Source organism: Hibiscus syriacus, unplaced genomic scaffold, assembly GCF_006381635.1.
Source record: "Hibiscus syriacus cultivar Baekdansim isolate YM2019G1 unplaced genomic scaffold, ASM638163v2 tig00004041_pilon, whole genome shotgun sequence".
In the NCBI taxonomy this organism is placed as follows: Eukaryota; Viridiplantae; Streptophyta; class Magnoliopsida; order Malvales; family Malvaceae; genus Hibiscus; species Hibiscus syriacus.
Genome location: NW_024061995.1, coordinates 274,521 through 418,699, shown reverse-complemented (window position 1 = coordinate 418,699; position 144,179 = coordinate 274,521). Strand labels below are relative to the sequence as shown.

At 34.8% G+C, this 144,179-nt stretch overlaps 10 protein-coding genes and 3 pseudogenes across 12 annotated transcripts; 9 read left to right on the top strand and 4 right to left on the bottom strand.

Annotated features, from left to right (window-relative positions):
* The first annotated feature begins 15,469 nt into the window (after window positions 1–15,469).
* LOC120187847 (transcription factor GTE8-like) lies at window positions 15,470–20,098 on the top strand. 2 transcript variants are annotated; one of them, XM_039191457.1, is made up of 11 exons: window positions 15,470–15,655; window positions 16,365–17,606; window positions 17,747–17,795; window positions 17,886–18,014; window positions 18,449–18,504; window positions 18,674–18,746; window positions 18,907–18,984; window positions 19,061–19,179; window positions 19,252–19,318; window positions 19,468–19,598; window positions 19,682–20,098. In XM_039191457.1, exons 2-11 carry the CDS (start codon window positions 16,542–16,544, stop codon window positions 19,946–19,948), a joined length of 2,034 nt encoding a protein of 677 aa, XP_039047388.1. In that variant the 5' UTR covers window positions 15,470–15,655; window positions 16,365–16,541; the 3' UTR covers window positions 19,949–20,098. The 2 variants fall into 2 exon arrangements, with proteins under 2 accessions (XP_039047388.1, XP_039047383.1); XM_039191452.1 differs by lacking the exons at window positions 15,470–15,655; window positions 18,907–18,984 and having other exon boundaries at window positions 16,567–17,606.
* A 228-nt stretch (window positions 20,099–20,326) lies between these two features.
* On the bottom strand, window positions 20,327–22,268 carry LOC120187871 (annotated as a pseudogene).
* Window positions 22,269–23,523: 1,255 nt separating this feature from the next.
* Window positions 23,524–26,617, bottom strand: LOC120187860 (lysine histidine transporter 1-like). Its single transcript, XM_039191468.1, has 9 exons — window positions 26,464–26,617; window positions 25,340–25,490; window positions 24,875–25,258; window positions 24,392–24,785; window positions 24,207–24,312; window positions 24,039–24,130; window positions 23,886–23,954; window positions 23,668–23,799; window positions 23,524–23,636 (listed from the first exon to the last, which is right to left on the bottom strand). Exons 1-8 carry the CDS (start codon window positions 26,522–26,524, stop codon window positions 23,701–23,703), a joined length of 1,356 nt encoding a protein of 451 aa, XP_039047399.1. The 5' UTR covers window positions 26,525–26,617; the 3' UTR covers window positions 23,524–23,636; window positions 23,668–23,700.
* Window positions 26,618–44,571: 17,954 nt separating this feature from the next.
* Window positions 44,572–45,010, bottom strand: LOC120187555 (arabinogalactan protein 23-like). The gene has a single exon (XM_039191260.1). The coding sequence runs from the start codon at window positions 44,856–44,858 to the stop codon at window positions 44,619–44,621; it is 240 nt and encodes a 79-aa protein (XP_039047191.1). The 5' UTR covers window positions 44,859–45,010; the 3' UTR covers window positions 44,572–44,618.
* Window positions 45,011–55,547: 10,537 nt separating this feature from the next.
* On the top strand, window positions 55,548–57,950 carry LOC120187839 (galactan beta-1,4-galactosyltransferase GALS1-like). The gene is made up of 2 exons (XM_039191440.1): window positions 55,548–56,862; window positions 57,146–57,950. The coding sequence occupies exons 1-2, from the start codon at window positions 55,682–55,684 to the stop codon at window positions 57,543–57,545; spliced, it is 1,581 nt and encodes a 526-aa protein (XP_039047371.1). The 5' UTR covers window positions 55,548–55,681; the 3' UTR covers window positions 57,546–57,950.
* A 12,594-nt stretch (window positions 57,951–70,544) lies between these two features.
* LOC120187791 (GTPase Der-like) lies at window positions 70,545–75,701 on the top strand. The gene is given in 13 exon segments (XM_039191424.1): window positions 70,545–70,895; window positions 71,735–71,942; window positions 71,945–71,969; window positions 72,080–72,304; window positions 72,582–72,800; window positions 72,802–72,839; window positions 73,439–73,477; window positions 73,480–73,667; window positions 74,079–74,204; window positions 74,496–74,681; window positions 74,931–75,068; window positions 75,186–75,331; window positions 75,333–75,701. Coding segments are annotated over 13 exon segments (1,833 nt in total). The 5' UTR covers window positions 70,545–70,754; the 3' UTR covers window positions 75,487–75,701.
* Window positions 75,702–77,287: 1,586 nt separating this feature from the next.
* On the top strand, window positions 77,288–88,657 carry LOC120187829 (villin-2-like). The gene is made up of 18 exons (XM_039191438.1): window positions 77,288–77,413; window positions 77,660–77,759; window positions 77,927–77,995; window positions 78,095–78,328; window positions 78,475–78,652; window positions 78,808–78,940; window positions 84,656–84,815; window positions 84,894–85,047; window positions 85,122–85,222; window positions 85,313–85,483; window positions 86,133–86,189; window positions 86,260–86,328; window positions 86,435–86,572; window positions 87,290–87,418; window positions 87,885–88,036; window positions 88,068–88,078; window positions 88,272–88,408; window positions 88,486–88,657. Exons 1-18 carry the CDS (start codon window positions 77,355–77,357, stop codon window positions 88,627–88,629), a joined length of 2,196 nt encoding a protein of 731 aa, XP_039047369.1. The 5' UTR covers window positions 77,288–77,354; the 3' UTR covers window positions 88,630–88,657.
* On the bottom strand, window positions 85,960–111,586 carry LOC120187471 (annotated as a pseudogene).
* LOC120187483 (villin-2-like) lies at window positions 88,780–91,109 on the top strand (the record flags this gene model as incomplete). The annotated part of the gene is made up of 5 exons (XM_039191190.1): window positions 88,780–88,857; window positions 89,729–89,830; window positions 90,330–90,420; window positions 90,517–90,780; window positions 90,900–91,109. Coding segments are annotated over 5 exons (675 nt in total), but the record flags the coding sequence as incomplete, so codon positions are not given.
* LOC120187820 lies at window positions 93,319–95,698 on the top strand (annotated as a pseudogene).
* An 11,494-nt stretch (window positions 111,587–123,080) lies between the features above and the next one.
* LOC120187805 (eukaryotic translation initiation factor 3 subunit E) lies at window positions 123,081–125,857 on the top strand. Of its 2 annotated transcripts, XM_039191429.1 has the most exons (7): window positions 123,082–123,485; window positions 123,581–123,808; window positions 123,917–124,038; window positions 124,470–124,689; window positions 124,861–125,003; window positions 125,287–125,424; window positions 125,512–125,857. In XM_039191429.1, the coding sequence occupies exons 1-7, from the start codon at window positions 123,123–123,125 to the stop codon at window positions 125,609–125,611; spliced, it is 1,314 nt and encodes a 437-aa protein (XP_039047360.1). In that variant the 5' UTR covers window positions 123,082–123,122; the 3' UTR covers window positions 125,612–125,857. The 2 variants fall into 2 exon arrangements, with proteins under 2 accessions (XP_039047364.1, XP_039047360.1); XM_039191433.1 differs by lacking the exon at window positions 125,512–125,857 and having other exon boundaries at window positions 123,081–123,485; window positions 124,861–125,007; window positions 125,287–125,409.
* A 7,527-nt stretch (window positions 125,858–133,384) lies between these two features.
* Window positions 133,385–134,844, top strand: LOC120187780 (uncharacterized protein At5g39865-like). Its single transcript, XM_039191419.1, has one exon. The coding sequence runs from the start codon at window positions 133,556–133,558 to the stop codon at window positions 134,663–134,665; it is 1,110 nt and encodes a 369-aa protein (XP_039047350.1). The 5' UTR covers window positions 133,385–133,555; the 3' UTR covers window positions 134,666–134,844.
* A 4,875-nt stretch (window positions 134,845–139,719) lies between these two features.
* LOC120187462 (UPF0481 protein At3g47200-like) lies at window positions 139,720–141,950 on the top strand. The gene is made up of 2 exons (XM_039191171.1): window positions 139,720–140,641; window positions 141,321–141,950. Exons 1-2 carry the CDS (start codon window positions 139,733–139,735, stop codon window positions 141,948–141,950), a joined length of 1,539 nt encoding a protein of 512 aa, XP_039047102.1. The 5' UTR covers window positions 139,720–139,732.
* Window positions 141,951–144,179: the final 2,229 nt, after the last annotated feature.

Genomic DNA, 144,179 nt, shown 5'->3' with positions numbered 1-144,179 from the left:
CAATCTATATTTCATTTATTTCATCTTAAACCTCAAAATCCTATCTTCCATATGTAATTCAAGAATCATACCAAATTTTCTATATGTTCTAAATCCAATTATATCACTCCAAATCTCTTAATTTAACTATTGACAAGTCAAATTTAACTTCAAATTCTACTTATCAATTCCTTTCCAAAATTTCATATAAAAACTCCAAATCTTTAATCTCTCTTAACCCCTCCATCCTTTGTTTTTAAGATGATTTAAGCTTTCCTTAAGCTTAGTTATCATCTAATAATCAAAACCCAACCTTAAAATCAACAATTCATTTATAAACAAAGAAACTTACCTTTGGCTTGCTCTCCCACGTATGAAAAAGAAGAAAGGAGAAGAGCACTCTGGAGAGTTCTCTCCCTTTTCACGTGTATATAATTCCTTGAATGATCAAATGACCATTTAACCCTTAATTTCCTTTAATAATTACTAAATAACCTTCAATATATATATTCAAATAATCATTGAATTATTTCATTCTTCTACTTTAGTCATCAAATTCTGAAACTTTACAATTTGATCACTAACCCGGTATTGAGGATGTTACAAATAGCACTAGTATTGTCACACTTGATAGGAATAGTACCTACTTCAATTCCATAATCAAAAAAGTTATTGTTTCATCCATAAAACTTGTGCACAACAACTACCGGCTGAAATATATTCTGCTTCAGTGGTAGATAATGCAACACAATTTTGTTTCTTTGAAAACCAAGAAATCATCATATTTCCAAGGAATTGGCAAGTACCGGAGGTGCTTTTCCTATTTAATTTACATCCTCCATAATCCGCATCAGAAAAAGCATGCAAGCTAAAGCTAGAGTCTCTAGGATACCAAAGTCCTAAACTAGGAGTGTCCTTAAGGTATCTAAAGATTCTCTTAACAACTAGTAAATGTGATTCCTTAGGGCATGATTGAAATCTAGCACATAAGAAAACACTAAACATAATGTCTGGTCTACTTGCAGTTAGATAAAGTAGAGATCCAATCATTGACCTATATAATTTAACATCTATACATTTACCTCCTTCATCTAAGTCAAGCTTTGTTGAAGAGCTCATTGGAGTGTCATGAGGTTTCCCATTTTCCAGTCCAAACTTCTTGAGCATATCTTTGACGTACTTAGCTTGATTAATGAAGATGCCATCTTTTCTTTGCTTGATTTGGAGTCCCAAGAAAAATGAGAGCTCCCTCATCATGCTCATCTCAAACTCACTTTGCATTAGCTTAGAAAATTCTTGGCAAAGAACATCATTAGTAGAACCAAATATTATATCATCAACATAAATTTGAACTACTAATAAATCTTTACCTTTATGCTTAAAAACAATGTGTCAACCTTTCCTTTTGAAAAACCTTTTTCAATTAAAAAATTTGACAATCTTTCATACCAAGCTCTAGGAGCTTGTTTTAAACCATAAAGAGCTTTTGTCAATTTAAGAACATGATCTGGAAATTTTGAATCTTCAAATCCTGGAGGTTTTTCCACATACACTTCTTCTTTTATATAACCATTTAAAAATGCACTTTTAACATCCATTTGATATAATTTAAATTCATGAAAACATGCAAATGCTAATAACATTCTAATTGCTTCCATCCTAGCTACGGGAGCATATGTTTCATCATAGTCTATACCCTCGTCTTGAGTATACCCTTGAGCAACAAGTCTAGCCTTGTTTCTCACTATATTACCACTCTCATCAAGCTTATTCCTAAATACCCATCTAGTACCTACAGTAGATTTATTACTAGGCCTTTCAACTAATGTCCATACTTTACTTCTCTCAAATTGATTTAATTCTTCTTGCATAGCCATAATCCAATGTTCATCATTTAATGCTTCTTTAATATTCTTAGGCTCTATGCATGAAATAAATGCAACATAATTACAAATATTTCTAAGAGAAGATTGAGTTGTTACCCCTTTGGATGGATCACCTATAATCTCACCACCCTTGACATAGTTGTACTCTCTTGGATAAGATACTTCCATTTCTTCAATGGTTGGATTCTCAAGAGGATCATGAGTTTCCTCATTTTTCGTTTCTTCCTTTGATGATGGTTCTCCAACTTCATGTCTAACGTCATTTGTATTTATAACACCTACATCATCATTCACACAAGAATCCTTCCTTAGAAGGGGATTATCATCGAAAACAACATGTATAGACTCTTCTACAACTAAAGTTCTTTTATTAAATACTCGATAAGCTTTAGAATTTAAGGAGTAACCCAGAAAAATTCCTTCATCGCTTTTAGCATCAAATTTGCCAAGGTTTTCTTTACCGTTGTTTAAAACAAAACATTTACATCCAAAAGGATGAAAATAGCTAATGTTAGGCTTTTATTTTTGAAAATTTCATATGGAGTTTTCTTTAAAATTGGCCTAATCATTACTCGATTAATAACATAACAAGCAGTATTTGTGGCTTCCGCCCAAAAATATTTTGGCAAATTATTTTCACAAAGCATGGTTCTAGCCATTTCTTCTAAAGTTCGATTTTTTCTCTCAACAACTCCATTTTGTTGAGGGGTTCTAGGTGCTGAAAAATTATGACTAATACCATTAGAATTACAAAATTCAATAAATCCAAGATTTTCAAATTCAGTGCCTTGATCACTCCTAACACTAGTTATAGAGTAACCCTTTTCATTTTGGATTATTTTTGAAAATATGATGAACTGTTCTAATGCTTCATCTTTAGTACTTAAAAATAGAACCCAAGTATATCTAGAATAGTCATCTACCAAGACAAATGCATATTGTTTTCCACCCAAGCTAGTAGTCCTAGTTGGCCCAAAAAGATCTACATGGGTCAATTGTAATACTCTACTAGTTAATACGTCATTAATGGATTTAAAAGAAACACGCTTTTGTTTTCCTTTAGCACAAGCATCACAGATTTTATCATTATCAAATTTAAGCTTAGGCAACCCTCGAACTAAATCACCTTGAATTAGCCGTTGCAAAACACTCATACTAGCATGTCCTAGTCTCCTATGCCATAACCAACTATCATGTTCATCCTTAGCAACTAGGCATAAATTAGTCATATCAAAAGAATCTAAATGCACCATGTAAATATTCTCTATTCTATGACCAATAAGCATAATCCGATTAGATGCAATGTCAATGACTTTACAACCATTAATTTCAAATAAGACATTGAATCCTTTATCGCATAATTGACTAATACTCAATAGATTATGCTTTAATCCATTCACATATAAAACATTCTTAATTTGTATGGAAGAGGTATTACCTATTGTACCAATACCTTCAATGTGACCTTTTGAATTGTCTCCAAAAGTCACTTCTCCTCCATTTTTGGCATTAAGCTCAATGAACCGGCTTTTGTCTCCGGTCATGTGTCTTGAGCATCCACTATCAAGGTACCATGAATTTGAATTTGTTTCCCGTGCCTTGTAGTAATGCTCCTTTCCCTACAAACATAGATTAATTTTTGATTTTTGGTACCCAAATTATTTTGGGTCCATATTCATTAGTTTCCAAAATCCTAGTCCCCTTAGGTATCCATTTGTGTAGGATATTTTTATCTTTAGTAGTAATGGGTTCTTTAGGAAACCCACATACTTCTAACGATTTTTCCATTAGAGGTTCTTTGGGGACCTCTATGATTGTAGTTTCTAAAACTTTTTCTAACAAAGTTGGATTTTGAATTTCCACCTTTTTCAAAATGTTTTGTTCCAACTTTATCAAAAGAAGTTTTAAGATCATCAATTTTCTTTTGATGATCATCATTGATCTTTGAAAGTAAATTTTGCAAATCTAAATTTTTCTTTTCAAACTCTTCTAGTTTGATTTGCAAATCTTTGATTTTACTTTCAAGATCGTTGTTGGTTTTGGATATGAGTTTGTTTTCATTTTTCAATTTTGAAACATCGTTTTTATATTTTAAAAATAATTTCTCATAATCCGAAGCCAACCCATTATATTCCTCTAATAACTCATCATAGGATAAATCATCAAAAATCGGATGAGTTAGAAGTTACCTTAGAATCTTCCCCAAATGCCATCAAGCACAAGTTAGCTACTTCTTGTTCCTCTTCATCGGAACTTTCTTCATCTCTCCATATAGCCACATGAGCCTTGTGCTTATTCTTTGATTGACCATTTTTCTTCAATTGTGGGCAATCATATTTAACATGCCGTGGCTTTTTACATTCGTAGCAAATGATTGGGTCCTTCTCTTTCGGTTCATTTTTGAGGCCTTCATTTCGTTTGAATTTTCTTCCTCGATAAGGTCTCATCATTTTTCTGAACCGTTTGGAAAACAATGCCATTTCCTCGTCATCGTCATCATTATTCGAATCACTCTCATCTTTTGTGGATTTGAGAGAAACTCCAATGTTTTTCTTCTTCTCCTTCTCCTTTGGTGTCTCGTCAATTTTGTCGAGGTCCACCTCATCTTCGAGCATCATTTCATGAGTGAGGAGTGACCCAATTAGCTCTTCAAGAGTTAAGGACGTTAAGTCCTTAGACTCGATGATTGTCGTCTTCTTTGATTGCCATGATTTTGGGAGGGAGTAGACTAACTTCCTCACAAGCTTTTCATTTGAAATGATCTCTCCATATGATTTGACACCATTGACAATCGTTGAAAATCTATCCGTCATAGCTTTGATATCTTCATTTGGTTTCATCCTGAAATTTTCATAGCTATGCGTTAGAATACTAATTTTAGATTTCTTTACCTCATCGGTACCTTCATGAGTGACTTGAAGTTTGTCTCATATTTCTTTGGTGGTTGTACACGATGAAACTCTTCCGTATTCATCTGTTCCAAGAGCACAAAAAATGATATGGATGGCTTTGGAGTTGAGCTGGAACATTCTTGTCTCTCCTTCACTCCACAACCTTGGATGAGTGAGAGGTTTGATGTATCCTTCTTCTACAGCATTCCATGCTCCCATGTCACTTGCTTGAATGAAGTACATCATTCTATTCTTCCAATAAGCATAGTTAGCTCCATTGAAGAAAGGAGGCTTGTTGACGGGCATCGAATCGAGACCGGAGTCGAAGTTTGAAGCGGAGGCCATTGATGACTTTGATAATTGATATAACTCTTCCCGAATCGACTCAAGAGGCGATTAAACCTTCAAATGAGTTAGGCTCTGATGCCAATTGTTGAGTTAATCAATTGACGGATTTGGCCAAGAGGGGGTGAATTGGTAATTAAAAATTTGGTGGAAGCTTTTGCAGAAAATTGAAAGTAATTGCACAGCGATTTAGAGTGATTCGACTTTCTCAATCAAAGTCTACGTCCACTACCTTATCTATCCACACTAAGGATTTCCCAACAAATTCACTAATTTGTTCTTTCTTTTGAGGCCAAAGAGATAACCTTACAACACCCTCAAGAATATACCCCAATTCTTGAGAACACTCTTTCTCAAAGAGAATATTACAAATTTGCAAACTTACAAGGAAAACCTCACAAGGTAAGATGTTTACACAATTCTAGAATAAGAAAAGAACACTCAAAGATAATTACAAATGAGCACAAATGGTGTTCTTGAAAGCAAAATGAATATTGAAAGGAAAATTGGCTTGATTTGCACAAACTTGGTGTTTGATGCTTTCTCTCTTGTTTCTCTATGATTTCTTGTTGATCAAGGGCTTCAGAACTTGTTTAAATACACCTTGAATCACTTCTGAACGTTGGGGATAATTAATGAAGATAATATAGACGTTTAAGTGTGAAAACATTTAATAAAAATGCTTGGAGCGTGGGGGGAATCGGTTCCCCCTCATAGGGGATCAGTTCCCTAAGTGTAAAATTCAAATATTTCGACCGTTGAACAGGGGGGAATCGGTACCCCCTATGGGGGAATCGGTTCCCTCCGAGCATTCTGGAAATCTCGGAGCCAAACCATTCAGGGGGGGATCGGTACCCCCTTGGGGGGGAATCGGTTCCCTCTGAGCAATCTAGAATTTTTAGCTTTGAAATGGTTCGAAATACTTTGAAAGATTATTTTGAAATTGTTTTAAGATTAAAACTTAATTTTACACTTAAGTAAGGATTAAAAATGATTTTTGAAATATTTGGAGTAATGTTTTGATATTCGAATAATTATATCGAATATACTTAGAAAATCATTTTGGAAAATCTTAAAATTCATTTAACTTAATTTGTTATATCGAAATATCAAAATGTTTTCAACAATTTCACCCTTTGTTGCCAAATTATGTAATTCTCCAATTGCTTTGTAAATGCCACCTACAAGCTTTTGTTGTCAATCTTTGATACTTGTTTGCTACTTCCATATAGTTTTGCCGACATATAAATATGATAATATCTACTAATTCATCTTCGGTTCGACAGTAAATTAATTCCACATTTTTGTTCTTCACATGCTCTCGTATAAAATGATACTTTATATCAATGTGCTTGCTTCGGCTATGAGAGATGAGATTTTTTGCAAGAGAAATTGTAGACTTGTTGTCGACATAAATTGTAGTTGGTTCTTCTTGTGCCAAGTTTAGTTTGTTTAAAATATTCTTCAACCATATTGCTTGGCAAGTGCATGTTTTGCGGCTATGTATTCGACTTCACATGTCGAGAGTGCTACCGTTTGTTGCTTCTTTGAAGACCATGAAATATTGCAGAGACAATGTGAAATAGATATCCTTAAGTACTCTTTCGATCATCTAAGTCTCCCCCATAATCACTATCAGAATAACCAACCAACTTCGAATTTTCTGAATGTGTGTAGACCATGATCCATCGTGCATTTGACATATCTTAAAATTCTTTTGGCTGCAATCCAATGATCTTGTTTCGACTTCTTAATGAATCTACTTACGAATCCCACATCATATGTAATATCTGATCTTGTGATAGTCAGATATCTTAGACTTTCATCGAGACTTTTAAACAAGGTTTGATTCATCAGTTCTCTTATTGATTCAACACTTAATTTCATGCCTGGTTCTGCTGGAGTGGCTATCGACTTGCAATCTTCAATTCTGAATTTGCTCAAAAATTTCTCGGCGTACTTCTTTTATGAAATAAATTTTCCATCTTGCATTTGTTTCACTTCGACTCCAAGAAAGTATGACATTTCACCAATATCTGTCATTTCAAATTCTTTAATCATAGTTTTCTTGAAAGCTTTAAACATACCTAGATTGTTTCCGGTGAAAATCATGTCATCCACATATAAGAGCAATACTTGACATGATAAGGAGCATGATAAAATGTAAGCATCTACCGATAAATTTATAGGTCGAAGCTGTTCGATGTGCAATCTACCTGTTGAATCGATGTCCAACTAAAAGTGTGTTGTACATGACTCCAAATGAAGCATAGAACAGTAATAAATCAGGAGTTTGACAACTCAAAATTTTTGGGTGCATCGCATATACACATGTTTCTGAGAAGACAAGAAAAAAGCTCGATAATAGAGAAGAGAAGTGTATTTTCATCGGCTATGATGAAAGAAGCAAAACTTATAGACTCTATAATCTTCTTACTAAGAAGATAATAATTTCAAGAGATATTGTGTTTGACGAGACAAAATACTGGAGATGGAGCAAAGAAGACAAAAAAGTTGAAAGACTAGTTTTTGATGAAAATGACGATCTTATTAATCAAGATGAACAAAATGATGATGAAGGTCCTCAACAAAACTCAACTACATCACCATCAACAAGCAGTAGTAGTGGTAGCAACAGCAAAGAAAATCCTGAAATACCTCCCACAAAAGTTCGAAGATCTATAGGGAGAAATTTTTTTTTTGAAAGATACAACGATTAAGAATTAAATAATGTTTCACTTTTTTGCTTACTTTCAAACAATGATCCAATAACATATGAAGAAGCAATTGAAGATGATAAGTGGAAGAATGATATGGATGAAGAAATTGCATAGATAGAAAGAAATGATACATGGGAGCTAACAAATTGACTTGAAGGTCACAACCCAATTGGAGTGAAATGCGTGTATAAGATGAAGACCAACAAGGAAGGAAAATGGAGAAATACAAAGCAAAATTAGTTGTTAAATGCTACAAACAAAGACAATGGATAAACTACGATGAAGTATTTGCTCCAGTAGCAAGGACGGAGACCATTAGACTTTTCACAGCAGTAGTAGCTAAAAATAAATGAAAAATTTATCAGATGAATGTGAAGTTAGCATTTCTGAATGACTACCTAGAAGAAGAAGTTTATATTGAGTAACTACATTGATACACTAAAAAATGGCACGAAGACAAAGTCTTTCAATTGAAGAAAGCCTTGTATGGATTGAAGAAAGCTCCAAGAGCGTATTGAGGTAGTTTAGCATACTATAAATATATATGATTGTAGTTCATGAAATGAACATGTATAAGTGAAGGAAACAAGTAATAGAAAACCAATAGATTGAGAGAGCTTACCAACGTTTTGGTTAAGTGTGGTGTTTGTAAACTAGTTGCAACTAGTTTCATATTTATTATTCGTAATTGTATCATATTTTGGTTCGTATCAATATTATTGTATGAGTTATAAGTTTATCAAGTTTTCATCAACGTTTTCAAGAAGTGGTATCAGAGCTTTATCTATCATCATTTTCTTTATTGAGTAAGCAATGTTTTATTCTCCAATTAAGAATTGTTTTTCTCTGTTGGCGATCCAATAACCTCGACAACACCTCCCTCTGTGATAAAGACAATGTCATTCGCATTCACATCAATGCTCTCAATAAGCAATGAAGTTAGTGTATCAAACATCTCTGAATTGTTGTTTGGAGGATCAATTTTTCTGCTACCAATATAAGCTTCAACTGTAATCATCTGAATCAATGTTGAGGTACCAATCTTGTCACTACAAATTATTTTCGCAGAACCCATGGTCTGGCAAGTAGAAAGATTGATCCTTTAGACATCAGTTCAGAGATGCCTGATACACTAACTTCATTGCTTATTGAGAGCATTGTTGTGAATGTGAATAACAGTGTCATACCGCAGAGGGAGTTGCTGTCGAGGTTTCTGGATCGCTAACAGAAAAAACTAATTCTTAATTGGGGAATAAAACTTTGTTTACTCAATGAAAAAAATGATGACATATAAAGCTCCGATATCACTTGTTGGAAATATTGATGGCACTCTATAAATTTATAACTCGTACGATAATATTAATACGAACCAAAATACGATACAATCACGAACATCAAATATGATACTAGCTACGACTAGTATACTACTACTCGCTTCCTTCACTCATACATACTCATTTCATGAACTACAATCACATATATTTATAGTATACTAAACCGTCTCAATTTATTGCTAACCATTACTTGTCGAAGTGGAGTTCTACTGCATATTTATTAATTTGCTTATATATTTGCTCTATAATTTTGCCATTTCATTATTCTTCTCCTACTGCCTCACCATCTAAGTTGCATATGAATTTTTTTTGTTACCACTTGTCACGTTTCAATTCTAATAACTTCTACATAATTCATTTCAAAACTACCGCTTCATTCTTATTTTGCCTCCATACCTTAAAATCACGTTTGAATTCTAACACAGTCTGTTGATGTCAAGTTTGTTACACTTGTTCTTTCCATGGTCGAATTTGAAGGCAACATATTTTCCCCCATCAACTTTCGTACCGTCAATAGTGGCAATCGATCCGTTCTGCAATCCAGTAGAAATTACTATATTACCAAGCTTAATTTAATTAATCTAAGAAAGATTGAGACTTCATCTTAAACTGACCATAAGGCGATGCCCCAAATCAACAACATAGTGATCCAAGGGCAGATAATGAGATATTGGATCATAAAGCAAATAACTGAGCTTCACCTCTTTATTTCGAGGAAGGGAACTAACATAATAACATTAGATTCCAAAGTCGAAGAAGAAACATTCAAAGATGAGTGTGAGGAAACATCATCATCGGTGAATGAGACAACCTTAGCTTCCTCAGCATGTTCTTCATCCGTGAGAGAAGTAATAGGCTCACTTATTCTCCTATCCTCTGGTAGCTCCTTCAGCAAGCTGCCTCTTGAGTATTGATGAAGAGAAGTTTTGACCTTAAGGAATTCTATCAAGTTCAATGAACAAGATTGGTTGAGTAGCGTTACTACTATAGCTCCTTTTGTTGTTCATCGAAACAATAACGTCTACCGTCTCTTTGATAACACCATATTCCGCCAAATCCACAATGTTGAATTATAAGAAAATCTTATGGAACACATCAGCATCTCAACCTTTCACAGATATATCCTTTACTAGATACAAGTACAATTTAAATAACTCGTTAAACTCAATTTTTCCCTCATCGATAATGGAGCCAAATATGGGTGAAGCAGTTTTGGTAGACCCCGAATTTCTTCACCGTTTTCCCACTGAATCAAAACGGAACGAAGTGATCTAAGTGACTGCGATGGGGGCCAAGGTTTACGTAATCGACACGAACCGTTAGCCTTCTCCGGTCCTTTGCATTCAAACCAAGAACCATTGTTGCTGAAACACTAGTATTTTAATAGTATGTACAAAATGCCAAAATCCCACATCAAAACCATGTATTTTAGTCTCTCTTTTCATATGTTCTTATGTATTGATCAAGAGAATCTTGAACGTTTGTGGAAAATGAAATCGCTCATGCGCCTTTCGAATTAAGCAGGGGGAATATGCAGAGACAAAGAGGCATATGTAGGGTGAGGGACCGAAGCAGGCTGGAATCTTCATATTTGGATATGACAATTGCCATCTAACTCAGTCGGGCTATTCCTTTTTATTTGTTCATATTTTAAATATCCATTTATCGATGTAATTGAACGCAAAGTGAATTTTCTCTCTTTCAAGTCTTGGGAGGGATGGTTAGTATTGTCGGAACCGTCTTTTGGGTTGGGCCCGGAATTAGGTTTCGATTTGAAATGAGTGGATTAGAGTCACCACCGATCACTTTAAAAAACATGTAGGTGGATCGGACACCATCTTACCTGATCTGTATTATACCAGAAACGTATTGGGTTCGAGAGTCGGTTACGATCAAGGAAGGATTAGCACCCTTGAGCCGCCCTTTCAGTACCAATTAATTTATCGGTTGTCTTTAATTGCGAAAATTGAAAATTTAAATCAAAATTTAAAATATTCGATTCGAATTATTTACCTTGGATCGATTAAGATTATTACTGAAAAAGGCAAAAAAAACATTAGATAAAAAAGGGCAAAAAACATAAAATAAAAAATATATAAAATAGTAATAAAAAAGGAATAAAAGGAAAGAAAAGGAAATAAAGACTAAAAAAAGTAAATAAATAAAAGTAAATCAATGAAATGAAATAAAATAAAAATAAAAAAGGAAATAAAATAAATAATATAAAAAAATAAATCAAAAAAAATTATTTCAAAAGTAATAAAATAGAAATGATATGAAGTAAAAATAAACAATGCTAGTAATAATTAAAAACATGATAATAATAAATAAAATAAGAATTTGGGGGTCAGATTGTAAAAAATGTGAAATATAAAATGGGACCGAATTGAAACAATTGAAAATCCAGTGGCCAAATTACAACTGGTGACTGAACTGCAAAGCGGATCAAGGTACGAGGGATGACGGAGAGGATTTAAAAATCCTCTATTTGCACAATGGTCCCTCGTATATAAATAGGTCAAAACACTCTATCACCTTCATTTCTCACATTTCCACTGAAAATCCTTCTCCCCTCTAATGAGAGAAGTTCTCAAATTCTCTCAGCCAACCCTTCCCGGCCACCGATTGCCGCCGCTTCCGGCCGCCATTGGCGGCGGCTGACAAAATATAAACACCCACAATGCTCTCCTTAATCCCATTGTCCCAGATCTGAGCCCCAAACCTCACAAAAAGACCCCAAGCAACGTAAATCTGCGCCCGGAGATCCGACTTTTTACCTTCGCCGATGGTGACTCCTCGGTTCTCTGGTTTCCGACGCGGTGTCTTGACTTTGCTTTGTTTTTTATATTTTGCTTGGATTTTTGCGGGGCTTCGGCCTTTGGTATTTTCTGTGGTTTCGGTTTTGTGATATTGCCTTTGGTTGTGTTTTCTGTTAATATCTCTGTTGTTGTTTGGTGTACTCGTTGGTTCCGTTGGTTTACTGCTTGGTTTGTGGATGACCTGTGTGTACCGTTTTCTCTCGATGATGGTCCCCCGTCACCGTGACTCTGTTTGGTATTTATAAGCCTTCATCGGCCGTTTGTCTGTTTCGAAATACGGGGATCTCGTGGCCGTTAAGGCCGGTCATCCCGGGATGGGTCAATCCCGAGATTTTCGCCGGCCGTTTTGCACCAGACCCTTTGATTCCCTCCTTGCGCGACGCTGACTGTGTGATTCCCCTAAGTAAGAAAGCCTAATCTGCTGTTGGGCTGGTTCAGATCCGTTATTTGGATTGGACTTGGACTCTAGACTGAAAACAACAATAAAAAATAAAAATAAGAAATGAATAAAAGGGAAATAAATAATAATAATAATATAAATAATAATAACAATATGTTATAAAAATATTTTCAAAAATATATAATATATAAATTTCAAAACTATATATTATACGTGTTTTCAAAATGATTTTTTTTAAAAACTATACAATATACATTTTCAAAAATGTTTTAAAAAAACTATATATTATATATATCTTCAAAATATTTTTAAAAACCATATAATATATAAATGTTTTCAAAACGTTTTCAAAACTATATATTATATAAATTTTCAAAATGATTTTTAAAAATCTATATAATATATAAATGTTTTCAAAATGCTTTTAAAAAATATATAATATATATTTTAAACTATAAATGTTTTCGATTTAAATTTTAAACTTTCGTAATTAAAGACAACCGATAAATTAATTGGTACCGAAAGGGCGGCTCAAGAGTGCTAATCCTTCCTTGACCGTAACCGACTCCCGAACCCGATACGTTTCTGGTACAATGCAGATCAAGTAAGATGGTGTCCGATCCACCTACATGTTTTTTAAAGTAATCGGTGGCGACTCTAATCCACTCATTTCAAGTTGAATCCCAATTTCGGACCCAACCCAAAAGACGATTCCGACAATATTATATTACTATATATATATATATATATATATATATAATATAAAAAATAAAAAATAAAATAATTCCAGACGAAAATGAGTGTCTACAAGTATGTTAAACAAATGATTAGCGGAAACAGAAAGAGTTAATCAGTAAGATTCCATGTCTCATTCTATGACATTCAGACAAAGATCGTCAATAATTAGATAAGCAGGCTGTCTTATTTTTAGGCGTAGAGCCATAAAGGCAGCTTAATCGATCAAGATTCACTTCCATCCTCTGTTTTGAAAACTGGATCGGACTGGCCGGTTCAATCAGAAATCGTTGTTTAGTCCGGTTCAATTTAAATCGATTAAACCGTTATTAGTAAACCGGTCAGAACCGCTGAACCATTCGAATCGGACCAGCTGAAAACCGGAAAAACCGAGAAAACCCAGGATTTTTGTTTTTTTTTAAAAAAATTAAATCAAACAACGTCGTTTGTTAAACGAGCCAAGTCGAACTCGAGTATTGCTGAGCTCGACTCGAACTTGAAAATTTAAAAGTAAGCTCAACTCAACTCAAACTTACAAGCTAAAAATTATCAAGTTCAACTCAAACTCGAAATATAATATTGAAATTTGAACTCAAAAAGGCTTGAACTAAAAAAAAATTAGAAGCTCGGTTGAAGCCTAAAATTCGAGCTTGATTGAAGTGAAAGAATAGTTCACTCAATGCTCACCAAAAGGCTCTATGATTTTGAATGCTAAATTACCTATATTATTTATAGAAGTTAGTTGTGATGCTCTTTTATGTTTCTTAGCAATGTGAGATTGTTTTGTTCTCATATTTTTACTCTTTAGACTTTTGGGATGCTCTTTTATATTTCTTAGCCATGTGAGATTGTTTTAAAAAAAATTAAACCAAACAATATCATTTTGTTATGATTTTTAACCCCAAATTTATTTTTTAATTATAGTTATATAATTATATTTATTATTTAATATGTTTTACCTTAAATATTATGTTGTAGTTAATTTGAATCATTTTGTTTCACTTGATTTTATGGTTTTTAACTTATATATGTTATGACTTGCTTTGAATATGACTTGTGATATAAAAAATTATTTTTTATTAAATATTTTTGGTATTTTTATTTAATTTTTTAAATAATTATGACGTTGTCTGGTTCTTCCGACCGGTCAAACCGATTCGACCAGTTGAATCAATAAACCGATAACATGACCGGTTCGTTAACCGGTCCGGTTCTAAAAACCATACTTCCATCTTTACTTGAAATTAAATGCGAGTGTTTCTTAATAATATAATACAAATATTAATATAACTTTATTTTTATCACATTTATAATATGAGTAATAGAAAATATATTTACCCATATTTATTTAATAAACTAATTTCCCCAATAATTATTGATTAAATATTTTAAATAAATTAATATTTAACTTATGATGTTGTATATGAAGAAAATTAAATTTAAAAAATTATTGCCATAACATAAGAATTTCTATAACATTTAATCTGAATTAATAATATAATAATCAAATACATATAATTATAAAAATAAATACATTTATAATTGAAGTTAAGTTAAAATATTATAATTATTAAAAAGTAACAAGTTGTACCAAAATAAAATACGAAGAATTCAACAACCATTAAGGCTTTGAATTTTGGTTACTATACTGTTGGGTCATGGAAGATATTTTTATTTTTGTTACTAAAATTAAAATATTTTATTTTTGTTGAGAAAAGAATATTTTGAATCTTTGATCATCAAAATATTATATTATTAACAATAATAATGATAGCTAAAATAATATATTTATATATATATATATATTTAATAAAATAGTATTAATAAAAAATTAATGATTAGAGAGAATATTATTATCTTATATTCTATAAGGTGTGTTTACATTGTTAATGATTAAAAAATTATTAAAAAATTTATATTATAATCACTATAAACTATTAAAAATAATAATATATATTTATATAAATTTATTTATTTTTTTCTGAAATACTTCACCCAATTAGCATATAAAAAACCTAAGACTATATGTATGTCCCTTGTTCCCATATGTAATGAGGTAAGGAGAGGTAAGATAGTAGGCTGCCCCCAACATCAGGTTGAGAGCAGCTTCCGTAGAAGACCTCCGAATTATAAAATGCCTTCCGTGGGACTCGATCCCACGACTTCAAGGTCAAGAACCTTTTGCTCTACATATATCTTACTGAAGATTTAAACCAACGGATGAGATTGCAGGTAATTCTGACCGTCCGATCACTTCATCTTGAATCTAAAGGTCAAAGTACCTCTAAAGTCAGCAAAGTCAATTTGCTTTGGGTGTCCCAGAAGAAGAAGATACCCTTTTCGTCCCTCTCCCAACCCAAGCTTTCACTAATAGTGTTTAGCGATACAAATTTTCAAAATTTCCGATAAAATAGTAATTATTTTATCAAAAATCAATCGTTAATAGCTTTCTGTTTACCCCCCTTCAATTCTTTGCCGAAAAGATTAGGGAATTTCCGCTAGGGCTTTCGAAATTCGAGGAACCGTGAAGGAGCAACGGAAGATTGGTAAGTTTCATGGGGTTGTTATTGAGTTTTTAGAATTTGTTGTTTTTGGTTGGGCTGACGGGAATATGGTACTGGGTTAGGGTTTTGTTGTACCGATGTAAGGATTGGAGCTTTGAACTAGTAAATTAAACTGTAAATTTTTCAAATACGAATCAGACCAATTAGCTTCTCTTTATGTTGCAATTAATTTATCATGCATGATTGAAAATGTTAAATGTGTCTATCGTGTTCTCTTTTTTGTGTTTCTTTTTAGGGTTAAACCTTAGAATTTTTTTAAATGGATTTTTTAAAATGATAAACAATTTGGTTAAAGAAGTTTGGGATTTGGGTAAATGCTTGTAAGAACTGATTTAATTAAACTCTTAATAAATTCAATTAAATATCATGCATTTCCTTTTTGCTTTTGGTAAATTATAAATCTGGGTTATTCACGGCGGAATGGAAGACTGTCAATTCTTTATTGATATTCTCTAGGGTTTAATATGGTGAATTTGGGTCTTTCAAAAGATGATTTTGTTCATGAAAGTATACAAAATGGTAAGTTTTCAGTATTAGGGTAAATGCGAATAAGAGTTCATCTAATTTGCTCAAAACTACTATCAAACTTTACTTAAATAGTTGTATCTAAGGGTGGTGTATAAAGTTAGTCTAGAAATCCGATGGGATAATTTGTCTCCCATGGTTGATGTATGTTTTGTGATTAAATCAGTGGCAATTAAACGAAGGGAAGTAAATTTGGCTAAGATTTTGGAAAAGAGTGATAGGTTTGCAGGAGGTACTATTTGAACCATATGAGCCTCTCGGTGAATCCAAGGGTTCTGGTAGCTCAGGACGAAGTTGATATGTAAGTTACTGCTTCAGAAGATTCAAGTGCCCCAACAAGGAAATGTATCAGTTTGACTCTGATAAACATGACACTTTTAAAAATGACACTTTTGGTGTTCCTATACAAGTGCTTACCCTTTCAAACATGTCACATTCTAAAAGAAAGGATTTGGTACATTGTTTGAGGCATGAACTGGAGCAGATACAGATGCTTCAGAAGAAAGTTGAGTTGATAAGGACCGATGGGGTTGCTGTGTCATCCTCCAGTGATATTCTTAGTTGCAGCAATGGGCAATGCTTACCTTTTGTTAAGGATATTCAGAAACTGCCCATGATGGCTTCTGAACCGGGGAAGAAGAATCGGGGTTCTTCAGGAAAAGTTAAGACTGCAAAGCAGGTTTTAGAAGCAAACACAACAAGTATTTTCTTGATGAAGCAATGTGAGGGTTTGCTGAAACGGTTGATGGGACATCAATATGGGTGGGTTTTCAATGAACCTGTAGATGTAGTGAAGTTGAATATTCCTGATTACTTCAATGTTATAAAGCACCCAATGGATCTAGGAAAAATTAAAAAGAAGATAGATTCAGGCGGATATGCAAGCCCCTGGGAGTTTTATGATGATGTGAGGCTTACTTTCAGCAATGCAATGACCTATAACCCCCCTGGAAATGATGTCCATGTTATGGCTGATGCCCTTAACAAATTTTTTGAAGTCAGGTGGAAAAATATTGAGAAGAAGTTGCCTGCTGTTGCTACCCAGTTGATTCAAAGTAAAGCTCCTGCTGAGGATGTAGAAACTTCTAAGACAATACTTCCTGCTAAAAAGAGGAAGACGATCTCTGTCACCCAACATGTTATACCTGACCCTGTGAAGAGAATGACGGATGAGGAAAAACACAAGCTACGCGTGGAGTTGGAATCTTTACTCACAGAAATGCCTATGCATATAATTGATTTCTTGAGGGAGCATAGTTCAAATGGAAGGGATTCAGAAGAGGAAGAAATTGAGATTGATATTGATGACCTCAGTGATAATACCTTGTTCATATTGCAGAAGCTTTTAGATGACTATTTGCAAGAGAAACAAAATTGCAAATCAAGAGCTGAACCTTGTGAAATTCAGGTACATAGCCATATAAAGGCTGAAAAATCAGTATGCTTACTATTGATGCTTCGAAGTAGTATATATTTATGAACTGGTTACCTACATCTAAACTCTTATTTATTTTTCTTTGCTTTCTGGGAAATGGTTTTCTGATACAGCTAATGAACAAATCTGGACTGCACAGTTCACCCATGCAACAAGGCAGAGGTAATCTTTCAAACCCTTGGCTTGATATCCCAACCTCTGAGCTATGTTCTAAGACTTCTGACTTCCTCTGTTTATCTTCTGCATTTGCAGGGGATGATCAGGCTGATGTTGTTGTTGATGCTGGGGGAAATGAGCCTCCTGTGTCAAGCTATCCACGTAAGGAGATAGAGGAGGCAGACCTTAGAAGCATCAAGTCTGCTGGGTCTGGCAGCTCCAGAGGTAATTGTATTTTCTCTTTATTTTTATTTTTGGTCCTCATCTTGTCAAATAATGAATCCTGAGTCTGCTACATTCTTTTGGATCCATTTTATCAGTTTTCTGTGCTGTCATTTACCTAGCAGCCTGCATATGGTAGGCATGCTTCTTCTTCTTCATTTTTTTTAAATATAGAAACTCTTTGACAAAGAATGGTTTTTGCATTCAAACAATTTTAGGATAATAACAATTTCTTGACCCCCCATGTGGTAAATTACAACCTTCTGTATTAACTTCTCTTTTTCTTTATCACTTTGAATATTGCTAATATTTTTCAAGTTGATTTCTTTAGTTTCTCCTATTTTTTACTAAAATTTCCCCAAATTATGTTCAGTGCAAGTTTTTCTTATGTGACCAAATACCTTTTCCATGACCGGTTTCTTTTGTATTCTTTGCAGATTCAGAATCTGGCAGTTCTGACGATGAAGCTGTTGCTACTAAAGCTTCTAGTCCGGTGGGTACACATAAGGTTTTGTGCTGGTTACACTTGGTTTTAAATAATAATACTAAGTTCTTTAACCTCATATTGGTGTGTTTGATCCACATTACAGTTATCTATTCCCAGGGGTTCAAGTGGGCCAGACTACTTTCTAACTAGCATCTTACTCTGCATTATCCTTCAGGTACTGGGTGCTGTAGATTCCGGAACCCAATTTGATGAAAAAACGAGTGTTAACAACCCTCTTGATAGGAATCGTGAGTGTCTAAATTTATAATATTTGTAATTAGTCTCAAGAAATATTGTACTTCTGTTCTTAGTTTACTTGAATGACGAAAAGCCATGAAATTATATATATATATATATATATATATATTTTTTTGCATATAAGCATTGTTAATCCATTGGCTCTTGTAGAAGATGTTCATTTCAATCAGCTTGAGCAGACTTCTCAGGCAAAGTCAAGTTCTGTCGAGTCAGATTGTCACCAAGATAGTAAAATCATCAAAGATCGTCAAAGGTTTATTTATTTAAAGCTGTGTCTCACTGTTTATCCAATTAAAAATTATAGGGGAGAGTGCTCCAGTTGAGAGACAGGTGTCCCCTGAGAAACTCTACCGGGCTGCTATATTGAAGAATCAATTTGCTGATACCATTCTAAAAGCTCGAGAGAAGACGCATACTGCACAGGTTAGTTCTAACTTGGTTTTGTCAAACTATTGTATGCCTATTCCTTTTTCAAGCTTTTTTACTTTGTATCAGGGTGAGAATGTGGATCCTGAACAACTGCGCCGTGAGAGAGAAGAACTTGAGCATCAAAGTAAGAAAGGTTTGAACTCCAAGTCCAATCTAGTGTTTCTGGCTTTTTGAAATGCAATTTTGCTCAAGTTACTATATGTGTGTTTGCTTGTCTTTGAGGACAAGTTTGTGTATTTATATCTAGTATTTCAAAGCGACAAATATGTTATTGTCGGCTAGATGAGGCACAGTTGCTAGCCGAAGCCAAGGCTGCTGAAGATGCTCAAGGACGAGCCGAAACCCAAGCTGCAGCTGAGGCCAGACGGAAAAGGGAGCTTGAGAGGGATGCCGCACGGCAGGCATTGTTGAAGGTACAGGAATGCGTCATATTAACAATTTCATAATTTAGCTGCCTTGTTTTATTATGGACTTAATATTCCACATTTTTTTGTAGATGGAAAAGACTGTTGAAATCAATGAGAATTCCAGGTTTCTCAAAGACTTAGAAGTGCTTAGAGCTGCCCCTGCTGAGAATCTGCATGGCTCAGTCGACGAAACAAGCCCAGAACATTCTCAGGGTGGCTTGGGTAGTTTTAAGCTCGGGAGCAACAACCCATTGGAACAACTTGGTTTGTACATGAAGAAGGATGAAGAGGAAGAAGGTGAACCGCCTACCGTTCCAAAGCCCGTAAATAATCCGGAGGATGGAGAAATAGACTGAAAAATGCATCTTTTATTAGACTAGGTGAGGAGAAATGAAGTAGAGAACATATATCGACTGAACAAATTTCTGTACCCGATCTCATAAATACTTGTAGAATTCTGTGCAAAACCATATTCAATAAAAAGTCGTAAGCAATCCTTTAAACCCTACTGAAATACCTACTATCAAAAATTAGGTTGAGTTGAAAACAGTTTCAGTTTTACAGATGCAACAGTAGTGAATCAGGCATTGCTGGTATCTTTCAAAGCTAAACTGCATACAGAAACCAGCATCCAAAACCACACTAATGGCTGACTGGCAGATAATCAATACAACGAAAGCTTAAACAACAGTTGTGAGCCTTCCCCATTGCCAACCAATGGATACAACCATACAAATCTTATTATATGACATTCCCAGAAACGATTTAATTGTAGAAATGATAATCTTTGGCATTAATAATGATATTCCTCAAACCTCCAATGGGTGATAGAATCATTAGCAGAAGCCCCAGTATGATACATATCTGAATATTTAAAAAACAAATATCAGATTTAATGTCTAGAAAACAGATGACAATACGAGGAAGAAACCTCATCTATGTTACTTAGACTTCAATACTCGGAAATGAAGAGTTCGAGTAACACAGAACTTTAGGATGTTTTAAGTTAAAAATATACCCAGTTTGTACGCCAAGATAAAATGAACCTCTTTGGTTTGTATATAGCAAGCCACATGATGCATGGAAGCTGAAATTACAGAAAATATATATATCAGATGGACATATTTTTTCAGAGTTAACCAGTAGAATTCCAATTGAATAAAGATTCGAAGAATAAAAATGGTTTGGGTACTTACAAAATAGGTTGTTGGTGCAAAGCAAATCCTCCAAAGAATCCAAGAAGACCACCAAAGAAGGGAAACGTAATTGCAACATACATTGTTGCAGCTGAAACAATGAACATATAACATTTCATTCATTTCGGGGCACATAGGAGACCGTTCAAGAGCCAAGATTGCAGATATCATGACTTCAAACTCAGATTTTCGTAAACTTTGGACAGGGAAATTGCTTTACTTACCGACATAGAAGTTGCGGACGAAGAATCAAAGTGTTTGAGTCGGTCTAAAGTGCCATTTCTTTACCATCACCGTTTCGATTATGTCAAAAACAGGCATGGCATATAGCTGCATTTGGCAAACAAAGAAAAACACCAGTGTGAAAACTGTGTACTTGTTCAGCCAACAGAACATCAAGCTGAAGCAGACCAAACATGTTTCCAAACCTGATAGCTTCCGATGACATGGATTACGACAAACATGTTAGCCGCGACTATAAGCCACCTTGGTTTCTCCAATGTAATGAGGATGTTGTCGTCGACTTTGTTGCCAAACATGTAGTATCCAACGAGTGCAACGGGGAAATAACACAATGCCACAACAATTTATGCAATGAGCACACCTCTCCACATTGGACCTTTTGAAGGGATTGTTGCTTGAATCTCCAACACAACATTGTGTCCGGCATATGCAAACGCCACATCTCCTAACGCCGTAAAGAAATTTAAGACGGTTCCACTGGGGGTGTGGGCTTTGTAGCCGTATTGCACGTCAGGTTGGACGCCCTTTTGGACTGAAGCAGTGCAGGCTATGGTAGAGTAACTGCATGAAACAAATTAAAACATCAGTCCAATATGTGGATTTTGTTAAAATGTTTAAAGCTGATGGAAATACATACGTGAGAAACATGACTGCAGCAGCCAAAGAGACCCCAGAAATGGAGTTGAAATTCGGGAGGTGGGCAAGTACGAAATGAACCGAGGAGAAAATCATGATAAAATATGTCGTTTTGATGTCCTTGCATGGCTTGTCGCAGACCAAATGACAGATTTTCTCCAGCGATTTGCCTCCGGTAACCATGTAAACTATGTCAACACCAACTTCAACGATCAGTTGTTGAGGCACCACTATGTAAAGTCCAAGCTTTTCACCAAAGGCATGCTGACCGAGTTCATGGTACCGATCGAACCTTTTCCCAGGAACCATCTCATGCATCTTAACCATTTGCCACAGTGTATAGTGTGACGACCCATAACAGGATCAAAATCACAACACCAGGACCCCTTCATATATACATAGTCAAATATTAATCTTTCTTCATATCATATGCATGAAAACCTATTAGTCTCGAACTACAGTCCACAAAGATCGATTGCAAAAAAAAAAGGATCGATCCCTGAAAGAAACGGAATAAGTAAATCAAGACATACCATCCGAGATGTGACATGGCATAAGGAAGACTGAGGACGCCTGCACCAACCATAGCCGTGACGTTGTGGAATGCAGCATACCACCATTTTGCGTCTCTTGAAGAAGTGATTGGAAGCCAGTCATCAATCTCCTTCTGCTTCTTTACTTTATCTTCATCCACCTGGAAGTTCATAACAAAAACTCATTCATCTTTCTCTCAAATTGAATTCTACAAAACACATTCCCGTCCATCGTTGTTCGATGTTCAAAATGGAACTTACCTTGTTCGTAGGATCGAGCTTTTGATGAGGAGGAGATTCAGTCCCCATTGTTGAAACATGAGCTTACACAGTGCCAGAAACTATGTTGGAAGAAGATGATGATGATGATGATCAACAAATAACTATGAAGCATTCAACAAAGAAATATATATTTGATTGGTAGTTTCAAAGAAGGTGAATCAAGCAAACGACAACAAATGTAAAGCAAACTCCGCCAAGACAAATTCGTAAAAAATATTACGACATACTACTTTTGATTCTGATATTTGTTTTCATCCATTTCCAAATGTCATTGTTCTGCAATGACAAAAAAATCCAATGCATGTTAAATATCTTTTCATATGTTTAGAATATTAAAACTTTACGAAGTAATATGCATCATCAGACAGTTTTTTCCAGTTATTGTTGTATGATTCGAAGCGTATGAGAAATTATTGCCGAATAGAGCATTTGCATTAATTAGAATAATACAACTTGGTAATTCAAAGTAGGTCCACAGATAATAACATTTGAGTCTTGCAGTTTCCTTCTTCGATTTGATGAATATATTACCTCATTTATTGACATTTTTGCATCTCTATTTTCTGATAACGACTTACTATGAAAGGGAATGGATGGTTGATTCTCCTTGTATTGTTGCAGGCTAGGCACATAATAGCCTCCATACATTTTGTCATATGCGTATACAAATAAAAAAAAATTAGCTGACCCTTATTGCCATATGTAATGGGGTAAGGGAAGGTAAGATAGTAGGCTGCCCCCAACGCCAGGTTGAGAACAGCTTCCGTAGGAGACCTCCATATTATGAAATGCCCTCCGTGGAACTCCATCCCACGACCTCAAGATTAAGAACCTTGTGCTCTGCCAACTGAGCTGGATGGTCATTTTATACGTATACAAATAAGATCCTATGAATGCATGAGCATACTCATTCAACACTCGGATTCGAGGCCGGCCTTAAAACAGCATAAACCTCGCAATTTGTATTTTATTGATGTTGATATAATTTGTACCCACAATGCTTTCAGATAAGTACTTGAAAAAACTGACTGATTTCTCAAATGCAAAATTCATGGCATAAAACTACTCTTCTGCTGCAGACTCCTTCAAACAGATATTTAATCTTAATTACCCTAATAATTGGTTTATATTCTGCAAACTTCTAGCATAAAACCCTATGAATTGATTGATAATAGGCCTATATGCCTATAAATTTCTTCACTGTCTGAAGACAACAATTCAAGAGTAAAATTTGTAGTCTTTGGCTTGAATTATGATTTGCCTCAATCCTCCAATAGGTGATAGGACCATCAATAAAACACCAATTACAATGCAGATCTGAGGGGGAAAAGAAAAAGGAAACCCAAATAAGATCAACTAAATAAGGAAATAAGGTTAATAAGCTTTGAATCAAGTTTTCTTACCCAGTTAGTCCACCAAGATAAGCCGAATTTTTTCGGTTTGTAGATGACAAGCCACATGATACAGGGGAGCTGAAGAACAAGAAAGAAATGAGTTCTTGATGTGAAAATTCTTCAAAGAGAATTGTTAGTTTTTGTGATGATGATGTGGCTTACGAAGTATGTTGTTGGTGCAAACGCGAGTCCTCCGAAGAAACCAAGAAGACCACCGAAGAACGGGAAAGTAATCCCGAAGAACATCGTTATTGCTGCAATGAAAATGTGTGATGCATGAACTTACATTCAAGTAGGTTGAAAGAAACAAAGAGTTTTGGTTTCACTTACCAACATAAGAATTGCGAACAATGAATCGGAGCATTTGGGAAGGCGGGAAGTCTAGTTTCTTTACTAGCAGAGTTTCGATCATGTCAAACACCGGCATTGCATAGATCTATAGAGACAACATAAACCGACGCCTAATTGATTAAATCTGAACCAAAAAGATAATAAAAACACCACCTGATACGAACCTGGTAGCTTCCGATAACATGAATAACAACAAACATGTTGGCCATTGCAATGAGCCATGCTGGTTTCTCCAATGAGAGAAGGATGTTGTCTCGGACAGAATTGCCAAACATCCAGTATCCGATTAAGGCAACTGGGAAGTAGCACAAGGCAATGACTATGTATGCGACAACGACACCTTTCCACATCGGTCCCTTTGATGGCCTCTCGGGAGTAGATTCGATCGTAGCTTGGATCTCCAACACCACATTGTGTCCAGAGTAAGCAAAAGCTATATCTCCCAAGCCACTGAGGAAGCCAAACACAGTTCCGGGCGTAGTCGACGCTTTGTAGCCATATTGCACATCATCCTGAACACCCTTAGATAGTGAAGCTGCCCAAGCGATGGTCGAGTAACTGTGTGAGAAAAACCAATCACCAAATCTTGAGTTAACATTTATCAATAAGGCACAACAGAGGATGTGAATTGTGAATTTGTTATATACCTCAAGGACATGACAGCAGCAGCTAAGGAAACACCAGAAATCGAGTCGAAATTAGGAAGGTGAGACAGCACAAATTCGACAGAGGCAAAAATCATGATGAAATAGGTCAGCTTAATTTGTTTGCAGCTAGGACAGACAGTGTCGTGGAACTTCTTCAACGATTGGCCACCGGTAACCATGTAAACAATGCAGAGACTAACTTCAACAACAAGTTGCTGTGGAACCACAATGTAGAGACCGAGTTTTTCGCCAAAGGCATATTGTCCCAGTTCATGGTACCGATCGAAACGTTTCCCGGGAACAAGCTCATGCATCTCGACCATTTGCCATAGAGTATACAAGGTAATGATCCACGAGAAGACCATGATAAACACACCAGGACCCCTGAAAACATAACGAAAACGAGAGATAAGTCTATCAAATTCAATTTCGATATTCCTTTCATGGTGAAGTATCGTAACATACCATCCGAGCTCGGCCATGGCATAAGGAAGACTGAGCACACCAGCTCCAACCATAGCAGTGACATTGTGGAAAGCTGAAAACCACCATTTTCTACTTCTTGATGAGTTAATAGGTAGCCAATCATCAATTGCTTTCTGCTTCTCTGATTTTTCTTGCACCTGTGATTCACAAATGGTACACAATTCTCCTTTAAGCTTGACAGCAACAAATTCATACATACATGCATGCATGCATACATACTTACATACATACATAGAGTTGTCTAGGAAGAGGAAAAAAAAACTTGTCTGGTCTGAAAGAATTATATTACAAAACCGACCATGTGCTTACATGTGAACAGTTCTATAGAACATATATAGGTATATAATTTTAAACAGTTAGGCTTGACTTTAGAGAACAATATTTCTAACAAGTTGGTTGGGTTCGACAAAGCTTTTGATTGAAACAATAATAAAAAAACAAACGTAATTGACTTATAGACTTATTGACTAACAGCAGCAGCCAATGAAAAAGGATCACTCTAAAAAAATATCTGCAGTTTCCATATAAAACAATAGTTTCAGTTCAGTCCACAATATGGTGTATTTTTCAATAGTCATCGTTGAAAATAAGGTTTGGTGTTTCGTCAGTTGAACGTACGGAACATTAGCCATATACATCAAGCCACATATGTTGACTAAAAATACAAGAAGAAAAGTCCATTGAACCAGGAGCACATGATTTTACTTCCATTTTTCGAGTTATTATTGTAAGTAAATGCTAATATATTTTCTGTCTACGACTTTCATGGCCCGGATTATATCCGGAATTGAACCGGGTTGAACTTTAAACCGGGCTAGAACTCTCCCATCGCTGTTTTTTCCATCCAAAAACTATGCTTTGATCAAAGTTAAAGATTTTTTAAGCTATATACAGAAAACTAAATCATACAGATACTAGATAATAAAACTGAACCTGCTGTTAAAAACGAAACGTCTGGAAAATTCATTTCCGTTTAAAAAAAAAAACTAAATGGTCTTCAAGAACAAATTTTGGATCGAAACTAAAGAACAGACAAATATATCGTACAGGAACAAGACAAAGATGCACTTTTGCATGCACAAATGTAATGTAATAAAAAGAACTTACGGTGTTGTTGGGGGCATAATCACCATTGGAAGGAGGAGGAGGTTGATGAGTTCCCATGATGTCTGAAACTGATCAAAATGAGCAGAGAGGAACGAAAGGTTGTAATCAAAAGTTAGAAAACGGAAGTTGAGGAGTAGGAAGACAGATCAAAACTGTGTTGGGTTGGTGCTTATAAAGGCTGAAGGGATCCTACAATAAAGGAAATGAGAAAAAGAAAAGGGCCTCACCCGTTGTCGATGCTGACGGGTTTCATGTTTTTTTGTTTGACTTTATGTTTTTAAACCATTTCTGATGAACAAAAAAAAGGGGGGCTAAAGTCGACGAACCAAACAGTACTTAATAATTATATTTCATTAATAATTTTATTATATCGTGAAATCAATACTTTTACACAGATAGTCCAGATAAAAATTATATTAATTATCATTTTTAGGATTAACATAAATTATTTAATATCTGTTGAGCATAATATAAAATAAGTCTTTTTAAAGTAATATAAAGAGATTATAAAATTATTAGTTAAAAGATTTTTATTTTTAGAGTAATTACTTTTGATAGTCCCTGAACTTTTAACACACTCTTAATTTGTTCACTAAACTTTTAAAACTTACATTACAATCTCTAAATTTTTTATTCATTCTCATTAAGGTAACTTATGTTAAGAAAAGCTGATTTGATATGTTAAAATCTTCTTTTTTTAAAAAAAATTAATTTTTCAAATTGACTGTTAGCAAAGGCTAATTATTTTATGAATGGAGCGGTTGCCAGTCACTCCTAACGATAGGAATGGTATGTTTGATCAGACAATTATCATAGTTTAGTTTCAAGTTGATCTGACGGTTAATAATAGTGGATCGAAAGGCTTTAGCTTTTAGTTTCTATTGAATTGTCACCTCATTTTGTCATCGTTTTTGTCTTCGTTCAATGGTTTCTTCAATCGAAAAGATCATCAAACTACTCATTATTTTCTTCTATTTCTTTCACTCGATTCATTCTCTTCTGAAAATCTCTCAATCTACTCAAATCTAATTGAAACTAACAACTAAACTTTTTGATCCACCATTTTTAACTATTAGATTAACTTGAAACTAAACTATGTTAATCTTCTTATCAAACGAACCATTCTCATCCTTAAAATTGATTGACAATTACTCATTTCATCGGAAACTTAACATTTTCGACGACTGTTAATTGGAAACCTTATGATATTATTTGAGAAGAAGACTTTAACGTGACACATTAGGTTTTTGTAATGACGGTAACTGCAATGAAAGCAAATTTAAAATTTAGCGATTGTAATGTAAGTTTTAAAAGTTCAGTGATCAAAGTGAAAGTACTCTAAAAGTTTAAGACTACCAATATAGTTTACTCTTTGTAATTAGAAATATGTCGTCTAATTTTTTTATTTTAAATTAAAGAGTTTTATTTCTTTATTTGATTACCTTTTTAGTGTAGGGAAATGTTGTTGTGGATTAAACCAGAGTCTACATATTTAGTTTATGGTTGAGACATTCACGCTGTTTATTTCTTCATCATTCGTGTTTTATTATATTACAGTATATGAAAAAGGCGTGATATTTTTTTAAGTAGGATTGTTGTTAGCCACAAATTAATTAAATATAATATAAGAAAATACAAATTATATTTGAGAAAATAACCTCAGTGACCAAAAATCTCATATAATATACGATTTTAACCAACTTTTTCCGGATTTGCCAAAATGACCAACAAAATCGCAATGCGATCGCTAATTCGCAACGCGATCTCCATTATCGCAAATTCGCGTTGCATTTTCGCAATGCGATAGTTGAAAATCATGTTGCGATGGTCTACAGTATCGTTGCGATTTTCCCAATTCGCAATGCGAATAAGTAAATCGCAACGCGAATTGGGAAATTCGCAATGCGAATAAGTAAATCGCAACGCGAATTGGGAAAATCGCAATGCGATACTGACTATCGCAATGCGATAATAAAAAATCGCAACGAGATACTTACTTTCGCAACGCGATACTGACTTTCGCAACGCGATTTACTTAGCGCCATTCGTATTAACGCATATTTTTTTTTTCAAATTCCAAACACGTATTTTTTCTTAATAAATCGGAAAATGAACCGTCCACAGTAATCGCACGCAACTCATAACCTCAAACCCAAAAACACAACACTCAGTCCCATCTCCATCTCTCACTCTCTACGGCGAAATCCGTCCCCATCTCCGAAGATTTCCGTCCCCATCGCCGGCGAAATCCCTCACAACCATTCACAGTCAAAAATCCCTCACAATCATTCAGAAATGGAAAATCAACCTCCGAGGGTTAGTTTTTTTATTTTATTTTGAAATTTTTGTATTATTTTAGGTTTTTCATATTGAGATTGATGATAAGTTTACTGGTAATTTCAATAATAGATTAACCATTTCACTTAGATTTCTTATTAAATTCATTCGATTGCTGCCAATACTGCTAAACTGTTTAGCCTGTGAAGTTAGTATTTGTCTTTGCTTTGTCTTTGGTTGAAGTAATTCAGAAGAAGAATAGTTTCGAGAATGAGAATCGCAACGCGGAAATGACTATCGCAACGCGAAATAAAAATCGCAACGCGAAACCAAAATCGCATTGCGATTTCATTTCGCATTGCGATTTCATTTCGCGTTGCGATTTTCATTTCGCGTTGCGATTTTAATTTCGCGGTTGCGATTTTCATTTCGCGTTGCGATTGTCTAGTCGCGATAGTCATTTCGCGTTGCGATTCTCTCGTTGCGATAGTCATTTCCGCGTTGCGATTCTCATTATCTCGTTGCGATTTTCATTTCAACCAAAAGACAGAAACAGTGTTGCAAATTTTAGTTTCAAGAATAAACTACTATTTATGTTTATTGTTTTGTTTTGGTATATCTTGACAGTGTAATTTTTGGTATATCTAACTTGGTATGTTTATTTTTTTTTGTAGAAATTTTTTTCGGCTTCATTGGCATTAAGGAATAAAGTTAGCCTAGCCACTACAATTGCTTCGAAGCTTTCACCTGCACAAAGAAAATTGTTTGAAGAAACCTGCTTCGGGCCATGGCTGAGAGTACAGCATCCGGGTGGAGATGCTAGTTGACCCATTTGTGGCTTCAGACCATGACTAGCGATCTACCTGACAGTATACAACGTGGTGAGGAAGAGATATGGTTTCATTTTCCACCGGCGTATACTTGTTTTGGGCGGAAGGAGTTCTGCTTAATCACTGGTCTACGATTCGGACACGATGATGTAGGCCGGTACACTCGTCATATCACCCGCCCATCATGGTTATCCAGGGTTTTTCCTGATGAGTCAATAGAGAAGCCGAACTTACACGTCGACGACATGAAGAAATTGTTTAATAAGAAAGATGGTTTTACTCGGATGAATGACGTCGATGTTGTCCGAGTATGCCTTCTACTACTTTTGTATGCCGGCTTTCTAGGCAGAGAGGCCAGACATCCTATTCCTCAGGAGCTAATATTATTGGTAGAGGACCTAAATGCATGGAATCTGTTTCCGTGGGGTTCGTATATATGGAAAGCTACCTGGACTAAGTTGTCGTCTGCCTTTGATGACCGCAAAAGTTTGCGGGGCGATGGGTCGAAATACACTTTGTCAGGCTTTGTTTGGGCCTTTAAGGTAAGAATTTCTATATAATGTTTTCAAAATTATAATTAATTATTTAACAATTACTAATGTTTGTTATTATATTGTTTGTAGATTTGGATATTCGAGGCTTTCCCCAGCATGCAGACATATGCATTAAAATCCTCAGATGATATTCCTAGGGCTATTTCCTGGAAGAGGAAACGTATGTTGGATTGGGAAGACTTAATACCATATGCGACAATAAATAATGTAAGTTAACACAAATACTATCATATATAAACAAGTTATTAATAGTAGACGTTTAACTTTGTTTTAGTTTTTATATTATTAGGAGGTCAACACTCCATTAATGAGACTGACACCCACGGAGGCTGAGCTTGCCACTGATTGGTGGCAAGCTAGTCAGCGTTTTTTTGATGGCACGAATGATGAGCAGCCTCCACTTCCTCCACTTCGAGAGCCATCACCTCACCCAGAGCCATCACCTGATCGACCCGACTATACACCTCTACAACGAGAGCCATCACCTATCCCGTCACATCATCGAGTCTCTTCTCCACCATCACCTCATGATAGGCGACCGACAAAGATGCCACGACTTCTATCTCCCTGTTCTCCACCTCCACGGGATGAGTCAAGGGAGTTACGTGATGAGGTCAATGCCTTGCGTGAGGAGATCGGTACTCTACGCGATAACGATGGTGCATGGCGTGTGGAGGTGTCTACTTTACGTGGTGAGGTTGCCGCTCTACGTGAGATGGTAGTATCGTTGCAGAATGAGGTTCATACTCTACGCAACGAGGTAAGTTTAAGATTTTCCATATTTAACTTGATGATAAATTTACTCGTAATTTCACTTAAATTAACCATTTCACTTAGATTGCTTGGTAAATTTATTCGGTTGCTGCCAAAACTGCTAAACTTTTTACTTTAACACTGTGAAGTTAGTATTTGTCTTTGTTTTGTCTTTTGGTTGAAAGTTTGAAATATATTTATCTTTGTTTTCACTGTTTAAATATCATGTCTGTTTATTTACTGATATTTGTATTTTTATTTAGCGGACCGATAAGGTGGATGCTTTACGTCGGGTTTTTCTTGCACGACAGAGTTCACGCATCAGACGGCGTGCACGTGCTATTAAGTCTCCGTATACCCCAATAGTGCGAAGACACCGCAAGAAGAAGCCGACTCGCCTATCATCCCTCAAGAGTCCACTCCTATCGTTGAAGAGGCCCCTATCATTCCTCGAGAGTCCCCTCCCACCGTTCAAGAGGCCACTGTCATCGTTGAAGAGGTCCCTCCCACCATTCAAGAGCCCGATTCACATGGCGTCATATGTAGGATTCTTGAGAAACCCTCTGACGTGCCGGACATGATGGATTCAAGTTGGCTCTCGTATGAGTTACCGGCCAGTACCATACCGGTATCTGAAGAGGAGAGGAAACAACTACCGGACACAATTCTGGATAACACCCTTTGGGCTAAGACCGCAGTTGATTTTTATCTACACGAGCGAAGCCAGGGGTGTTTCACTGACATATGCAAGCTCAATGATGATATCTATTTGTTGCTTGATCGGTCTTGGTGGGGTGTATTATTAGGGGTCGAAGACAATGGCTATTTCGATGGAGGGGTAAGTCTTATATTTTTCTTATATTTTCATTTGATTAATTTGTTTAAAAATTAATGTAATTCACTAATATATGTATTTTTTTGTAAAACAGCATATCGATGCGTGGGTGTCACGTCTACTAATAATTAGGAAACTTAAGGAAAATAAAAGAAATACACGGTATACAATAATGCCGACGGCTTTTAACGCAGTTCACTTGAAGAATCAACGAGATGAATCATTTGCGTTGGGCAATGGACAAGCTAAACTTTATCCTGCATGGTGGGAGGTCGATAAGGTTAGTGTTTATTTTAGATTGAGTTTAAAGGTATTCATAAATAAGTGCGCAAATGAATGAATTATTACTTATGATTGCAGGTGTTTATCCCTGTTTTGGAACCTAACCATTGGCTTCTCGTCGAGCTTCAGATCCCATCCCTTAAGGCAATAGTATATGACAGCATGATAAATTACATATCATTGGCTGATTTAAGAGATATTATTAAGGGATGGAGCTCTTATTTGGCTAAATACTTGGATGCGATAAATTATTGGACTCGTTCTGGAAACAAGAAGCCAAAGAAGCTCAATATTACAGTTAGCAGAGACGAGACCGCACCACAACAACGAAAGGACCCAGAGGGGATTGTGGTCCTCTCGTATGATTGGCGTTGGACCGTTTGATCACAGGAAGTATAAAGTATCTACCTCCCACCGATATAGATAGAGCTGCAGTAGGCTTGTGGTTTCGACATTATATGGCTAGATCGATATATACGAGACGCTGCCTACCTGCATCCGCGTTATAAAAATGTCCATAAACAATTGGTATGTTTATAGGCTTGTGGTTTGAAAATGTTTGGTTAAGTACCTAGAATTCAATAATTTGCTGTTTGTAGGTTTTAGATGTGTAGAAAGTGTTGTTTGAGCAAATGTTTGGTTTATGCAGGTTAATCTCAGAAGTGAGCTGTGTGAAAATGATGTATGGCTGCAAAAGTTGATTCAATAGTAGAAGTGTTATTTTCTCTAATAATTATTGCTTATTTTTTGATTGTTTAATTGATTTGTAAAAGGTGATTTGTAAAAGTTGATTTGTTTAATTGATGTTAACATAATTTATTTGTGCTTGTTTAATTGATTGAAATGTAATGGTTGATTTTGTTGATTTCAATATGCATTATGTTGAAGGCAAAAAGTACTATCGCAATGCGAAATGAAAATCGCAACGAGGGAATCGCAACGCGAAATTAAATTCGCGTTGCGATTTTCATTTCGCATTGCGATTCCCTCGTTGCGATTTTCATTTCGCATTGCGATTCTCTCGTTGCGATTTTCATTTCGCATTGCGATTTTGTCGTTTCCGCGTTGCGATGGACATTAAGATGATTGCCTATTAAGTGATAACAACTGGAACAGATCATAGCAATTTTCAAACTCAAGTTACTAATACATGCCTAACTGAAAATGTTAACAGTTCACACAAAATCTACATAATACAACGTTTGCATTTAAAAATCACCTAAGTTAACAGACCCAAAAGGTGAAGCCAGTTGTGATTGGGATTTTAAAGATGATTGCGATTTTGATTGCCTTTTTCTTGACACCATATGAGCTTTGGATTTTGATGATGATCCATATTTGGTAGAGGAAAAGATGATTGTGATGGCACTGGTGATCCACATGTCAACCTTGTATGACCACTTTCCTTGCACCGACTACATGTCGATCTCTTTTCTCTTCACCCTTAGACGGTATACGATCGTGACTTTTTGGTCGGCCAGGTAGCCTTCTGTCCATGGTTGGTGGCAAAACTGTTTGTAAGTCATCTGGTATGTCCCACTCAGAAGGATGTGAAATAGGGTAGACAATCTCGGCATAAGTCTGTCGATATACTTCTGTAGTGTAGCAATCCATAGCGTATGTGCTTGAATCATCTTGGTTTAGATGAAGAGCAACTTTTATAACATGGCCACATGGATAACCAGATGTTTGCCATTTCATACAGCTACACGTCCTTGCATTTAGATCGACAAGCCCATTTAAGTTATTATCCAGTACTTCAAACAAAGTGTTTGAACATGGTTCAACTCTCCATGACGTTGACTTCACAACACGTTTCGTTATCTTTTTTTCAGTCCATGGTGTAACACGATGTTCCAATGTTCCTGTAAATTTAAATAAATAATACTTAGTAAAATATATCCCAATGTTCCTGTAAATTCAAAGAAATAATACCTGCATGGTTTCTTTTCTTGTAGTACCACTGTTGAATAGAGGCTCGAAAAAACTCCATTAACATAGTAATGGGTAATTTCCGGGAATGACGACTCAGAGCGTTAATTGATTCTGCACTATTAGACGTCATGAAACCATATCTTGCTCCAAGTTGATGTACTCTTGACCATCTTTCAAACCCGACATCTTCTAGTGTTTGAGCACACTGAGGCAAAACACGTCTTAAACAGTTTATATGCTTATTGAAATCCACTTCCCGATAAGCCTTTACAGCCTTCCAGTATGTCCATTTGTGCTTTTTTATACCAGCAGACCTTGATTTTAGATTCTATACAATGAACACCACAAAGTCCATGAAAAGCATCTGGGAAACACCTTCTAACAGCGTTGTCAATTGAGTTTGCCCTATCGGATATGATGTCAGATTGCTAATAGGACCTATGCAATCCCTAAGATGCCCCATAAACCATGTCCATGAATCAGAGGTTTCAGATTTGCCAACCCCGTAAGCTATTGGCAATATCCCATTGTTAGCATCCATGGCTACTGCTAATAAGTTTACTCCAAGGTATCGACCTTTCAAATGTGCTCCGTCAACTATAATAACTGGGCGCATGCAAGTAATAACGAACGAATCTACAAAATAATATACACAAGAAATATAATCATTTAAATTTTAAATGCATGTAACTAACAGAAATGAGTCAACAGAATTATATTGATTTACTAACCGCAGCACAAATGGCGATAAACAGCAACTCAAAGCGTCCATCTCTATCTGTTTTGATATGAGTTACCGACCCAGGATTTTTCAGCATTAAATTATGACAATAAGCCGGCAGTTGGGCAAACGATGCTTCTGGCGACCCCCTCAACAATTCCAAGGCATAACATTTGGCTCTCCAAGCTTGAGAATATGATATACTAATCTTGAACCGAGCATTCATGTCAGTCATAATTTCATGTCCCCGATATACCCTGCCATTCAAAAACATTAACTCAGCCAGAAAACCACCCAACACTTTTTTGTTTGCCTGTCTATGGTGAGGAAAAACTTGGGTTCTTGAACATGTATGTTTATCAATAAAGGTCCTAACTTGAAACATTGCGCAATCTTTTATCCTCTTTGCAATCATACGCCACGTACAGTTTTTTCAATCGTACACCTTGTTTCGAAACGATCTTTGATTTGTTAACTTTTAGTTGATAGCCATCTTCCACACATTTCGTATACAAAGCTATCTTCAAGTCTTCCTTTGTATCAAAACAATCATCTTTCTTGATACGAATAACTTTTGTGTAACAATCAACTGCTTTCTTTGCCAACTCTTCTTCCGGTAACTGAAGTAATTCTGGCATATTCCAGTTATACTCCCGTGGCATTTTCTTTTCTTCGGGGACTTTTTCTTCTTCTTTTTCTTCTTCAGGATTATATGAATTACAGAATGGATGTTTAACATGTTCATTCACAGTCGTAACTTCCTCCTCATTATCATCAACAACATCTTCCTCGACAACGGGTGTTTCATCATCAAAATTTGGGTATTGACCAATATCAAAATCATTACACGCAGGGTCTGTTTCTTCTTCTGAAACATCATCAAAATTCGTGTATTGACCAATATCAAAGTCGGGTATTGACCAAGATCAAATTTCGAATACTGACTAGTACTCACAATTTTTTCTCTTGGCTCATCATCGTCTAATTGGTCAATACGAAAACCGGAATTTGGTGCTGAAAGTTGATTTGGATTTGGATTAGAGAAAGGCTGTGGGTTTGAGACCCACTTAGTTGATTACTACCCGCTACTGACCCAACAATACTACTTCTAGGTTCAACAACATACAATGTAACATCATCACTTGAAACATTAATGTAAGCAATGAATCGTTCAACATCTTCATTGTCGGTTAACAAATAAACTTTACCATTTCTCTGATAGATAGCCTAAATCCACTTAGGGGCTCTAAATTCAATTTTTTTGAAACACTAACATTAGGGTTTCATAAGTTAACTTCTTTAATGACAGTTTTAGTTGAAGATTCATGGGTAAAGGCATATATTGTAAAACACCATGAACATTCTCCCATGACCCTCCAAAACATAAATCTATCCAAACATGATCAACATTAGATGATTTCATGGTTGTAACTAACAAACGAGATGCGAAACTAAGACCTGTTGCCGGATGGGGAAGGATGTCGTTGGATATTGGAACGGATGTCGCCGGAGAGAGTGATAGATGGAGATGGAATGAGTTGCGATTTAGGGATTTAGGTTATGAGTTGTTGCTTCTGCGTATATACATACACAAAAAATTTGGCTTGCGAAACTAAAACCTGTTGCGAACTTTGAAACTCGCATTGCGATTCTGTATTATCTCGTTGCGAAAGTCAGAATCGCGTTGCGAAAGGATCATTGACCATCGCAATGCGAACTGCAAATCGCAACGATAGAATCGCAATGCGAAATGAAAAAGGCAACGAGGATTAACATGCATAAACTTTAACAATTATTATTGAATTCTAGGTACTTAACCAAATATTTCAAAACAAAAGGAGTATATATGTTAACAAAACTTGCATTATGTGTATTTTATGTGCACTTTTAACATTTTAGTTAGGCATGTATTAGTAACTTGAGTTTAAACATTGCTATGATCTGTTCAGTTGTCATCATTATTAGACATTCATTTGACTATCGCAATGCGAAAATGGCTATCGCAACGAGGAAAATCGCAATGCGAAACGAAAATCGCATTGCGATTTTCTCGTGCGATAGCCATTTCGCGTTGCGATAGTCTGTTTTGCCTTCAACATAAAGCAGATTGAAAATCAACAAATCAACTATTACATTTCAACACAAATTATGTACACATCAATTAAACAAATCAACATTTACAAATCATCTTTTACAAATCAATTAAACAATCAAAAAATAATAATAATTCTTATTTCTTCATCAATTATTGAATCAATGAATCAACAACTTTGTGATCCCGTACATCCATTTCACACAGCTCACTTAAGGATTACCTGCAGAAACCAAACATTTGCTCAAATAAGACTTCCTACACATCTAAAACCTACAAACAGCAAATTATTGAATTCTAGGTACTTAACCAAACATTTTCAAACCAAAAGGAGTATATATGTTAACAAAACTTGCATTATGTGTATTTTATGTGTGCACTTTTAACATTTTCAGTTAGGCATGTATTAGTAACTTGAGTTTGAACATTGCTATGATCTGTTCAGTTGTCATCACTTATTGGACATCTTTGACTATCGCAATGCGAAATGGTTATCGCAACGAGAAAATCGCAATGCGAAACGAAAATCGCATTGCGATTTTCTCGTTGCGATAGCCATTTCGCGTTGCGATAGTCTGTTTTGCCTTCAACATAAAGCAGATTGAAAATCAACAAATCAACTATTACATTTCAACACAAATTATGTACACATCAATTAAACAAATCAACATTTACAAATCATCTTTTACAAATCAATTAAACAATCAAAAATAATAATAATTCTTATTTCTTCATCAATTATGAATCAATGAATCAACAACTTTGTGACCCCGTACATCCATTTCACACAGCTCACTTAAGGATAACCTGCAGAAACCAACATTTGCTCAAACAAGACTTCCTACACATCTAAAACCTACAAACAGCAAATTATTGAATTCTAGGTACTTAACCAAACATTTCAAACCAAAAGGAGTATATATGTTAACAAAACTTGCATTATGTGTATTTTTGTGTGCACTTTTAACATTTTCAGTTAGCAGTATAGTAACTTGAGTTGAACATTGCTATGATCTGTTCAGTTGTCATCACTTATTAGACATTCATTTTGACTATCGCAATGCGAAAATGGTTATCGCAACGCGAAAATCGCAATGCAAACGAAAATCGCATTGCGATTTTCTCGTTGCGATAGCCATTTCGCGTTGCGATAGTTGTTTTGCCTTCAACAAAGCAGATTGAAAATCAACAAATCAACTATTACATTTCAACACAAATTATGTACACATCAATTAAACAAATCAACATTTACAAATCATCTTTTACAAATCAATTAAACAATCAAAAAATAATAATTTTATTTCTTCATCAATTATTGAATCAATGAATCAACAACTTTGTGACCCCGTACATCCATTTCACACAGCTCACTTAAGGATTAACCTGCAGAAACCAAACATTTGCTCAAACAAGACTCCTACACATCTAAAACCTACTACAAACAGCAAATTATTGAATTCTAGGTACTTAACCAAACATTTTCAAACCAAAAGGAGTATATGTTAACAAAACTTGCATTATGTGTATTTATGTGTGCACTTTTAACATTTTCAGTTAGGCATGTATTAGTAACTTGAGTTTGAACATTGCTATGATCTGTTCAGTTGTCATCACTTATTAGCCATTCATTTGACTATCGCATGCGAAAATGGTTATCGCAACGAGAAAATCGCAATGCGAAACGAAAATCGCATTGCGATTTTCTCGTTGCGATAGCCATTTCGCGTTGCGATAGTCTGTTTGCCTTCAACATAAAGCAGATTGAAAATCAACAAATCAACTATTACATTTCAACACAAATTATGTACACATCAATTAAACAAATCAACATTTACAAATCATCTTTTACAAATCAATTAAACAATCAAAAAATATAATAATTCTTATTTCTTCATCAATTATTGAATCAATGAATCAACAACTTTGTGACCCCGTACATCCATTTCACACAACTCACTTAAGGATTAACCTGCAGAAACCAAACATTTGCTCAACAAGACTTCCTACACATCTAAAACCTACAAACAGCAAATTTATTGAATTCTAGGTACTTAACCAAACATTTTCAAACCAAAAGGAGTATATATGTTAACAAAACTTGCATTATGTGTATTTTATGTGTGCACTTTTAACATTTCAGTTAGGCATGTATTAGTAACTTGAGTTTGAACATTGCTATGATCTGTTCAGTTGTCATCACTTATTAGACATTCATTTGACTATCGCAATGCGAAAATGGTTATCGCAACGAGAAAATCGCAATGCGAATGAAAATCGCATTGCGATTTTCTCGTTGCGATTTTCATTTCGCATTGCGATTTCATTTCGCATTGCGATTTTCTCGTTGCGATAGCCATTTCGCGTTGCGATAGTCTGTTTTGCCTTCAACATAAAGCAGATTGAAAATCAACAAATCAACTATTACATTTCAACACAAATTATGTACATCAATTAAAAAATCAACATTACAAATCATCTTTTACAAATCAATTAAACAATCAAAAAATAATAATAATCTTATTTCTTCATCAATTATTGAATCAAGAATCAACAACTTTGTGACCCCGTACATCCATTTCACGCAGCTCACTTAAGGATTAACCTGCAGAAACCAAACATTTGCTCAAACAGACTTCCTACACATCTAAAACCTACAAACAGCAAATTATTGAATTCTAGGTACTTAACCAAACTTTTCAACCAAAAGGAGTATATATGTTACAAAACTTGCATTTGACTTACCAATTAAACAATGGACACTTTCATAACGCGGATGCAGGTAGGCAGCGTCTCGAATATATTGCTCTAGCCATATAATGCCGAAACCACAAGCCTACTGCAGCTCTATCTCTATCGGTGGGAGGTAAAAACTCTGTGCTTCCCGTCGTCAACGCGCCAAGCAAAGGCATACGAGGACACAATCCCCTCTGGCTCCCGGCGATTGCTGTGGCGCTGTCTAGTCTTTGACAACTGTGACATTGAACTTCTTTGGCTTTTGTTTCCAGAATGACTCCAATACTTAATCCCATCCAAGAATTTAGCCAAATGAGAGCTCCATCCCTTGAAAATATCTCTCAAATCAGACAGTGATATGTAATTGATCATGCTGTCATACACTATTATCTTCAGGGATGGGAGCTGAAGTTGGACGAGAAGCCAGTGACGACGTTCAAAACAGGGATAAACACCTGCGATAAGTAATAATTCATTTATTTGCGCACTTATATTTATTAACACCTTTAAAAAATTTAAAAATAAACACTAACCGTATCGACCTCCCACCATGCAGGTAAAGTTTAGCTTGTCCATGCCCAACAAAAATGATTCATCTCGTTGATTCTTCAAGTGAACTGCGTGAAAAGCCGTCGGCATTATTGTATATAGCGAATTTTTTTTATTTTCCTAAGCTTCCTTATTATTAGTAGACGTACACCATGCATCGATATGCTGTTTTACAAAAAATACATATTAGTGAATTACATTATTTTTAAACAATAATCAAAATCATATAAGACAATATAGTCTTACCTCCCCATCCAAATAGCCACTGTCTTCAACCCCTAATAGCACACCCCACCAAGACCGATCAAGCAACAAAACATTTCATCGTGAGTTGTTGATGTCAGTGTAACACCCTTGGCTCCGCTCATGTAGATAAAAATCAACTGCGGTCTTAGCCCAAAGGGTATTATCCACAATTGTTTCCGGTAGTTGTCTCCTCTCCACTTCAGATACCGGAAGGGTACTAGCCGGTAACTCATACGAGAGCCAACTCTCATCCATCATGTCCGGAACCGGTGGGGGTTCTCAATACTTCGATATATTACCCCATGTGAATCGGGCTCTGGAATGGTGGGAGGGAACTCTTCAACGATGACAGTGGCCTCTTGAACGGTGGGGGGGAATCTTGAGGGAGAATAGGGGCCTCTTGAACGATTGGAGGGGACTCTTGAGGATGAAGGTGAGTCGGGCTTCTCTTGCGGGTCTTCGCACCATTGGGGTGAACGGAGACGTAATAGCACGTCCACGCCGTCTGATGCGTGAACTCCGTCGTGTAAGGAAAACCCGACGTAAAGCATCCACCTTATCGGGCCGCTAAAAAAAATTAATACATAAATCAGTAAATAAACAGACATGATATTAACCAAAGACAAATATGTTTCAAACTAGCATTGTATTCACCTAAATCATTATTCTATCATAGTTCACAAAATGCTCAGATAACATTCCAGAAGTAAGCTTATATAAACATTTAAAATGACAACATATATAAACATTCCAGAAGAAGAATAGTTTACTTTCGCAACACGAACTTAAAATCGCAACGCGAATGACTATCGCAACGCGGAAATGGCTATCGCAATGCGAAATGAAAATCGCAACGACAAAATCGCAACGCGAAATGAAATCGCAACGACAAAATCGCAACGCGAAATGAAATCGCAACGACAAAATCGCAACGCGAAACACAAATCGCAACGATAAAATCGCAACGCGAAACACAAATCGCATTGCGATTTCATTTCGTGTTGCGATTTTGTCGTTGCGATTTCATTTCGCGTTGCGATTTTGTCGTTGCGATTTTCATTTCGCATTGCGATAGCCATTTCCGCGTTGCGATAGTCATTTTCGTGTTGCGAAAGTAAACTATTATTCTTCTGCAAATTGAAACTTGAATGGATTGCATTACTTCAACCAAAAGACAAAAACAAAACCAAAAACAAATACTAACAAAAACAGATTGGCAGCAACCGAATGAATTACGAGTATGAAAAATCTTAAACTTACCTCGTTGCGTAGAGTATGAACCTCATTCTGCAACGATGCTACCATCTCACGTAGAGCGGCTACCTCACCGCGTAATGTAGACACCTCAACACGCCATGCACCATGTCTTTGCGTAAGTACCGACCTCCTCACGCAAGGCATTGACCTCATCACGTAACTCCCCTAACTCATCCCGTTGAGGTGGAGGTGGAGAACAGGGAGATAAACGTCGTGACATCTTTGCCGGTCGCCTATCTTGCGGTGATGGTGGAGAAGAGGCTCGATGATGTGAAAGAATAGGTGATTGCTGCGTTGTGGAGGTGTATAGCCGGGTCGATCAGATGATGGCTCTAGGTGAGGTGATAGCTCTGGGCGAGGTGATGGCTCCCGAAGTGGATGCTGCTCATCAACCGTTCCATCAAAAAACGCTTACTAGCTTGCCACCAATCAGTGGCAAGCTCAGCTTCCGTGGGTGTCAGCCTCTGTAGAGGATGTTGGCCTCCTAACAATATAAAAGCTTAACAAAGTTAAATGTGTACTAGTAATAACTTGTTTATAAACATATGGTAGTATTTATGTTAACTTACATTATTTATTGTCGTATACCGTAGTAAATTTCCCATTGCAAGTTCGTTTCCTCTTCCAGGAAATAGCCCTGGGAATATTATTTGAAGTTTTTATTGCATATGTCTTCATGGCGGGAAAGGCCTCAAATATCCAAATCTACAAACAATATAATAACAAACATTAGTAATGTAAATAATTACTTTAATTTGGAACATTATATAAAAATTCTTACCTTAAAGGCCCAAATAAAGCCTGTCAAAGTGTATTTGGAACCATCGCCATGCAAACTTTTTCGATCATCCAAGGCAGACGATAACTTATTCCATGTAGCTTTCCATAAATACGAGCCCCACGGAAACAGGTTCCACGCATTTAGGTCTTCTACCAATTTGATTAGACATTTGGAATAGGTTGTCTGGTCTCTCTGCCTAAAAAGCCGGCATGCAAAGAATTAGAAGGCATACTCGGACAACGTCGACGTCATCCATCCGAGTAAAACCATCTTATTATTCAAAAATCTTGTCAGGTCTTCTACGTGTAGACTCGGCCTCTCCAGCTCAGGAAAAACCCGGGATAGCCATGATGGGCGGGTAATGTGTCTAGTGTACCGACCTACATCATCGGTCCGAAGCGTAGACCGGTGATTAAGCAAAACTCCCCCGCCAAAACACGTATACGCCGGTGGAAAATCAAACCATATCTCTTCATCACGACGTGTATAGTCTCTGGTAGATCTCTAGTCATGGTTTGAAGAAACAGGTGTGTCAACATCGCATCTCCACCGGGATGTTGTACTTTCAGCCATGGCCGAAGCATGTATCCTCAAACATTTTCTTTGTGCAGGTGAAAGCTTCGACGCAATTGTTTGGCCAGGCTGACTTTATTTCTCAAGGTCAATTGAGCCGAATAAAAGTTCTACAAAACAATAAACATACTAAATTAGATATACCAAAAACTACACTGTGAAGATATACCAAAAACAATAATAAACATAAATAGTAGTAGTTTATTCTTCAAACTTAAATATGCAACACTGTGAATTTCGTATTTGTCTTTGTTTTTTGGTTGAAGTAATGCAATTCATTCAAGTTTCAATTTGCAGAGAAGAAGAATAGTTTCTGAAAATGAAAATCGCAACACGAAAATGACTATCGCAACGAGAGAATCGCAACGCGAAACTAAAATCGCGTTGCGATTTGCATTTCGCGTTGCGATTCTTGGTTGATTTAATAAGCAATCTAAGTGAAATGGTTAATCTATTATTGAAATTACCAATAAACCTATCATCAATTTCAATATGAAAAACCTAATAATAATGCAAAAATTTCAAAAAGAAAATAATTAAAAAAACTAACCCTCGTTGGTTGATTTGGTTGATTTCCATTTCTGATTGTTAGGGTGGCTCTGAGAGATTTAGATAGAGGATTTCGCCGGAGATGGGGACGGATTTCGTCGGAGATGGGTGAGAGAGTGAGAGATGGAGATGGGACTGAGTTGTGATTTTAGGTTTTAGGTTATGAGTTACGATTACGGGATATACTGTGGACAGTTCAGTGTTCCAATATATTTATATTCATGTTTGGAATTTAAAAATAAAATACTTGGCCAGGATACTAATGGCGCTTTGAAAATCGCATTGCGATTATGTATTATCGCGTTGCGAAAGTCAGTATCGCGTTGCGAAAGTAAGTATCTCGTTGCGATTTTTTATTATCGCATTGCGATAGTCAGTATCGCATTGCGATTTTCTCAATTCGCGTTGCGATTTACTTATTCGCATTGCGAATTTCCCAATTCGCGTTGCGATTTACTTATTCGCATTGCGAATTGGGAAAATCGCAACGATACTGTAGACCATCGCAACGCGATTTTCAACTATCGCATTGCGAAAATGCAACGCGTATTTGCGATAATGGAGATCGCGTTGCGAATTAGCGATCGCATTGCGATTTTGTTGGTCATTTTGGCAAATCCGAAAAAAGTTGGTTAAAATCGTATATTATATGGGATTTTTGGTCACTGAGGTTATTTTCTCTTTTTAATTTTCCTAGTTGAAATTCAACCTCTATTTTACTTAGATTCAAAAGATAAATCATTCACAAGTCGGGTTAATTCACGTGATAATTAATTTGATATAATTTAAGTAAGATCTCAAGATCAATTCTTAGTATATGCAGAAAGTTTTCATTAGAATAATCACCCATCAAAATCAAATATACGATCGAAATCGATTCAAATTAATTAAAACGAAACCTTAAAACCAGAGCCATCCAAAAAAAAAAAAAAACTCATTCCATCTATTCATTATATCATAAAATATATAATATCATACTTGTTGAATATATATTTTATGATTCTATTTTGCAACTCAAATGAAGAAATTGTTCAAAACTCATTTAAATATAATATCATAAACATAAATTCTTCAACAATCGAGCACCAAGTGACAATATAAATGTAATAAAAAGTTTATATTATAAATCAGAGCTCCATTATCTCCTTCAACATCCGCTCGTTCATTTTCATGCATTGAAAAGCTTACTGCAGGACGTATGAGAGAAAAGAAACGATCGAGGCCCCAACAAGAGATCCAAGCACCGGCAAGGTGGCGGCAGCGCCGGATTCACTGCCGGGTGCAGGTGCCATGGATGAGGCGGAGGCGTTTGGAGCTAGGCCATCTGCCAAAGGGGTAGGAGCCGGGGCGGCGCCGGAGGCCATGACGGCGCTCATTGAGGCTGCGGCGACGATGATGGCGCAGGAAACCTTCTTCATGTCCATGGCGTGCAGGAAAAGAAGGTTTGCTTGAAAGAAAAAACTCACCGAAAAAAGAAGAGAGAGACCTGCCTTTTTATCGGTGACGGATTTTCGTCGGTGTTCCTTTTTGTTATTTGCTTTGTGGTTGCAGGTCTGAGGAGAACGGTGGTGTGGTAGGTGGTTTTATAAGTTATATCTGTGGCTATTTTTAGTGACGAAACTGCTTGCCGATTTCGTCGGCAAAAAAGTTTACACGTTTCGTCGGCTAAACTTTTGAATACATTTTTATCGATTTTACCGAGTCCCCCCCTAAATAAGGGGTTTTAAATCTTACATAGGTTGTACTTTAAAAAATTACAATGAAGACATTCAACTCATAAAATAAATTTAATGTAGTATTTTGACCAATATTTTTCGTAATTGATAGTTACGGTGTTGAAGTAGCAATTCACAGTGTTGAAGTGATAGTTCACAGTGCTGATATGACAGTCTACAATACTGACATGGCGATCCACAATGCTGACGTGACAATCTACTGTAGTTGATAACTTGACGGATAACATGGAAGAGGGTTAAATTGGTAACTCAAACTAGGCAGATGGACTGTCACGTTAACACGGTGAACTGTCACATTAGCATTGTGATGGTTAACGACAAAAAACCTTGATCAAATGGTCACATTAATCTTATTTTCTAAGTTATAATATCACATTAGAGAAAAAAAATAATACGAAGGCGGGTTGATTTCTTTTCAAAAGTAAAAAACTTCGTGCTTTTTTCTAGTGACTGACTTAAAAAATTCATCCTCTGATGTTGTTGAGAGTTACTGCACTGCATATGTATGCAACAGTCCCAGGAGTGCTTCCATGCATGCTCATGCATGATATGATTGAGATGATTCTAGAATTAATAAGAGTCTAGAAGCTAGTTGGTTAACGTAATATATTGCTGTTATGAAATTTTGTTAAGCAGTTTAAGCTTAGTAAAGCTGGTATATAAGGTGCAGGGATTGTAAGGCTTGTAATCATCTTTTATTGGTTGAATAAAAGTGTGTACTGATTTTTAGAGCTTGCTTGATTACTCAACAGATGTTTTTTTACCTGAATTATATTTGAATCTTCTAATAAATTTATGAATTTTTTTAATAGAAAGAGTATCGGCTGATTACACCATTCTTGTAACTAAAGAGTATTCAATATCTCTTATAACGAGATTTTGAACAGGCGGAGGTGGAGGGTCTAAAACAAGAGCAGCATGATCGTGGGAGGGAACAAGTTCAAAGAAAGGGCACCTTTCTTATTGGCACATGTATTAATAACGAAAAATTTTCGTATGGGATATGCACAAATAAAATTTCAGGATGAGCACCTTTAGTAAAATGAACGACTAACAAAAAGAAATTTGGATTTCAGAGTGAACACAAATAAAATTTTAATAGTCAGTTTTAATAAAATGAACAATTAACATAAATAAATCCGGATTCCAGGATGGACATGTTCAACATACATCCGCCAATAGATTCGTTGCGGGACTTGGAGGATCCAAACATTCTTCCAATACTTATTATAGTTTGATCAAGTATTAGACATTAAGAGTCACAGGCAGATGAAACACTAAAGAGATGTTTCGGGCTCGTCTCCATATATATTTAGCGGCGTTTAGATCAAGAAAAATATTATTATCAATTGGAATAAACTTTTAACATTGCTATGTTTGATTTAAAAGCATTCCCACGAGGAGATAATGAAACGCTACATACAGTGTTTTTTTTACCTTGCATTACCAGGAATCCCGAATTTTATTAGGTATTAGATAATCTCCTCCCCTTTGGATAATAATGCCCCTTAAATAATATAACTAGTTCAAAATGATCATTCTTTTTTATATAATTACACAAGTATAAATCTATTTTATTTATTTATTAATGATTTAAGAACTTTTTAATACTTATTGTAAAATAATATGATGCATAAAAAATAAAAATATGTCAAATTTTTATTTTATTTTGATTATTTTTACGTATGTGTTCAATTCAAATTTTATATTTTGTATATGTTTTATTAAGTGCATTATTTAGGATTAATTTTCATAAAAGGATTTTTTATTATATAATTTTAGTATTTTCTATTAATTTTATCATATAATTTGATATGACCCATACTTGTAGCATAAATAAAAAAAGTATAACAATTAACACATATTTATACTGGTGTAAGTATGCACATCTTCCAACTTAAAAATAAACACACATTTACACCGGTGTAAGTATGTAAATCTCTCAACCTAAAAATAAACACATACTTATATCATTGTAAGTATGTACATCTCCCATAAAATATATATATTAAGTTATTTGTGTAGAGATTTTATTAAAAATATTAAAATTAAAAATAAAAAAATATTTTCTACGAGCTTTCATGTAAATATTTTAACTTTAATAATGAGAATTCAATTTGTTAAAGAAAAATATATCTCAGGATAATTTAGTAAATTACATATTTTTTTCAACCAAACATTGTAATCTTATATTCATGTCAAATAAATCAAACAAAGTAATATAACATTACCAATAATATTTTAAATAATATAATATTTTGATAATATTATTTCAAAAAATAATATTATATTTCAAAAAATAATATTATATTTCGTGAATCAAATACTTATCATTTCATTCACCTTCCATTGGGGGCATTTCATTTAACGGACATTGTCATTTAACGGAGACGACAAAGTTGCAAATAATAATATAAATTTATGAATGTTTTGGGAACGTTTAATTTACTAGCCGTTAGATGAACCAATTTGTATTAGCCGTTATGTGCACGTTATGACGACAAAGTTGCAAATAATAATATAAATTTATGAATGTTTTGGGAACGTTTAATTTACTAGCCGTTAGATGAACCAATTTGTATTAGCCGTTATGTGAACGTTGAATACTTTCCTTCTAAATTACCCAGCTGTCAGTAGGCCCAACGCGCTGCTCCCTTCCTATAAATACTCTACTTTCCTTGCCCAAACGCCAAACAAACAAAATTTTCTCGCAATTTCCAGAAGAAAAGATATACAATCTCCTCAGCTTCTCTCTTATTCAGAAATGGCTCGAGTTAGCATCTTGAAGGCTTTTTTGGTTGCTCTAGTTATGGCAATCTTAACCGCCGCCGCATCGGCGCAAGTTAGTGAGGCTCCATCCCCTTCTCCGGCACCAGACGCCGGTGCTGGATTCTACGTGACCGTTTCTGGCGCTGCTGTTTGTTTTTCGTTGATCGTCTCTCTTGCTTTCTTGAAGAATTGAATTTCATTTCTTTTTTGGTGTTGATTTTGAGTGTTTGTGTGAGGTTTCATTCTTTGTTACTTCATTCCTCCATTGCAATGAAGTTGATTCTTTGATTGTAATATATCTATTTTCTTATTATATTATAGACTTTTTGCATTGTCCTTATTAAGCTTAACTGATTAAGTTTTAATCAATGAACCAACTTATGTAATTAGCTAAATTGACACTTGAATTTTGAAGGGTAAATTACAAATTTACCTTATTGAATTTTGAAGGGTAAATTACAAATTTCATCACTAAACTTTACAATTTTCCTTATTGAACTTTAATCTCACTCCGTTGTTAAATTTTAATCAAAACGACGTCGCTTTACAACTATATTTAAAATATTTAAAATACAATGACTAAAAAACCCAACGTACTGAGAAAATTGAAAATATTTAAAATACAATGAGTGAAATAGAAGAGAGATTAAAGTTCAGTTATCAAATTTGTAATTTATCCAATTTTGAATTTAGTGATTTTTTTTTATTTTTTTATCAAATTGATACTCAAATTTTGTTAATATGCAATATACTCAAATTTTGTTAATATGCAAATTGATTGGAAGAAAATATTTATAAATTGAATAAAATAATCAACAGATTAATTGTAAAAAGAAAAAAATTTGTTGTAAAAATGAATTGAAATTTTACGTACAAGGAACAAGTTTATAAATAAATTTAAAACGAATGAAAATTTGAAAAATCAAAAAAATTATGTTTCAAATCAAATTAATATCAAAGATAGTTCGATCTGATTACAAAGTAATATCAGTTTATTCGGAAAAATAATATTATTATCTTTAATCAATTTTTGATTAATAAATTCGGAAAAAAAGATAATATACTTGAATCAGTGTTAGTGGCGATGAATTTATGAAAGTTGTAGCCAGATTATATGTTCCGTCATCATAGGGCATATAATTTTCAGAATCAATTTCTTCGCTGATTACAATGTTATCACAATTTGATTCTTGGGTACATTATGAATTTAGTATCAAAACTATCAATTTTAATTCGTTTTAGTATATAAACTTTTAAATTTTTAAAATTATATCTAAAGTTTAGTTTTTGCTTCATTTTAGTACAAACGTTCAAAATTTAATGTTAATTTTTTTAAAAAAAATTGATAGATCAGGTACTACAGACCAAAATTAATAGTTTAGGTACTAAACGTGTTAAGTTTTTAACCGTGGGATACTAAAATAAACAAAAAACTAAAAAATATGTATGATTATGAAAAATTGAAAGTTAGGTACTAAAACATACTTAAACTATCAGTTTATGTACTAAATTCATAGTTTACCCTTGATTCTTTCGCAGTAAACCCCACTAAATACAAGGGTAAATTATGTATTTAGTACCTAAACTATCAGTTTTAATCTGTTTTAATAACTAACTTTCAATTTTTTAAAAAATTACACCAAAATTTTTGTTTTTTTTTTTTCATGTTAGTACCCACCTTCAAAAATTAAAATTAAGTTTTGATTTTTTTAAAGTTTAGGTGCTAAAATGGACCAAGACTGATAGCTTAAGTACTAACGCGTTAAGTTTTTAACGATGAATACTAAAATAAAACAAAAACTAAACTTTAGGTGTGATTTTGAAAAAAATTAAAAATTTAAGTATTAAAAAGAGAAAAATTAACAGTTTAGGTACTAAATATGTAATTTATTTTAAATACAATTGGAATGAAAATAAATGAGAATATGATCTTCGTAATTAGTAGTTCCATTTTATTTAGTAAAGTCAATTGTTAGTAAAGTCAATTGATATTAAATTTATGAAACTCGAGTTGAGTTTAATTGAATCGAATGTATTTATTTAAAATTTTATTTAAATTTAAATTAATTATATATAGTGTTATATAACTCATTAGTTTTAAATAAAATGAATCTTTTTAATCATATATAAATGTATATGTCATTTCATATTATTTTTTAGACGTGTAAGTAACGTTTGTAATATCATTTCATAATCAAATATGATTAAATTATATAATATATTTATAATGTTATTTTTTAAATAACAGATTTTGAGGACAAAGTATTGACTGAAGTATAAAAGAATCACGAAATTAATTAAAAGAAAGGATTTGCAGAGAGATGCAATCAAATGATGGAATTGAAAAAAATATATATAAATTTGAGAGACTAAATTTAAAAGGAGAAAAATTATTGTTCAAAAAATAATTGAAGTTTCAAATGTATTATATATTGATTGAGGAAGATGAGTTTTGAATATGATAAAAATATACTTAAAACGAAAGATGATTTGAAGAAATAAAAAAAATCGAGACTAAACATAAAAAAATTCAAATTATATTATTGCTTTTGTGTTTTAGTTACCTAATTTTTTTAAAAAAATTCATACCTAATGTTAATTTTTGTTTTGGTCACCCGTTACCGTAGACTTAATGCAAAGGGTGATGTGATATTGGTATAATGATAGTTTTAGTCCCTAGAACATACACATTATATCAGATTGATCATAATTCGAGACAATTCCAAAAGAAATTATCAATATTGAAAATCCTATCAATTTGATTCTTATTTAAATTTGAAATAATTTATGAATTTAATAATTTAGTGGCATACTTTTAAAAGAAATTATATTTAGAGACTTGTCGTGTGAATTTTTTTAATTGTAATTTCATCTTTGACGAGGATTCTTGCGTTTTGAATCGGGTATTATAAATGTTTATTTATGGACAACACTAGAATCGGGTATTATAAGTGTTTATTATGGACAATTTAATATAGTTTATTCCATTCATAATACAACCTAGTTTATTCCATTCACAATACTAAAATTGTTTATAGAGAAAATAACCTCATTGATCAAAAATGTTTTATAATATACGATTTTAATTAACTTTTTTTGGATTTGCCAAAATGATCAACTAAATCGCAATGCGATCGATAATTTGCAATGCGATATCCGGTATCGCAAATCAGTTTCCAGATTCGCAACGCGAACTTCGACTATCGCAATGCGAACTTAGACTATCGCAATGCGAATATGTAAATCGCAATGCGATAGTCGACTATAGCAATGCGAATATGTAAGTCCAAGTTCGCGTTGCGATTTATTCCAAATTCGTTGCGATAGTCCAAAATCGCAACGAAAATCGCAACGACTTGTGGTATTGCATTTGTTTCTTAAGAATTTTCTCTAAAAAGATAGTATTCGCGCGGACGTGTCGAAGACACGTATGACCACGACCACGACCCGATCCGAGACGGACGGCGGCGGCGGCGCGCGCGAGAGTCCCCCTTGTTCTCTATCACTCAACAAGGAAGTGGGAAAGCCAAACCTTAAATATCATTCCCAACACTTGTTTCCAATACAATGTGATTATTCAGGAAACAATTAACAATCATACACCTTAAAACAACTGAATCAACAACCAATTGCATTAGTATTATACGATTAAATTTGTCATAATTAAAAGTCAATCTACAATCAATCGCGATTATTACAATTTTAAGCAAAACATTCAAAAATAATATCACTATTTAAGGCTCAATCTCACATAGTATTGGGAACAAGTGTTGGTAATGCTCAATACCACATAGTATTGGAAATACTATTGGGAATGGTATTTAAGGCTTGGTTTTCCCACTTCCTTGTTGAGTGATAGAGAACAAGGGGGACTATCGCGCGCCGTCGCCGCCGCCGTCTCGTCTCGGGTCGGGTCGGGTCGGGGTAATACGTGTCTTCGACACGTCCGCGCGAATACTATCTTTTTAGAGAAAATTCTTAAGAAACAAATGCAATACCACCAGTCGTTGCGATTTTGGACTATCGCAACGAATTTGGAATAAATCGCAACGCGAATTTCGACTATCGCCTTGCGAACTTGGACTATCGCAATGCGAATATGTAAATCGCAATGCGATAGTCGACTATCGCAATGCGAATATGTAAATCGTGTTGCGATAGTCCAAGTTCGCATTGCGATTTACATATTCGCATTGCAATAGTCGAAGTTCGCATTGCGATAGTCGAAGTTCTCGTTGCGAATCTGGAAACTGATTTGCGATACCGGAGATCGCGTTGCGAATTATCGATCGCATTGCGATTTAGTTGGTCATTTTGGCAAATCCAAAAAAAGTTGGTTAAAATCGTATATTATAAGGCATTTTTTGTCATTGAGGTTATTTTCTCTTGTTTATATATAGTTTATTCCAGTTTTGAATCGATTATTATAAATGTTTATTTATGGATAATTTGGTATAGTTTATTCCATTCACAAAATCTGAAATTTGAACCGTTAATTTTACTTAAAGAATCTAGTACTTCATTCTATTAAACTACGAATGGCCCTCGATTATAGGGTACTACTTTATTAAGTTATTCGACTATTAAAAGTTACAAAATAGACCTCTGACTATAGAATATTACTTTGTTAGGTCCCAACTAAAAGTTACAAAATGATCAATTGACTATTTATTGTGTTATAAAATCGTCATTTTTCATTAAAAATTGGTAGTTGTTTAAGTTGGACATTAACATTAATAACTGAGATATGATAGTCGTTTGAGATTCTGATATCAAATTTTATCATATCACAATCAATATGTTCACATTCAACTCAAAATACCATCAATTTTTAACTAAAAATGACGAGTTTAGAACCTAATGAATAGTTATGAGAGCTAATTCAATTATTGTAATTAAGTAGTAAAACCTTTCTAAAGTTTCCGGTATAGGAACAGGCCAAATGGATAAGTGTCCCCACATATAATATTGGTTTTGATACATATTTTTTTAAAATACATTTGAGTTCGAATTTATAATTTTTTAATTATTAAATTCGTTTGGTCTGTATAAATTTAAATTTAATCAAACTTTAATATTTACATTAAAACGTTTCAAATTCCAATACTAAAATCAATACAAAATATAAAGTAACTTACCCTCGTTATTAACGAATATCTTTGATTTTATCATTTGTAACCACCGACACCTCATTAATCACTTTTCATTACCAAAATTAAAAGACATTAGAATCTAATTATTAGATTTGACTCCTAATTTCAACCTTTTTCATACAAATTAACCACGTAAGAAAATAAAATATTTTATATAAAAATATATTTATTAAAATTATTCTTTTTGTTATTCTCTCGATTCTTTGGGTTTCAACCAGATTAATTCGAACTGATCAGTATCGTGCATTTGATTTCTGTGTGTGGGTCGGTGAAAATTTTATGCATATATAAAACTTCAAACTCAAGACCTCTTTGATGATATCAAATTGCTTACCACTTGAACTAGTAATCTTAAGTGGAGAAATAAATAATCTTATTATATCATTAAATAAATTTTTTTAAGTTTTTAATTAAATTAATATCCAATTACTTAAATTAAAAATGTAATTTAAATATAAATTACTAATTAACACCATAATTAACAAAAAAAATATTAATGTCAAATTAAAAAGGTGACAATAATTAAAAGTAATTATTGTCATAAATTTGGGATGTCTTGGCATGCACAAGTTTATGCTTCATTATATTAATCTTTTATAATATATTTTTGTGTTGATATTAATATTATTTTATAATAATGTCCACGAGGTATATATATAATATGAAAGCATACTATATTTATTATAATGAGTATGCGAAATTTTTTATTTTTCTTATTCATTTAATATATTGAATTATATTTAATATCTAATCTAAAATAATGAGTACGCATTTGGCCCCTATGAAGCTATATGCCTATATGCGTCTACTCTTAATTATGATTAAATTATAGATATAGTCCTCACATTCTAATTCATTAAATTTTAATCTCTGTACTTTTTTTAATTTTAAAAGTCTAGTGTGACATAATTATAAGGGTGTAAAATGATCTTATTTAATAATATGAACTAAATCTACAGTTTACTTGTAATTAGAAATTAAGAGATAGACATGGCAGTAGGTTTCGACCCGACTCAATATCATCGTTTTTTAATTCGAGTTTATATCAATTTTTAATGATAATATTAAATTCAAATTTAGGGTGAAAATGTATGACCCGACCCAAATAAGAGTCTAATTATCTTTTATATATTTATGAATAGATTTTTTTATCCAAAAATGGGATCGAGCATCAGATCAGGTATAGTCTAAACTTGAGTCAATATCACTGTTTTTTAATTCGAGTTTATATAAAATTCTTTAACGATAATATTAAATTCAGATTTAGGGTGAAAATTTACGACTCAATTTATACATATCTATACATGTAATGCAAGGATTAAATTTTCTCAATGATACCGTCATCAATATTCCCAATTAATTTTTATAACCCAAAATCTTGTTCAATACGATTTTATGTGATATAATTTAATATAATATAAAGACAGCGTATTTTGACTACAAATAAAATAAAATATTCCACTTAGTCTCTCCCTATTGAAACTTCGTAGAAAAAGAAAACCTAAAAAGGATAAAAAGTGTTGAATGAAAGCAGCCTAAGACCCAACCACCTCATGCATAATATCAATTATCTCGAGTAAAATAAAATATTAGATCTTTTAAATAATTTTAATTATCTTGATTTTGATTTTATAAATAAAATAAATTGAATTAGGAGAGTTGTTCACGTAATAAATCTTTATAGTATCGAATAGAGATAACAATTTTCTTTAATTTCGACTTGTTCTTACTCAATTCGACCTATTTGAGGTAAGGGTTTATTTTTAAATCAAAATTAAGATGAGTATGTATTAGTACTTTATTAAAAAAAATTAAAGTCGAGTCGGGATTAAATGGATCAATTTTTTTGTTATAATTTTTTGATTGATTGAAGATTAAATTTAAGATTACGATTAAATTGAACTAAATTATGAAATTGAGACGAGAATAAAAAAAATTAAGTTTTAAGTCAATGTCGGATGGCTAAAAATCGAATGTATTTTACACGTTTATTAATTTTAATGTCAATCTAAATTAATCGATTAATAAATAGAATATTTAAAGTTATAAAAAAAAGTTAAACAACACATTTAGTACTGAAGTTATCAGTTTTAATTCGTTTTAATATTTAAACTTTTACTTTTTTTCAAAAACACCCCTAGTGTTTAGTTTTGTAACATTTTAGTATCCACCGATAAAAACTTAATGCTTTTAGTACGTAAACCATCAGTTTTTATCCATTTTAGTACATAATATTTCTATTTTTCAAAACTTAACATTAAATTTTGAATATGAGTACTAAAATAAAACAAAATTTAAATTTTTTGTATGGTTGTGAAAAAAATAAAAAAAATAGATATTAAAAAAAATAAAAATGATAGTTTAGGTGCTAAATGTATAATTTACTCAAAAATCATGGATGATTACAAAATATATAAAGTCTTGATGCCAATTGAAAGTTGTAAGCTCACCACCACCAGTGAAGAACAAAATAAAATACATAAAAATAGTGTCGGTACGATCTTCTCTTGACCCTTGCTTTTTCCTTTGTTTTTTTGTTAATTTCACCACCTCAGCAACCGCCGTTCCCCGCCGCTACCGACACCCAAGATGAGGAAGGAACCACCGCCCTCATCGCTCTCTTCCACCGCCGCCGCCACCACAACCTTCGGGAAACTATTTGTTTGCGTCGAAACAAAACTATTAGTCGCGACATTGTTATCGTTTACTTTAGTTATGTTCCTCTGGCATCTCCCTCCTTACTACCAGAACTTCGTCTCCACCGCCCGTCCTTGCACCGCTCCTCTCACCACCTCCGTCGTTGTCTCCGCCGTTGCCAACACCACCGCTACGAGTTTGCTGTCCCCTAATGTTTCACTTCCTTACACGGCTAACCCGATAGCTAAAAAGTACAACTCCGTTCCTAAACCCAAACCCAGGGACCCGAACAAGCGGGTCTTCGAAGCTTACGGTAACGTGGCGGCTCTGTTTGTTCAGATGGGCGCTTACAGAGGCGGACCGACGACGTTCGCAGTGGTCGGATTGGCTTCGAAGCCAATTCACGTCTTCGGCAAGCCGTGGTTCAAATGCGAGTGGATCTCGAACAACGGATCTTCCTACCGATCCAAAGCTTACAAAATGCTACCCGACTGGGGATACGGTCGAGTCTACACCGTCGTGGTGGTGAACTGCACCTTCCCGTTCAACCCGAACCAAGACAACGCCGGTGGGAAGCTGATGGTGAATGCTTACTACGGCGAATCCCAGAGAAAGTATGAGAAATTCACGGCTCTAGAAGAATCGCCCGGATCTTACAACGAATCGAAATTCCAACCGCCGTATCAATACGAGTATTTGTACTGTGGTTCCTCTTTATACGGGAATCTCAGCGCCGATCGGATCCGTGAATGGATGGCTTACCATGCCTGGTTCTTCGGACCCAGCTCCCATTTCGTGTTCCACGACGCCGGCGGGGCGTCGCCGGAGGTTATGGCGGTTCTCGAGCCGTGGGTCCGAGCCGGGAGAGCCATGGTTCAGGATATAAGGGGCCAATCCAAGTACGATGGGTACTATTACAACCAGTTCTTGGTGGTGAACGATTGTTTGCACAGATATCGACACGCAGCTAACTGGACTTTCTTCTTCGACGTCGATGAATATATCTATTTGCCCGACGGGGACTCTTTAGAATCGGTGTTGAATGAGTTCTCGGGATACACCCAGTTCACGATTCAGCAGAATCCCATGTCCAGTATGCTCTGTTTGAATGATTCTTCCCAAGAATATTCCAGGTAATTTTCTCATCGTTTTTTGCTATTAATTTCTGGATTTGGATTATCCTTGATTAGATCCATAAAGGGATATTCGCATTTTGATTCACTGGAGAATAAATTGAAATGATCTGTACATTTGATTGGGATTGAATTGCATACTCCGTTCTTAGTTGCAGAGATTATAAAAAATTGGGTTAATCTCACTTAAAATCCCCCAATTTATCCTCGGATACCAAATTAGTCCTGAGCTTCAAATCATACTAGTATGATATTGATTCATATGATTCGTATGATTTGCCAGGCAATGGGGATTTGAGAAGCTACTCTTCAGAGATTCGAGAACCAAGATTCGGCGTGATCGGAAATACTCGATCCAGGCGAAAAACGCATACTCGGCCGGTGTACACATGTCGGAGAACGTGATCGGGAAGACATTACACAATACGAAGGCGAAGATCAGTTATTACCACTACCACAACACAATCACACTCCACGAAGAGCTGTGCCGGGAGTACCTACCGGCCGCCGCGAAGAACAATGTCAATTGGTTCAACAAGCTGCCTTACGTCTACGATGACAACATGAAGAAACTAGCCAACACCGTCAAAGAATTCGAGCTAAAGACCATCGGGAAGAAACCCGAAGCCTTAACCCACAACGACCGAATCGGTACGATCCAGATCGATTCGGCCCAAAACTAATCCGATCCGGCCGAGCGTTTTCGGGGATCAACTCACGTGCTTATTTGTCATCACTATTGAATTGAGAGTTGCTTGAGCTTTACTCCTCCATTGCAGCCATGGATTTTTGGAGTTTCGACCCCACAAGTACTAAAAACAAATGGGGAAAAAGCTGGAAAGAAAGGGACCCCGATGTATTGGCTGTGAAGGTGAGTGTTTTACTTGTATCATATTTGCGCATAGGGTCCTCTTCTTTTATAATAATTAATTTTTAATCCTTCTATCTATGGTGGGAATACTTGTAACCTTTAGTTTCTTTACATTTTTTAATTTCTTCCTTTTTATGTTTTTGCTTTATGGATTCATATCAGTGATATAAATTTATAGTTTCTGATTCTTTTAATAATAAATATAAATTATTTATATGATTAATTGTGCTCTATCAATTATGTTTAAGAGTTTTAGTAGATAATAGTTGAATCATTTTTGTTAAAAATTGGGTTATAGGTAAATTAATCAGATCATCAATTTTCGATTTCTTCAATTCAAACATTTGATTCAATAATAGTTGAATATAGAGGAATTCCATAGTAATTTAACATGATCTAGATTTAGAGAAGTTATACATAATTTCACTCTAAATTAAAATAAAAACTAAATTAAACTTAAAATTTTAATAAAAATTAATCTTATTAAATCAAATTGAAACTTATTATTAATTAGATTATTTCAAATAGTATGTAATTTGATATTATTTTATCAGACTTTGAGTCTAACGTATTGTATATACAAAAAAATTTCGTTGAAAAATTTACCCATTAAAAATAAATATATGGCACGAATTAATAGTCATTTGACTATAGGATATTATTGTATTAAGTTTTTTGATTATTAAAAAGTTATAAAATGATCATTTAATTATATAATGTTGTTTTGTTAAAATCACTTTACTATTAAAAGTTATAAAATGATCATCTGAATATTCATTATGTTTTAAACTCATCATTTTTCGTTAAAAAATTAATTGTTGTCTAAGTTGAGTGTTAATATGATGATTAGTATATAATAATCGTTTAAGATTATGAAATCATTTTTTATCATATCACATAAGTAAATTAAATAAAATAATATCTTATAATAAAAAATTATTTATATACTTTACCTAAAAATTAATACTTATATACACGAGTGAATAATCATAAATCACACGATCTCAATAGTTAAAAAATTTATTGTTATATTTTGTGGTATTAAATTCGAGAAATGTCTAAATAAATACGGACTAATTATTTACCTTGAAATTAAAGAAACAATAATACAAGTCTAATGTACGTGCTTGGATGAGCTGTACAATTTACTCCCGAAAGTTTCTACATAGCTCCCACGTGGCTTCGTCCCACTCGGTTTAGTGTAGACCACGACTGGGTCTGTAACCTATCGACACGACAGGTTGACGGCGTCGCCGTCGTCGTGGAACGCAAATTTGTCGTCAGCCACGTGGCTGTTTTTATGACGGGGAGCATGGGTCGTACGTGGCAGTGGTATGATTTGCGGGCTGGCGGACACGTGTAGGGATTCCAATGAAGCTGTCACATGCAAATATTTATTAAATATTATCTTGTTATATTCTCTAGGTTCACTTAAAGTTATGTTCTTGTTTGATTAAATCTGAAGGTAGATTGTAATAAATAGTCACTAATCAATCCTTTTTGTCGTTAATTTATGTTTATTTAGTTTAATGATAACTGCTTTTAATAAAATAATAATAAAGTAAAAGCAATTCATCTCGATCTAAGCAATGATGTGTGAGATCTTAGAGGCTTAAAATGTTTGTAAAAGTGAAAGCATGTTTATCACATAATATTATTCTTCAACACTCGGCGACTAGCTACAAAAATTATTAACGATCAACACCGATAAATTAATATATAAAATATTAAAATTATAAATTATTCAACGTATAATTATAATTTAGTTAAAAATTTAAAGGTAAATTATATCATCAATCACTCAACTATTTAGTTATTTTTACTTTTATACTTCATCTTTTAATTTTGTCAATCAGACTACTTAACTATTTTATTATATTCAATTAAGTAACATGTCGTTAATATTAAAAAAATATTGACGTGACAATTTATAAAATTATTATAATTATATATTTAATCATCAATACTTATATATTCTATTATTTTTGTCTTAATTTTAATTTAATTCAATAAATTTAATCTTCTAATCAAATTATGACATTGCCAACATCTGGTTGGATGGAAAAACAAGTAGAAAAGCACAAGTAATGTTGACACGACCTAAAACGAGTTTTTAATTCATTTTAAAATAGGTTTTTAAAGAGATATTTTGTGAAAAAAATTCAAGAAGTTCAGCTCATCTTCTCCATTCTCCCGTGACTCCATATCCAAAGGTGAGTAAGTTTTTATTTTTCATTTTTAATCCAATTTAGTGAGTTTTGGGAATAAATCGTTAAATAAGAAATTCACCTACACTATTTTCTCTACAAGATGGTGTAATTAATTCTTGGTTTCATGCTTGAATGGTGGTAGTGGGTGATTTATGTGGATGAAGGGGAGACTTGAATTCAAAGAAATTTATTGAATTAAAGTTAGAAATGAGTGTTAGGAGTGTTGTAGGACAATATATCAATATGAATTTGGGTTGAAAGTTTTTAGAAATAATAGTGAAGTGTTCGGCCATAAGCTTGGGGAGTGAGAAATTGGTTGAATTTGGTTTTGGAATTTATGGAAATTAATTGGAAATGGTATGTTGATGACTATATTGTGATTGGATTAAATAGAAGACCATTAGGTTAGGAATTTCAAAGTATTTGGCCATGGTTGAGTTTTAAAGTTTAGATTGCTAATTGCAAAGTTGGAATATATATATATATATATATATATATATATATATATATTGCACGATTGACATGTTAGTTTTTTTCAATTCAAAATTTGGAGTTGTTGGGCGTGAATTGGTACTGGACGCCTGTCTAGTGGAGCACCAATTTCTGTGTAAGGTTGGTGATGATTGAAATGGATTAAAGTAATGTTAAGGGACTAGTTTGAGCAATTTAGAAAATGATGGGTTTGATATTAAAGAAAAAGTAGAATGGTGGTTAAAGGTGAAGTTTTGAAATGTTAGGTGAATTCTTGTGATAATTGATAATTAAGGGATTTGAAAGGTTATATTTTTAGAGTTAAAGTTAGTTTCAATTGATGAAGAAAAATTAGTATCAAAATTGCGATGATGACAATTGTTTTAGAATTTTATTCGAACTCGAGTTTATTATTAGCAGTTAAAAATATTAATTCGTGTTCGAAATTTTTATGTTGGGATAATTGATATTCATGTAGATTGCAATCGTTCACAAGTTCAAAGCGAGATAAATGGAAATGATAAAGTTTGAGAGTAAATCGATAGTATCAATAAAGCGTAGTGAGTGCAACTTATTTATACACGAATGGAGGACGGCTTACGATGAGTCAACCTCGAATGTTTTTGAATAAAATGATTTGAATTATGTTATGAAATATATATTTTTATATTGATTTATTAAAAGATTTTTTTATATATGATTTTGGGCACGAATTACCCAAACTATGTTATACGATATTTTATGTTTATAGCATGTGAATATTTTGGGTATAACTGTTCAATATTAGTTTTTATGAATTTTTATTTATATTCGATTATATGAATGTTTACATGGAGGACAATATATGGTTTTGAATTATGCCCATTGTATGAGATTGAGAGTTAGTGGTACAAATGACATGTCATGAGGTGGAGTGATTATTGATTATTGTTCACTAATTACTGATACTGACACTATATGTGCACCGTGGGTTCACGATGTTGTGACATTGTGAAATCCTTATCGGATAACTAGTACAGTGATAATGTGTTTTACAATACATATACATTATTGTTACTGACACTGTAAGTGTAAACTGTTACTTATAATAAAACTGTAAATAACGCACACACTAGTTTTATGACTTGCGTACCTTATATTATCATGATGATACAGCGGGAAATAATATGAATTGAAATAGAGTAGTACATAATTGATTTTACACAGTACCGTTGACTGTTTAAGTAAAATTTTTATTACGGACTTTGAACTGACAGTTAAATTTATAATTGCCAGTATATACAAATAATTTTATTTCTCGCAATTGAATTTATACATGTTTAATTTTAATAATTTTTTATATGACATCACATGTTCTATATGTTAAAAGTTTTATTTATTTATTATGTTGCCTCACTAGGTAGAAAACTTAGCGTGCGATTGTTTCACACGTAGGTAAAGGGAAGTCAATAGAGGAGTAAGGATCCAGATCAAATATCCCATATTTTGAAATACAGTTCAGACAACAAGAATCAATATGACATCTTTATGATATTTTGATATTTCTTAGTTGACATGTACATATTTATATTTTGATGCTCTGATTCAATATGTCTGAACAAATTTTGATTTGAACTCTATATACACTAGTTTATTAAAAGAACGTTATTAGATATAAATTGTATTTTATTAAATCATATTTTATTTTAGTTTTAAATGAATATTCAAATGACTAGTTATTGTTATTATTTTAATTATATTGGTTTATTTTTTAAGAAACAAAATTTTACCCATTTTTAAACAATATTTTCTTTGTATGACTTATATGATTGTAGAAATAGAGTTTTTCGGTTCTGGTAAACAGGGTTTTTCGATTATGAATTTTTTTTTATTCAAAGAACAATTGCATATTACACAAGATAATACATGGGATTTTTTTATTAACATGAATTAGAGACCTAGATAAGATATGAGTCATATTTTCTACAAATTAAGAGATAGTTTTAAAGATGAGTTAAGATTTAGAGTTTAACTTAAACACTACTTACACTCCCCCTCAAGCTGGGGAGTAAATATTATGAAGACCTAGCTTGGATGTAATTTCTTCAAAGGTAAAAGAATAACTACCTTCACTAACAGTGCATGCAGACTTGGACTCAGTAACAGGAGGACTTTGTAAATGACCAAACATATGTTGTATATCGTCCAACTATTGACAAGAAAAGGAACCACCCTCCAATGTTACAGTAGAGTTACCGTGAGATGGACGCGAAGAGGATTTGGATGGAGTCCAGTTGACTGGACGGATATGGAGCTTCCAGCATTTATCACGAACATGACCAGGTTTCTGATAGTTATCAAACCAGTGACGACCTTTCTTGACATAGATGTCGCCGAATGAATAGGTATTTAAGGCAGAACTTTCAACGGGTGGAGGAAACATTAGAGATCGATAACTTTCTTCGCAAAAAACTTCAGATAACACCTCGCGAAGAGATAGAAGAGGCATGATGCCCAGAATCCGACCACGAATATCATCAAGAGAGATGAACAGTCCCGATATGAATTAAAAAATACGTCATTTTTTAAGTAACCCTTTGTTGAGTTGACATCTGTACCGGTTTGCCAATAAGGAGACTCAAACAGATCAATTGCTACCATAAGCGAGACAATTGATTGAAGTATTGGATAACAGTGAGATCTCCCTGCTTCAAGTCGTTAATTCGGTATTCAATGGCAAACAGAGCGGATGAGTTTTCCTGATTAGAGTACGTCTTCTTGACAACATTCCAAATTTCTGAGGCGGTGGTGTAGAGCATGAAGTTTGCACTAATGTCAAGCAGTATAGAGTTGAGGAGCCAGAACATAATCATAGTTTTCTCGGAGAGTCAAGTGTTGTTATGGGTATCAGATGGATTGGGGACCTGTATATTGTCAGAGAGATATTGTTGTTTCCGGCGACTGGTGATGAACCGATGCACGGATTGAGACCAGGCAATATAATTCTCACCATTTAGACAATAACAAGTATTGGACGAGGAAACTGAGTCGGAATGATAATACGAACAATAGAAGTTTCAGCCTCGGATGGTAGGTTGGACGAAGAAGAATATGCCATGACTATCGAGGAATTGAGAGCTTGGGATATGTCGCGAACTAGCAGGGAACACTATTATAAGTGCAATCAGAGATTTAAGGAGATTAGCGCTAGGATAAGTATCGAATGGGTTATTCGACGAGGAGACAGTGCTGGCTGGGCAGTTACGAACAGCGATAGAACATGTACCAAACAGCAGAACATGAAGGGCTTACACTGTGATGAGAGTAGCGTTGGATCGGTGGTGTGACAAGAGCAGTACGACAAGGAGAGCAACGCTACGACAGAAGTGGTACTTCTTTGGTTGCACAACAAGAAAGACGACACTGCGAAGGGGTTGTGTTAATAGGATTTCACAATTGGAATGACGACAGTGCACAAAAGGCACACTTCTGGTCGAAATGATGATGAACGGCGGCGATAACAAGGCTGGGAACGATGCCGGTGACTAATACCATATAGAAACAGAGTTTTTCGGTTCTGGTAAATAAAGTTTTTCAGTTCTGGTAAACAGTGTTTTTCGATTCTGAAATTATTTTTATTCAAAGAACAATTGCATATTACAGAGGATACATGGGATTTTTATATACATGATTAGAGACCTAGATAAGATATGAGTCATCTTTTCTACACATTAGGAGATAGTTTTAGAGATAAGTTAGGATTCAGAGTTTAACTTAAACACTACTTATAGTGATATCTTTGACTTGAATACGAGTACGTTTATGAGTTAAGGGTGTTAGAAAAAAATTGATGTTATACTTATAAATGGTATTTGTAAAACCCTATATATGTTGCAGGTTGTCATCTTCTATAAAAACAGAAACTTGGTAGTTCAAAACTTGAACATCCAAGATGCTCAACAAATTCACGTCTCTTTCGAATGATGTACCAGTGTTCGAGCTTCTGATTTCACGATAATAGCCCCGAAGAAAAGCCCAAACACCAATGGTATACACATCACGAACACGCAAACCATCCTGCTCAACAACTCCATAATACGAACCGATATCGATTTTTCGTTTGATAAAACTTACATATGTTGATATTCGAATTTCGAGTCTAAAACATTTGATGTTATGTTTGTTTTTGTTAATGGAAGATGATGATTGTATCTTGATCATAAACGAATCCCAACATGAAGCAGCAACTAACATGACATGCGGTCCATGCCATAGAATTAGGTCTTTTAACTCGAACTTATATTATATTACAGTTTTATATTTAACTATGTTTGATTTTCCTCACTAAATATAACTCTTTCTCATATTTTATTCATTGTACTTTCAATTTTTCTAATTTAAGGTAAATTGAACTTTCAAATTGTTCCTATTTTGACCATTAATGATTATTTTTTGTATTGTGTGATATTTTTTATTATTAATAAATATGAAAATAATATAATATAAAATAAATAATAAATAATATTTTTATTATTAAATTTAAAAAGACTTAAAATAATCACCACCCTTGTCGACCTTCAAAATTATTTTTATATTAAATAATAATAATAAATGCCACATCATACAAAAATAATAATAAAATAATTCAAAGTCATCAAAACAAGAGTAATTCAAAAATTCAGTGAGTAAATTAGAAAAATTAAAAATTCAGTGATTAAAATAGGAGAGAGAGAGAGTAAATTTTAGTTAGAAATAGTGTATTATACCCATTGAAAGATTATCCATTTTCCCTTAATTTTTTCAAATAAAATTATTTTGTCCCCAATTTTTTTTTTTTAGAAATTTAGATCAAACTTTAAAATTTTTGAATGTTTTTTCATTATAATTTTCCCATAATTTTTAAAATTTCTCATTAAGTCTCCTGAATTTTCAAACATTTTAGTTAGACATCAATTTTTTTTTGTTGTTGAAAAAAGTAAACTGAACCCAATCATCATCGACCAAAACTACTGTGATCAAAGCAAACCATGGTATTAACAGGTTTGCACAAAGCAACTCCATGCACACCAATTGTTTGGTTATATGTCCCAAAGAGAACAAACAACTGATTTTTCTAAATATTTGTTGCCGAGCTCGGCATTTCAGATTGAAAACGTGGTGTACAGTAACGTCAACGGGACGAGTTCTACCGAAGCTGCGATAAATTTCAATTGCAGCACAAACCATCCTTGCCAAGCGATTGTGCTGCAAAAAGTGAGCCTCAAGGACCAAGAACAAGGACCAGCCAAAGCTATATGCAGCAATGTCAAATTTATTGAAGAGGACAGTGATCCAAAATGCCCTCAAAGCTTTTATATATAAAACTATATACAGATACATATACAAATATAGAAGATTGTGTATTTATGTTGAAGAATAATATGAAACAATTTATTGTTTATTTGGAAAATATTCAGTAACATTGTTGTAGTGGGTTTGAATCAAGTTATGTTCTTATGTAGTTTTAGTGACTTCCATGGCTCTTTAGTCAACTTAGACATATTTTCGTTAAGAAGTAATTGCATCATGTGTCCCCAAACTATAACTATCATTTTAAATTGGTCCTTCAACTTTTGAAAATTCTAATTACGTCCCAAAATTATTACTCTCATTCTAAATTAGTCCTTAAACTTTTGCCCATTTCAATTTTATTCCTAAGCTATGATCCTCTTTCTAAATTGGTCCCCAAACTTTTTGAACATTCTGATTTCATCCCAAATCCATCCACATATGTAATTAGTTTCAACCACAATTTAACCTAAATTTTTCTTTTCCCCCCTAAATATATAACAATATAACTTGGCATACTGATTTTATTAGCAAGGGATGTAATTAGTATATATGTATAGTTTGGGATGAAATTGGGATGTTAAAAAAATGTTTCAAGGTCATAGTTTGGGGATGAAATTGAAAGGTTCAAAAGTTTGAGGACTAATTTAGAATGATAGTTATAGTTTAGGGACAAAATTGGAACACTCAAAAGTTTAGGGATTAATTTAAAATGAAGGTCTTATTTTGAGGACATATGGTGCATTTAACTCTTTTGTTTAAATCTTCTTTAGACAAAATTTTCGAGCTGTGATAAATAATCTGGCCCTTGAATAGATCTAGATTGAATCATATAAAATTATAAGATAAACTACGTATTTAATACCTAAACTATCAGTTTTGATCCGTTTTAGTAATCAAACTTTTAATTTTTTCAATACCATAGCTAAAGTTTAGTTTTTATTTTATTTTAGTACTCCACCATTAAAACTTAACGCATTTAGTACCTAAACTATCAGTCTTGACCCGTTTTAGTAACTAAACTTTGATTTTTTTTCAAAACTTAACGTTAATTTTGAATGGGGTACTAAAAGAAAACAAAAACTAAAGTTTTTAACTGCAAGTACTAAAATGAAACAAAAATTAAACTTTAGGTATGGTTTTGAAAAAATTGAAAGTTTAGATACTAAAATGGATCAAAACTGGTAGTTTAGATACTAAATGCATAATTTACCAATATTTATAATATTAAAATGTATCAATATAAAATTAAAATTATTTTACCGAATCTTACCTTTCCTAGAAAACCGATTTGGTTTTCCTCGAAATCTTCTTGGAATCGACAAACTCCAATTAAAGCTTCAACTTATCCTACTCTGATAAACAACCTCCACCGTTTGATCAACGTAGAATTGATATATGTTTCTTTCTCGTCCTCCTCAGCCTTTCCACCATTCGGATCTGAAAGAAAATACTTTGGGTGTCGGTGAATCAAAGGGAGTGTAAAAATGTAGGTTTGAGAGAAAAGTTCAAAGGTTATTTTTTTGGGCATAAATTTACTAAAGAAATTTAAGCGACGTTAGACACTTGATATTCATGTAACTAAAATAGAAATAATTCGAAAGTTCAATGATTAAATTGAAAATTTCTAGCATTTAGTGACTAAAACAGAAACACGGGAAATTGAACGACCAAAGTTTTTTTTCCACCAAAATTCATTGTTTAATCTTATATTTATCGTGTATATATATAATCGAGTTTGCATCATTTAAGACAAATAATTGGAGATCAAAGCAACAAATGGTCCTATGATATTTGATTTCTTCCAAATTAGTCAAAGTTATTCCAATAATTATAATGTTCTTAATATGATTGCCAATTAAAGTATGTTAATAATTCAATTGAAATGAAGGAAGCTTTCCTTTAAAGGTAAAAAAAAAAGCGACTGTGTTTTCTTGAATTGTTCTCTTTTATAACACAAAGTGGTCCCTCTATTTTTTATAAGGTAAAATTACGATTTTGGTCCCTCTATTATGACAAAAATTTAAATTTTAGCCATTATAGTTTTAATATATTGTAATTTGATACATCTATTTTTATAATTTCTCTCTCTTCCATGTAAAGAGTTTCAAAGAGTACTTCATACGGAGTTCACGATCCGAAGATCACGTAGGTGTAAATAACTTACTGTGATTTGCTTCCCAACATTAAGGCTTAATACATAAGAAAAGGATTAATACCTAATTTATACCTCAAATTAATTTTTGGTACCTAAAATTTTTTCTGTTAAAAATAGGTGCCTAATGTTTTCTTCAATACACTTTTAGGTGTCTACCGGTATATATTTTATTTTTAATAATAGAAATATTATGTTTTTGAAACAAAATCAACCCTAGGTTGTCCCTCTCCCTCCCATCCCCCCACTTGTGGCGACGACAAAGGGTCACCACCGGATGAATTTTGTTCAGAACAAGGCAAGGAACTTAATGGTGGCGGCCGTGTAACGTACGACTAGCTGTAAATGTTGGAATCGTTGGAAAACAACAAGAAAAACTTAGAAAACTAGTGACCCTTCGCAACACTTTTCACAGTGATCGACGCAAATTCATAGTGGCTAGGGGTTGAGTTTTCGTCGAAGTGGCGAGACGATTTTGATGGTGTCAATGGTGACAGTTATAGACTGACAATGATCGATCGGTGGTAGAATTTCGAGGGTTTTTTTAAATCATAACATTAAATCTTTTTAAAATATTTTTTTGAAATTTTATGTCTGACACGTGTCAGATAACGGCCAAATTTAACGGCCTAACGGTCGAGGAGACGTTCCGAAACGTTAGGCACCTATTTTTGACGAAAAATTCTTTAGCCACCAAAACTCAATTTGAGGTATAGTTTAGGCACCTAAAATTCTATTAAGCCACAAGACAACAATGATAGCAGGAGACTAAGTGTTAGATGGTAACGATCAAACTGTTTCACTGCTCGTTGAGTATGCTACTTTTTGTCTATGCAATAGATTCTGTGCTCAGCACATATTTAATGGCGTCAACACTGAACAGAATGACAGCATCGAGAAAAAAAAATCAAATCACATTTCTCATAGTTCAATCCCATCACTTGGCCCAGCCGATCATCATGGTGTCGTACCACACGGTGAGTGAATTTCTTTTGGCTCTTTGCTTATGTTGCATGCAATGAATTTACGATTGAAGTGGACGTGTTTTGTGTTGTAGTACGTCGGGATTCTGTTTCTGTTGGTGTTTTTCGGTTTCGTGTCGTGGATTTGCCGAAAGGATCGTAAAGACGGCCGCCGGCGTCCCGGGAAAGATATCGAGGCGCAAACGCCTCGGAAAGTTGCAGATGAATGCAGGAACGAAGAAGCAGCCACTGGCCATGGCGCTGCCAGTGAAAATGCTGGTACTTGTACTTGATAGCTGCCATGTTGGTTTGAGCTTACATGAAGCCTCTAACCGTGGGGAATGATGCTGTTAGGTTTCGGTTATTTTGGAACTCTTTTAAATACGAACCGACGCGAGATTTTATGTTACGGATGTGATTTTCTTCGATATTTACTTGGTTTATCTTGATTTAGTAGAATTGTGGCAGATGAGTTGTGTATGTGTAATGTTTCATGTTATATGAACTTAATTATTTTGTGACGTAAAGGATGAAGTTAAGATTAAATATCGAGAGAGATTAAATTATTGAACGTCAAATCTACAAAGATTTATTAAACATTTGAATTCTAAATTTGGAGACAAAGAATAAATTATCTAATATTTAAACTTGAGTTAACTGCATTATATGTTCTCAAACTATAACTTTTATTTTAAATTGGTCCTTAAACTTTTAAATTTTAATTTCACCCCGATTAAGACTCTCATTCTAAATTTACCCTTAAATTTTTAACATTCTAATTTAATCCCTAAACAGTGACCCTTTTTCTAAATTGGTCCCCAAACTTTGGAATTTTCCAATTTCATCCCTAAATTCAACCAAATATGTAATTAATTTCAACCATAGTTTAACCTAATTTTTGCCCAAAAATATATAATAACATAACTTGGCCTAAAGATTTTATTAACAAGGGTATGATTAGTATATACATGTAGTTTGGGATGAAACTGAGATGTTCAAAAAGTTTGGGGATTAATTTAGGATGAAAGTCATAGTTTGGAGATGAAATTAAAGTTTTCAAGAATTTAAGGACTAATTCAGAATGATAGTCATAATTTAGGGATAAAATTAAAATATTTAAAAGTTTAGAGACCAATTTAAAGTAAGTGTCATACTTGTTCACTTTAAACTTATAAGATCTAAATTACCATTGCTTTAGTTTTATCATTGTCATTGTGCATTTTTTTCGTGAATAATCGAGTGGAATGAGATATTAAATTTTAATGTTCGAACTATAATAATACAAATAAAGTATATTAGGCTAAATTAGTGATATTATCATAAATGATACGATAAATAAATAATAAATTAAGTACCGATGATTAAAAAATAATTTTTTTAAAGAAAGCTAATTTAAAAGAAAGGGACAAAACTACGTCTAGTTTCTGAATTTAATATTTTTTAATTTGATCACTAGATTTTTCTTTGTATACATTAATCTCTAAATTAGATAACTTTTCTATTTTTAATATTTTTGATGATGTGATATTATGTCAGTGACAAAAAAAAATAAGTTCAACATTAATATAAGAAAAGTTCAAGGACCAAGTTGGAAGAAGTTATAAATTAAAGGACTAAATGTGAAATGACCCGTCATTTTTAGGCCGTTTATGCCCGCTAGGTAAGAACTGAACTTAACTACTTAAGTCAGGCGGCTAACTTCTCTCTTATATGGCGGTGGCTGACAGGCTTCCCTTCTTCCTTGATATAAATTAGGTTAAACAATCACTAAAAGCTTCTTCGGCGATTCATTCCGGTCGGTGATTGGAGCTACGGTCGAGGCCGGCCGGACAAGGTGTAGTATTTTGTGTTTGTCGCCTCGTGTGGGTGAAAAGCGATCGTTTATTTTTATGAATTGATAAGCAGGAAAAAAGGAAATGATTTTGAACCGCAGTAGGCTTAGGAGTTCGGCGAAGGCGGCAGCCACGGAGTATTTAAGGAGACATCATCGGCATGGAATTGGAGAGAATCTATGCACTCCAGCTCTTGTTAACCACTTCAAAGCTCCCGTTTCTCTGGTAACTCTCTTTCTTTAAGTTCTGGAATTGTTCCAATTTAAGTATTTGGTTGTTCTTTATGAAAACAAGAGCCTGATAATTGAATCGCATTTCATAGTTTGCTATATGATTGAAACATGTTATAATGGAAGAATCAGTGATATGTTTTGATTTATTGAGTTAGATTAAGATTATTCTGAAGTTTGGATTTCAAAATATTGTCTTTCTCTAGTGAACTAATGAGCGTGCTTATCAAGTTTAATGCTATGGAGCAGCTCAAAACTTGGATAAAAGTTGTTTCTTCCTTTCAATTTGGTTAAACTGATACCCAATGTTAAAATGTTGTTCTTTTAATGTAAGTATTACTGAGTCCCCCCCCCCCTTTTTGTGTGTGGGGGGAAGGGGGGGGGGGGGTTGGTACATAGGAGCTTAGACTAGACATGTCAGTTGTCCATGTATTCGAATGGTCTTGATATATATTCTGTATTTTATATAAATTTTTATGCTTAATAGTTTGTGTTATATAAGTTTTTGAATCGTATTGTTTTGTGTAATTATATCATGTTAAGAATAAACTGTGTACTTCTAAATCACATAAGATCCCAGCACCCCTCTAACAGATAGAATGAACTACCTGCAAAAAATATTGCTCTAAAGTCTAATCACGTCAGTCTCCATCTACTTTGTTTGGCCAAAGTAGCAAGATCATCTGCTTACCTATAAGCTTCTCTACAAACTTGTCTCACCTTTTATGTAGAGCTGTTGTTTTCAGTGTTATTTATTTTGTTATGTTTTATTTTCTTTTAAAGTGTTGTATGGATGTCTCATCTGCTGATATGTTGTTTTCATCTGTTTTCAAGAGTTATGGAAGTGGTCATCTGCTTAACAACTTTAGGAATTCGATTCAAGCTACTGTGAGATTTTGCACGTTAACTGTCTCTAAGGATGGTGTGTCTCAACCTCATTCCAAGACTCCTGAAGGGGCTACAGTTGCCAATAAAAAACCTGTTGATTTCACCAAATTAGACATTAATCTGCTTCCCACTGTCATGATTGTTGGTCGCCCCAATGTGGGAAGTCTGCATTGTTTAACCGGTTAGTAGCTAATTTCTCGCTCTCAATCTCCTGTCTTTTCCATGCATCACACAATTTTTTTAACGTTCTCTACTTGTTATTTTTATTTATTCTGGTCAAATACTGTTTAGCTTGATAAGGAGGAGAGAGGCTCTTGTGTACAACACACCTGATGATCATGTCACTAGAGACATAAGGGAAGGGCTTGCTAAATTGGGGGATCTGCGGTTTAAAGTACTGGATTCTGCTGGCTTGGAAACAGAAGCTTCATCCGGTTCTATTCTAAATAGAACATCTGCCATGACCGCAAATGTGCTTGCTAGAACTCAGTTTGCAATTTTTCTTATTGATGTTAGGTCAGTCTTTATTATGGATCTCTTATACATGCATGGATATCTACTCATGATTGCACAACTTGATTACTTTGAAAATTTAAGACATTATCTGATGTTTACTTTTAAAAATTTATTTGAAAACTTTGAGAAGACATTACATTACATTGCATCACATCAATTTCTTTAACATCTTCAATCATGGTGTTGGGTACAAAAGTTTTGAGGTCATTATTTTGAGGGTTTCTTTCTCCAGTATGTGCTAATTAAAATTTATTTCTTTGTACTTTATTGAGTCTAGAACTGGGCTACATCCATTGGATCAGGAGGTTGGAAGGTGGTTACGCAAGCATGCACCAGGAATCAATCTTATAGTAGCCATGAATAAATCTGAATCGCTTCATAATGATACAAACTCTTTTGCTGAAGCTGCTACAGAAGCCCTGAAATTAGGATTTGGTGAACCAATTGCTATATCTGCTGAGACTGGGCTGGGAATGACAACGCTTTATGAATCTCTGTCCAATGCTTGAGAGTTATATGAACAAAGTTTTAGATGGTAAGCACTCTATTATTGTTAAAACTCTGTCCTTCATGATGAGGATAGCTGTTGTGTTGCGCTTAATATTTGTGCTTTGCTGAACTTAGGTGATATTTGTTAAATAGAAAAATTAGTTATTGGATTGTTATTATGAAAAAAATTTGGTATTCTACTGAAGAATAAATACTGAAGAGATATTATTCAAGGTTAATATAATTAGCTAAATCTGGTTGTATTTAGTAAGTACCCTTTAATGGCTTAAGATTGAAAATTGATTGAAAATTTTCCATTTTGGTAGAATTTAAATTTAAAATAATATACCATACACATCGATAACATTAAACCATTAAAAGTTTTCATTTAAACGGTCCAAGAATTTTCAGTGTTTATCAAATACACCCTTAGCTTAAGTTTTAGATCCAAACATACTAGGCGTGAATATAAATGGAACTTAAGCCTTGGCTACGTGATTTTCACTTTCTTTTGTCAACTATGGTGGATTTCTAGGAAAAAGTGGATCATAGCCCAGGTATTTTGTACACTTCTTTTGAAGGCACTCATTGTTTCCTCCCCTGTTTTCTGACTTTTTCATCGTGTTTGTTTTTGACTTGCCCTAGGCAACAGTAGCCAACACGAAAACTTCAACCAAAATTGTGACTCTGTAAGGTTGATGAAGAATCTAAGGTGCCACTACAATTGGCTATTGTTGGCCGACCAAATGTTGGGAAGTCGACATTACTAAATACATTGTTAGAAGAAGATCGTGTTTTGGTTGGTCCTGAAGCTGGTTTGACTAGAGATTCAGTCAGAGCACAATTTCAATATCAGGGGAGAACGGTTTATCTGGTATAAATATTTAGCTTGTTTTAAATCTTTGTTCCATCACTTGATGTAATCAAACTGTCTATTTAAACTTTATATGCCAAGTCTCTTTGCATATATATATATATATATTCTGTAAAATTCTGAAATGCGTTGAATCCAGTACCACAAAAATAAAGTTGATGTTTGATTCCATTTTCGTTGTCTTTTACTATCTAAATTATCGAGGCTCTCTGGAGAACTATCCTCGTGAAAGTTATCATAAGGGCAGTTTCCCTTTAGTTATCATAATGACTAATCTAAATCTGAAATTTACAAAGGCTCTTCTCTTGGCTACTGTGATATTCTATTCCTAGTTTTTTTATTTAAGTCTTTGAATGAACTGACTTTTAGTTCAAGTATTTCTTATCTTGATTTTGATGTGTTTATATCCAGGTTGATACTGCTGGTTGGTTGCAAAGAGGCAACCGGCATAAAGGTCCCGCTTCATTGAGCATCATGCAATCGAGAAAAAATCTGATGAGAGCTCATGTAGTTGCTTTGGTTCTTGATGCTGAAGAGGTTTGTCATTCATTATATATAATGTCTCGTATATTTAAATGATCGGTTTTCGGAGGCCAACCCTTTCTAATATGAGGGGCATAATTGACGCTTCACATGTTTGGAAGCTTTAGGTCAATGTTGCTCCAGCTCTTTATTGTTCTTTATGAACTCGTGTCTGACACACGGTTATGGGGGATATGATCTCCAAGGACCCTCCAGATATATGGAAAATTAGAAAATCCGACCTACCCCGGGCAAATAGTAGATTAAAATTTAATATCATTGCCATCTCTGTGGGACAATGTTCAGGTTGTAAAAGCTTGGCGTAGCTTGACGCATGCTGAAGTAGTTATAGCAAGACAAGCTGTGGAAGAAGGTCGTGGTTTGGTTGTAATTGTGAACAAGATGGATCTTCTAAAGGGGAAAAGAAATTCCGCTTTATATAAAAAAATCATGGAAGCTGTTCCTCAGGAAATTCAGATGGTTATACCCCAGGTCCGTCGGCTTAATCCCTATTTTCAATTTTAGTAATTAATAATAGAAGAATGTGTGGAAAAATTGAGATTATATGTTCTTTTCGTCGTACCCGTATCTTTTGTAGATGATGTTATGTGCTTTCGTCGTACACCCGGATCTTCTACAGATGATGTTATGTGCTTTCATCGAACACCCGGATCTTATAGATGAATTATTTGATAATTACCATTAGATGATATTTTTATGTTACCATGGCATTGCCAACAGATAACTGGGATACCAGTTGTGTTCATCTCAGCAATAGACGGAAAAGGGCGTGCTGCTGTCATGTCTCAAGTCATCGATACGTACGAGAAGTGGTGTTTAAGGTTGTCCACTGCGCGTCTTAACCGTTGGTTGCTCAAGGTCCGTCGTTTATATCTTCTACTTTTATTCTCATCTTAGAACCCTGAAAGTGAAATTTTGTACTCGAGTTTTTATATGTTCTTCTATTTCGATCCGTCGTTGTTCCTGTTGGTTTAGGTTACGAGCCGACATTCTTGGAAAGACCACGGTGCCAAAACCAAGATCAAGTACTTCACTCAAGTGAAAGCCAGGCCTCCAACTTTCGTCGCCTTCGTGAATGGGAACACCAAGCTCTCCGATACATATGTAAGGTTTCTAACAAATCTTTGAAGGAGGATTTGACATGGGCGGAATTCCGATCCGGATAATGCAGCGTTCCGTTCCGAGAATGGCCGGAGGGAATAGCAGTAAGGGCAGCCAGTGTACTGGTAAAACGGTTGAACGCACCCCATCGGACAAAAGAAGTGTCCTTGTTTAGGCATGGCACTGCCAGTTTATTTCTTTGGAGGAGGAAAACAGGTAGGATGAAATTGGAAAAAGGATAGGTTTGTACTTTCCTTCCTTTAATTAGAAGGAAAATTTATTTGTTTCTTAAATTAAGCAGGCTTTATTTGTATTACATTGTGTAAATTTAAATTGGCGGATGTTTAAGTTGAATTTTAACATGATGATTGAGATATGATTGTCTTTTGAGATTTTTGAATTAAATTTTATTATATCACAGTTAACAAATTAACGTCCAGCTCAAAATATCGTCTATTTTCTAACGAAAAAGGACGAGTTTGGAACATAATAATAAATAGTAGATGATTATTTTGTAACTTTTATAGTTGAAGGACTCAACAAAATAACATTCTATAATTAAATGATTATTTTGTAACTTTTAATAATCGAATGACTTAATAAAGTAGTACGCTAAAGTCGAGAATAAAGTAGTACGCTAAAGTCGGGATATCATTTGTGTTCTTTACCCTAATTTAAAATCCTTCTTCTAAGAGCTGCATCTATAATTATAATAAAAAATGTTACATCCAATAAATATAATAATTTGTAACCTATAATTAAATTAAAATTTTAAATTCTAAACTTAAATCAAAATAAATTTAGAAACACAATAATAATAATAATAGGATCTTCCTTTATTTTTTCCTCGATATTACTAAAACTTGGGCACACGAGTGTCATCATTTCGTGACATTTGTTTTTGCCTAAAATAGCGGCTCTGCCACTGCCTCGAACGCTCGAAAATATTTTCCTTCCATCCAAAATGTAACCCAAATTTCGCTTTTACCTGTCTTAACCATCATAATTCATTCTATCAGTTTCATGTTTTCCAATTCACAAATCCATAGAAAGCCTGAAAAAAAAAAAACAATAATTCACGTTTCTTTTATATGCTTCGGAGGAGGTGTCATTGGTATGATGTTTTTCCTTTCGGATTATATCTCATTTGGTTCCTGTTTGATTGATGTTTTTGTTCTGGGTAATGATTGATTTTGTCTATATTTTAATGTGCTTTGTTTCTTTTTCTATAGCTGTTGTTTTAATATCGTCTGATGCTGGTGTCAACTTTCATACTTTTCTCCATGTTTTATGCTTTAAGCTATGGAAACGATTTGATTTGTTGTTTTTAATAACTTAATAAGCATTAATGATCATGAGACAGTTTTAGTTTTGAATGGTTGTTGTTGGGAATAAATTTTAATCTCTTTCACAACTCTCCACGATGCTTTCTCATGTTTTGAAATCGCTGAATTATCTTTCCGTGTCGATGTTGTTAGAAATATGTTTCTTAACATATGTAATCAAACAATCATTCATTCATTGATCTTCAGTTCGATTCCTCAAACGGCTTGTTGCTGATCTTTATATCTGCATATGCAATGCACTCATTCATAACTCTAGGAAGCCCATGTTTCTGATCAAAATATCATGCAGTTGTGTGAAATTTCTCAACACTGGATCATGATAGTACATATGTTCTGCCGATATTTGCTTCTTGTGATGATTGTGAAAAGCTGGGATTTATTTTGATTGATACTGTTATTAAAAGTCAAAATATTTTTTGCTTTGTTTTTCCTGATAACTAGACTCACATCTTTTGTTTTCTGATTATATAACGATTCGGGGTATAGGAACATATTATTAGGCAGCTTGAATTGTTGTAAGCATTGTTAAAAAGGTTTGTCTTATTTATTTTGTACTGCAAGTTAACTTTGTTTCCTTGCATGACCTGGTAACTGTTTTTTTATGTTGTTTGTACTTCCATATTGCCGAAAGGTTGGACTCTCAAGTTGAGCTATTCAAGTTTTGCTTAAGAAACAGTGACAAGGAAAACTCCCAGAAATGTCTAGCTCTGCAAAAGATGTAAAAGAACCCGCATTTCATGGAGTGGGTCAGAAACCGTATCCTTAAAACAAAGGGCATATAAGTTGTGGAGTTATGAACAAACCCTTTTTTCTTTTAACTTTTTCATTATATGAGTGTATTTGTATTGATAAGGAAGACTGGAATCAATCACTGAGTTTTGTCCAATCACAGCAGGACAAGATAATGCAAATGTTATTTTTTCATTTTAAGATGTGTGCTTATGTTTCTTATATGTCCTGATAATTTTTTACCTCAAGGCTGTTGGACTTAACATCTTGTAGCGGGACTGAAATTTGGCGTATTGAGAATTCTCAGCTAGTTCCTTTGCCAAAGTCTGACTATGGAAAATTCTATATGGGCGATTCTTACATTGTATTACAGGTGCTGAATCTCTCTTCCCCTCTCACAAACTTGCTTGCTCTCTTGTGTGGATGCACGCCCACAACATACATTTCTGAACCTGGATGAACCATTTCGAATCATTATCCCCTGTATTTATATTTCATTTCCCGTTTTATATATACAAATATATCTTTATATATTTGTAGACAACAGCAAGCAAGGGTGGTCAAAATCTGCATGACATGCACTACTGGATCGGGAAAGATACCAGTCAGGTGTGCTTTTGCTTCCTTTCTTCTACTTAACCTTTTGAGGATTTAAATGTTCTTCCAAATGAACTAGAACATCATTTGAGATGGTGTTGGCACATGCAGGATGAAGCTGGAACATCTGCTATTAAAGCCTTTGAGCTAGACGCAGTACTAGGAGGACGTGCTGTGCAGTACAGGGAACTTCAAGGACATGAATCTGACAAATTTGTGTCATACTTTAGACCTTGCATTATACAACTGGAGGGTGGTTTTGCTTCAGGAATTAAAAAAGCTGAAGGAGAGTTTGAGACACAGTTGTATCTCTGCAGAGGAAAGCGAGTTGCAAAACTGAAACAGGTAGCTGAAGCTCTTAAAATAAGTTTGGTGAATACCGATTCCAAAAGGAAAGGAAAAAAAAAGGCTATATGAAATTAATTATCAAGTATTTAGTATGAGACTACTTTAGATCTGGGAAAATACCATTTTTCATTATGATGTTTCAGGTTCCTTTTGCTCGGTCTTCACTGAATCATGATGATGTGTTTATCCTGGACACTCAAAAAAAGATTTATCAGTTCAATGGTGCACAATCTAATATTCAGGAAAGGGCAAAGGCATTAGATGTTATTCAGTTTTTAAAGGAAAAGAATCACGACGGAGACTGTGATCTTGCAATCGTTGGTGAGGATGCATGCATTTACAGTATAAACATTGCTGTTTCTCCTGAATCAATACTTCTCTACAAGTATTAATGGAATTGAATGCAAGGTTTACTTATTTAGTTTCCGTTTTGTCGATCTTCACTTATATATGCACAAATATAATCACCTTTCCAGAGGATGGGAGAATGGGCACTGAGCCCAACTCTGGTGAGTTCTGGGTCCTATTTGGTGGTTTTGCTCCAATAAGCAAGAAGGTTACCAGTGAAGATGAAGTTATTCCTGAGACTACTACTCCTAAACTTTATAGGTAAATCTATAATTGTATCTTCTGTTTATTTTTCCTAGTAGCAAGGAAATGAGGATTTTGGTATGTCTAGAATATTATTTAAGTTAGATGCTAAGACAATGCATTCTATTCATTTGTTAGGAACAGTACTTCAGTTTCTAAGTGATTACAACCTAATTGATAAGCCTGTAGCCCCAATCTCTTTCACTCAGATAAGTTGTTTTATTCGTTTATTGCTGCAAGACAGTCTCAAAAGTTCTTTTTTACGTACTTGAAATCCTTATGCTTCCTCGGATTTCACTTTTAATCTGTTACCTTCAAATTAACATTTCTTAAATGAAGCCGTCCTCTTCTGGCTAATGTCTACCAATAAATCTCAACCAGTGGATGTATGAAACCTTAAAAGTTTTATCTACTCCGTTAAATATCGCATGTTTCTCAAATGTTCTTTTGGAATTCCTACCTGTTATCTTTATTCTGCAAGAAATCTGAAGTCAGTTTCTTTAATGTATTATCAAGAATGTTATGACTGGTACTGAAGTTGAGAGGCAGCATTAAAGTTAAGCTGAGAGTTATGTAGTTCATACACCACATTTGCATTTTATTGTTCAAAAGGGAAAGGGATACAAACGATATTTTGAGCATATATTATATGCCCTATGTATAGGTAATTTTTTTTGGGATAAATTGAAATCTTATTATCCAAGAAAGCAGCCAAAGGCTGCTACAAAAGAATACAACACAACAACAGTCCCCCCCCCCCAAAGAAAAATTGCAGCCTCAAGCATCACACAGAGCCTGGTTTACTGCATCAAACCTAATGCTCTTCCTATACACTTTAATCCTAACAACACCCTTTATGATATCTACAATCTCATTTACACTTCTAATATTCCTAAACTACCTGAAATTCCTTTCTTCCCAAATATAATAGACAAAAGCACATCAAGCAATTTTCAACACATACACCAAGAGAGATTTACCTTTGAGCCTAGAAACAACCCAAAGCAACTCCTCATTCCAAGTCCCCACCACCCTACGAATGCCACACAGCCTCAAAACCACCTCCCAAACCTTCCTGGAAAAATAACATTCAAAGAAAATACGATCCCTAGAATCTTGCTCCCTCCCACCACAGATCCTACATCCAGCATCAACAACTACCCCCATTCTTGACAGTCCATCAGCTGTAGGAAGCCTATCAATGGTTATCATCCAAGTGATAACAAAATGCTTTGGGACACTCATAGAAAACTAGATAAGCCTCTACCATTGAACTTTGTCCCTTCTACTCGAAGCTCTTCCCAAAACCACCTTGCAGTAATCCCTCCCCAGTTAGACCTGCCACCAACCAAATACCTAGCCTCCTCCCTTAATCCCAAGATCTTCCTCAAAACCCAACTAAAATGATTCTTACATTCAACTTTCCAAAAGTCTATACCCTTAAAAACATAAGTATAGACCCAGGCCACCCACAAGGACCCTTCATTAGCAAGAAGATTCCTCATCAGAAAAAACACACAAGCCTTGCCCCAACACTTCAAACTTCTTATCCCCATGCCACCCTCAGACTTAGGAGAACATATACACTCCCAACTAACTCTATATCCTTTAGCAAGCATATCCCCCTTCCATAAAAATCGAGCATAAAGTTGCTCAACCCTCTTGACAACAGCAGTAGGCAGAACCAATTGTTTGCACTAGAAATTAGCCACATTATGCAAAACAACCCTAATCAACTGCATCCTACCAGCATAACTCAACCTTCTACTAGACCATTTACCAATCTTGCCTTTAATCTTCTCCACCAGACCAGAACAATCCCTTTCAATCAGCTTTCTGGTCACAAGGGGACCCCCAAGTACCTCACAGGCAGAGTTCCAAGACAAAACCCTATAATCTAATGAACAAGCCTCAGTTGATCCTCAGACATGCCAGAAGAATAAAGCTCAGATTTAGAAGAGTTAAACCTAAGCCCCGAGAGTTCATAGACACATCCAGAACACACTTAACCACCATAATAGAGCCAATATATCCCCTATAAAACACCAACAAATCATCTGCAAAACACAGATGAGTCAACCCTAGCCTATCACACTTGGGATGGAATTGGAAAATCTTACTTGCAACAGCCCCGTCCAACATCTTTGCCAAAACACTCATTGACAAAACAAACAAATAGGGGACAAAGGATCCCCTGCATCACACCCCTCATACCAAGAAAATAACCAACTAGGCTCCCATTAAAAGAGACAGAAAACCTATCCCAAGCACAAAATCCCAACTTAGAGAATCAAAAGCCTTCTGCAAGTAAACTTTTAAAGCACACTTAAGAGAGAGGGATTTCCTACCATACCCCCTCACCAACCCTTAAGCTAAAAGGGTGTTGTCAATTATACTCCTACCCATCACAAAAGCAGCTTGATTCATAGGGACCATTCCAGGGAGTAAAGGAACAAGCCTAGCAACAAGAATTTTAGTAATCACCTTATAAACTATAGAGCAACAGGAAATAGGTCTATAATCTCTAGCCATGCTAGGATTTGGCACTTTAGGCACAAAAGTAATTGCAATTAAGTTAAAAGCAGGATGTAATGTAGCAGAAAGTTAACTGTAACACAAACATCCAACCCAACAATATCCCAAACTGCCTTAAAGAACCCAGTAGTAAACCCATCAGTCCCAGGTGCTTTGTCATTGCCTTGGCTAAAAAATACCGCCTTAATCTCATTCCTAGTGACTTCTCTAACTAGGTCATCACTAACTCCACCAGGAAGGGAATACCCAAGCAAGTCCATCAACATCCCTATATTTACAAACTCATCAGCAGTCCCAACTTGTTGGGTGAAGAATCTCACCATCTCAACTGCCATAAAGTCAAAAGTTCCCAATTTATGCCCCTCCTCATCTTGTAGCACCCTAATAGTGTTATTCTTTACAGCAACCTGTGAATGAAAGAACCTAGTGCACTGGTCCCCATCTTGAATCCAGGCCACTTTTGCCTTTTGCTGATAAAAAAAACATTCAGCCTTCTCCAACGCAGCTAACTCCACCATCAACTTCCTTTCCGTATCCAAACTATGATCCCCAACACCAGATAGATTTAAATGTTGCCCCTCCAACTGATCCCTCTTCTCCAGAACCCTCTTAGAAATATCAGAAAACGTATCCTTATTAAATCTTCTCAAAACTGGCTTTAGTCTCTTCAGCTTACCAAATAAGATCTGTATAGGATTCCCCTGTGAAGGTTCTCTCCAAGATCAGTTAACCATCTCCCTGAATTCAGGATGCAGCATCCAAATATTAAAAATTTTAAAAGTCTTTGGTCTTGAAGCAAGATTCTCCTGAGCATACCAAACAACACTAATCCAATGATCAGAGACCCTAAGAGCTTGAAATTCAACGTGAGATTGAGTAAACACATTACACCAATTATCATTAACCAAAATCCTATCTAACTTCGTGGCAATAAATCCCACTTCATGTTTATTAGACCAAGTATAAACAGGGCAAGAATAAGGGTGATCAATCAAACCAAGCCCGTCCATACAAACCTGCAACTCCTCCATATCAGTAGGGACCTACCCAATAACCCCCTCATCGCTAAAGTTCTCATTGGAAGTAGCAGTGACATTAACGTCACCTCCTACAAGCCAAGCAGAATCCCCCACCAGACCCGGCCTCCACGGCTTGCAGAGAATGCCATAGATTTCTCCTAGCAATACTGTCATTGCTCCTATACACAACAATAACAACCACAGGCTTATCCTCCAAAACACCCTTCAAAGAAACAGACTGATCAGACACATGCACAACAGAAAATTGCAACCCTTTCTTCCAAAGCACCCAAATCTTCCCATTTCCAATATGACTATAATTCCAAACATAATTCCAATACTCAGAGTACCTAGCCACAATCTCAGAAGCATTATGTTCTCTAACCCTAGTTTCAATTAGACATAAAATTTCAACATTCAATCTCTCTACTCTACTCACTACCCTTGCATGTTTAGTAGGGCGATTAAAGCCCCTGATATTTCAGAAAACATCATATACATGGAGAAAAATTAACACCTGCTGCTAAACCAACATCATTTACCTTTTTAACTTTCTCCACGAGGTCCTTATTTTTAGCCTTCATCTCCTGCAGAATGTGTGCCACCCCCTGAGAAGCAAGCTTCGGCTTCTTTAAGCCTTCATCTTCCTCCACACTACCAAGGACCTCAATTTTATTAGAGGAACAAGTAAAAGTAGCCCTTACCTTATCCCCTTTCTTTCCCTTACCCCTCCTCCTCTCAAATGAAGGATCCAAATGTGAACCCACTCCAGTAGACCCAACTTACCTACCCTCCTTTAAATAAGAAGAAGCACTCACAACACCACTATCATACTCACCTCTGCAATTTCCAAAGCCACATTTTCAACTCCAGTAAAACTCACTCCACCTTCTCCCTCGATCTGCAAAACATTCACTCCCTCAGTACCTTGCAAAGTAGCAACAACAGATTGATCCCCATGATTCTGAACTTGAGACTTTGAACCAGAGCTTCCTTGCCTAGCCTCAAAAGGAAGCTACCCTTCTTATCCCTTCATTCCTTTTTTCCCTTGTCGCCTGCAATAACCTCATTGCAACTCTTGTCCAAATGACCAAACACTTTGAATTTAGAACAGCATGATGGAAACCAGGGCACAACCACCTTAATTACACCCATCGAACCATCATGTATTTTCACCGAAATTGATCAAGGCAACCATGCCCCTACCTCAACCTCCACACACTTTGGCATACTCTAGCCTCTTCTTTGCTGCAGTGATAATGTCCATGTACAAGGGGGTGCCCAAAGCACTAGAGATGTAGCTCAACCTCTTTTTAGAGTACAACTCAAGCAGAACATTGAAGAGTTGAACCCACACAGGCATCTTTGCCAAATCAGACTCCAACCACTTCAGATTAGGTTCCCACTTCCTTAACACAAGAGGCTTATGCTGAAAATGTCAGGGGCCATTTTCAAGTACTCAATCCCTAACAGTCCCATTTGTGAACGAAAAAACATACAAATTGGACCCAGCCAAACATACCTTCACCAAAGAATTTTTCCCACACATCTGCTCCACAAGTTTTGTAAAGCTTCAAAATTAGGGGTTGAACCAATAAATTGCCCTACTAGCGAGTAACGCCATTCAGAAATGCCCTCCTCAAACACATCTGTTGGGGGAATCAGTCAGCGAACCCTCGCAACTCTCCGATGGAAAAAATCCAAAGATTGCTCCGCCGCCCCCATGAACAAACTCTTCCAATCCATCCCCCCACCACCGCGTCAACTAGTCGCAAGACCAAGCATGAATTCAGCCTAGAAAACCCCCAAATTGAGCCAAAATCGGAGAAGAAACCAAAAACCCTAAGAACAATAGTCCAGCTATCGAGAGAGAAAACGGTTTCTTTAAAATGTATAGGTAATTTTTATGGAGATAATAAACCAATATATTAAGCTTATTTTAAATTGTTTGCCAGACAGCTCTAAGAATTTTCACATGGTCATCATTAGTTTGCTAATATAGATTTTACTGAACTTTTTGGTGGTTTGAAGATTGTTTTCTAGTAGATAATCTCTTTAGGGGATGTTAGATTAGGCACTCTTAATCAAAATAAATTTTAGTTGATATAAGTTTATTACTGTTGTTTTTAAAGGTATATGTCTTTATTAATGGCTAAATTGAAATCACTGGTTCCTGTAGCATAACTAATGGTGAGCTGAAGCCTGCTGAAGGCAAACTATCAAAAGGCCATTTTGAAAACAAAAAATGCTATCTACTAGACTGTGGTTCTAAGGTTTTTGTTTGGGTTGGACGTGCAACACATGTAGAGGACAGAAAAGCTACCAATCAAGTTGTTGAGGTAGAGATAGAGGCTTTATCTGGATTTCTTCATGTATTTAAGGAATGCTAGTTCTGTTCTCAAACCTTTTATCTCCAGGATTTTTTGGCTAGTGAGAATAGAGCACAAACATCACGCATAATACGTGTCAACCAAGGATATGAAACTAATTCATTCAAGTCCAACTTTGATTCTTGGCCGGCAGGGTCTACAACAGGTCCTGGTGCTGAGGAGGGAAAAGGAAAAGTAGCCGGTATGGCAACTTAATAAGTTACAAATAACACGTTTTGTGGTTAACTTTATTGAATGGTATTGTTTTACTCCTAGCTCTTCTGAAGCAACGGGGAGTCGCTGTCAAGGGAGTGACCAAAAGCGCTCCTGTAAATGAAGAAGTCCCTCCTTTGCTTGAAGGCGATGGAAAGATGGAGGTTGAGTGAATAGTCTGCTTTTAGTTGGTTTTTCGTATTGGACTTAAAGGCACTAACTACTTATATGAGTATGATGTTGCTTGTTTTCAGGTATGGTGCATTAATGACAGTGCCAAGACACCTTTGCCAAAAGCTGATATTGGTAAATTCTACAGTGGAGATTGTTACATTGTGCTTTATACCTACCAGTCTGGTGAGAAGAAAGAAGATTACTTTCTGTGCTGTTGGATTGGAAACAATAGCATTGAGGTAATTTACGTCGTTCTTAGCTGAGTTGGAAACAACTTAAGTAATATGCCCTTTCAGTCATTCATCTCCAACTTTTTGTTCATGGCATAGCTGCCTTCCACTTATCAGTTTGAAACAGGGAATTTGATACTAAATGATACTGACTAGGGTGCTGCCAAGATTAGCTGCTTCTCATTATTAAAGTAAAGATAGATATATGCTTCTTATATAATTGTGCCCCCCTTATATGAAATTTAGAAGATGATTTTTGAATTTCATGCACATCATAAACTTGGAATGCTAATCTAGTTTCTCCAGCCACCTAATTTATTTTTCTTTCAGCAGGTTTATTCTATCTAAGCATTCTTTAGGACTAATTGATCTTATCCCCTGGTCGATCTTCATGCACCTCTGATTGAATCGTTGATGGAGGATAGAATTTTGATTGCAACTATTGGATTTTATCCTTTGAAAATAGTGAATACACCCATATGTACATATGGATACTGCATCAAATGTTCTTAAATATATCTTCTTTTTCTTGTCAAAGTTTTATAGGTGAAAGGAGAGGCTACATGGTCACATTGTTAACTTGATGTACTTGATTCTAGTGATGGTCATTCACATTAAAATGTTTTAATTTCTAAAAGTATATTCATTTCTCAATTCAGGAGGACGAAAGATGGCTTATAAGCTGGCTACTGCAATTTATAACTCATTAAAGGGGAGGCCTGTTCAGGTATCATATTAAATTTGACTGAGTACTATGATTTTAATAATGCTTTGTCTCTAATAGATGCTTCTCACAGGGTCGAGTGTTTGAAGGTAAAGAGCCCCCCCAATTCATTGCACTTTTTCAACCTATGTTGGTCTTTAAGGTATTAAATTCTACCTCAAAGTTTTAGAATCCCATTGTCAATTGCTCGGAAGTTTTTGGTTTAAATTGGAGGTCATCGACTAATTTTCTTGTGGATTTCTATTTAGGGTGGTCAAAGCTCTGGTTACAAAAGGAGTATAGCTGACAAAGGCTTGACGGATGTAACCTACAAAGCAGAAAGTCTTGCTCTATTTCGTACATCAGGAACTGCCCTCCACAATAATAAAGTAGTGCAAGTTGATGCGGTATGTTTGGTTGGTTACTTAATTTTAAAAGTTCCACGCTTGAATTTGTTTTTCCTCATAACTTACATGGAAATGACAATTTAACTTTGTTTTGCGTGCCAGTGCCTTTTAGACCCTGATATTTCCAATTGCCACCATTAAATGTGTAATACTGTATGATGCCGGCCGTTCAATTTTAAGTAAATTTGATTGAAAGTGTGACTAGTAAATACGTAAGCTATCAAATATTGCTGTGTTATTTTCTGAATTTGTGGGGAATTATGTTGTTTCATTGTCAAGAGGGTATGCGTAAAAGGTTATTCAGTGCTTTAGCCTAACTTTAATTATTTTCCTGTCTTTAATTATTGGAGATATACAGCATTTGCTTTTTTCATTCTGAATGTGTTAAGAAAAAATCTAACTTTTTTATCATTTTATCACACTTCCCGTAGCATTAAGGTATTCATCTTGGGAATTTGTAATTGTTGTTTGTGTGCACTTCTGTCTAACCATAGTAGTATGATTGACAGTGTCCTTTTTGCTATCAGTTCACTAAATTTCAATCTAATTATCATGTGAAGTTATTTATTTAGTCAAGGAAGCTTCGCTCATAGTTGTCATTAATTTTAGTTCATTACTCACATAAAAGAACCAAGCGACCTCATTTATTATGGGATTATTGTTATCCCTTTTGTATCCTAACGCCAATACCTCCTTGTTCTGGCAATTAATTTTCAGGTGGCATCATCGTTGAACTCGACTGAGTGTTTCCTCCTACAATCTGATCCTACATTTTATGTATGGAATGGAAACCAAAGCACCAATGAACAGAAGCAATTTGCTGTAAAAATTGCTGGAATTCTTAAGGTAGATTCTTTATAGAAAGTTGTTTACTTGTAGGGATTGATGCGACACAAGGCTAAAGCACATCCTCTTGATTTAGAAACCTGATAAAGTTATTGTACAGCATCTAAGTCCCTACAAAGTTGAATTGACGAATTAATCAACACAACTAAAGAGCATTATAATAGGGATTTATGCCTGTATATCCTTCGATCAAATGTTTTTATATTTAATTCTTATATAATGATTTAGTTCTCTTGAGTTGAGTTTTTTCGCTCAATTTTTCTTTTGGCCACGGTTCTTCAACTGATTATATCTGTTTCCTGCTTTTTAAAACATGGTTATATGGGTATCTGCACTTTTTTTAACTTTCCTCTGAATATATTTTTCTCATAGCAGCAATGCAGAATTCTTTCACACAACTCTTTCTCCCGTATCAATTAATATAATAATCTTTTCTTTTCTTTGTTTTTGTTTTTTTTTCATTTAGCCTGGAGTTTCTGTGAAACATGCTAGAGAAGGAAAAGAGAGCAACGCCTTCTGGCTTGTACTTGGGGGGAAACAAAGTTATAGCTGCGAAAAAGCATCTTTTGGGACTGCCAGGGAACCCCACTTGTTCTGTGTCACTCTAAACAAAGGTCTGTTTCTTATTCATAAACGCAATTTGCTTTAGTTTCCAATTTGGTCCCTAAGACTTTTTACTGATTCCTTTAGTTATTGATGAAGCTTTTTATCATTCTAACTGTTCTTTCTGTGTTTGTCCGTTTCAATGTAGATGTCTCGGGAAAGTTTGAGGTGAGATTATGTAAATGAAACTCGTTCATACAGGTTCCCAGTGTCTTCAATGTGTAAGTTTACATTCTTCTTTTGCAGGCAGAGGAAGTCTATAATTTCTCACAGGATGATCTCTTGACAGAAGATATCTTAATACTTGACACACATGCAGAAGTGTTTGTTTGGGTTGGTCAGTGCGTTGATTCCCTAGAAAAGCGAAGTGTTTTCGAAATTGGTCAGGTGATGAACTAAAATCGATTCCTTTGTCTTGTTATTGTGCCAATATGCTCTTTATTCATTTTAGAAGTTCTTTGCAGAAATATATAGACAGGGCCGCTGGTCTGGATGGTTTGTCTCCGATTGTTCCACTTTACAAAGTTACTGAAGGAAATGAACCCTGCTTCTTCACAACATTCTTTTCATGGGATCCCAACCGAGCTATTGTATGTGTCCTTGACTGAACTTTTGTACTTTATCCTTGAGTTACTGTCACTTCAATTAATGTTAGATTAAACTTCCATCTTTATCGGTCTTCAACTAACATATTTAGTTGTTCCTTTCACGTACGTTGCCTTCGGCTTCCGCTGTTTCATATTTATACTTAGGTTTTTTTCTCTGGAACGCAGGTGAATGGAAACTCGTACCAGAGGAAGAGGACATTGCTCTTTGGAGCTAGCAACGATGTAGAGGTAAATTCTTTCTTTATTTCACACGAAGTTGAAATTCACTATATGAAGTTTCTCCAGTCTTAAATGAAATTTGGTTCATGAAAATTAGGGTAAATAACACATTTAGTACCCAACTATCACTTTTGTTCCGTTATGATCACCCAACTAATTCTTTTCAAAATCATACGTAATGTTACGTTTTGGTTTCATTTTGGTCACCCACCATTAAAAAATTAACAGAACTATTGAATTGGCATTATCTTATGTTGACACGTTAGCATCACCGTTAATTTTTTAAGAACAAGTGACCAAATTAAAACCAAAACTAAATGTTAGGTATGATTTTGAAGAAAAAAATAGTTTGGTGACCAAAATGGAAAAAAAGTGATAGTTGGGGTATTAAACATGTAGTTTGTCCTAAAAATTAAATGCGATTAATTTGCAATTGTAAGGAACATAACTTTTTAAAGCACATTTTGTTTTGATGGACTGAAAACATCAATAAGCTTGTGTAATAGAACGTTACATCTTTTGGTTGTTTTCAATAGTGCTTCCTTTTTGTTTTCCTGTTATAACTTGTATCTATTGTGGACATTATGAACCATTTTTACCATTTTGTTTCTAACTTAACTTGCAAGGAGAAAATCCGAGTGACACGTAAACCTAGAACTTTGAGATGAATTTTTGGCATATATCTGTTACAGATGACACTGAATTTTAGCAGTGATTGTCCCTGAGGAGCCTTTGATCCTTATTCTTTGTGGCTAAATTAAGGACAGTGATACAATATCTTATCTAAAGAAGATAATGCCTCTCTCTGTTTCTCTTAAAACGATCATAACCGTTTACTGATCCGGTTCCCTGAATGATGGATTCTATGCTGCTGAGACAGGACAAGCCCAGTCAGAACCTAGGGGGTGCCACTCAAAGGGCTGCAGCTTTAGCTGCCTTAACTTCTGCATTCAATTCATCTTCTGCCAAATCAACCCCTTCGGTAATAAACTGCTTATGCCACTAAACTCTTTTTCGAACTCTTTTCAGTATGCATGCATGCATATGTATGTATGTTTTAGTTGTATCCAATTTTGGGTGTAAACTAAAAAAATGAAAAGAACCAGTACATCTAGCCAAATTAGCTGGAGAACAGTAAGACTATGAGCTGCATCAGTCTGGAAAAAGGAAATCTGCTTAGCCTTTCATTCAAGATTTGAATTGTTGGCAGTTCCATTCTTATATTTAGTTATATGCATTGGTGGTTTGACATAGGAGGAGCTAACACCGGTAATAAACGAAAACCACGTAATGAAATTCCCGATAAGTTCGATAGATGCGGCTTATTATTGTTTCCTTTGGCTTCTGAACATGCAAAATCTAATATTGTTTTCTTACATAATGATTATGACCGAAGTTCTTTGTGCAAGTGTTCTTGAGAATTCAAACCATTCATTACATTGCTTATGAGTTAACTTGTTGGGTATGCGCCGTTACTTTAGGCCTCGGATCCCTCCCGTGAAAATAAGAGTGGAACTACACAAAGAGCTGCAGCTTTAGCAGCTTTATCATCTGCATTTAATCAGTCAGCAGAAACCAAAGCCCCACCTCCAAGGCGTCTCAGTTCCAGTGAGGGATCGCAAAGAGCTTCGGCCTTAGCGGCTTTATCATCTGCGTTAAATCCGTCATCAGAACCCAAAACTTCGGCTCCGAAGCCTATCACTTTTCGCCAGGCATCGCAAAGAGCGGCTGCAATAGCTGCTCTTTCATCTGTTCTCACTGCTGAAAATAAGAAAAAATCTCCTGACGTATCACCTCCTAAGAGAATCTCCAGGAGCAGTTCCTCAACAGCTGCTCTTTCCTCTATTTTCACTTCTCAATGTGCGAGACAATCGCCTGACGTATCGCCCAAGAAACTCTCCAGGAGCAGTTCCACACCAGCCACCCCACCTTGTAAGAACACTTGTATCTGTCAACAATTTTCCTTTTTCTTGAATAAGATAACCATTGAATTCCATTGATCCACAAGTTGCTAATTCTGAAACTATGTCCAATGCATTGAAATCATACAGCCGAGTTAGCCGACTTAAAGAGTGAAGCGGACCCTTTTGAAGCAGAGGATTCTCAAAAGGTTGCTAAAACCAATGAGGAAGAGTCAGAACCACCAAAGGAAGAGTCAGAACCACCGAAGGAAGAGAACGAGAGTGCATAATGCATTCGAAGAGCAACTGATGACCAATTCCGAAAACCTTGTGACGGGGTTCAATTTCACCCGGAAGCAGGTTTGACTCGCCATTTATGTCTTGAGATTTGCCCCATTGTTTTTCTCCCCTTGCATATCCATGTTCATAGCTCATGCTCTTTGATTCCCAGGCTCACTACTAATTTACGCACTTCCGATGAGACTCGCGTACTAACTCGAAACCGTCCGCACCAGAAATGGAGGTTTCATTTGGTATTATATAAGATACCTGGATTGCTGTCTTTGATCATTAATTCCGTTGCCTTTGCAATGATCAATCACTTATAGGTAGATTAACAGTCTTTTATTTCTCTGGCAATGTATCTCTCTCTTTATCTTCTTTGTGGTTAATTCAATGTGTTTGATCTATTAAATGGACTGCTTAAACTTATATTATATGATTTGCATTTGTATTTGTATTGATCTTTATTTGTAATCAATTGAAATCCATTTTGTTCCTCTATTTTAATTTGTTTAAATTTGGTAGTCGATTTTACAAATATTTAAAAGTTAGTCCAATTGAATTACAAGATTAAGGATGGTCATAGGTCAGGTCAGGATTTTGGATGATCTGAACCTAACCCGAGTATAACACCCTCATCTGACACCTAATCCAAGTTTAAAAAGGTTCTACCTGACTCGAAGTTTAGAGTAAAAACTAACTCCCAATCCGATACAAATATATCATATTTTATAAAGGACAATTATACTATTATCCATAAAAAAAATTCATCATTTAAATACTACCATTAAAATAAGGAATAATATCATATTTCATATTTGCATTTATTAAAATATTTAGTGTGGTATTTATATCTTTAAAATATTTAATGTGATATCTATTTATTAATAATTTAATATGATACAAGTATAAAATATCTAATGTAATATATATACTTTATTGAAATGTTTAATATGATATATAAATTAACAAATGTACCTAAACCGTAATTTATCCTAATTTATAAATTAACAAATGTAATAATTTATAGATAATGTTGTTAACACTTATACATATACAATGAACAATATTATCCCAATTTAGTTATTAATAATATTATAAAAATTAATATTTAAATTACTTAAAACTAAAATAAAAAAAATGAAGCTATAATGAGTTGAGATATTAAATCTTTTAAGTAACGTTCAAGTTAAATTATGATTCTGTAAATAAGAAACTCAAGTTGAAAGAATCACTCTCCTGAAGAGCCTTTGCAATATTATTAATCAATCAATAGATCGAATATCGATGATTCTATTAAAAAATAAAAAAAAGATATCCCCAATTTTAACATAGTAGAAGGACTAAGACTACAATTTCACCTAAGAAAGGAGCATATGGAAATATACACGATTTTAAAGGTAGAGTATATAAATAGTCCCCAATTATAAGTTATTTCTTTATTAAGTCTATCGACTATTAAAATTTCCAAAATAGTCCTTCACTATAGAGTGTTGCTTTGTTGAGTCCCTCAACTATTAAAAGTTCTAAAATGATCACCCAACTATTCATTATATTTCAAACTCGTCCTTTTTCATTAAAAGAATTGATGACATTCTAAGTTTAATGTTAACATACTGATTGTGATATGATAAATTATGATCGTAAAATATCAATTAACTATCATATTTCAGTGTTAATGTCCAACTCAAACAACTGTCAAGTTTTTAACGACGAAAGATGAGTTTTGAACATAACGAGTAGTTGTGTGACCTTTTTGGAACTTTTAATAGTCAAGGGTCTCAACATAGCAACACTCTATAGTCATAGGATTATTTTGAATATTTTAATAGTTGAGAGACTTAATAAAAATTACCTTATAGTTGGGGACCATTTGTATGCTTTTCCCCGATTTTAATTGAGCGCCTAAAAGTAAAAATTCAAACAGGCATTGATCACACGAGTTACACGTGTCAAAAGTTTAGAAGAAATGAAACCAGCCCCTATAAGAGCGCCATTATTTTCACTTTGAAAAATTTGCCAAATTCGCCTCTCCAGTCACCGTTCGCTGCCTCCGGTAGTCACCTCCGTCTCCGTTAAACCCTTCAAGCAATCACCCATTCCCCCCTAAGGTTAGTCCCTTTTTTGTAGTTTAGAACTGACAGAATCCATCTTCTCAATCTTTTTCTTCTTCTTTCTTGTTTTTCCACATTTTCTTGGGAAAATTACGATACCCTTTTTACTTTTCCGTTTATTTTTGCTTCTTCTCTCCATTTTATTCGAAGTTTTTGATACCCATTTGCTTGTTTTATCTCTGTTTTTGCTTATTTTTTGTGGGTTGAACTCTATAAGCAATGGCGGAGTCAAGAGATAGACTCGTAAGGACAGTCGATTTAGCGGAAGTCTTTGATCGAAGACGTGTTGGGCCTTTAGGAATTTTATCAGATGAAGCGGTGGAGCTTTTAGGCTCTCCTGCTACTCGTAGGCCAACGGGTGTTGCCGGTGCTACTGTTTTGACGGCGCGTGGTGGAGGGTTCCGTCGGGGCAACAGTTTTAGGACTCCAAGATTCAGCGCTAGACGTGGCCGGAACGGAAGAGAAAATGCTCCGGCGACGCCAAGTCCCTTGGGCCGTGGAAGGGGTGGAGTTACGGGTACTATGTTACCTTCTTGGTACCCGAGAACACCTCTCCAGGATATTACAGCTGTAGCAAGGGTAATAATGCCCTGTTTTTCATCTTTTATTTATTTATTTTTAATTTATCTTATTAGTGACTTTTAGTCTGTTTCTTTACCATTGTTTATTCATTTACCTTGTTTGCGGCTCTGTTTGGTTCAGCTAGTGAGAGATCCCTGATAGTGGAATTGCCTATATGATTGTTTCTTGGTATTTATTGTTCACTCTGGCTTCAATGAGCTTGATTTTTATGTATCATTCTGGGTTTTGATTCATTCATTTACATTGGGTCTTAAAAGGTTGAAGTTCATCTGATTGTCTTTACTTCTAACATGTACTATTTATCTCTGAGCACCCATTTTATAAGCTATTAATATTTGATGCTCGTCTTGAGTTTATTGAACCTGGTCTGATGTTCATGTTATTGTCTTCATTTCTTATCAGGTGTCTTGTTCATCCATAGTCCATTTGCCTGTTATTCATGGATTCATCCATATTTCATTTGCTTGATGTTCATGTTATTGCCTTCATCTCTTATCAGATGTCTTGTTCATTCATAGTCCATTTGCCTGTTATTCATGGATTCGTCCATAGCCCTTTTGCTTGATGCTTATCTTATGCCTTCATTTCTTATCAGGTGTCTTGTTCATTCATAGTCCATTTGTCTGTGATTCATGGGTTCATCCATGTCCATTTGCCTGTGATTCATGGATTCATCCATGTCCATTTGCTTGATGTTCATCTTATTGCCTTCATTTCTTATCAGGTGTCTTGTTCATCCATAATCCATTTGCCTGTCATTCATGGATTCATCCGTAGTCTATTTGCTTGATGTACATCTTATTGCCTTCATTTCTTATGAGATTCATGGATTCATACGATCTGTCTAACTTATTAGGCGTCTTATTCATCCCTAGTCCATCTGTCAGTGATTTATCGTTTCATACAGTGTGGTCTGTTGAAAGTTGAACGTTACTTATCTCTTATATTCCAGTGTGTTTGATATGCCCTATTTGACTTTTCAGCTTATAAACTAGTTTTCAAGTTCAGATTCAAGTTTATTCAACTTTTTTAGTTGGTCATTTGCTATCTGAATTTTAGTCTGATATATTTTTAGTTTTAATTTCTTTTCTCAATTTGCTCTAAAGTTTGCTATGATTTTAATCCACTGCGTTATCCATTATACTGCTAGCATCATATGAAATAGCCACATTTGGCCGTTTGGGTGCTTACTGGAGCACCAAACATAATCTTTTGCATAGTGCATCCCCTTTATTACCAGGTTGGGTAAGCTTTCCCAGAAAGAGCACCTATGGCTTTTCACACTGAACTTCAATAATTATTTTCCGGTGCTTAACTCAAGCACAAAATATATCTTTTTACTGAATTTGATGAGGATAAACAGGCCATCGAAAGGAGGAGAGCACGGTCAGGAGATGGTGAAGGCCTATTACCAGAGACCCCCGCACACCCCGTAACGAGACTATTCTCGGTTCAAAAATATCATCAGTTGCTCGGCTCGAGCACAATTTCTCAACACCAGCTTCAACTTCTGGATCGAAGCCTCGCCCTCCGATGATCAAGAATGTGTCGAAGATTCTGCTTAATGTCACCAATAAAAAGGCTGAGGGATCTGCGGAGGAGTTTCTTACTCCCCCCAAAAGAAGCTCTTGAACTCCATCGACACAGTGGAGAAAGCCGTGATGGAGGAGTTTCAGAGAATGAAAAGGACTCCGAGCGCGAAAAAAGCAGAAAGACAACACAAAGTTCGAACCTTGATGTCCATGCGATGATTTCGAGGCTGGAACACCATTACCCAGTGGAAGCTGGCTTGATCATGCTCTGATGATACGTTTGCATACATGAATAGATACTTTCTATCACCATTTTTTTTTCTTTTAGATTTTGACACATTGTTGAATGACTTGATGACCATAGGAACAAGGATACAATTTGCCTTCAATCCTCACTGAAGGGTCCTGGATTCTTTCTGACCTTCATTCTTTGAAGGGTTATAGCCTTATAGGAGGGTTTTGTTTCAGCTTTGAAACTATGTAAATAACTCTTGATTCTGGATTTGATTCACATTTTTCTGGGATTTACATTCATGTCAATATGTAGTATTCAAACTTCATTAGAAATGGGTTTTACATGTATTTGTTCAGCATGGTTTATGATTTACATTCATGATGTGGGTAGAATATATTGTCATTTTTTTTCAATGAATGATTATAGGTAAAAGGCTGAAGATATATAAATAAATCTTTATTAAACACATATTTGATTATTGGAGGTATGGTTATTAATTTTTTTATTTAAAAATTACATAAAAGTATAAAAATTAAAAATTTAATGAGTTATTCGTCGATTTAAATCTTTTATTGATTTCAAGTATGGATTGAATTTGAATTTGTAAAATTTATGGAGAAATTGAAAATTAAAATGATAGATAAATAATTTGATTGTCTTCTGATTTAATTTATAATTTTATTGTTTTATGACCCAAATGGGATTAGCAACCGACGTTTCAAAAAATTTCCTAATACACGACTTGGCTGAAAAATAACCCTCCCCATTCCCTGTCCAAACCCAGTACTGAACATCGAATTAAGCACGAGCCATTGGTCCAACTCCCAATCGACAAGGTTCCTTCTCATTTGTAAGTGCCAAAACCATCTCGATGAAGTATTTTTCCTGAAATCAGCATCTCTGCCCCCTTTGTTAACTGAGAGAGCGAATAACCTCAAAAACCGATCTTTTAATGAAATCCAACTTCATGCCAAAAGAAAACAGACTCTTCATTAACGACTCTTGATTGTATTTATACAAATATAGACAGATGATTACAGGCGAAGCTAGGGTGGCTTGCAGGGGTCATCTTACCGCCCCTTTAAAATGGTTAAATTAAGTACACGTCCCTCTAAAAATAAAAATAAAAATAACGTGAGGTAAAATTGCACTTTGCCCCCTCCAATGATAAAATTAGAAGGTAATACAATGCTAAAATCTCATCGACTCGCAAAAAATTTGTAATTCAGCACCCCTCCCTCCCCACCACACACGTGTGTGTATATATATATTGGGTAGAACCCACTTTATAGAGCGGAAAGCCCTTTAGTTTTATATTGATTTTGGATCATTTGATGAATGTAAATAGATTATTGAGATTAAAACTATGTGCATTCACTTTATCGGCATCTTTTTTTACCCGTAAAATTATTCTCATTCTCGAATGTATATCTCAATCATCTATTTACATTCATCCAATTATTCTAAATCAATGTAAAACTAAAGAGTTTTATACAGTGTAAGTAAATCATATATATATATATATATATATATATATTATTCTGGTTTTGCCCCTGCAGATAGTATAGTTGGAGGCTTTCTCATTTTCTGCATTCATGTCGCAACATGTCACTATAATACTGGAAATTTGTATTGTTGCTAAAACTATTAGAAGTATCGATATACATAAAACATGGACAGATACAAGAATTTATGTTAGAGGTTGTGAACTTAAGAAATTATATTATAATTTTAGGGGTGTGAACTATAAAATATATAATACTTAAAATATTAATCAAATACAAAATACGTAAAATATAAGGAAATTTAAAATTTCTAAAGATGCAATCATACTCCAACACCCCTCGATTTATCCTTGCATAAAAATAAATCAACTTTATATTAGGTAAGTAATTATTTATTAAAATATATGAAAAACAAAATTCTCCATATAAAATATTAAACCGATTCAATTACCACCATTGATTATAACTAGTGAATTATTTACTAATAACTCCCCAATCATATAGGTTATGGCTACAAAGGGAGTTGAGTTCTGCTTGTCATTACTAACCCTTTTTTCCGTCTACTGCCATGCCTTACATACTGTTGAGTTTTCCGGCATTTCACTCCGTCGTCGCCGATGATTCACTTTACAAGCTTTTTGCAACCTTGTCGTATAAATCACGGGGCCAATTCTGACGCATGTTGTTTGCGAGGAAGGTTGCAATCTGCAAATAGCAGCATAAACAAATTATACATCTATTACAAACCACAGGGTTCGCTCAACTCGGTTTCTTTTTTCTTTTTCTCAGGTCACGTAATTAACCAGTCGTTTCGACGAAAATAAGGGTAGAATTAAGCACCCGATCGGAATCATGGATAGCAGTACGTGGGACTATTATTCGAAGATGCCGGCATACCTTTGATCTCATAGCACGAAGTGATCCATCTGTATCGGATACATTGTCCAGACAAGTTAGAGCAACCTTTACCAGGTCAGACACACAAGCTTGGACATGAGGAGATAAACTCTGAAACACATCGGAGGTAATATCAGGGGCTCGTGGATCGAATGGAAGGAATGGGATCTTGGCAACTTCCCTTAGAGCATCGAGATACTGGCCTACTCTCATCATTTTGTGGATCGCCAATATAACCTCGAGCTGTCTTAATACAGTTTGTTGTTCCAGAACCTGTTCCCTGTCTTGGAGACTGCAAAATAAACCAAGTGACGTCGGAAGAAAGCAGAAAGATTGGATCCTATTAACAGAAAATATATGTAACTTTGGGGGGGGGGGGGAAACAATGACACAAGGAATGGCACAGAATGTATCACAACTCGAAGGAAAAAGTTACAAATATACCGACAATATGCATTGGATTTTAGTTATTTTTCCCCCTATCGTGTGTCATATATTGCCACATTAGTCAAAATGGCTCCTATAAGCATTGATCACAAAACATGATAATACTAAAAGTGACATACCAGTAAGATGGTTATAAAGAACAAGGGAATGAACAGATTTGAAATGACCTGATGTCGGGATAATATTTGAAAGTGTCCAAGATCTCGTTGCCAGAATGAATGAGGCCAGCAGTTTGACTCTCGCCATCTAATCTACCACAAGAGAAGGAACAAATTGCTTCGGAGAGGCACTTATTATTGTTTCCAATGCCATCGAAAATGCTCCGATTCTCTTCTGAATCTCTACAGACTGAATTCAACATATGGTCAAAAGCAAACCCACAAAGATAAGATACAGAATCCGAGAGGAAGTTGCATTACTACTGCAAGTATCAAGAACAGTGAAGGTTTGGAATTGCCGACATCTACCAAAATTTTAGCTTCAAATAAAATGTTCACAATCCGAAAACAAAAACATAAACATTGGTGAAGCAAAGGGTGATAAAGAGAATTACCTTGTCGTACAGCCCATAATCTTGACATTGGCAGGCGGCTTCAAGCAGAAACTGTTGTTTTGCTTTATGATCAGTCAAAAATCGTTGCAGTTCACCTTCTTCTCCAGCACCTCTTGAACCAAGTAAAAGATAAATCCCACCATCTCGAACTAATACCTCAGTGAGAAGCTGCTTCAGCATTAAGTTCATCTGCCTTAGTTGATCCACACCACCTCTGCCAGTCCACGACATATGTCCACCACCTAGTGCAGCAGCAGCTTGTGCGTAATATTCTAGAGCCATTTGAAGATTACCAAGCTTTAAATACATAGATCCATACTGCCTAATAATGTTCGATGCTTCTGCATAAGCATCCAGCATTCCTAGTTTTTGTCCGGCTCCGGCAACTTCAGAAAGGACCCCATTGTCTGCTAGCACAACTGCTATGTGGACAGCATCAATGTTGTATCCTTCATCTCTTGATTCTTTAGACAAGTATGAAATAGCTGGTAGCAACTGGATGCTTAAGAGTAAGACATATGGATATACTAGAGGGTCCTTTCCATTTTTTGTGTAATATGATGGCTCAAATTTGTTTAGGTAAGCTTGCAAATCATCAAGACTGTATGGTACTGAACCCTCGTTAGATGGGGTTCCACCAGAAATGTCTCGTACCGCTGCCAACATGAACCACAGGAAATCCTCTATGGTACTGAAAAGTGAAGGTAGATCTTTGAGAAGACGGTCAATTTGCCTGCGAGACCCGGACATGATAGCATAGAGCAACAACTTTTTCCGGTCATATGCTGCTCGGCCTACCCGATCACCCATTCTGAATATCTTTTCACACTCTTCAGCAGCAGCAACTGCAATGTGTGCTGGCACCATGCCTCCATTGTTAATCCACTCCGTAAGCTGTCAGAAGGATGCATTGAGTAATGTTGATGTCAAGCACAATGGGTTAAACAGTAAACAATAAGTACCAGTGGTGCAACTGGTGAGTAGAACGGGATGATAGGGCAACTTGTCTTGCTTCATCATAATAACCAGTCCTCAAGCAAAAATAATCTGTTAAAACAAAGAGATAGGATCCTTAGCAAAACTTAGTGATTTGGAAAAAGAAAGAAGGATAAATAGCAAATGAATCAAATTTAGTTGGGGAAAGAAATCATAAGAAGAAAGCAATCTCATCATCAACTGTTAAGACTCATTTTTTTCTTTAGAATGGTGTCCTGTTTTATAAACCACATAATAGAAAATAACATCTTGGCACCATAAAACTAAAGCATCCATATCTTATCTCTTAACTATCTAAAAGATGGCTTGAAAAAAAGAATATACATGTCATTTTAACAAAGACAAGCAAACTAATTTGAAAGAGTAGTTCAGCATTAGACTGTAATGTAGTTTGAAAAGCAACTTTAAGATAATCAATGACATTAAAACCAGGTATCTGACATCTATCACAGTTGTTCATCTAGAATTTAACTATAATAAAATCAGTAAAATTAAATAAAACCTGCTGCCAAGTGGTATCAACAGGAGGCTGCCTTCGAGCTTCTCCTGCATCAAAATCCAGTAGTCCATAATCCCTCAAACGAATCTGCACAGACAAAGAAAAGAACTTTTAGACAAAGAAGATTAAGGAAACAAAGTTGAACAAGCAATTTGAAGCTAAATAGTATCAAGCAGACCCGAAGAAAGGCGCGAACTCTATGCAAATTTCCAACAGCTCCACCAAGAGCAGCCTACGTTGAGATTAAATAATGAAATATGAGCTCTGAGAGAATATGAAACAATGTAGAACACTTCTAAATTCATCATTGGAAGAAAGTTATTTCGAGAAGGAACACAGGGAAAAACAGCAGAAGCATTAACAAAACCAAGAGTTATGTCTGCATTTGTTAACAAAGAATAACAATAAAGATGCTAAAAAGATTCCTACTTGTGCAGGATGGCTTTGTATTATCCATAATGTATTTCTCATGTCCGCATTCCAGGTGACGTCTAGCACCAATTACTATTGACATCTTTCTAGAAACACTCAGTAGCATCGTCGAATCCTCACCCATTAATTTCTGCCAAAACATTGAATTCATCCACAATCATTTATCTGGCAGCAATAAGCATGATAACAATAGCATGTGTCATACCTGAATAAGATGCCACATTTTCTGCATGTTAACTGATTTCCCACCAAATGCTTCACTGCCCAAACTCTCATAAGCAACCTTAAAAGCTGTGGCAGGCTACACAAATATGTATAGTCAGCAATCATGAGTAAATAATATTATAAAAATTATGAGAAAAAGAAAGAAAATAAATCAAAGGATTGAGATAAAATAAATCAGATCAAAAGAACTCACTATAAGAAAGGTTTCAGTAAAAAAATGAGAAAGATGGACAATACTAAACTGGAATGTATAATAATCGTATAATCCATGCATGTACATTCAGATATAGCATTCTACAGTTGAAGAACCAAGAACAAATTCTAAGATGACAATCAGTGCTCATTATTTTGGATTCTTGCAAAATGACAATTAATTTTTAAAACTTGAAAGGAAAGACCATCATCCTTACGTTAAATGGCAAGCCTCGTTCTCTTGCATTGTTCAGATCTTTAACAACTTCAGCATATACTGACACTTTTTTGTCAACAACTGGCTTGTCAGCTAAAGGTAGAAGCCCCATTGCAGAAGGACCTGATGGAACCTGACGACTAGAAGTCATGGAAACTATTTGACCTGACCGTACACCACCAATGCTTTTATCGGTCATGTTGGTCTTAGGTAATGTTGAAATCCGGCTCAAGCTCTGTAAGAATTCCCGTTTTACCTTTTGCCAGTCTTCCTACAAGGCATTAGACATCACCAATCAATCATGTAAAAGAAGAAAACTTACAAACTAACATGTCATCATCAATTTGTTAATTTTCATGTTCAATGTATCAAAAACCATTCCTCATTATTGTGATACAAGAAAAACTACCCAGTTAGCAGGAAACCCATGGTTAAACTCCATCCACTAAGAGTTTCCAAAAAGAAAAAAAAGACAATTCATATGAACATATAAAAATAGAAACCCCATAAGGAAAGATACTGCATCAAAGTACTATTTTTTCACCCTCAGAAGTGAGTATATTAACCTCCAGTACTTTCATCACAGAGTCATTGAAACTTCTGAGGTTATCCTTCTGAGCTTCTTGGATGGCTGAAACCATTGCCATTTCATGAACCTGAGATCAAAACATTTTCCAAATAATTATCTGTCAATCACCTCCAAAATTAAGGAGCAGAAGTCCGTGTTGAGGAGTGGTTGAATGTATTAAAAGATAGCCAAGGATACAATAACAGCACAACCAAATGTGAAAAAAAGGACTAGCTCAAACAGCATAGCAAGACCCAAACACCTTAGTTTTTGTTTTATGATCATATAAAAGGAATAACACCCAAATAAACCCTTGACCTTTTTCTTCTATGAAATAAAGTTCATTACGCTCATTTCACTGAGTTCATGCCCCCATAAAATCTTGAAAATGGATGAATAAACTCCAATTTACAAATAATTTAAGAGAACATTTTGCCTAATTTCGCTCATCTTACCAATCCAAATAAATTACATTATCCAACTAAAAGAATTTTTTTAAAAAAATTGAATATGATATGGTGTTAAGGTTCTAATTACAATAAAATAAAAGTTCCTTACTATTACAATCAACAAAAGATCAAGGGTTTAGTTATTTTCATCTTTGAAAATTTTTGAGGGTTTATTTGGGTATTATCCCTTAAAAAACTGACTGAACACTCTAATGGTAATAACAGGGAAAAATATATAAAAGCACAGAACATATGCACATTTCTCCTCTGTAAGTTCACCCATCAAAACACAACAAGTATCTTCATAATCTCATTCATAATAGTTTATTTAATATTTAATTCTTATCTTTTACAAAATCAAGCTTCCTTTCACTAAGCATCGATAATGAATGAAAAACTATAATTATGCCAACCAACCACTTATAATATCAACAGCAAAGTGATTAAGTTATTTTTTTTTTTTTGATAAGAATTACAGGCCTCATTTAAATCCCCCTTCTTGACTAAAGGAACTTTTGAGAAAGTTCCTTAATCAGTGAAGGGAAAAGAGTGCCTTAGGATTTTATTTCTGAAGAGAACATAGTACATAAGAAACACCCCACAGACTGACTAAACACCATAAAAAATACAGACCAATTATCACAACCAGTCTGCCCCTATACAATAGCGAAACTACCACATCCCCTACAACCACAATAACCCAAAACCCCACTGAATGACCTCTAAAACTATGATGTGTGATCAGCCAATCCCCTGTTTCGCTAAGGTATCAGCCTCACAATTACAATTCCTCGGAATATGTCTAATAATGATCGCCCTCTCCGAGATTAAGGACGCAATTTTTAGAACCAATAACCTAAGAAAAGGAGGAGAAGAAATCGGTTGTAAGATCCAATCCACCACTGTCTTACAATCACTCTCAATAATTAACCTTCCTTGAGTCACCCATTCCGACGATAGAAAAAATTCAATGCCTTTCTCTATTGCTTTCATCTCAGCAAGTGGAGGAGGACATGGACCAACAGCAAGTGAGAAAGACCCAAGGATTTTGCTTTCCGAGTCCCTTAAAATACCCCCGATTCCCCCAACAGGCCGTCCCCACTAACCGCCCCATCAACATTAACCTTGAAAAAATGTAGTGGAGGAGGAAGCCACTCCTGAACCTTCACCCTTTTATGGTGGCTTGTCTGGTGCTTGTCTGCAAGCGACGGGTCTCCAACAAGAGAATCAACCTGAATGAAATCATTTGGGTATTTAGCAAGGAACCACTTAACCAACCTAAATCTGCAAATGAAGAAAAGATTAGGTTTGTCTAGTTTCCCATCATCAAAAACCACCGAATTTCTAGCCTTCCATAATGACCAAAGAACTACCCCCGGTATAAAGGACCATTAATGACTTTGGCCTTAAATCCGACCAGGAACACAACAGAGAGGCTGGATCTTAGGTAAAACTGCCGAAACTCCCCATAACCTCCAGAAACTGCTCCATAACTCCCATGCAACCTGACACGAGATAAACAAATGATGAACTGTTTCCTCTTGCTTAGCACATAACGGACAAGCCACCTCCTCCAACATAACACCCCTTTTTATCAGCTCCGATCTGACTGCCAGTCTTCGATGGGAAACCTGCCATAGGAAAGTTTCGACTCTCGGTGGGGCCAAACGTGACCAAACGAATTTCTTCCAAGTGAGACTGCCCCCTGAGTTAGAAGAAAGTGTCAACCTGCAGGCTTTAGCCGTAAACAATCCATGACCCTTTCCCGACCACGCCAAAAAATCATCCACCGATTCCGATAGCTCCACGTTCTCCAATAGTGTCATCAGTCGAATCCAGTGCTCCATCTCCCAGTCAGATATTCCTTCTCGTTTGAATGTTCCAAATCCACTTATTGCCTATTCTACTTCCAAACTCTGATACTTTTCCCCACCTATTGTTGGATAGAGCATATATTCTCGGAAATTGACCTTTCAAGGATTCCTCATTTAGCCACACATCATGCCAAAATACAATCGACTTTCCATTACCTACTTGTATCTTCGAGTGAGATCTTAACCATTTCCAATTGCATCCTCTGCCAAGTAATTTTTGTAATCCCCTTCCATATCCAAGAATCCGAAGGAGAGATTACCTTGTTAAGGTCTAAAGACATAGTACTCGCATTGTGTATACTGCAAATCATGTTCTTCCATAGTGAGTCTTTCTCATTAGCGAATTTCCATACCCATTTGCCTAGTAGTACTCTGTTAGCAAAATTCAAATCCAAGACTCCAGTCCACCCTCCTCTATGGAAAGACACACCCTTTTCCAGTTCACCCAGTGAATTCTGCTTTTGGAAGAACCCTCCCCCCACAGAAAGTTTGCCATAATAGAATTTAGTTTCCTATAGACCTTACTCGGAATTCTGAAAATGGAGAGGAAAAAAATTGGCAGGGAGGATAAAACTGATTTGATCAACACTAATCTCCCCGCCATAGAAAGTGAGGAAGCTTTCCATCCGGCTAGTTTCTTGTTAAAACTGTGTATGACTGGCTCCCAAAGAGCCTCTGAGTTCCTTTTTGCACCTACTGGTAACCCTAAATACATTACTGGAAAAACCCCAACAGCACAACCAATCTCCTTCGCCCATTCATTCAATACCTCGCCCTCCACATGATTCCATACAGACTACTCGACATATTCAAATGGAGACCAGTCATTATGCTAAAAGTTCTCAGGACTCTTTTAATATTGAGGATGTAGGAAGTTGAATCTCGGCAAAACACAATCAAGTCATCCGCAAACTGTAGGTGAGTTAGACTGAGGGCACCCGCCCTTCCAAAAGTGAAGCCCTGAAAAAAACCCACATCCGCTGCTTTCCTCAACATACGATTTAACAGCTCCCCCACTAAGTTAAACAATAGAGGAGACAAACTACAACCTTGTCTCAATCCTTTGGCCATCGAGAACTTCTCTGTAGGTGAACCGTTCACTAATACCGATATCGACGCCGTAGAGAGGCAACATTCTATCCAGGAAACCCATCTCTCCCCGAAACCCATGACTCTCAGTAATCTAAAAATAATTGGCCATTCAACCGTGTCATACGCCCTCTGAAAATCAACTTTGAAAACCACCCCTTTCAGCCCTCGCTTCCGCCAACTATCAATACTTTCATTTGCAATAAAAGCACAATCTTGTAATTGTCTCCCCGGAATGAATGCAAACTGTGAAGGGCTCACAATGTCTTGGATCACCAAAACTAATCTCCTTGCTAAAACCTTGGAGACGATTTTATAGAGACTGCCGACTAGACTTATAGGTCTGTAATCTTCAATACATTCCGGATTGCCTTTCTTTGGAATCAGAGAAATGAACGCATGATTGACTCCATGATCCCATTTTCTTCCAAAGTAAAAGTCCTCCATAAACTTCATAAGATTCCCTTTAATAATTGGCCAAACTTTCTTATAAAACCCCATTGTGAAACCATCAGGGCCTGGGGCTTTAGAGCTATCCGAAGAAAAAATGGCCTCCTTTACTTCCTCTTCTGAAAAAATAACCTCGAGGCCCTTCCTTTGCTCTTCTCTCAATATGTCAAAATTCAGGTTCAAGTTGTCTACCTCTAGAAAATCTCTGGAATTATATGCTTTCTTGAAGAACTGAGAGACAGCAACTTTTACTGCTTCTGGGTCTGTCAACACCTCCCCCTCCACTTTCAATTCCGAAATAGAGTTGAATCTGTTTCTGTTAACAGCACATAGGTGGAAGAACCTAGTGTTCCTGTCTCCGTCTTTAATCCATTTCTGTCTCGACAATTGAAACCAAATACTTTCCTCGATTCTAAACAATTTCCATAGCTCATTTCTGGAAGATAGAAGATGTTCCCAGTCCGAAGAAGATAATCCACTGCTTTGTGCCTTAATTTCCAGATCATAAATTTTACTCTCTAACCCATTAATAGCCTCCGATATCCCCTGTTTACTTCTTATTGGCCCTTCCTTAATACGTTTTTTGGTTCCTTTTAATACATTGAACATTCTGCTTCCCCCTCTATCGTTGGCCTGATCTGACACTACATTTTGAACCATATCTACAAAGCCATCCTCCTCCGTCAAATAGTTGAAAAACCGAAATGGTTTCGGTCCCAATTCTTCCCATCTTCCGCCAATAGAATCGGGTTGTGATCAGAAAGAGATCTAGGGAGAAGTTTCTGAACCACCTTGGGGAAGCAACTTAAGAAGCTGCTGCTCAACAAGAAACGATCCAGCCTAACCCATGTGGTAACCTCTCTATTACTTCCCCATGTGAAGGTACCACCTACCAAAGGGAGGGTCAATTAGATTCGACTTTTGTAAAAAATTCCTAAGCAGGCCCATTGAATGCCAGTTTTGAGAGGCACCAATCTTCTCCTCTATTTCGAGATAAGCATTGAAATCTCCCCCAATGCAGAGAGGCAGATCAACCGAATGCACAAAACTCAACAGTTGACTAAAAAACTCCTTTTCTTCCTCAACGATGGGCCATATACATTGATAAAAACACACTCCGTCTTAGACACCTTGAACCTTCCTTTAGCATCTGGAATCTACTATGGTTGGCCACGTCATTGACCTCAAAAACATCCTCATCCACAAACACATCAGTCCACCAGCAGACCCATCCGCTGGCTGAATACTTGCTCCCTTTAATAGCTTTCCTCCTAACTTCCTCTTCAATCCCTTCTGACTTTTAGTTTAGTCTCCTGTAAAAACAATATAACCGGCTTAATCTTTTTAAACAAGTCTCGACACCCCTCTAATTTTTCCTTCCTACCTAATCCCCTAACATTCCACGAAATAAGATTGCACTCCATCATATGCATTTCCTACCGAAACCTGCATGACACAGAAACTGGCTCACTGACCTGCTTCATTAACCACCCCTGCTTCCTCCATCAATCTAATTTTATCCATGAAAGCCTCCCCCTTCCTTAAAAGAAATGCCTAAACTCTGACAAACTTCCCAAGTAGACAATGCTTCCTCCAAAACTTTAGAGAAGGACCGAGAATAGACTGTAGACACTTCTGCACTTGCCAAAGCATCTGCAATAAGCCTCTTCTCTTCTTTCTGTACAATCTTGGACTCTTTGAAATAATAGACGGGTCTGCCCCCCCTGGTTGGAGAAGAACTGCTCTTCATATGCCCGTAGAAGTCTTCAGAATTTGCCCAACTGTTACCTCCTTGACTTGGCCGCTATCCTCTGCCACTGAAGAAAGTTGCTTAAAATTATGAAGAACCAGCCTGTTTGACTGTGCTTATGGCTATTTTCTGAACATAGCCATACCTTCTTGTTTTCGACCTTCTGTACACCCTATCAATACGTCCACAACCCCTCACACCTTCAGAATTATTACTAATGACAATCCTTTCGAAACCTGATATCCCACTCTCCATCTCTTACACCTCTCCCCCATTGGGTTGCTGCCAGCCTTTTTAGATTTACGTTCTTTACCACCCTTAGCCCACTCTTCCAATTCCTTGCTGTTTTCCTTCACCCCTCCCCCATGAAATTATTATTTCCACTATGTTTGGAAAAGAGTTTGGTCCTGGATAATATTTTCATTCTCCACAGGACAACCTTGGGCTGAAGAAATATACCCACTCTGCTCAGGCCCAATCTCCACATATCTGCCCGTTTTAGGGTAAATCCCCCAGTCTTTAACACATTTATCTTGCCCCGAGGATTCACCTCCCAAACTACACAACCTTTTTCTCTCAGCAGAGAAGGTTTCTGACACGATCTTCCTACTTTTAACCTTACCTAGTACTGTCCCCTGCTCAGTCTGGACAGTCCCTGTAATGTCATTGACTTCCACTTTTAAATTCAAATTGCCATCAAACAGCGTGTCAACCCCATGAAAGGCTCCTGACATCGGCAGAAAATTCAACTGTCCTTGCAAGTCTTCTCTATCATCTCCTATGTTCCCTTCCGAGTGAGTTTCTTCCCCCGGGTCGACTCGTCCTTCCACAGAACCGGCTTCCTCCGCTCCATCATCCAGCTCCGGAAAAAACTCATCACTTCCTTCCACTTTGATTTTAATAATAAATGATCTGCCATATGTATTAATGACTACCTGGGACGGAATATCAAATGGACTTTCCACTCTTATCAACAATTGAGCCACCCTGCAATCCGTTCTTTGAGCAGTCTGCTCCTGAATCTTTACTAACTTACCCCATCTCTCTGCCAAGTTAGAGAAGAAGGGAACTGACCAACAGTTCAGAGGGACACCCATCAAAGACACTGCACAGAAAGAAAAGGAACACCCTTCTCCTCCATAAACAGGCTCGAGCCTTTCGAACCAAAAAGACAGTGCCTCCCATTTATCCTTCACCGCTGCTGTTTTCTCTTCCACCGACTGAAAGACAATCAGACAGGCATTTTTCACAAAACCCCACCTTACCACCTTGACCTTGAAGCCCTCAGTCCTTAGACTTCTTTGCACAAGCTCCACCTCGAAAATATCCTTACATATACCAGTTAGAGATGATCTTAACCAAGTTCTTTCTTCCAATGGAATATGCACCTCCAAAGTCTTCTTACCCCCTTCACATCGCAACCACTATTCCTCTGCTGGTTCTCCTTAATATCCCTTCCCACCTACCGCCTCCTTGTAAGATCTTCCATCGTGAAAATTACTAAGCAACTCCCTCTTCCTAGTCTCAACAAGGCTTATTGGTCTCTTCCCACTCGACTCCTTTTCTCTTTCCACTCCTGACCCCGCTCCAGGAACTTGCTCACGGCCTCTCTGACCGCCGCTCTTCTGATATTTTGCAATCGACACCGATATTCTCCTACCGTCTACCACAGCGTTATTCATCCTATCCATTGCATTGAACAGTCCCTCCTCACTTGCAAAATGCACAAAGGCGAATGTGCAGTCCTTGTACTTTGGCCTATTAACAAACGGAATGAATACTTAATCACCTTACCGAAATAACTAAAACGCTCCCATAAAACACTTCTATGAATTCTCCTGCTAAGATTATCAATGAAAGCTACCCATACTCCTTCGCCAGGCAGTGCTCCGCCTCTTTCTGAAGAGCCAATACCATGCGCCACGCTCACTCTCTTACTAACTTTCTCACTCACCATACTATTTCAAATTACTCTACGTCTGAATGTGTATCAATTGTAATCTCATTTTGATTGTGTCTTATGTTCCTTGCTTTACCTAACTAATATTACCGACTTTTAAAAATGTTTCTAGCATGTGTTTCTGTGGAAATTTTTAATGTGCACCAGTTTTCTCAGGTTTCATTCTCCTGCTGAGCTGTCGTGGAACAAATGCTGGTCATCTTAACATAGCAGTGTCTTGAGACTCTTGGTGATTAAGTTATTTAAAATGCACCGAAAGTTGAGAGAAATAGAAAGTATAGTAGAGATATGCAAGCCATCTCAGATAATATCAGAAAACAAATACACAAACATATATAAAAAAAAAAAAAAAGTCTACGTTATTTACCCTTTAGAGGATTAAAGAGGAATAAACCTCTCAGGATGGCAGTTTAACCAATACATACTTTATATCCTTTTTTTATTCAGTGTGTTTGACAGTCAAAACGCTATAATTCACACATTATACAGAAAATGGTTAGTTGATAACAATAACTTGGAACTAAAAACATGGCTAATCCAAAAGAATGTAATTAAACAGGGAAAATGGCGATGGTTGCCATAAGTGATCAAGATTAAATTAAAAGTATTCAGTCCATATAGTAAATACTACCTGCTGCAGATACTCCTCGACACTCGTTGCTTCAGCAGGGAAAACATCGTCAAATGTGGTCTTCAAATGGATGATCAATGCGAGGAAAAAATGTTGTGAGCTTATAAAAGGGAGATAATAGAACTATGAAAAAGAAAAAGGAATTTTGAAGCAAGATCATGAAGCAATCAATAGCGAAGCTCTCTGAAGTTGATGACCAGACTTAGTGATGCATGTATTCAAGGGACCAAAATAGCATGTAAACAGTAAATACCAAAGCTTAAATCAAATATCATTAATGATAGAAAATAAAGTTTGGGGCAATAAAAGCATCCTTATCTTCACATACTGACGCCAATATCAACCCAACTCAAAATATTCATTAAACATATAGCCTTCTACAACAAAGAAAAATAACTAATTCTATGGAAGTATAAAAGGTTGAGCTTGAAGGAACAGAAGCTGAGTTACCATAAATCAACATATGGAGCATAAAAGATACTTCTTACCTTCAACTCAAAAGACTTCAAATCACGTGTAAGTTGTTCAGCATTGATTCCCTCACGTGCAAGTAGCCTTCAGATGCAACAAAGACAGATTGGATATATTCCACATGCTAACAATTTCTTACTTTCTCAACAAAACATTCTGTCTTTTTAACCAACAGTAACTACAAGAATCATAAGAGAAATAAAGTAATTGGAATTAAAAATTACCTTGTGGCAGCTATAGATTGAGAAGGAGCCTCAGTTCTTATGGTTTTGGCCTTGAGCTTCTTAGATAATGCTTCTAACTGATCTAAGTTTTCTGAATATACATAATTTGTCAGCAAATTAACACTAATAAATCTCCTATTTCAAATAATGATCTCAGCTGAGATGCATACCAACTGAAGCTTCATTCGACGAAAAGAAATGAATGAAAAAAAATTACACTTGATGTTCCATTTGTTTGGACCAACAAATAGATAACCCTTGAACCGAGGTTCTTAGTACCAAGTTGCTAACTTAAATTATACATTGATGAATATGTTATAATTTATTGGCATTATCAAGATATGGTGGCTTCATTAATTTTATCGAGGGTAATAACTAATATCATCAATATTGATAGATAATAAATGTTAAAAAATATATCAAGACCCCCAAGCAATTGAAATTTGGAAAAAATATAGTGAACATTGTGGGTATCATAGTCCATGTCTCCAACCAAGATGTGCAAACAGGATGGCCTAGGGAGAATTTTCACTAGTCATTCTTATTATAATGTAACATAAAAGAGGAAGAAAGTTCAAGATTGAATTTCATTGCACTCCCACATCATTTCATCCCAAGTTTTATCAGCCAAAATGTCTAGGTAAGCTGTTTCTTACCCTCCATAATATATCCAAAAACTAAATATAGGCTGATGAAAATGAAATCCCCATTGATGACTAATTACTTGATGGAAACAATATTCAGTCATCTCTTATCCTCCAATCAGTTTACTTGTTAAAGGAACAAACGGAACTTGACAAAGACATGAATTCCATATAGCTAAATTTATCTCCTCTAAAACATTAATAGACACTTTAATCTTTTAAGTCTTGATAGTCCATACTCTCATTTAGTTCAGAAGCACATAAACAAAGCATTAAAAAGAAACAATGCTATAAACTACAATAGCTGAAAACCACATTACTACTGTAACTGGACTATTGTTAAGAAAAGCTTTTGTTCTCTCTTCTCTTGAACATTTTAACATCGGAAATCCTAATCCTAGATTTGAATGAGGCTTGGGAAATTTCAGAATTTTCTAGGCATTGAGGTATATCCACATTTCAATATCTCCTAATCTACCTCCTCCTCATTTTTAGGCATCCAAACATGGAATAAGCAGAAGCAACAACATTTTCACAAAAACCTAATAATTTTCAAAAAAAAAAATCTCGATTATTTAAAATGTTGAGGGTGTGAAATTCGGTATCGAACAGAGAAAGAGAAAGAAAAGAGACCTGAAGAGGAGGAAACTGAGCAGAGGGAGCAGCTTGCTCGAGAAGTTTGGTGGATGAATGGAGAAGATCGGTCCAGCTACTCATGCCTTGCTCACTCGCCATCGCTCTCATGCGATCACTGTTGAGAGGGAAATTTCAAGTCTTATATTTTTAATTATTTTTGCTAAAGCCCTAATTTTATAAAACGTGTTATTTAATAAATTTTAATATTAAATTAAAAATATTTACAATAAAATATTTTTATAAATATTTTATAAAGTTAAATCAAACGTATTAGAAAATATAAAAATATAAACATTTAAAAATTAAAAATGACAAGTAAGAATCATCTTACTATAGTGATTAAAAGAATCGTTGTTGTTCTTAGAGGTCACGGGCTCGAGCATTAGCTGCTACATCAGGATGATTAAGTATTCATTGTTAAATAGTTGAGAGTATTTAGAACAATATTACTTTGTAATCACTTTAGCTTAATCATCAGAGGATCATTTGTATATTTATCCTAAATTATATTAAAGCAATATTTTTATTATCTGAAATTTCGGAAATTATATTTCGAGTAAAAATCCAATTTGAAACGAAGAACAAAAATCCTAGCTCAAACATGTAAACGAAGATAAAATGGTTGAGAGTATTTATAACAGATATTACTTTAGCATATCCTAAATTATATTAAAACAATATTTTTATTATCTGGAATTTTGGAAATTATATTTCGCAGAAAAATCCATTTTGAAACGAAGAACAAAAATCATAGCTCGAATTAGGCATGTAAATGATCATAACAAACACGAACAACTACACGAACGAAATTTTTTGTTCGTGTTCGTTCATTAAGAAATTTAACTTGTTTATTTTCTTTCATTAAAATGATAAACGAACACAAAGGAACAAACGTAAACGACCACAAATAAATGAACATAATATAATGAGCATAAAATTAAGAGAAAATAACCTCAGTGACCGAAAATGCCTTATAATATACTATTTTAATCAACTTTTTTTAGATTTGCGAAAATGACCAACAAATTCGCAACGCGAATCTGTAAATCGCAACGCGAATTTGTAAATCGCAACACATAAGTCAAATTCGCAACGCGGTAGTCAAATTCGCAACACTGAAGTCAAATTCGCAACGCGAATCTGTAAATCGCAACACAAAAGTCAAATTCGCAAAACGATAGTCAAATTCGCAACACTGAATTTCAAATTCGCAACACAAAAGTCAAATTCGCAACGCAATAGTCAAATTCGCAACGCAATAGTCAAATTCGCAAAGCGCGTTTATTTTCGCAACGCGAATTTTATTTTATTTTCGAATTCGAAACACAATATTAATTTCGTAACACAAATGTAAACAGTATTATCGCAAATCATAATCTAAAACCCTAAATCACAACTCAGTCCCATCTCCATCTCCCACTCTCTAGGGCGACATCCGTCCTCATCTCTGACGAAATCCGTCCCCATCTCCGGCGAAATTCGTCTATCTCCATCTCTCAGAGCAACCCTCACAACAATTTACGGTCAAAAATAGAAAATCAACCACCGAGTGTTAGTTTTTTTAATCTCTTATTTTTATTTTGAAATTTTTGTATTATTATTAGATTTTTCTTATATTGATGATAAATTTACTGGTAATTTCAATATATATAGATTAACCATTTCACTGAGATTGCTTAGTAAATTCATTCGGTTGCTGTCAATATATTAAAGTTTAGTCTTTAACCCTGTGAAGTAGTATTTGTCTTTTTTGTCTTTTTGTTGAAGAAATGCAATTCATTCAAGTTTCAATTTGCAGAAGAATAGTTTTGAACTTAAATTCGCAACACCAAATCGCAATGCGATTTTAGTTTCGCTTTGCGATCTTCTCGTTGCAATTTAAGTTTCAGAAACTACTCTTATTCTGCAAATTGAAACTTGAATGAATGCATTACTTCAACAAAAAACAAAACAAACTAATTTCACAGTGTGCTAATTTAAGTTTCAAGAATAAACTACTACTCTTTATGTTGTCCTTGAACCTGCACTAAACCTATATGTTGTCCTTTTATTTTATATAAGTGCTTACTTCTGGAATGTTATCTGATGCATTTTGTGAACTATGATGGAATATTGAATTGGGTGAATACCGTGCTAGTTGAAACATATTTGACTTTGTTTCACTGTTTAATATCATGTCTGTTTATAGTGTATAATTTGTAGTTTTTGGTATCTAACTTGGTATGTTTATTGTTTTGTAGAAATTTTTTTCGGCTCAATTGACTTAAGGAATAAATTAAGCCTAGCCACTAAAATTGCGTCGACGCTTACACCTCTACAAAGAAAATTGTTGAGGATACTTATTTCGGGCCTGGCTGAAAGTACAACATTCGAGTGGATACTATGTTGACGCATTTGTTTCTTCAAACCATGACTAACGATCTACCCGAGAGGATACAACGTGGTGATGAAGAGATATGGTTTCATTTTCCTCCGGCGTATACTTGTTTTGGGCGGAAGGAGTTTTGCTTAATCACTGGTCTATGCTTCGGACATGATGAAGTAACCATACACTAGTCATATCTCCCCCCCATCATGGTTATCTCGGGTTTTTCCTGAGCTGGCAAAGTCGAAACCGAGTTTACACGTCGACGACTTGAAGAGATTATTGTTAAAGATGGTTTTACTCGGATATGACCTTGATGTTGTCAGAGTATGCCATTTATTACTTTTGCATGTCGGCTTTTTAGGCAAAGAGGGCAGACAACCTATTTTGAGGACCTAATATTATTGGTAGAGGAACTAAATCATGGAACCTGTTTCCGTGGGGTTCATATCTATGGAAAGCTACCTGGAAGAAGTTGTCGTCTGCCTTTGAGGACCGAAAAAGTTTGCGGGGCGATGATTCTAAATACACTTTGACATGTTTTTTTGAGCCTTTAAGGTTAGAATTTCTATATAATGTTTCCAAATTATAATTAATTATATACAATTACTGATGTTTGTGTATTATATTGTTTGTAGATTTGGATATGAGGCTTTTCCCAGTATGCAGACTATGCGATAAAAATTCAAATGATATTCCTAGGGCTATTACCTGGAAGAGGATCCGCATGTTAGATTGGGAAGGGTTACTACCATATACGACGATGAATGATGTAAGTTAACACACAAATACTACCATATAGTTAAACAAGTTATTACTAGTACGTTTAACTTTGTTTGAGCTTTTATATTGTTAGGAGACCAACTATCATTATAAGGCTGACACCCACAGGCTGAGCTTGCCACTGATTGGTGGCAAGCTATTAAGCGGTTTTTTTATGGGACGATGATGAGCACCCCCCCACTTCGAGAGCCATCACCTGATCAAGTCGATTCTACAGCTCGACACCCGGAGCCATCACCTGATCGAGCCTCTTCTCCACCTCCACCATCACTATTTCATCACATCATTGAGCCCTTCTCCACCATCACCTCATGATAGGCGACCGGCAAGAGGCCACAACATTTATCTCCCTATTCTCCACCTCCAAGGGATGAGTTAGGGGAGTTATGTATGAGGTCGGTGCTTTGCGTCATGAGGTCGGTACTTTATGTGAAGACAATGGTGCATGGTGTGATGATGTACGATCTTTACGTGGTGAGGTGGATGTTTTACGCGATGACAATGGTGAGCTACGTGATGAGGTAGCCACTCTACGTGAGATTGTTTCATCGTTGCAAAATGAGGTTTATACTCTACACAATGAGGTAAATTTGTTTAATAATATACTAAAAATGCAAAACATTTTTTCGGCATTATTTATTTATTTATTTACTGATTTATGTATTAATTTATTTCAGTGTCCCGATAAGATAGATGTTTTACGTCGGGTTTTTCTTGCACGATGGGGTTCATGCATCAGACGTCATACACGTGCCATTACGTCTCCTTTCACCCCACTAGTGTCAGGACTCCGTAAGAAGAAGCCTGATTCACCTGTCATTGTTCAATAGGCATCTCCTATCGTTCAAGAGGCTCTTCTCATCGTTCAAGAGGCCCCTCCCACCGTTCAAGAGGCCATAGTCATCGTTCAATGGGTCCCTCCCACCGTTCAAGAGCCCGATTCACAACACGTCATTTGTCGACATATTGATAAACCCCCTCCTGTGCCCGATATGATGGATGCGTTGGTTTTGTATGAGTTACTGGCCAGTACCATTCCTCAGCAGGAGAGGGAAACACTACCAGACCCAATTACGGATAATACCCTTTGGGCTAAGACCGCAGTTGATTTTTATCTACATGAACGGAGCCAGGGGTGTTATTCTGACATATGCAAACTCAACAATGTTGTGCATTTGTTTCTTGATCTGTCTTGGTGGGGTATTTTATTAGGGGTTGAAGATAATGGCTATTTCGTATGGGGTAAGTCTTATATTCTTCTTATATTGCATTTTGATTAATTTTTTTTTAAATTTATTAATAAATTCACTAATATATGTATTTTTATAAAACAGCATATTGATGCATGTTGTCACGTCTTCTAGTAATAAGGAAATTGAAGAAAAAAAAATACTCGATGGACTATTATGCCGACGTCTTTTCACGTAGCTACTTGAAGGATCCGAGAGATTATTCATATACGTTGGGTAATGGAAAAGCTAAACTTTATCCTGTGTGGTGGGAGGTCGATAAGGTTAGTATTTATTTTTGAATATTTTAAAGGTGTTCATAATTTTTATTTGATGTGCGCAATTATTTATGATTGCAAGTGTTTATCCCTATTTTGGAACGTCGTCATTGGCATTTCGTCGAGCTTCAGCTCCCATCCTTGAAGACAATGGTATATGACAGCATGCTGAATTACATACCATTGTCTGATTTGAGAGATATTATTACAAAGGGCTGGAGCGCTCATTTTGCTAAATACTTGGATGTGATTGATTATTGGAATTCTGGAAACAGAAGCCAAAGAAGTTCAAAGTTACAATGATTAGAGACGAGATTGCGCCACAACAACGCAGGGAGCCATAGGGGATTGTGGTCCTCTCGTATGCATGTGCTTGGAACGTTTGACGACATGAAGTAAACAGTTTCTACCTCCCACAGATAGAGATAGAGGTGCAGTAGGCTTGTGGTTTCGACATTTATGGCTAGATCGATATGCGAGACGTGCCTACCTGCATCCGCGTGCTGAAAGTGTGCATAAACAATTGGTAAGTTTGAGCAAGTGTGTTAACATATACTCTTTAATTGGTTTGAAAATATTTGGTTAAGTACCTAGAATTCAGTAATTTGTTGTTTGTTGGTTTTAGATGTGTAAAGTGTTGTTTAAGCAAATGTTTGGTTTCTGCATATTAATCCTGAAGTGAGCTGCGTGAAATTGATGTATTTATGCATAACAACAGTATGAGGTACACTTTTTTTGCTTGTTTAATTGAATTTTACATTGAAAGTTGATTTGTTTAATTGATGAGGAAATAAGAATTTTTTGTTTGTTTAATTTATTTGTAAAAGTTGATTTGTTTAATTTGATGTGTAAATAGAATTATTTATTGCTTGTTTAATTGATTTGTAAAAGTTGATTTGTTGTTTTAAATTTAATATGCCTTATGTTGAAGGCAAAAAAGACCTGTTGAAGGTACAAATTCGCAACCTGAAAGTCAAATTCGCATTGCGAATTCAAGGAAAACACCTTCAAAAAGATAACAGACAACAATCTGATAAGTGATAACAACTAAACAGATCATAGCAATGTTCAAACTCAAGTTACTAATGAATGTCTAACTGAAAATGTATACATTCACACATAAAATACGCATAATACAACATTTGCATTTAAAATCACCTAAATTAATAAGTCCCAAAAGGTGAAGCCGGTTGTGATTGGGATTTTGATTTTGATTGCGATTTTGATTTCCTTTTGCTTGGAACCATATGAGCTTTGGATTTTGATGAGGATCCATATTTTGGTAGAGGAAAAGATGATTGTGATGGCATGGTGATCCACAGGTCAACCTTGTATGACCACTTTCCTTGTACCAACTACATGTCGATATCTTCTTCTCTTCACCCTTAGACGGTATACGATCGTGATTTTTTGGTCGGCCAGGTAGCCTGCTGTCCATGACTGGTGGCAAAACTGTTGTAAGTCATATGGTATGTCCACTCAGAAGGATATGGAATAGGGTAGACAATCTCGGCATAAGTCTCTCGATATACTTCTGTAGTATAGCAATCCATAGCGTATGCGCTTGAACCATCTTGGTTTAGATGAAGAGCAACTTTATAACATGGCCACACGGATAATCAGATGTTTGCCATTTCTTACAACTACACGTCTTTGCATTTAGATCGACAAGCCCATTTAAGTTATTATCCAATACTTCAAACAAAGTGTTTGAACATGGTTCAACTCTCCATGACGTTGACTTCACAACATGTTTCGTTATCTTTTTTTCAGTCCATGGTGTAACACGACGTTCCAATGTTCCTGTAAATTTAAATAAATAATACTTAGTAAAATATTTAAATATGATAAGTTACGAATTTAAAGAAATAATACATGCATGGTTTCTTTTCTTGTAGTATCACTGTTGAATAGAGGCTCGAAAAAACTCCATTAACATAGTAATGGGTAATTTTCGGGAATGACGACTTAGAGCGTTGATTGATTCTGCACTATTAGACGTCATGAAACCATATCTTGCTCCAAGTTGATGTACTCTTGACCATCTTTCAAACCCGACATCTTCTAGTGTTTGAGCACATTAAGACAAAAAATGTCTTAAACAATTTATATGCTTATTAAAATCCACTTCCCGATAAGCTTTTACAGCCTTCTAGTATGTCCATTTGTGATTTTTTATACCAGTAGACCTTGATTTTAGATTTCTGTACAAATGAACACCACAAAGTCTATGAAAAGCATATGGGAAACACCTTCTAACAGCATTGTCAATTGAGTTTGCCCTATCGGATATGATTTGTCAGATTGCTAATAGGACCTATACAATCCCTAATATGCCCCATAAACTATGCTCATGAATCAGAGGTTTCAGATTTGCCAACCCCGTAAGCTATTGGTAGTATCACATTGTTAGCATCCATGACTACTGCTAATAAGTTTACTCCAAGGTATCGACCTTTCAAATGTGCTCCATCAACTATAATAACTGGGCGCATGCAAGTAATAAACGAACGAATCTACAAAATCATATACATAAAAAATATAATCATTTAAATGTGAAATACATGCAACTAACAAAAATGAGTCAATCAAATTATAATGATTTACTAACCGCAACACCAATGGCGATAAACAGCAACTCAAAGCGTCCATCTCTATCTGTTTTAATATGAGTTACCGACCAAGGATTTTTCAGCTTTAAATTGTAAAAATAAGCCGGCAGTTGGTAAACGATGCTTCTGGCGACCCCCTCAACAATTCCAAGGCATAACATTTGGCTCTCCAAGCTTGAGAATATGAGATACTAATCTTGAACTGAGCATTCATGTCAGTCATAATTTCATGTCCCCGATATACCCTTCCATTCAAAAACATTAACTCAGCCAGAAAACCACCCAACACCTTTTTGTTTGCCTGTCTATGGTGAGAAAAAACTTGGGTTCTTGAACATGTATGTTTATCAATAAAAGTCCTAACTTAAAATATTTCGCAATCTTTTATCCTCTTTGCAATCATACGCTACGTATAATTTTTGTCAATCATACACTTGTTTCGAACGATCTTTGCTTGATTTGTTAACTTTTAGTTGATAGCCATCTTCCACACATTTCGTATACAAAACTATCTTCAAGACTTCTTTGTACCAAAACAATCATCTTTCTTGATACGAAATTTTGTGTAACAATCAACTGTGTCTTTACCAACTTTTCTTCTGGTATTGAAGTAATTCTGGCATATTCCAGTTATACTCCCGTGGCATTTTCTTCTTTTTCTTTTCTTCGGGAACTTTTCTTCTTCTTTTCCTTCTTCGGGGTTATATGAATTACAGGATGGACGTTCAACATGTTCATTCACATTTGTAACTTCCTCCTCATTATCATCAACAACATCTTCCTCGGCAGCGGCTGTTTCATCATCAAAATTCGGGTATTGACCAATATCAAATCATTACATGCAGGGTCTGTTTCTTCTTCTGAAACATCATCAAAATCCGAGTATTGATGAAGATCAAAGTCCGGGTATTGACCAAGATCAAATTTCGAATACTGACTAGCACTCACAATTTTTTCTGTTGGCTCATAATCGTCTAACTGGTCAATACGAAAATAGAATTTGGTGCTGAAAGTTGATTGGGATTTGGATTAGGAAAATGTTGTGGGTTTGAGATTGTGTTTGGTATTGGAAATGTGTTGAAACAAAATTTTCTTGGTGATGAAATTGTGGTGGAACCATTAAATTTTGAGATTGATAACAACGTTGTACATTGTGAGCACCATAAACTGGGGTTGAAGAAACTTAGTTGATTACTACCGCTACTGACCCAACTTCACTACTTATAGGTTCAACAACATACAATGTAACATCATCTTCTTGCGAAACACTAATGTAAGCAATGAATCGTTCAACATCTTCATTGTCGGTTAACAAATAAACTTTACCTTTTCTCTGATAAGATATCCTAAATCCACTTAGAGGCTCTAAATTCAATTTCTTTGCAACACGTAACATTAGAGTTTCATAAGTTAACTTTTTTAATGACAGTTTTAGTTGAAGATTCATGGGTAAAGGCATATATTGTAAAACACCATGAACATTCTCCCATGACCCTCCAAAACACAAATATATCCAAACATGATCAACATTAGATAATTTCATTCTACAAATTGTAAATTAATTTACTAAACAAACGAGCTATAAACTACATATCATCACTAACTTAGAGAAAAACATACCTTTATTAAGTTGATAGTTGATAATTTGGGAGAGAAATCATTGAAAAATTATATAGAATAAAATTATGTAAAAAAAATAGAGATGGGGAAGGATGGCGTTGGATATAGGAACGGATGTCGCCGAGAGAGTGATAGATGGAGATGGAATGAGTTGGATTTAGGGATTTAGGTTATGAGTTGTTGCTGCTGCGTAGTTATATACCCAAAATATTTGTGTTGCGAAACTAAAACCTGTTGCGAAATTAAATTCGTGTTGCGAATTCGAAAATCGAGTTGCGAATTTGAAAATCGAGTTGTGAATTTGAAATTCAGTTGCGAATTTGAAATTCAGTTGCGAATTTGAAATTCAGTGTTGCGAATTTGACTTCTGTGTTGCGATTTACAAATTCGCGTTGCGAATTTGACTTTTGTGTTGCGAATTTGACATCAGTGTTGCGATTTACAAATTCGCGTTGCGATTTACATATTCGCGTTGCGAATTTGGAAACTAGGTTGCGAAATTGGAGTTCGCGTTGCGAATTTGTTGGTCATTTTCGCAAATCCAAAAATAATTGGTTAAAATCATATATTATAAGGTATTTTCGGTCACTGATGTTGTTTTCTCTAAAATTAATTGGGTTCATATTTGAGAATAATTTCTTTTTTTCCAAATAATTTAGGATTTATATTTTATTTAATTGATTTGAATTTTTTTTATTTGGGTTTAAAATTAATTGAGTTTTAAAATATTAATGGGCTCAAGATTAAAATTTGTTAGGTCTTAAAATTTCAAGCGTATTTAGAGATTGAGATGAATATAAACGAACGAACATAAACAAACATAAATGAATGAAACATAATCAAATAAATTATCGAACGTAAAAGAACGAACAAGCCCTTTATTCGTGTTTATTTACTTAATTAAACGAAACATAAAATCTTATTTATATTTGTACATTTAATAAATACACGATCTTCCCACCTAGCGATCTGCTAAACCTTCGGTTAGTTTATATGCCTAGCTTTGATTAGGGATGGCAAACGGGCGGGTCGGGTGCGGATACCCCCTCTCTCATCTCCATAGCCACCTAATATTTTTCAATCCACCACCCGCCCACCACCCATGATGGGTACAAATTTTTAAATCCACACCCGCCTACGCGGGTACATTTTCAAATCCATCCCCACACCCACTAGCGACATACCTATCTAGACCCGCATGACACAAACTAATGGGATGTTGGTTCCCAGATATTCGTGATGGGTAGCAACGCATGCTTCAATTTGTCAGAGGAGTGACTCTAAGAATGTTATGAAGACATATTGTAGGGAGCATGTAGTCACATAGTTGGATTGTTGTGTTGCTTTCGATGTTAATGCTCATAGTGCGCCTAATATGGGTTTTGAGGGGCTAAAGAACATGAAAACTGCTTCTTTTGATGTTAATGCTTATAGTACGGCTAATTTGTATTTGGATGGGCAGCATGGGCTAAAGAACATGAAAAGTGACGTGGTTAGTGAGATTATGAGTTTAATCAAAGAGCCGAATATTTCTCTAATTAAATACCAGATTAAAGACTAAATATCCATAATATTTGGTTAAATCATATGTTATATATTATATAATATTAAAATTTATAAATTAGTCTCTAAAATTACACTTAAATTCATAATGGTCCAAAATTTAATAGATATTTAGCTGGGCGGGCGGATGCGGGGCGGGTAATGTCTCAAACCCATTACCCGCCCACCATCCACGACGGGTACCACTTTATAAATCCACACCCGCCAACTACCCGTTAAAATTATACCCATCCCCGCTCCAAATAGAACGGATACGATGCGGAATTTACGAAACTGTACCCGTTTACCATCCCTAGCTCTGATCCATATGATAGTACGTGAGTGATATTCTAAAAACTGTAAGGGTAATTATGACATTCCTGAAAACTCATAAAACCTAATCTCTACATCCTTTTATTCACTACTAGCGTTTTAGTTTGTTGGAATTAAACCCTAACTGTACATCGAGACGAAGACACTGTTGGAGCCAATGGCAACCTACGACTTAACCCCACGGATCGCTCCGAATCTCGATAGGCATTTGGTGTTTCCGTTGTTGGAGTTCTTGCAAGAGCGTCAGCTATACCCAGATGAGCAGATCTTGAAAGCGAAGATCGAGCTGTTGAACAAGACGAACATGGTCGACTACGCCATGGACATCCACAAGAGCCTCTACCACACCGATGATGTCCCCCAGGACATGATCGACAGGAGAGTCGAGGTCGTCGCTCGTCTTAAGGCTTTGGAAGACGCCGCCGCCCCTATCGTCACTTTCCTGCAGAACCCTAACGATGTCCTGGAATTGCGTGCTGATAAACAGTATAATCTCCAGATGCTCAATGACCGTTACCGGGTCTGTTTTTTTCTTCTAATTTTGGTGGCGTTTTTTCGTTGAATTTAGGGTTATGTTTAGAATAATTTTAATGGGGAAGAAGATTACTTTTACAGATTGGTCCAGATCAGATAGAGGCATTGTATCAATATGCAAAATTCCAGTTTGAATGTGGAAACTACTCGGGTGCTGCTGATTATTTGTATCAGTACAGGGCTTTATGTACTAACAGCGAAAGGAGTTTGAGCGCTTTGTGGGGGAAGCTGGCAGCTGAGATACTGATGCAAAACTGGGATATTGCTCTTGAAGAACTTAATCGTTTGAAAGAAATAATCGATTCCAAGGTTTCCATTATAATAATGATTGATTATACTGTTTTTATTTTGAACATTTGATTTCCCTTGATTCATTGACCCATTTGTTTGCATTTGGTGTTTGTCTTCTTGCTGCAGAGTTTCTCATCGCCTTTGAACCAAGTTCAGAGTAGAATATGGCTTATGCATTGGAGCCTCTTCATCTTTTTCAACCATGACAATGGAAGAACTCAGATCATTGACCTGTTTAATCAAGACAAGTATGTCACTTCAATAACTAACCCTAAGATCTCATTATTTTTGTAGTTTGTGACATTATGGTTTTAAGCTTATCTGTTCTTTGTGCATTTCTTTGTATTTTTATGCTTCAATTTTGGATTCTGCTGGAGTAAAACATGTTTAGATACTTTATGAAATTCCTTCAATCATTGTTTAATATACAACCTGCCATATGATTTGCTATACATTTGGTCAAATTTTCATGGTTATAGTAGGTCAGAAGTCGGCCAGACTGCTTTGGAGATTTGTTTCCTAATGGAGATTGTTGTTGGAATTAAACATAACAATTTTCTATGTGGCTAGATAATTTTACTCCTTTTTGTTCATGCGTTATTGTTTTCTCTGGGTTTACATATTGTTATCCAACCTTTTTATTTGCTTTATCTTATATGGTGGTTTCACTTCTTTCCAGGTATCTAAATGCCATTCAAACCAGTGCTCCGCATCTGTTAAGATACCTAGCCACTGCTTTTATTGTCAACAAAAGGAGAAGACCTCAATTCAAAGAATTTATCAAAGTTATCCAGCAAGATCAATGCTCTTACAAAGATCCCATCACAGAGTTCTTGGCATGTGTTTATGTCAACTATGAATTTGATGGAGCACAGAAGAAGATGATGGAGTGTGAAGAAGTAAGTTTGATTATAGTATCCTATATCAACAGAAGATTTTGTTAAGTTCCTCACTGTCTCAATTGCTGATGCTTCCTACAATCATGATGTGCTGAAATATTTTAGCTGTATGTTTGATTTCTGAATTTCAAACACTATGTTTACGTCATGTTTTTCCCGCTTTTGGTGTAGGTGATATTGAATGATCCCTTCCTCGGTAAAAGAATTGAAGAAAGTAACTTTTCAACTGTGCCATTGAAAGATGAGTTTCTTGAGAATGCCCGTCTATTTATCTTCGAGACATACTGCAGAGTTCATCAGCGTATTCAAATGGGGTAAGTTCCTTCTTTGTCGAACTAATAGCTAGCTTCTTTTGTGGACAATTGACTTGCATATTAAAATTACGGTTGCATTATGACTGAATGACATTGGAAGCATGTATTCATTTGATTCCTATTTGCCAGTTCCCATTGGCCTTCTCAACTTATTCACACACTGTCACTAAAAGAATATAAAATTTATGAGATTCTCCGATGAGAGGGAATTTCTGCTTATATATTTTCTGTAGTTTTAGTTGTTTTTGAGCCGACGTTAAATGGATTTTTCATGTGTTCCAAGGGTGCTTTCTGAGAAGTTGAATTTAAATTATGAGGAGGGAGAGAGATGGATTGTGAATCTAATCCGAAACTCAAAGCTCGATGCCAAGATTGATACCGAGATGGGAACCGTTATTATGGAGCCTAATCAGCCCAACGTGTAAGATTTTTGTACATCGATGTTAACAATAAACTCCATTCATTCCTCCACTTAGTTACATTTGATTTTGTTGTTGGATTTCTCCAGTTATGAGCAGTTGATAGACCACACCAAGGCTCTCCAAGGACGGACTTACAAGCTAGTCAACCAGCTTCTTGAGCATGCACAGGCACAGCCTGCTCGATAAGTTGGAAACGAAGCTCATCGAAATTTATTGCACTTTTTGACTGTTTATTTCCTAGAGACTAATTTAAGAGTGATTATAGTTTTGATTGGTACTCTTTTCAATCTATGACTACGAATTGGTTGTACGTTATGTTTCAGGGTAATAAAATTCAGAGGTGCTCTTGTCCTCCTTCTGATTTCCTTCATGTTACTGATATAACATGAAGGATATGAAAGGGGTTTTAATGAGGCCTAACTTCTATCAAAATTTTTTTTTTTGAAAGTATGGAAATGTTTAAAGTTAGACACCTTATACATGCATGCATGCATGCATGGAGAAATGTTTTGTCCCGATTTTGGATGTTATAAGCTAATAAGGTGGTAATTAGACTTGATTCGGGTTCAAGTGGTGCTTGGTGGTTTATGGTTTGGAATTTTTTTGTGGGTGCAATTAGATTAATTTAGGGGAAGTTTTATGGTACAAATTAGAATTTCAGACTAAAAAAACAGCGGAAATAGAGACTATTTTTTAATTAAATTAGAATGATTATAAAGTAGTATATGTTTTAAATATTCTTAACCATTTGATAATGAATTCTCAATTATCATGTTGCAGTTGTTGGTACTTGAACCGTTAATCTATATGAAATGAAACGCAATTGAAAATGTGATCAAAAGCCTTAACATATAACATTCTTTATAATATTTTTATTATAATCTAAAATGGTATCTTTTTTCTAATATTTTTTGTTAGCAAAAAAAATGTTACTTTCTTTATAACATTTTAAGTTCTAGTAAAAAATGTTTTGAAGAACCTTACATTTTAAGTTGTGATAAACTTAAAATGTTATATTTTCTAATCATATTTCCAGTTGCGTCTCGGTATTTTTTAATTTTAGATTATACTGTCACTTTTAAACTTTTGCTGGATGTAAATTTGAATTCATCTTTGTTGGGTTTTGGTTAAAATTTGAACTTCTTTTACCCATGATCAACCGTACTATTGAACAATTTAATAGATAAATTAAACCAAAAAATCTCACAAGAAACAAAGCTTATTCAATAGTTGGGTTTATGACTTTTAACAAGTTCAACACCTAATCACTGTATCATTATTGAAAAAATTAATATTTAGATTAAATTATCATTAAAATTAATTATTGATTTTAGGATATTATAATTTATAATATGTTACAATATTAGTGATGATAATATAACTTTTTAACTCTAATACTTTAAAAGATATCTGTTCACACTTTAATGACCGTGATGTAATTTACCCAAATTGTTAGTTAGAGATGGCGCGATAACGTTTCACAGAGAGAAACCCTCGAAATTCAATTTCATTTCGCACCCAAAAGAAACCCTACCAAAACCTTGAATCCCAGAAAATCAAAAGGAAAATTAGCTAAAGAGGACGAACTAATGGCGGTCTCTTTCAGTTCTATTACTCTTAATGCTGTCTCGAGATCGTCTCGCTTCTTACCTAAGGTTTCATCTTCTCTCTGTAATGTTTTATAAATTAGTTTTGCTCTCTCTCTGTGCGTTTCAACGGCTAGAGATTTTTGGTATTGAATGGAAGCGACTTCAAAGATATCGTGGGTTCATTAAAAAAAATCCCTACATGCTTACTTCAATGTGTCGTTTTTGTTTGAAATGATTCTCATGAATGTTTTATTTGCTATTCAGTGATGTATTTATTTTAATCAGTTTCTTTGTTCTTCAAAACTTGATTTTCTCTACACTAGTAGTGTTTCTCATCCTTTTTTGGGTGGTTTATGGCATAGCTGGACCTTCAAATATCTTTATTGTCCTCTGACATTGTTGCTTTATTCCCAGTTTGCACGAAGAGATGCAATCAGTTTTGTTGGGGCTTCCACACGCAATCATTCTTCTGTAGGTAGCTTCTCTTCCATTCTCAACTTGTTTCTTGTTTTTGTCTATCTATTTGGCAGTTTGTATTACTTTGTTGCATCGCCTGTTTTAATTTGTATTATATGCTTTTGTATGTGCATTCCATAAGTTGCTGTTACACTGATTTGGCACATTTGCTTTAGTATGAACATTAAATATGTGTTTAAGTTGCTACTCGCCACTAAATATTTGTTCCAGAGATTGCATGATGAAGGGAGATGTCAATAGCCATGAATTTTACTGTAATTCACACTTATTGAACGTGTAGGAAACTTACAATTAAATATATAAGCCTATGTCTTATATTAGGTAACTTCTAAACTAGGTAAGAGACTCATTTTAGTAACAAAAAAACAAACTGCGTTTGGTTCACGGAATGTATATTTGACCAAATTGTCCTTATTATATATTTGTATAATATTACAAATTGTAAAATATTTATATATTTTCTTTAAAAAATTAAATTCATAATATTTATATAATTATTTTTACAAAATTAAAAATATAAAAAAGGTTTAATGAAAGGTAAAAAAAATTTTAACCCCTGAACTTCATATAAAATTTTAATTATAGATTTTTTTTTGTAAATCTAAAACAATTTAAGGATAAATTTGTAATTTAACATTCGTAGAATTTTTATTATTCAATGACAGAAGAATGATATTTTTGAAAAAAAAATAAAAATTTAAGGGCATTTTAGTCCAAAACGCCGGTAATGTTACAATACCTAAGGAAGGGAGGTAATGACATTCCCGGTAATATACCACAAAAATCTACTATTGGTAATAAAACATTACCGGGAATGAGATTCCCGACCAACCAAACATGAGAATATGGATTCCCATCCCATGAGAATCCCACAATCATTGAACCAAACACCCCTTAGAGTTAGAGATCCTAACTAATTTCCAAAAAAATTTAATTTATTTTCCAAAATCTATTTTTGCGAAACAAACAAACCCTAAATTCATACTAATTGGTATAATCGTTGAATTAGACATCGTCCCTTCGAGATTAATACAATTCTTCAAAAGTATTACGGTCAAAATTTTAAAAAGATAACCAATTGATTAGTCTAAATTGATTTCAATGTTATCTATGTTCGATAAACTCAAGCTAATGATTTATTCGAATCTAAGAGCTCTAGAGATAAATAAGATTTCTTGCTCGAACTCTTTATTTTATTTTGTATGAGCTCATCCTTTATATCAAATTTTAATTTCTTACTATGCGATTAACGAGTTGCATGCTGATAACTCGGATCATATTAATCAATTGCCTAAAGCAGCAATTTTGAAATTCTCTAATTAGAACAATTTTCCACCTTCAAGGTACAAAAAAGCAATCAAATCATGTGTATTAAATATATTAATCATCAAATCCAATTTAATCCAGAATTCGATTTCATCGATTAAGAAATTTAAATCATAACTGTAAACAACACAAAACTTGATTTAATTACATGAAACAGATCCACTGAAAATTTCAAACAACATTCAAAACGAATCGGAACTCTCCCGGTAATCAAAACCAACGGAATAACGAAAGAGAGAGATCCAGTTTTGCGATAACTTAACTTGTTGATCCGCTCGATCTTGCACGTAAATATATCCGGCCAGGCTGTTCGCCTTGTTTCCTAACGGAAACGCTCGTCTTATTGCCTTTGTAAACCACGATTCCGTGCTGCTTGTTGTCGTCATCTTCGACGGAGTTTCTTTTCTCGATCGGCGCCGTCAGAGTTGCCGGAGGAGTAGAATCTACTGCCGGTGAAGACTGAGCTGGACGAGGATAGAAGAAATCTGTGGGGAAAAAGTAGTATTGAAGACCTGCCATGGAAATTTGAAACTTCGAAATATGAGAAAAAAAATTTTGCTGATTGTTGCGAGGAATTATAGGTTTTGAATGAGATTTGTAGGGAGGGAAAAGAGGCGGTTAGTTCGTTTGGGAATTCGTCCTGGGGATTCAAGTCTTTTGTAAAGGTAGATTAACATTTTTACCCCTCATACTTTATTATTTTAGTTATTTTAGCCCTTAAACTTGTATTTCTGGCCATCAAACCTTTTTTTAAAAAATTGAACCAAACGTGAAGACACAAAGATCTAAATTTCTTTTGATAGAGATGGAAAAGTTCGTGACGTGGCTTGTTTGGTGAAAAAATTACGAGAAAAATAGGATCTGTGATGGATACATAAGTGTTCGGTTGTTAAGCTAATAATATAGAAGTGTGTCAAGTTATTGAATACATAAAATTTTGTGTGCTTGAACTCTTTATAATCGTTTATAGTGGATTATTATTTTTTATCTCTAGATGTAGGTAGGATTGAACCACGTTAACATTTACCTCTTGTGCGTGATTTTATTTTTATATTCATCTCATATTGATTATATTTTACTTACAAATTCTTAATAGTCATTATTGAAGTGCTAGACTTGATTGTTTTATCTTTTTCTTCAATGTTATAAAAATTTCAGAAAAAAATAAAAATTTTTAAAAAGTAATATATGTATCTCGAAAATATGTTTTTTTTTCTTGATTAAGTGATATGAAAGAAAAATATCCAATTTCAACTTAAATATGATGTTATTTAATGTTATATCCTAATCAATTTGATAAAAATAAATAAATAAAAGGGCTAATAGAAAATTTAAGAGCTAAAATGATTAAATTTGTAAAGTTAAGAGACAAAAGCGTCATTATTCCTTTTGTAAACGTGTGTGAGATTTCCAAAGCGTGGCGCCTTTTGATTTGACGAGCCGTTGGATTGCCATAGATGCTTGTTTCTTTGACCAATTGTTTCTAGAAATTTTCGTGATTTCTTTTGGGCCACGTTTGGGCATGGAACATTCCTCTTTATGATTCATCTAGATGGAATGTGATAGGATGGGCACCGTTTCGAATCCTATAGGTTTTGACGTGATCCGATTTATTATATCCGATTTATTTAAAAAATTAGGTTTAGATCGGATCGGATTATGTTTTTTACTCAATATATTATTTTATAAATATGTTATTTCGGGTCGGATTTGAGTTTTATCTCAAAAGGGAGAGTCGGGTGGAGGGTGTATAATTTTCAGGCAGAGTTTAAATCAGATGAAAGGATATTATTTTCAAGTCGGGTTCGGATCGGATGAAGAATATATTATGTTCGGATCGGGTTAATCGGAAACCCGACCCAACCTAACTCATGCATGTCCCTAATTGTGATCATATTATTAGCTTAGTGTAGCTCGAATTAGAAAATTTAATTCAATTGATTTAGATTTAGGGTAAAGCACATGAATTGTTCCTCGACTACATGATATTGTTTTATTAAGTCCATTAACTATTAAAAATTATAAAAGAATCCTTTGGCTATAAAATGTTGCTTTATTAAGTCCCTCAACTATTGAAAGTTACAAAATAGTCACCCGATTATTTATTATGTTCCAAAGTCGTCCTTTTTGTTTACAAAAAATGATGGTTCTCTAAGTTGGATGTTAGTATGATGACTGAGATACGATAGTCGTTTGAGATTCTGGGATCAAATTTTATCATATCTCAATCAGTAAGTTAACATTCAACTCAGAATATCATTAAATTTTTAACGAAAAATAACGAGTTTGGAATATAATGAATAGGTGAGTGATCGTTTTGTAACTTTTAATAGTCAAGACACTCAGCAAAGTAACACTCTACCATCAGATGATTATTTTATAACTTTTAATAGTCGAGAGATTTAATAAAATATTACCCTATAGTCGAGGAACCATTTGTGTACTTTACCCTTAAATTTAATAAATAAAGATAATGGTAAGGTCTCGAATAAAGATTCGAAAATCGTATCTCAAAAAAAAAAAGAATTCGAAAAATCAATAAATTTGAAATGATTTGAAATAAAAAAATATAAAAATAATTGAATAATTTTAAATAATAATTGAAGTGTAATAATAATAAAAACATATCAAAAATAGTTTAATTCTTATATTTTAGGTAAATTATATCCATAACCACCTAACTATAAGGTGATTCTAGTTTTGATATTTTAATTTTGTCAATCAAAATCACATAATTACTTAAATAATGTCAATTTATCGTTAATATTTAATAAAGAAACAAATGTGACAGATTGACATAGTCACACAATTGATCTTTATTATTCTATCAATCTGATCTTAATCACTTTAGCTTAATAAAAAAATCTTAATTATGATACAATAGCTGATAATATTTATAATATTATTATATTATAAATATTATAGTATAATAATCATTTGTTTATTTGATAGAATTTTTTGGTACAAGATAGAATTTTATCATAGTTAGGGTAGTTAATGTCTTAATGAGATAGTGTTCAAAGTAGATGAATTGTAACCTTTTTATTATTATTATTTGTGATATATGGATATATATTTTTTATAAATCGAGTGAATTATTTTTAACTAAAAAATAGTTTGTCAACAATTTTTTTTTTGTAATTCTAAAATGGTGTTACCATGTGGTCCTCTACATTTATCATATGTCTATTTCAACCTGTTTTTTCCCCTTGTTTGTTAGGTTACAAAATGAAGGCCACTTACACAATAAAGATAGATTCATCATAAATTTAATGAAACTCATCTTAATTTTAACTCGAACCGAAACAATTCGAGCTTAAAAGAATCTAAAAACTTTAAAATACATTACAAATAAGATAATTTCAGTGATTAAAAGATGATTGTCATATATGTAAGTTTCAAGTTCGAGCATCATGTCTATATAGATGTTTAAGTATTTATTATCAAATATTTGTCGGTCTTTCAAACAAATATTACATGATAATTATTATATTTTAATAAAAAAAACTTTAAGGGTAAAGTATACAAATGGTCTCTCGACTATTGTATACTGCTTTGTTGAGTCTCTTGACTATTAAAAGTTACAAAATGGTTCCTCAATTATAAGATGTTACATTGTTGAGTCACTCAACTACTAAAAGTTATAAAAATGGTCACCTAACTATTCATTTTGTTCCAAACTCGTCATTTTCTGTTAAAAAATTAACGACAATTTGAGCTGGATGATAATACGTTGTCTGAGATATGGTAATTTTTTGAGATTTTGATATCAGATTTTATCACATCTCAGACAATAAATTAACATTCAGACTACTGTCAATTTTTAATGGAAAATAACGAATTTGGAACATAATGAATAGTTGGTGACTATTTTAAGTTTCAATAATTGAGGGACTTAAAAAGCAATATCCTATAGACGGGGACCATTTTATAACTTTATATAGTCAGGAGACTCAACAAACCAACCATTTGTATACTTTACCCAAGCTTTAAATACAAAACAATTCAGTTCAAATTAAATAAATACTAAACTAACCAACGAGATTAGTTCAAATAGTAAACAATATGATATCGTTTAATTACGATCTTGAGGTTGAGTTATTATGTATGTAGAAAATTTCCGTTAAGAGATTCATCCACTAAAATCATGTATACGATACAAATCGATATAGGTTAATCAGAATAAATCATTAAAATCGAGAGTATAATAAAAAAAATTAGATCCTAAACTAACTCGGGTGTGAATTGAGAAGAGGGATGTTTTAGTGAAAAAGAGGGAGAAAGGGCGTTTGGAAGGAAGAGGTGGCGGTACATGGCGGTGATGTGGAAAAGACGACGGGGCAGGCAGTGACAGCGATCTGTTTTCCTCAGTGCCACCAAACGAAGGAATGTGACATTCCATCAATAGTAACGCAGACCATGAGCTTTCCCATTTCATTTCTTGTATGTTTCCCAAATTACCAAATTTGTGCTAACATACACTATTTTTTATTACTTTTGATTTTAAAAGTGCATTAAATATCAGCATCGCCCACTTCCCAACTCTCATGGCAGCTCTTCCCACCAAATTTACCGCTAGCAATTCTCTTTCTCCATTAAAGAACACAAAAAGGCTCTCCCCTTTAAGTTCAAAAAGGCTGATTACCAGAGAAAATCAGAACAGAAAGGCTGAAACAAGTGTGTTTGGTTAGAGGGAAAGTGAAGGGGGAAAAAAGCGGGAAAGGTTTGTTTTTCATCAATGGGTTGTTCTGCTTCAAGACCCAACACTAATATCATCACCAGAACCCATAACTGCAACGAAGATCCGCATTATTTTTCTTCTGTGGATTCATCCATGGTTTCTTCACTTCATTCTCCTTCTTCTTCTCCACCGCCGGCGGCGGCGGTGGTTGTTTCTCGAGCTCTCTCGCTCCCGACGCCGTTAGTCCACCACCCGCCACTGAGAAAAGGCGACAGCCACCACCTCGTTTCGTTGACTTCCACAACTTACGGCTCTCTTTCATTCATCGACATCCAAAGGCCAGAAATTAACACCGCCCAAGGCGACGACTCGCCGGTTCATGTGGACCAAGTCGAGTCATTGTCACCGGACTCAGTCATCAACACGTGGGAACTCATGGATGGGCTCGACGATTGCGGCGATTTCGATCTGGGTAAGCCTAAATCTCTGTTTAATACTCGTACAAAGGTGATTCCATCATTAACAAAGCCATTATGGAAGCATTTATCTGAAGACTCATTGCTTTCAAAGCTTCCTAATGTGGTTTCAAGCTACAGAAGAGCTTTATCTTCAAGGCAATTAGTAAACGAATCCAAAACCCCAATCTCCATGTGTTCTTCAAGCCCTTCATGTACTTCTTCACTCTCTGATAGCTGGGTCAAAGTGCCAACCACTGAGTCCAAAATCGTGTTGTACTTCACTAGCTTAAGAGGAATACGAAAAACATACGAGGATTGTTGTTGTGTTAAGACGATATTCAGAGGCTTTAGAGTCGCAGTCGATGAGAGGGACATTTCAATGGATTCCATGTACAGAAACGAGTTGCAGTCACTGCTGGGAGGGAAAACCATTTGCCTGCCTCAAGTGTTCATCAGGGGGAAACACATTGGTGGGGTTGAAGAGATTAAACAGCTCAATGAAAATGGTGAATTATCAAGGCTTCTTGAAGGGTTTCCGGTTCGAGATCCCGGGGTCGTTTGCGAAGGCTGCGGCGATGCGAGGTTCGTGCCGTGCCCCAACTGCAATGGAAGCAGGAAAGTGTTTGAAGAAGATGTTGATAGATTGAGAAGGTGCCCTGATTGCAATGAAAATGGGTTGATAAGGTGCCCTGCTTGTTGCTCTTCATAAACATAGGCAATGCTGGATTTCGGGATGCATGATTCTTTCCGCTTAATCCGCGGATGGAGGTATATGTTGCTCCGACTCAATTATATTATATATGTCCGAAAATGTATTCCGACATAAGAGTCGGAGCAATGATTATTTGTAGCTGTACAGTTTTGTTTGATGTTAGTTCCTTAATTTCTGGGCTGTCTATATGCTACATGTTCAGCAGATTGTTCTTCTTGTTCATTTCCCTTATGAACTGCACGGAGTTAAAAGGATAATGATCATCATAAATGTGATAAAGACCAAGTTTTGATGCTAAAGGTCCAATTCTTGGGCATCATCGTGGAGGTTAAGCAACATGGATTGCTTTAAATGTACTGTTGAACAGTGCAGACGAGTAGAAATGAATGGTTGCGAGAGTGCAGAAAGGAGTACGATGGACAGTCTGGTGTGTCCCCATGGTCACACGGTCAATCGGCAATTATTAAGGGAACCATGTGCTGTGCGCTACACCCGACGATTTTGGGCCTTGCATTTGGGCCTTGCATTTAGAAGTGAAAAAAATAATCAAATTAATACGACATAATATAAGATTTACACAAAAGATAAGATTTAATGAGGTTCGATTTTTTTACTTTTTTAGATTTACAAATCATTATTTTATCATTTTACAAAATCATCATCTATTTATAAAGTCTAATATTTGATCATTTTATTTTTTCTATAAAAATTATATTTAAAATAAATATTTACTTTATTAAATAAATTTTAAACACCATAAATAAACCATCAAATAGTGGGAGGTACAAAAATCTGGAACCGATCACCGGTCAGGGCGGTGAAATATTAATAATAGGTTAGGGGTTGAACCAAATTTCAAAATGACGAGAGAGCCTACACATCATCAACAAAGTCCATCCTAAAGCTAATGAAATGAGAAAACAACAATGAAACAAATACAATAAAAAATAATAAAAACTGAATTATTTTCGTGGTTAAATGAAAGATTATTATTTTTATAGATTTTGAGTTTAAAAATTAATAATTGTATATTATTTGAGCATACATAATTAAATGGTTGAGAGTCTTTAGAATAGATTTATTAATTAACTTATTGGTCAACGATATTCATGTGTGCAGGGATGTTCAATCAGCCGGTTCGGTTAACCGATCGAATCGAACTATCAGAAAATCATTAACCGATTCTTTTGAAAATTCTTAATCGAACCGAATAAAGTTCAGTTAATCGGTCGGTTAATCGAACTAACCGAAATTTATAAATAATATTATATATTTAATATGTACTATTTTTGGTTAATTCGGTATGTTAATATGGTTAAAATTGAAATTTAAACACTCCTAAGGCTAAGTGAGGAAGAAAGAAGCTAAAAAGAGAGGTTAATCGATGATTGTTTTTCAAATTTAGGTTGAGGATAAATTTTATGGATGTAAAAGTTTAGATCAACATGGAATCATATTTAAGATAAAAAAAAAGATTATGATCTAATTAGATGCAAAATAATAATAAAATATTATTATTCAATATATTTATGAAAGTATCATTATATAAGATAAAATAAATTCACAATTAAAATCGAATCAAAACTCATTAAATTAAGATAAAGTAACGATCTCTATTCACAATTTTTTTATTAATCTAAGATACTTACAAGTGATATTATCTGTTCTAAAGAGTCTATTTAATAATATATAATTTCTTATTCTTGAACTCGAAACTTATAAACCCAACTCATATGAATTAGCTTCTCGAAAGCATATAGTTTCCAGGGATGGACCGAGAGGTTGGATGGGACACTTGTCCCCTGAAATTTTAAAATTATCTTGTGTTTTAGATTTTCTCTACATATTTTCTATTGAAAATTTGTTTTCCACCCTAGAATTTTATAAATTTAAGTTCACCCAACATAAAATCTTACGTTCGTACATGATAATATCACTTTTAATAGTTGAGGGACTTAATAAATCAACATTATATAGTCGAAGGTCTATTTTGTAACTTTTAATAGTCGAGAGACTTAATAAAACATAATCCTATAGTCGGGACCATTTGTATGATCCGTTTTTATAGTCTTAATTTTTTTAGTATGATCCGTCTTTGTAGTCCTAATATTTTTTTAGTATGATTCATTTTTATAGGGTTGGATTTTAATATGATTGTTTTTATAATTTTAAGAATTATTATTACGATGTCTCTCTTTTTATTTTTTCAATTAATTTTCTATTTTATCGAATAAGATAAATGTTTATATTTATATAAGATCAAATCTAATTGAGTGTAAGTTTAACATTAAAGTTTGAGTCAGCTTGAATCCTCTTAACTTTTATCAGGTCAAATATTAGACGGAGAGATATGATATTTGAGTCGAGTTCGGGTCGATAAAAAAATCCGATCAGACTCGATCCATTGCATACTTTAATGTATAATATTAAAGTCATTATATGTATTCTTTATGACAGTGTGATTTATTAATAAAATATATTATAATGTTTTAGATAATGAATATAATTAAAAGGAATTCAATTAAAATAATAAACAAAGCAACATGTTTCACGTTGGATATATATGCGTTGCCTAACCGACAAACAACGTAAGAATCATTTTGTTGAAGTTTGGAATAAATTAAATTACTTTTTTCTCAACCAATTTTGTTTCAAAATAAATATACAAATTAAAGCTTTAGAACACACTTTTACTTTACCAAAAATTATATATATAAATAAATAAAATAAAATTCCTTTTAGAAGCAATCAATTGGACCAATTCCTTTGATAAAAGTCATGCCAATGGAATATAAGGAATTTAGAAAAGAAGAAAAAAGAGAAAAAAAATAAAGAGTACAATAAAATTCCAAACGTAGTAACTTATCAAAGCGCACAATACAATTACTACTAATAATTATTAGCGTAAACTACGCATTTAATACCTAAACTATTAGTTTTGATCAGTTTTAGTATCTAAACTTTTGATTTTTCAAAATCATACCTAACATTTAGTTTTTGTTTCGTTTTAGTATCATGTTGTTGAAAAAAAATAAAGGAAGAGCTCATCGATTGTCACGTCTACAGTCGTCTGTCATCACATTCGTCGGTCGATGAAGCTCAAACTTTCCAACCCACACCTTTTCGACCAGCTAAAAGCGATTCCAACCTCTATTTCATTAGAAAATACCTCAATCTTTCTAAATCGTCGATGAATTGCTCAACTTCTTCATGTTCGATAACTATCGTCAACCGTCCAATGGGCAAAAAGTGGACTATGTTAGTCGACTCGTCATATTCTCGAGGTCCACCGTTTGGATTGGTCGTCTGTCCGTATGAGGTATACACCGTCAGCCTATCCGTTAAGTTTTTAACGACGGGGTACTAAAATGAAATAAAAACTAAACGTTAGGTATGATTTTAAAAAAAATTAAAAGTTTAGGTACTAAAATATATTAAAACTAATAGTTTAAGTATTAAATGCATATTTTACTCTAGTTATTATTGTTAAAAAATTGTATTTAGACTAGCCGAAGGTTAAGCTGCGTGCTTATCACAAATCATCCTAATCGAACTTTAGACTATTAAATGAGAATCTTTGTATTATTTCGACCCGTCTCAAGAAGTTAGTAGGTCTGTAAATGAACCAAACGCACACGAACAGAGGTATATTCATGTTCGTTCATTTAATAAATAAACGAACATAAACGAACACGAACATAAACGAACAAATTTTTTTTTGTTCATGTTCGTTCATTAAGGAATATAGCTTGTTCATGTTCGTTCATTGAATAAATAAACGAACACGAACGAACATAAACGAACAACACAAACAAAAAAAACTTATTCGAACACAACAAACTAATGTAAAAAAGTAAACAACAAGAATAACAACTTAAAATTCATTAATATAACCTGCAACTTTAGAGTTAATTTGTTCGAATACGACAAACATATATAAATCATAAATAAGCTATATGAACATAATAAAGTCTTAAAGTTAATTTGTTCAACAAAACAATCTTCTTGAAATCCAAACAACTTCAATAATCTTCGTAACATATTCAATTTGCCCTCTGTTCGAACATAAATGAACGGACATAAACGAACATATAATCGAATGTTCACGAACGTAAATGAACGAACAAGCTCTTTGTTCATGTTCGTTCATTTAATTAAACGAACGCAAAATCTAGTTCATGTTCATTCATTTAATAAATAAACGAACATAAACGAACACAAATATAAGCGAACAAATTTTTTTTTGTTCATGTTCGTTCATTAAGGAATATAACTTTTTCATATTCGTTCATTGAATAAATAAACGAACATAAACGAACATAAACGAACACGAACGAACATAAACGAACACAATAAACGAACATAAACGAACAAAAAAAAACTTATTCGAACACAACAAACGAATGTAAAAAAGTAAACAACAAGAATAACAACTTAAAATTCATTAATATAACATGCAACTTTAGAGTTAATTTGTTCGAATACGACAAACATATATAAATCATAAATAAGCTATATGAACATAATAAAGTCTTAAAGTTAATTTGTTCAACAAAATAATCTTCTTGAAATCCAAACAACTTCAATAATCTTCGTAACATATTCAACTTGTCCTCTGTTCGAACATAAATGAACGAACATATAATCGAATGTTCACGAACGTAAATGAACGAACAAGCTCTTTGTTCATGTTCGTTCATTTAATTAAACGAACGCAAAATCTTGTTCATGTTCGTTCATTTAATAAATAAACGAACATAAGCGAACTTCCCGCAGCACGGTTCATGAACGGTTCGCTGAACGTTCAGTTCATTTAAATGCCTAGTAGTTAGAGTGTTTCACCCACTTTAAACTGTACAATTAAATAGTTAGATGTTCTGATTGAAAAATTAAAAGATGAGAGGTAAACAAAAAACACTCTAAATAATTGAGTGATCAATGGTGTAGTTTACCCTTTAAAAAATAGTTCCAAATTTGTTTTAATCGTATAAAAACAGTCCATTTGCCAGATTTATCGAGCATCACTCACACAGCCCAAAACAGTTCCAAAACTAACCACTGGGAATGTCATCCCATGAGGAAGGAGGCGCTGCCGCCGCCACCAGTATCCCCGGCACCGGCAGGGCGGTTTCCACCCATCAAACAAACACAACCATCAACAAAAAACTCCCCGAGATAGCCATTGCAGTTGAAGAAGGAGGCTTCAATCTCAGCAACGACGATACAGAGAGACTCAATTCATTAGCCAAAGCTTTGGAAGGCGATCGATTATTCGAACCCAAAGCGAAACCATTGATCCGAAAGGTTCCATCAACCCTCTGCATCCCCAAAGATTTCGCCAAGTATTTCAAGCCGAGGGTCATCTCGATCGGACCCATCCACCACGGCGATCCCGCCCTCGACGGCTCCGAGCCACTCAAGCTTATATTAGCAGCACATTTCGTAAAGAACATCGGAGTAGAGGAGAAGAAGTTATACAACATAATCAAGACGGAGATCGGGAGCTTGAAGAAATGCTACGATCCGAAGGAGTTGGAGCGGTTCGACGACGAGCAGCTGGCCTGGATGTTCTTCCTCGACGGATGCGCAATCTTGCAAGCTATTTTACAAGGCGATGGAGAAGAACAACCGCAGAGCAAAATGAACATTAAGAATGATCTGCTGACGTTTGTGCACTTGGATCTGCTCTTGTTGCAAAACCAACTGCCTCACGAGGTTCTTCGATTGCTTACGAGCTCCAGCAGCAATGGATACGGAAAAAATTTCATGGAGTCGGTCAGAAGGTTCATTGAGAACAATGTTATCACTCCGGCGGAGATGAAAGAGCAACAGAAACAAAAACGGCCGTCACCGTCTCCACAAGCGGAGATGAAAAAGCAACTGAAACAACAACCGTCTGCACAAGAACAGGAGGAAGCCGTTCATCTGCTGGATCGTTTGCGGAAAAGGCTGATTTTGGAGAAGACGAAGGAGGTGAAATTTTAAGTTTTCAATTTTTTTTATTTAGAAGTACATAAAAAATTTCCAACTACATAGAATGTTTTGTTGTTAAGTATTCCGAGTATTGAAAAACTATAAAATGAATTTTAGATTATAAAATATTATTTTATTAAATCACTCAAATATTAAAATTTAAAAAAGGGCCACAAGATTATTTGTATGTGTCAAACTAATTATTTTTTCGTTAAAAATTAAAGGTCATTTAAGTTGGACATCAACGACGGATTTAGAAATTTAAGAATGAGAGACTAAATTTTTTTTTTTTTTTTTAATAATAAGTATGCAAAAAAATTTTATTTTTCCTTTTTTTTCTTAACACATAAATTAAATTTAACAATTTTTCCAAAATAACGAGTCCCTTTTGGACATTATCCTGTTAATTAGATATGATAAAATTTGATGTATTAGCTGTATAGTCATTTGAGATTGTGGAATCAAATTTTATTATATCTCAATAAACATGTTAATGTCTATAACTTTTAATAGTTGTAAAACTCAACCAACATTGTTATATAATTGAAGGACTATTTTATAATTTTTAATAATTGTTTGACTCAATAAATAATATTTTATAATAGAAGAGAATATTTGTATACTTTATTTTTTTATTGATAATATATTTTTTAACATAAAAGTTTACGTCGTTTATGAGAAGGGAGGAAAACAATTTGGACGCAATTGGATTTCTGAATTTATAAGGAGTTCTAGCAACAGAGGAAGAACAGAAAGCCGTTATTCGCAAACTTTCCGTAACGTGAAGGAGCTGAGAGCCGCTGGAATTTGGCTGAAACCTAGTCCGTCTAGCTGCCTGAAAGACGTGAGTTTCGGCCGCGTCTGCTGTAAGGGAAACCTATGGCTACCGCCGATCACGGTGGATGACTCGACAGGGCCTAAGTTCATGAACCTGATAGCCTACGAAATGTGCCCAGATTTCGAAAACGACTTCACCGTCACCTCCTACATCTGCTTCCTCGATTCTCTCATCGACGAGGCCGAAGACGTGAAGGAACTTCGAGACTCCGGAATACTGTACAATGGGCTGGGGAGTGATGAAGAAGTGGCTAAGTTGTTCAACAAGATGAACACTGATTTGGTTCCGAGTCCGACGATTTACTCCGACGTGAAATGGCAAGTCCAGAGACATTGCCGGAACATTTGGATCAATTACGCGGCTCAAGCTTACTACACACATTTTAACAGCCCTTGGACAATCTTAGCATTTGTCGCCGCCATTGCTGCTCTTCTTCTCAGTGCTCTTCAGACATATTACACAATAAAGTAAGCATTATTTTTCTTGTTTGGACAAATCATTTTTATTTAGACAAAAATTCATTAGAGTTCCTTCTACTTAAAAAAAATGAATGTGACATCCAACTCAGAAAATAAATTCAATGTTACCTTTTGCATAACGTTTTTTTGTTCTTTGACCATTGTGGTGTTGACGTGACGGTCAACGATATTAACGTGACAGTCCACGATGGCTGATAACATGATATATAACATGACAGATTGGTTAAATTGGTACCGTGGACTGTCACATCAACACCATAACGGTCAAACGACAAAAAATGTTGGTCAAAGAGCTATATCGGTTTTATTTTCCAAGTTGGAGGGCCACATTGAGAGAAAAAAATAATACAATTGCCACATTGATTTTTTTTCAAAAGTATAAGGACCTTTGATTCTTTTTTGCCTTTTATTTATCATAGATTTTAGGTAAACTTCCTACATTCTCAATCATTTATGCGGTTTCGTTTTATCACCCAATTATTTAAAAAAACATACCTTATATTACATTTTAATTCTTTTTTATCATTCGTCATTAAAATAGTAATAGAACTGCTGACATGTCATCATTATACAATGTCACACCATAATTGGAAAATAAATTATCCCATCAACAGTTCTCTTAGTTTTTTTTAACTATAAATGACTAAAACGGAACCAAAACATAACGTTAGGCATAATTTTAAAAAAAATAATTGAACGATCAAAACAAAATATATTAATAGTTGGGTGACTAAATACATATTTTACCCTAAAAGTAAAAGGTCAAACTATATGAGTGTCCACTTAATTATGGTGAGGTTCTAATTTGACCACATATCTATTGCTTTTATTAATAAGATAACTATAGGGGGTTTATTTTTCGGTTTTAATCGAATTAACCGATCGGACATAATTAGTTTGGTTAATTTGGTCGGCCACCAAATTAGTTTGGTCATGGAACGATTAATAATTTTTTTAGAATTCAGTTAACGGTTAATTTGGTTCGAAATCGGTTAATTAACCGAATTAACCAAAATTAAATTTTAAATTTTAAATATATTATATATAACATATAAGCTCAACCCAAATCATTTAAAACCCAATTAATAATTTAAGATCCAATAACTTTTAACCCTAAATCAATATTAATTAATTAAAAATCTATATAATTTTTTTAATTTTTTAATTATATATTATTATATTAATTGTAAACTATTTTTTTAATTAAAAATATTCAATTTTTTATATAAATTAAAATTTTTTTAAAAAAATCGGTTAATTAAAAAATTAACCAAAATTTATTCGGCTCGGTTAATATTTTTTTAAAAAAAGTTTAATTTGGTTAACAGTTAAAGAAAAAGAGTTCGACTAATTCGGTTAATGGTAATTCGATTCGATCGGTCACCGTTTTAACCGATTGAACATCCCTACTTAACTATCTAATCTATATCAATCGAGTTCTTTACCCTAATAGTCAAAGAATAAAAAGTAAAAGGGCAAACTATACGAGTGTCCACTTAATTATGTGAGGTTCTAATTTGACCACGTATCTATTACTTTTATTAATAAGATTACTTAACTATCTAAATGATATCAATCGAGTTTTTTTTGTTAACATTTAAATTAAAAATTAATTTGACAATTTAAAAAATTGATATAATTATATATTTGATTTTCATTATTTATGCATTCTATCACTTTGATCATAATTTTAATTTAACTCAAAAAGTTTAATCTTCTAATTAAATTATGAGATTTAACAAATACCAAAGTTCTTAAGGATTTTCTAGCTTTCATTAATAGATTTTTCTTCCATGTCTTTGGCAGTGATGATAAGGCAAATCCTACCGCAAATTGTACGTGCTTGTTTCCGCCAGCGGGAGCAGCAAATACCTCTCGAAAATGGTAAATTTTCAATTTAGTTTTTTCTTGAAATTAATAAATTATAAAATATTATAATAAAATTATATTTTATAAACAAACATAAATTTAGTTCAAGAAATTGTAGGTTGCTTGAAGACACTCGAAGATCCAACGATTGTTAGATATCAAACTATTTGTGTATGTGTGATGTCTTTATGTTGGAATAAACAATTTATGTTTCTATTTTTATCATTAAATTATTATTTTTAATGAATTTATATTTTATATTTTATTTTAGTCATTAAATATTATTTTTTATACATATTCTAATTTTAATCTTAATCCTATCTAGAGGGAAAGGGATACCTCAGAGAAAAAA

What these genes read in the sequence shown, in the direction of transcription:
- LOC120187847 (XM_039191457.1), top strand. Translation starts at nt 16,542, where the DNA reads ATGTATCAGTTTGACTCTGATAAACATGACACTTTTAAAAATGACACT. An exon ending in CTACTAAAGCTTCTAGTCCG is followed by an intron (nt 18,505 to 18,673) that starts GTGGGTACACAT and finishes ATTATCCTTCAG; the next exon opens with GTACTGGGTGCTGTAGATTC. An exon ending in CAACCCTCTTGATAGGAATC is followed by an intron (nt 18,747 to 18,906) that starts GTGAGTGTCTAA and finishes TGGCTCTTGTAG; the next exon opens with AAGATGTTCATTTCAATCAG.
- LOC120187860 (XM_039191468.1), bottom strand. Translation starts at nt 26,524, where the DNA reads ATGGGAACTCATCAACCTCCTCCTCCTTCCAATGGTGATTATGCCCCC. An exon ending in GCCATGGCCGAGCTCGGATG is followed by an intron (nt 25,259 to 25,339) that starts GTATGTTACGAT and finishes TTATGTTTTCAG; the next exon opens with GGGTCCTGGTGTGTTTATCA. An exon ending in TGTTCGCAATTCTTATGTTG is followed by an intron (nt 24,131 to 24,206) that starts GTAAGTGAAACC and finishes TTTTCATTGCAG; the next exon opens with CAATAACGATGTTCTTCGGG.
- LOC120187555 (XM_039191260.1), bottom strand. Translation starts at nt 44,858, where the DNA reads ATGGACATGAAGAAGGTTTCCTGCGCCATCATCGTCGCCGCAGCCTCA.
- LOC120187839 (XM_039191440.1), top strand. Translation starts at nt 55,682, where the DNA reads ATGAGGAAGGAACCACCGCCCTCATCGCTCTCTTCCACCGCCGCCGCC. An exon ending in TCTTCCCAAGAATATTCCAG is followed by an intron (nt 56,863 to 57,145) that starts GTAATTTTCTCA and finishes ATGATTTGCCAG; the next exon opens with GCAATGGGGATTTGAGAAGC.
- LOC120187829 (XM_039191438.1), top strand. Translation starts at nt 77,355, where the DNA reads ATGTCTAGCTCTGCAAAAGATGTAAAAGAACCCGCATTTCATGGAGTG. An exon ending in CTACCAATCAAGTTGTTGAG is followed by an intron (nt 84,816 to 84,893) that starts GTAGAGATAGAG and finishes TTTTATCTCCAG; the next exon opens with GATTTTTTGGCTAGTGAGAA. An exon ending in AAGGCGATGGAAAGATGGAG is followed by an intron (nt 85,223 to 85,312) that starts GTTGAGTGAATA and finishes GCTTGTTTTCAG; the next exon opens with GTATGGTGCATTAATGACAG.
- LOC120187805 (XM_039191429.1), top strand. Translation starts at nt 123,123, where the DNA reads ATGGCAACCTACGACTTAACCCCACGGATCGCTCCGAATCTCGATAGG. An exon ending in AAGAAATAATCGATTCCAAG is followed by an intron (nt 123,809 to 123,916) that starts GTTTCCATTATA and finishes TTCTTGCTGCAG; the next exon opens with AGTTTCTCATCGCCTTTGAA. An exon ending in GACCTGTTTAATCAAGACAA is followed by an intron (nt 124,039 to 124,469) that starts GTATGTCACTTC and finishes ACTTCTTTCCAG; the next exon opens with GTATCTAAATGCCATTCAAA.
- LOC120187780 (XM_039191419.1), top strand. Translation starts at nt 133,556, where the DNA reads ATGGGTTGTTCTGCTTCAAGACCCAACACTAATATCATCACCAGAACC.
- LOC120187462 (XM_039191171.1), top strand. Translation starts at nt 139,733, where the DNA reads ATGTCATCCCATGAGGAAGGAGGCGCTGCCGCCGCCACCAGTATCCCC. An exon ending in TTTTGGAGAAGACGAAGGAG is followed by an intron (nt 140,642 to 141,320) that starts GTGAAATTTTAA and finishes GTCGTTTATGAG; the next exon opens with AAGGGAGGAAAACAATTTGG.